Source organism: Pogona vitticeps, chromosome 4 (assembly GCF_051106095.1).
Source record: "Pogona vitticeps strain Pit_001003342236 chromosome 4, PviZW2.1, whole genome shotgun sequence".
NCBI lineage: Eukaryota > Metazoa > Chordata > Lepidosauria > Squamata > Agamidae > Pogona > Pogona vitticeps.
The window spans coordinates 40,719,793-40,843,566 of NC_135786.1; the positions used below are offsets into that span (position 1 = coordinate 40,719,793).

General features: G+C 40.5%; 6 protein-coding genes across 16 annotated transcripts; 2 read left to right on the forward strand and 4 right to left on the reverse strand.

The window, feature by feature from the left end:
• Nucleotides 1-732: 732 nt before the first annotated feature.
• OLFML3 (olfactomedin like 3) lies at nucleotides 733-10,278 on the reverse strand. Its single transcript, XM_020780562.3, has 3 exons — nucleotides 9,997-10,278; nucleotides 6,792-7,077; nucleotides 733-2,056 (listed from the first exon to the last, which is right to left on the reverse strand). Exons 1-3 carry the CDS (start codon nucleotides 10,105-10,107, stop codon nucleotides 1,272-1,274), a joined length of 1,182 nt encoding a protein of 393 aa, XP_020636221.3. The 5' UTR covers nucleotides 10,108-10,278; the 3' UTR covers nucleotides 733-1,271.
• An 8,833-nt stretch (nucleotides 10,279-19,111) lies between these two features.
• HIPK1 (homeodomain interacting protein kinase 1) lies at nucleotides 19,112-57,924 on the reverse strand. Of its 4 annotated transcripts, none has more exons than XM_072997157.2 (16): nucleotides 57,794-57,924; nucleotides 52,089-53,166; nucleotides 41,682-41,805; nucleotides 39,894-40,013; nucleotides 38,441-38,527; nucleotides 37,871-38,055; nucleotides 36,570-36,732; nucleotides 35,414-35,636; nucleotides 34,201-34,322; nucleotides 32,756-32,890; nucleotides 29,184-29,323; nucleotides 28,348-28,530; nucleotides 27,671-27,883; nucleotides 27,140-27,372; nucleotides 25,327-25,463; nucleotides 19,112-24,835 (listed from the first exon to the last, which is right to left on the reverse strand). In XM_072997157.2, exons 2-16 carry the CDS (start codon nucleotides 53,162-53,164, stop codon nucleotides 24,365-24,367), a joined length of 3,612 nt encoding a protein of 1,203 aa, XP_072853258.1. In that variant the 5' UTR covers nucleotides 53,165-53,166; nucleotides 57,794-57,924; the 3' UTR covers nucleotides 19,112-24,364. The 4 variants fall into 4 exon arrangements, with proteins under 4 accessions (XP_072853258.1, XP_072853257.1, XP_072853261.1 ...); XM_072997156.2 differs by having other exon boundaries at nucleotides 29,184-29,326; XM_072997160.2 differs by lacking the exon at nucleotides 32,756-32,890.
• A 19,719-nt stretch (nucleotides 57,925-77,643) lies between these two features.
• Nucleotides 77,644-84,557, reverse strand: DCLRE1B (DNA cross-link repair 1B). Of its 4 annotated transcripts, XM_072997165.2 has the most exons (6): nucleotides 83,662-83,791; nucleotides 81,941-81,995; nucleotides 81,188-81,387; nucleotides 80,931-81,096; nucleotides 80,093-80,275; nucleotides 77,644-79,408 (listed from the first exon to the last, which is right to left on the reverse strand). In XM_072997165.2, the coding sequence occupies exons 3-6, from the start codon at nucleotides 81,374-81,376 to the stop codon at nucleotides 78,231-78,233; spliced, it is 1,716 nt and encodes a 571-aa protein (XP_072853266.2). In that variant the 5' UTR covers nucleotides 81,377-81,387; nucleotides 81,941-81,995; nucleotides 83,662-83,791; the 3' UTR covers nucleotides 77,644-78,230. The 4 variants fall into 4 exon arrangements, with proteins under 4 accessions (XP_072853266.2, XP_020636228.3, XP_020636227.3 ...); XM_020780569.3 differs by lacking the exons at nucleotides 81,941-81,995; nucleotides 83,662-83,791 and adding an exon at nucleotides 84,422-84,557; XM_020780568.3 differs by lacking the exon at nucleotides 81,941-81,995 and having other exon boundaries at nucleotides 83,662-83,908.
• Nucleotides 84,558-84,767: 210 nt separating this feature from the next.
• On the forward strand, nucleotides 84,768-108,015 carry AP4B1 (adaptor related protein complex 4 subunit beta 1). Of its 3 annotated transcripts, XM_020780566.3 has the most exons (11): nucleotides 84,768-85,049; nucleotides 87,138-87,297; nucleotides 89,944-90,168; nucleotides 91,543-91,673; nucleotides 92,153-92,300; nucleotides 93,817-94,313; nucleotides 95,962-96,045; nucleotides 97,445-97,548; nucleotides 99,518-99,725; nucleotides 100,595-100,876; nucleotides 105,571-108,015. In XM_020780566.3, the coding sequence occupies exons 2-11, from the start codon at nucleotides 87,185-87,187 to the stop codon at nucleotides 105,996-105,998; spliced, it is 2,220 nt and encodes a 739-aa protein (XP_020636225.3). In that variant the 5' UTR covers nucleotides 84,768-85,049; nucleotides 87,138-87,184; the 3' UTR covers nucleotides 105,999-108,015. The 3 variants fall into 3 exon arrangements, with proteins under 3 accessions (XP_020636225.3, XP_078249482.1, XP_072853265.2); XM_078393356.1 differs by lacking the exon at nucleotides 84,768-85,049 and having other exon boundaries at nucleotides 86,001-87,297; XM_072997164.2 differs by lacking the exon at nucleotides 84,768-85,049 and having other exon boundaries at nucleotides 86,001-87,297; nucleotides 100,598-100,876.
• Nucleotides 108,016-108,205: 190 nt separating this feature from the next.
• Nucleotides 108,206-116,119, forward strand: BCL2L15 (BCL2 like 15). Its single transcript, XM_020780591.3, has 5 exons — nucleotides 108,206-108,750; nucleotides 110,838-110,956; nucleotides 113,799-113,999; nucleotides 114,666-114,937; nucleotides 115,743-116,119. Exons 1-4 carry the CDS (start codon nucleotides 108,612-108,614, stop codon nucleotides 114,702-114,704), a joined length of 498 nt encoding a protein of 165 aa, XP_020636250.3. The 5' UTR covers nucleotides 108,206-108,611; the 3' UTR covers nucleotides 114,705-114,937; nucleotides 115,743-116,119.
• Nucleotides 114,659-121,131, reverse strand: LOC110072336 (CMRF35-like molecule 5). 3 transcript variants are annotated; one of them, XM_020780588.3, is made up of 4 exons: nucleotides 120,929-121,089; nucleotides 118,451-118,783; nucleotides 117,214-117,364; nucleotides 114,659-114,787 (listed from the first exon to the last, which is right to left on the reverse strand). In XM_020780588.3, exons 1-4 carry the CDS (start codon nucleotides 120,966-120,968, stop codon nucleotides 114,766-114,768), a joined length of 546 nt encoding a protein of 181 aa, XP_020636247.3. In that variant the 5' UTR covers nucleotides 120,969-121,089; the 3' UTR covers nucleotides 114,659-114,765. The 3 variants fall into 3 exon arrangements, with proteins under 3 accessions (XP_020636247.3, XP_020636245.3, XP_020636249.3); XM_020780586.3 differs by lacking the exon at nucleotides 114,659-114,787 and adding an exon at nucleotides 115,508-115,826 and having other exon boundaries at nucleotides 120,929-121,131; XM_020780590.3 differs by lacking the exon at nucleotides 114,659-114,787 and adding an exon at nucleotides 115,508-115,826 and having other exon boundaries at nucleotides 118,451-118,633.
• Nucleotides 121,132-123,774: the final 2,643 nt, after the last annotated feature.

Below are 123,774 nucleotides of genomic sequence, written 5' to 3' on the forward strand. Positions count from 1 at the left end.
TTCTGATTCTGATTTATGCAAAACAATGTACCACAACTGTAGAGGAACTATTCAACCTTAAGGAGTCTGTGCTGAAATATAAACTCCTCCCAGCATAAAGATTTTGGAAACATTTTGCCCACTTCGACTTAACATCATGCTGGCGTAGTAGCTGTCCCTTAGCTGAGGGGGTTTAGAAATGGCAAAACTTAGCTCTGTCCATGCCTGGCCATTAACGCTCCTCGTTTTTGGTTCTTTTGCCAGCAGAATGTAGCCAGTAGTGCAGGCTGGCTGGCTGAGCGCTTTGCCAGCAGATCTCTAAAATCGGTCATTAGAAGATAGTTCTACTGGCATAAGGGCATTTTCCCCAGCATAAAGTGGTTTATGCCTTCTAGGGCACATTTTGTCGGTACATTTTGAATTAGACCTCCAATATTCGGTTGTTTCACCTCCTTGTTGCAATCCCAAGCAGCAAGATGATCTATTGGGCAAGTAAGAGTAGTCAAATTGGCAGAGAATTCTTTTCCATTTGCATCTGCATTTGCATTTTATTTTGCAGACAATGGAGAGATTCGAGCCAGGGCTTGGCAGATGCGAGGCAGCATTTCTCAAAAACCCTGCCTGATTAGACAACCACAGGGAATTTGTGGCTTTCTTCCCAAACCAATATCAGGGGAATTATGAGACTTAAGGGAAAAAAACCCTTTTGAATAGAATAAAATATTTGATGCAAACAGAATGTATACTTTCAAATTTATGAAGAATTGGGATTTTCAGGCTTTATTCAGTTACAAACTAAAACAGGCAGAGTGACAAGAAACATTGTATTAACTATCACCGACTTTCCAGAAAATATACCTCTTTAAGGTTAGTTAGCTTAGGGCCTGATCCCACTGCCAGAATAAACAAGCAGAGGGATTGTTTCTTTTGGATTCGGGTTAAAGTTACATCGGCTTAAGCCTAAATCCAAAACTTTTATGTTTTTTCCCCAAACATAAAAATCATTTGGTCTGTCGGTCTGTCTTCGTGTTAAAGGCCATGCTGTTTTGATTTTAACTGTACTTGGAAAAACAGTTGGCAGTTCCCCCACCCAAGCCCAAATACGGGAAACGTGTGGCTTCAAAACACTTAATGTTATCAAGAAATCATTCTTTTCTAAAAGGTCCAGCTGAATGAGTGGTTTTTGTGGCTACTGTACATGCTATGTGCCACTTGCCACCATGCGACAGCTGAAAGGTGTTGAGGTACTGAAAGACATTTATGATTCACTTCCCACCACAGTCCTAAACCTGTCAGACTTCAGTCTTCTTCTTCATCTCCATGCGGTAGATCAGCTGATAACCATCATCCCAGGCATAGATCTGCCTCTCCTTGGGATTGTACTTCATACTAGAGTGAGAGCCATACCGCTTGGGGAAGTAGATCAGGGCAGCATCTTCAGGTGCCATGGAGCCACTGACATCAAAGACACACTGGATACGGGACCTGCTCGGAAGCCGGGTATTGTATACAACATAGAGAGCTCCACAGATGACAAAAGCACTCTCTGCATTCTCTCGAGGGCATGGTGTGTCCCACATTTGCTCAATGTCTAAAGATGCAGGATCTAATTTGGCCAACGCTATGTTTCTTTCATTTTCTTGGGTGGCATAAATAGCCCAGATCCCCTCCTCATCTGCCACCAGATCAATGTAGTTGTATGAAGAAAGACCAAAAACAGGGATCTGCTCCTCAGCTGGGAAAACAGAACTGTCAACAATAGTTTTGTTGACCAGGCTAAATTTAATGACCTGGAATGTGCCGTGTCGTCGGATATAATAAAGATGGCCTCCGTACACCAAGTGTCCAGTCCCAACCCAAGGGTAGGGTAACCTGATGCGCGCAGCCTTCCGGGTAGCGGAGAAGAGTGTGAACTCCCTCATTCTGGGAAAGACATAAACAGTGTCATTGCTGGTGCCGTCAAACACATAGATCTTCTCTGAGTTACCCACAGGATCTTTGGTCCAGAGTCCAGCTGTGCTGCCAAACCGCCTCAGAATCTTCATGGCTTTCACCTGGGACACCGTGTCACTGCAATCTGGGAAGAACAATTGCAGAGTTGTCATTGCATCCTTCTCATTCTCCCTATAGTACACCTTTGGCAGAGATACATTGGCCAGAATCCTGTTGGTTTTCATGTAAAGTTTGCATATTTTACTACAGCAAATTATGGTTAACTGACAAGATTCTGCGGCGCATCTTAGTTCTACAATTGGGCACATAACCAGGCACATGACTGAGATACACCCTGGAACCTTGTCAGTTAGCCACAATCAGACATGGCAAGTTACACAAACATTACTCGAACACTCAACTACTATTGGTGTTGGTGATTCATATGCTTTATGGGTTGTGTGATTGGGATTTTCAGGAGTGGTAGAATGCCCCCCCCAAACGCTGCTAAGAAGGACACCTCTATGTTCTGATGCTGCCATGGATTTATCCCATGAACTTTAAGATTAGGCCACAGTACTGTGTAAATGGGGAACTTGCACATAATGCAAAGTGCTTATATACCACCACATAGCACTTTAATCACTCTCCAGGTGGTTTACAATTTTAATTATGTAGGCTACACATTCCCCCACCCCACCCCGTGAGCTGTGTACTCAGTTTCCCAACCTCAGAAGAATGGAAGGCTCAGTCAACCCTGAGCTACTTGAATCCATTTGGATTGAACTCAGGTGATGAGCAGAGTCTTGGCTGCAGTCCTGCATTTTGACCACTGTGCCAATAGCCAAAATTCTATCGCTTAATATAGTAAATTGCACTAGAGTAAACCCACTAAATCAATGGGGATTTGTTGAGTCAACTATTCTATAAGTTCCATTCATTTCAATGGGCCTGCTACTTTAGAACAGTAAGTCACCGTTAGAGTAGGCCCATTTAAATGAAAGAGGCATTAACACCAAATCCCCATTGATTCAATGGATGCACTCTAGTGTGACTTATTATGTTAAGCAACAGAATTTTGGCCATTGCTAATTGCACAAGCAGCAGTCAGTGCATCCAGTACAGTGTTAATCCCATCACCAATTTTTCAAGCAGTGTGTGGTTGTACAAACGACACACCACCAGAGGGCACAGACCATTTGTACAATTACCTTTGTCTCATATCTTTTTCCTAGCAAGATTCTAGTTATATTCTGTATCCTTTTGTCCTGGAAATCTTGAGTGCAGCCTCCAACATTACAGCTCACATGTGAGTAGGTGGGCCCAAATATCCTTGCTTAAAAACCATCTAGCAAGCTGTCTTTGATTTTGTTTTTTGTTTTTGTTTTTCCTGCCCAACTGTATTGTTTTCTCTACTGACTTTGGTTTGGTTTCTCTGCTACAACGTGCAGCTAAGCTCTAACAACCAGACTTCTAACAAAGCATTTACGTATTAAAATCGATTTTCATCTTGTATAACCTTTGTTTCCCCAACAGGCTGAAGATGTTTTTTAGCCTGTGGTGAAGGAGAAGATGGCACCTCCTATGCCACATTCAATCTTCTGCCTCTAACCAGACCATGTCCTCTGCTACACTTGAGGCAACTTGAGGCTAGCTTAGGAGGCACCGGAAAAAACTGCATCTTTGCATTTGCTACATAAAGTGAATCTTTTATTGTAGAGTAAAGAGTAGGACTAGCCCTGTTTCTTTCAACAGTGATATTAACAGCACAGTACACTATTTTTATGGCCTGCTGTTTAGGACAGCCTGCCCAGACCTCCAGAAGTGGTGGACTATAATCCCAGTCATCCACAGACCTCTTAACTACTGGTGCAACCCATATGTCTTGGACTGCAGCTTTTGTCTTCCCTAGACAGTGTGGCCATAGTACCGAAATTACTGCGAATGGTGGGTGTTGTGTTAAAACCCACGCAGAGGATGCCAAGTTAGGGAAGGCTAGCATAAGACACTGATGACTACTCAGCAACCTTCTTGGCCTTCCTCTCTAGGGGCTAGATTGCAGTGGAAGATTGATCTTGGAGTTGTGGGAGATTTCAAGCAGGACAAGAAAGAAGAGAAGAAAACCAGACCATCTCTTACTCTGCTGATTATAGATCACAACTACACAGATGAATGATTGCACACCTATTAGTAGCTATCAACTATGACAGCTGTATAGAGCCTCTGTATACTCAGAAGCACTATGCTTCTCTTTGCCAGATATTGGTACAAAGGGATGGCTGTCTCTATGCTGCTTGTGAAGTTGCAAGTGCATCTATTTGGCCATTATTAGAGACAGAGGAGTAGATTGCTGAATCTTGGTCTGATCCATCACAATTAGCTTTTCACTCTTTTTTCAAGCTGATCATCTATGTGCTGATTGCCTGTGGACAATGCTCATACTTGTCCCTGAGATGATTCCGCTAGTCACTTTGATATCTCCAGAAAAAGCGGAGATGGTATATTACATTTATTAGGTGCCAATGGAATGAACAGCCACCATGCCCCCCGCCCATTAGTCACAAAAAGAGACAGCTTAGCACTGAAACAATCAAGTGTCATGAAGCAGTTATGTTATTACTAGATCTGAGAAAGAGGAAGAGACAGAGCCTCTGAAGTCTGAAAACAAGGAATGCTGCACAGCAATTATGCATATTACGTGCAAGCAGGGGGTAGTAAAAATGATATTTTAAAAATCAAATTGGTTTAAATAATGATTTAAATGACAATTTAAACAAAAATTCATTTTTTATTCAAATTGTTCAAAACCACTGATTTTTTAAAAAATTAAAATCAATTTGATTTAAATCAAATCCACCCTGCATGCAAGCACATAGAAGAACGCTAAAATCTTCTTTTACAAAGCAAAACCAAGTGAAGCAAAAGCCAAATGTCAGAGATATTCTTGTACAGCTTTGTGGCCAACTCTAGTGTCTGAGTCCACATATGTCCCACAAATATATATGCAAACTCTACCTCTTCTAAAACAATCACTGGCTTTTAGGTTTCACTTCTCCATATTCACCACACTCACTAAAGGCACAGATTAATTTTTATGTAGCATTATTAATCTATCTGGATAGCTCAGTGGTTTCTGTATCTCACTGCAGAACCAGAGGTTGGGAATTTGATTCTTCATTGCATCTCTGGCAAGTAGAGCCAGCCTGTGTGCCCTTGGGCAAGCTGCACGGTCCCAAAGCACCCTCAGAAGACAGGAATGGTAGACCATTTCTGAGTATTGTCTACCTGGAAAAAACTCAAAAAGGGGCACCATAGATCAGAATAGTCTGCATCATTCTTACTGCAGCAATGGATTGCAGTTCTGTGGAAATGATTTCAATTACAGGAAACATATCTTTCAGAAGTGTTGAGGTCCTTCAATCCCTCCCACAGATTTCATGTTACTGTTTTTAAAGCTTGTCAATTTACTACCACCAGCACTAGTCTTTCATGCCAAGGAATAATGTAGTCAGCTAGGGAGAACTGTCTTTAAAAAACAAAAACTACATGATTATACTCACCAAAGCTTAACTATTTCTTCCAAAGTTAAGCATAAATAGATCCACACATACACAGAACTCTAAAATTCTGTATTGGAAGGTACCCCAAGAAATCTACAGCTAAAGCTACCCAGACATCTTCTGATTGAAAACCTCCAGTGAAGTATGGTTAATTTTCTGAGGTGATCCATTCTACTGCCAAACAGCTGTCACTGTCAGGATTAGTCTTCCTCATGTTTAGTCAAAATTTCCTTTCTTGTAATATGAATCCATTAATTTGGATCTTACCATCTGGAACTGCAGAAAATAAGGCTACTCCATTATCTACGTGACAGCCCTTTAGCTATCCTATTTTATCTCAGTTTCTCTGCTCCAAGCTAAATATATTCACCTCCCCCAAGTGTTCCTCAAAGGGTTTGATTTCCAAGCCTTTTACACTCTTGGTCACCCTCTTACATCCAAGTTCCAGCTTGCTGACATCCATTTTAAAATGTGGTACCAAAATTAGACATTGTATTTCAGGTGAGGTCTCAGAATAGGATGGCAGTATTACTCCCCTTCATCTAGACATTATATGTCTGTTGGTGCAGCCTTCATGTATATGTATATGTACATACATACATATGTTTTATGGTATGGGGACCAACCCCTTCATGGATTGCTGCCTTGTCATGGTGAAGGATCTTGAGTAATTCAGAGAAGCTATGGGCTATGCTGTGCAGGGACACCCAAGACGGACAGGTCGTAGTGGAGAGTTCCGATTAAATGTGATCCACCTGGAGCAGGAATTGGCAAGTCACTCCAGTATCTTTGCCAAGAAAACTCCATGGACAGAAACAAAAGGCTAAAAAATATGATGTTGGAAGATGAGCCCCTCAGGTCGGAAGGCATCCAACATGCTACTGATGAAGAGCGGAGGACAAATACGAGTAGCTCCAGAGCTAATGAAGTGAATGGGCCAAAGCCAAAAGGACGCTCAGCTGCGGACATGTGTAGAAGTGAAAGGAAAGTCCAATATAGGGAACTGAAATGCCAAAGAAGGGTGCTGGGTGGTGGTGGGGGAATGTTTGGCAGACTGTTTCTGTCAGCTGAGGCTATTCGCTCACTAAGTTTACCTAACAATAGGGCTGTGCTGGATTATCTATCAATTGATTGATCAGTCTATCGATCCATCTGTCTTACTAGCAGGGAGGAGGCAGAAGCATTTGTAAGATTTTTTTTGCCTGAGCTACTACAATTAGATGGTTGGCCTTGAGTACTATGTACCTTGAACCAGGGGTAGGGATGGAGCTATTTACCACTTTGCTTTGTGCAAGCCATGCTGTGAAGATTTCTGCTCACCTGTCATTTTGTCATACTTCTCATTTTTGCGCTTCTTGGCAGTAGACACCTGGTTTTCTGTGAGCTTGTCATCTACTTCCACACAGGGTGGGGCAGGATTCTGGGTTTCAAGATAATCCACTTCTCGCTCCAGCCGGTCCACTCTTACCGCAGTGTTTTCTACCTCTGCACGAAGTGTTTCTCGTTCTTTCTCCACTGCCTCCAGCATGGAAATTACTTTGTTCTTGAAATCTCTCAACTCAGTGGAGTAACGGCTACTCTGATCATGCCACTGGGAGATCCGTTCCTGGTGGAAGGAAGGGACATAAAAAACTTATGGTCAAGCTAGACAATGTTTTGTCGTGTTTTTCAGAAATACGCTTTCAAGAGATGCCAGATATCTGCTTATTGTAGAACGTGATTACTAAACATGTGCATTAAGCTGGCATAATTTCTGGTCAAAATTTTCAAATAAAACTCAAAGAGAACTTTTATTCCAATTGCAAGTTTGTTAGTCTCTGAAAGTGCAACAGGACTCTATTTTGCTGCAGTGGGGTTAATGAAATAAAGGAGGCATCTCTGGAAATTTCTCCAGAAATAACTGAGTATAGAGAAGGGCAATGCAAATCATCCCAGCTTAGTCTTCTACAATGTCAGGCGCTGATTTTGTTCAAGATCTGAACTTCCAAAACACTTCACGAAATCATTCATAAGAGGCTAGAATGGTAGGAAGTTCATAGCTATGATCAATATAGATATGCAGGAGAGTAAGGCTCTACATCTTAAGAGGTTTTACTTCAGAAGAATATACTTTCAGAGATAGTTCTGATAAAGAAATGCATTCGACTGGGGTTACATATTATGGAGTCTGAACAGAACTACAGTAGTCTTTTGCTGGAGCTGTATGGGTACCTCTTTGTTTGGAAATGAGGAGTGTACAGACACATGCTCTTAGCAGAAAACACAACCATAACTATTAAACATTGCAATAAGCAAAAAGGACATTAATTTTACTTTTGAAACTTTGAGATGTTTGATGTGTTCATGCCATTATGCCTATTTTTTCTGCAAAGGAATTAATTTAATAGTAACATATTTAATGCTATTTATGCTAAGCTTCTTTTGTTTTGGCTTGATTTGTGAGTCTGGTTGCTGATGGTTAGAACAGACCTCATAAGGAATGTGTATTCCCAGTGATTTTCAAAGTGATTTTCTCTCAGCGGTACATAGCTCAGAAATCAGATTAGCAAATTAAGCCTGTGCTTACTTTCCAATGACCAATCATAAAACAAAGCACAAACTGAATGCAAAATATGTAGGTGGAGGAAATAACATGCCGTCAAAAACAAACATCCTCCATCATTTGAATAACTACTTTTTAAAACACAGTGGCAAATATAATGGCTGGAATCCAATAGCAGACCTTCTGCCGCATAAGGCTGATTATATCATCTGCCAGCATGGTTTATCACAACTTAATAATTTCTGATTTCTATCACACACACACCCATTCAAAAGTCACAAAGATTTCCTGGGATCCCTTTCATCAAGGAGAAGCCATCTTTAATTTCCGAAAATCCACACTACCAGTATAATAGCCCAGGTAATTGCAATTTTCAGAAATTAAAGACCACCGCATCCCATGGCTCACAGTGGCTTCCCCTTGATGACAGAAACCCCAAGGGGGCCTTGAGATGTTCAGGTGGATGGAAAAATTTTAATTTATGAAAAATTACCACAGTTGATGATAAAATCGGTGGGATAAGATTTGCTGCTGAATTTCAGCCATTGTTTAGCTTGAATCCTACTGATCTAAATACTGTACCACTGAAGAGTTTCTGAAAATGATCTTTCTGTCTAAAGTATTTTGACCCCACTTTTCTCCTTAAAAAGGGCCAAGGCAACTTACATCATTAAAAGATAGTGTTTAACTCTAACAGTGGCAAGTATACAAATACAAAAGGATCAAACAATTACCATATGAGAAAACAGTAAAGTGCAACAATCCATTTGAAATCCCACTCAGGCAGCCAATCACTCAGGGAAAGCTTGCCTGAAGAGAAAGGTCTTTGCCTGCTGGAGGAAGGACAGCAAAGATGGGGTGAGTCTGGCCTTCTGTGGGAGGGAGTTCCAAAGTCTGGGAGCAGCGAGAAGGCCCTCACCGTACCAAACACACCTGTGAAGGTGTCACGACCAATAGAAAGGCCTCTTCTGATGATTTTAACATTTAATCATAATACTTGTTCATCTTGGCATTTGTTGGACCCTGAGGGATAATGCAGAGAAAATGAAGTTCCTTGACCAGGAATGCTCCATCCATTTTAGGGCGCAGGGGAACATGAAAGAGAACAATCGACTCCTGGCATGCTAATTAATTTCTCAGTGTGGGATGCTGATCACTATGTAAAAAGAGGCCAGGTCATATCTGATTTGACAGATTACATTGCATTGTAGATTTCAAGCAAAATGAAGCAGGTAATCAGATTCTCCGAATCATGAGCTTGAGTTTAGAATCCTGAAAATACCAGTTCATTTTGAAATATTTTAATCTGACTTCAGATTCTGAGCCATCACTATGCACACCGTCAAGGTTTCTTACAAAGACATTTTGTTTTTAAAGCAAACAGAATATATTCTAAACATTAAGGAGACTTTGTCCTGACATTTTTTTTACCTAACCTTACACTCAGTGTTGCGCATCCAGATAGGAACTCTCCCTGTACCCACTGGAGGGTTATCAGATAATGAGATTACAGTAATAAATGTATATAAAGTTGCTATAAAATCACTTTCTTTTGAAATGAGAGGCTCTATTGTGTTAGTTGCTCTAAAATAAGGAACAAGATTTTCTTTCATTTCCCCACATGAAAAAAAGAGTGAAGACCACACCAGCACTTGGGAGCCCCTATATCTGCCCTATTTTCTCTGCTCTCAGGTTTTTATAGTCAGGAGCAATTATCTACCATCTCTCAATATGTAGGACCATCTGTTATGGCTTCTCAGCTCAAACTTAAATTCAAAACTACTTTTCAAAATTCTGTAGCTTAGGCTGAGACTTGCATTAGATTATGGTGTCTTCTATTCAGGCTAGATGCTCCAGAAATGCTAGAGGCAGCCCAGCACCCATAACACCACAAGTCTGTGTGTGTGGGGGGGAACCATGCTACAACCCAATCAAATCCCAAAGAAGGGTATATTTTTTAGCATTCTGGTCTCGTGTCCTCACCTCTAAGACAGCCAGTCTCCTCTCCATGTAGTCCATTAACTGTTGCTGTTGTTGCCCATTGACAGTGCCAGCCAGGATAATCAGCAGAAGTAAGGCATGTTGGTGAGCCATGACCGTACCTGATGTTTTGCGTTTTCTCAGGGATCTCTGCACCGGATTCTAGCTCACAGCATTGGAATGTTTTGACAGTTTGTCTGCAAAAGGGGGAGGGAGCACAGCCTCGTTCGGTAGATTTTATGAAATCCAGATGTCTCCTTTTGGAAGAGAGAGGCTGCTCCATCTAAGGAAGAGACCAGTCTCGAGTTTTAACGCTTTTATTGCCAGAAAAAAATTAAAACACTAAAGGGTTGGGATGGAATGTACCACTGTTAAATAGATCACTTTTTACTCCAGGTTTAAATACAACATCTCTAAAGCAATGGAGAAGGAGTCTTCCATATTGTGATGCTTTGTTATGGGAGATCCATAAGAACTATTCCTTTATTCCATGGTATTTCAATCACCATCTGAAAATTCTTGCTGTTTTAGAAGCCCACCGCTTGACTGTTGTTTGGTTGTGCTTCACTGACTTATGGTTTTTGTCTGTGTATTTGCATTTAAACACTTAATCCATCTCTTGTTTTATTAACTTCTTAGGTTTCTTTTGTGGCTATGTGTTTTAATCTGCAGTGTTTGCCACCTGGAGTAACTCCATTTTTGAACCAGAAAATTAGAGTATTAAATGTTCTTAATAAGTAATTGTTTCAGGGGCGGGGCTTAGCAATGGGCAAAAAGCGATGGGCAAATTGTGGCCCTCCAGACGATATTGGACTGTAATTCTCAGCATTCGTCATCATCAGCTATGGCACTAAGGGTTGATGGCAAGAGAAGAAAAATCTGGATGGTGCCAATTTGCAGTTTTGGGAGCAACAAGAGATACAAGAAGTTTTGCCAGCCCTATAGACCTGACCCTTTATCTTTCATTATACTTTCCTGCACTCATGTCAGCTGTGCTCCTGAATAAAAAAATTAACTCAGTTTTCTGGAGGAGGAATTCCAGGATGTTTCAACCCTACAAAATGACAAATTCTAGCGGCCATATATATATATATGACAGCTGGAATCTGTTATTTGTAGAGTTCAAACATCCTGGATTTTATTATATATAGGCAGGCTTTCCCTCCTGTCATCACCTGATTGTTTTTATTTTTTCCCCATCTTGAACGATATTACTATTGTTTTTTTATTTTATTATACTGTTTTTATTCCATTTTTTAATTGTTAGCTGCCCAGAGTAGACATGTGCCTAGATGAGTTACCAGTTGCTGCCCGGGCCCAATTCAAAGTGCTTGTTTTGACATATAAAGCCCTAAACGACTTGGGCCCTGGATACTTGAAGGACTGCCTCCTTCCATATGAGCCTACCAGGCTGTTAAGATCTAGCCAGGAGGCCCTTTTGAAAGAGCCATCCCTCAAGGAGGTAAGAGGGATGGCTTGTAGACAAAGGGCCTTTTCGGCAGCTGCCCCCAGACTATGGAACGCCCTCCCGACTGAAATTTGTCTGGCGCCGACGTTGATGACATTTCGGCACCAGGTCAAAACCTTCCTGTTCCAGAAGGCTTTTAATCGAAATAACATGAACTGTGGGTCCTGATGATGGCAATTTTAATTGTATTTTAATTGTATTTTAATGATTTTATTTTTATTGTATTGAATTTTAATTATTGTAAGCCGCCCAAAGACCTCTGGGTAGAGTGGGTGGCATATAAATAAATAAATAAATAAATAAATAAATAAATAAATAAATAAATACATACATACATACATACATACATACATACATACATACATACATACATACATACATACATACATACATAAATGAGTGGGGTATAAATTTAATAAATAAATAATGTCTGGAGAGAGATATATAACATCTGGATGTATATAAATATAATATCTGGATAAGGCCCAAAATACCTTGCTAGTAACTCAGGAAGTGGAGTTTGATAAGATGTTCCCCAGAATTCTTTGTGAAGAGCAGCTGTTCCTTAGATGGCTGATTATTACACAATGTATGTCCTTCGGCGAGGAAATGTGAAGAACTGTAGTTTAGGAGAATGCAGCTTCATTAGAAAAAGGACGTATTGTAAATGAAAACCAGATTTCCCCCCTCTTATTTCCAAGCAACTTGTTGAATTTCTCAGCTATATTCAGTTGGTGAACTGCAAAATGCAGATTTGGACATTTGCAATTGGCATTCCAGTCTGATAGTATTAATTAACTGAATTTGAAATAGTAACAAATCAAAGAGGTCAGGAAACATTTAAGTTTGAATGCATTCCATTTTATTAAATTGATTGTTGGGGTGGGGAATATACCTTTAAATGAAAACAAACCCAGAAATGAATTGCTGTTTGCTTGCATTTGCAAAGCAATCCAGTTTTCAACAAATCTGCTACTAGATCAATATCTGTGTGACAGCCAATATTACTGCAGAATGCAAATAGTTTCTGATTAATATTGGGCAATAACCCTAGGGAAAGAAACATTTGCTTTAAAGTCACATATGCTGCCACTGGACAAAAAAGTGTTTTCCTGGTGCTGTCTACAGAGACAGCTGATCTGTCTCCTGACCTTAAACAACAGAAAATATGGGCAGATCTTACATGTTGAATCAGACCATTAGTCAGACCAGCTCTCCATTGTCTACACACTATATAGCTGGCCCTCTAGTGAAACATTGTTTTCCGTCAGTCTTAGCCTGGATAGCCAAAACAGGGTTTATGGGAGGCTGCACTCAAAAAACATCCAGAAAGTCTGATTTGCCTCTCCCTCTGGCCTACATGGACTGCCAGTGGTTTTCACACCCCAATTTGGAGATGCTTGGGATTAAGGCTGGCATCATTTGTATGCCAAGAAACGATGCTCTTTGTTACTGTGCATTCTCTGCTGGGAGAGAAATGAAAGACTGTAATGACAGAGTGCTTATACAGCTAAACTTTCGCATACCAGAACCCCAAAATCAACCAACTTGTATGCATGCCACCCCATTTCAGTTGCAGCTGGCCATTTCTGTTGATCAAAAACAAAGATGGGATGGGTATTTGTGCTAGAAAAAGAGTAAGAAAAAAGAAAACATGCAATGTGCTATAAGAACATCTCTCTCAGTCTCACACGCTGGTCTTTGGATTCATTTGATCCAAATAGCTTCTAATGGGTCATCAGCATCTAAAACGAGACAAAGGTCTGCTGGATAAACAAGCCTATTTGGCTTTTCATGCGACAATGTTTTAATAATTCAAAGCCTCATGCTGCCATCTAGTGGCTGTATAAAAAGAAATCCCAGTATCTGCAGTAATGCAAACTTTGTAAAAGAGATGCTGTGGCTAATCTTTGGAAAGCAATTTCAGATTTCAAGTAAGATGGCCTTCCCTCTTTGCATGTGTACTCTAGAATTTGATTTTGTTGTGACTGGTTGTTGCTGCTGTTGATGTACTGAACTCTCACTGGTTGGATCATATGGATCAGATTACACCAGGGGTCTCAAACATGCGGCCCGGGGGCCATTTGCGGCCCGCCGGATTATAGTTTGTGGCCCTCACCTTGCCTGCCCCCCCCAAGCACCCACATGTCCTCTGCTGTCAAAGAGTCAAAAAGTCTAGCCTAACCGGCTCTCTCCCAAGACAGCACATCTTGCACCCTACATCCGGAACTGCAGCCTGCCAGCCGGCAGACAGGCGGGTTGGCTGGAAGGCTGCAGTTCCAGACGGAGGGTGCAAGAGGCACTGTCTTGGGGGAGAGCTGGCGAGCGAGGTCCGCTGCTGGCCCTTTTCCATGAGCGCACGAGCTGCCACCGAGCGATGCCTGAGAGGGGAGCTCGCTCCCGTCCCATCCTCGAAGAGGGCCTCCAACTGTGCCAACAGCATCTGCCATCGCCTCTTCCAGTGAAGTGGCTCTCTGGTTCTTTTTCTCTCTCGGCACCCCCAGCACCAGCTCGGCCAGTGGCCGCCTCAGCACCTGGTGGTGCTTCCTCTTCCTCCTCCTTGTGTTCATCCTGCTTCAGCCACCTCGGCTCTGGAGGCTGCCTGGGCTCGGCTCGCAAAGTTTGCTTCCCTGTCATGGTGGGGGTAGCTGCTGCTGCTGAGTGCGCCTTTTTTGAGGGGGGGTCTCAGAGGAAGGTTGCCGGACCTCTGTGTGTGTGTGTGTGTGTTTGTGTATGTGCATGTGCGTGTGCGCACCTGTGGGGGGGTGCCCCGTTCTGTTTAATTTCGCAGGTACTTATGGGGGCTTTTCTCCTTTGGCACAGCGATTCTGTGAGGGTTTTTTTTAATCTGATGCGGCCCAGCCTCACCCAGACACTGCCTCCAGCGGCCCCCAGGTAAATTGAGTTTGAGACCCCTGGATTACACCATTCAGTTTGTTTAGCTAAATATATATTAAGGGGGTCCTAAGATGGAGTGCTTAAAAATGGGACTGCTTTTGTGTGTTCTTAAAAAGTTTTATTATTGTTTAATGTTGTAAACTGGCATGGATCCTCTTGAGGAGAAAGGCAGAGAAGAACTATTTTAAATAAATAAATAAATAAATAAATAAATAAATAAATAAATAAATAAATAAATAAATAAAAATGTTTTAAAAGAAGAAGGGGTTGTATTTCTCTTCCCCTTTGCCTGCTGGTTTGTTATTCCTTGATCCGTTTCATAGATAAGGTCACTGTCTGCCCAGGGAGGGACGTATCATTTAAACAAGGGACTGAGTGAAGGGAAACAGGGAGCAGCCACTGAAAAAAAGACGACAGAGGGAAGTGCGGCAAATAAAGACAACTATGTCCTCAAAGGAGAGAGGGATGAAACAGAATGTTGGTTATTCACCAATTGTCTTCCTGCTCAGATAGCCTAAATAGTTTTGGTGGTTATCCCCCTGGGTTAAAAGTGCTCCTTCTGAATGACACACCGCTCAGTGAAAGGGAAAACATCAGCCATCCAGGACTTGATCCTGGATGAGCATGCTGACCTGGCCTGTACTACAGAGACCTGGTTGGATGATCTGGAGGAGTCAGTCTCTCTCAGGTTTGCCCGTCTTTATGCAGCAGCAGGCCAGTGCTGGGGTCTGAGGCGGTGGAGCTGCGGTAGTCTATTGTGATTTTATTCTTCTCATCCAGTGCTCTGTGGCTTGAATCTACTTTTGGGTTGGATGCTCTAGTTGATGTTGGTCCTGTGGATGTAACTTTGGCCCCTTCTTGTCCGACGATAATAGATACATTTCTATATGTGAAGCCAGAGGATGTGGACAAGATCCCTGGAGAGGTGGAAGTTACCATATCCTGGATCCTTGCCCTTACTGGCTTATAAAAGCAGCCAGAGAGGGACTGGCCAAGTGGATAAAGGGAGCAGTGAATGATTCCTAACGTATCTAAAAGTAGTAGTAATAAGACCACTAAAGAAGCCCTCCTTAAATCACACTGGCCTGGACAACTATTGACAATTCTCAAATATTCTTCTTCTTCTTCTTCTTCTTTTTACTGGAGTGTTGTGGCTTCACAGCTCCAAGGATCCCTGGATGAAATGGATTATCTAGCTCCATTTCAGTCTGGCTTCTGCCCTGGTTATGGGACAGGGACTGCTTTGGTCGCCTTGTTAGATGACCTATGCTGGTAACTGGACCAAGGGAGTGATTCCTGTGCTTCTGCTGGATGTCTCAGTGGCTTTGAATACCATGGACCTTGGTGTTCTCCTAGGCTCTCTCTCTGGAATGACCCTTGGAGGCACTGTTCTACAGTGGCTCTGGTTCTTCCTGGAGGGGAGAGTTCCAAAGGCGATCCAGGGTCCTCCTGTTTCAGACCCAGAATGTTGGCCTGTGACATCCCTTGGTGTTCTGTTTTGTCCCCCATGCTATTTAACTTATGCATGAAACCAGTAGGTCACCTAGAGTTTTGGGGTTCCATGCTGCCAGTATGTGGATGACAACCTATTATTTCTCTCCTTTTCATCTAAATCCGCAGCAGCTGTTTTAGTTCTTAATTGGAGTCCGATGTCAGTAATGGACCTCCAATACTGAAAGCAGTATTTATTTATTTATTTATTTATTCCATTTATACCCCACCTATCTGGTCGTATTGACCACTCTAGGCGGCTTACAACACACACTGTAAGCTGAAAAAGTGTTCCACTGCTTATCGGCTTCCCATCAGCGACAAGGTGAACAGAACACTGGTTCAGATAGTCCTTTGGTCTGATACAGAATGGGTCTTGTGTTCTTATTTTTTTCTCAAAGGGAATGAGGAGGACTTGAAGTGACAAGGGCCTTCAATCTATGTCCTTTCAGAAACCCATGTAATAGGTCTTCATGAGAAAGAGGCAGGGAGCTTTGGAGCACTTAAAAGCAAAGCCAATGCAGATAATTCCCGTGTCAGTTTCTCACTTTTCCATGTCTGTCTTGGTTCACACCTCAGTGAACATTTCCTAACCAAGTCTTTGTCTTCTCATTGTACAGTATGTCCCTGAACAAACTAATCAGTAAGTGCTAGAAACAAAATGAATATTCAACAGGACATTTGGAATTTACCTGAGTATTTTCAAGCTACCAGAATGTTTAAAAACTATGCAAAGATCTTATTTCCAACTAGCCCCTACGCTGATAATTCATGTATCTTTTCATTCAGGGGACAGACATGGGAATTTTATTCTCATAATCTTGTGCAGAAAGCCTGGTGGAGAAATAATGAGTTATTCCTGGCTTTTCAGTGAGGTGTTGAAGTCCCATTTGTTTACATTTTCATTGGGGAATTTGCTAAGAGCAAGACCTCAAGATTCTGTAAGGCACACAGTATTGAGAATGGAGCAAGTATATCCCAAAAATTTATTTGGTTTTCTTTTCTATCCGTCACCCCATGCTAAAACGTTGGTTCATGATATGGCTTTCCTACTTTGACCACTGGAAACAAGTATATCTTGCATCAGCAGTCCTACAAGGGCCCTGCATACAGAGAGAAACTTATTAAGCTATAGAACAAGAGAAGCAGCTAGATCTTAATGCATGACACCAAGAAACCAAGTTTTGGTTTTATGAAATCATGACGAAGTTACAAAGAAGGCAAGCTTTCATGTTTTACAGAATTCTTCATCAGGCAAAGATGGTATAAAATTCAGGGTTCAAGGTGGAAATCCAAATACTGGGCCAGATTATGGCTCATACAGACAAGATTTCTGTAAGACAAAAGTTAACAAAGGTATCAGTTTAGAGGCTTTCCAGCGCCATGAAGACAAAGTCCTGGTGTGGTGCACCGCTGATCTGCCACTTTCCCTGTTGAAGATCTCTGGTCTCGGTCAAGGACATAGAGTAGAAAAGTTAAGTAGTGATACTAGTTTCTACATGAGCAAAGAGGGAGAGTATATTTGTCATACCAGGCCAAGAAATCAATTATAGTCACATTGGAAAACATGCCTAGAAATCAGAAGAGCTGAAATCCTCAGTGGGGTGCAGTGCTATTTGAAAATCTCTTGTTACAGCAGCAGAATTTTCCATAGCAACTCATCATGGCATTTCCAACAGCAGATATACACAACAGCCATATCTCACCCTCCCCCCAGCTTTTAAAAGTGATGCATGTGTCACAAGAAACCAGGTTCCAATGAGTGGACTGATGACTTTGTGGTCTGATTTGAGGTGTTAATGCAAAATATTTCTAAACTGCTCCAAGGTGTATAAGCATTTAAACAGTTAGACTTTCACCTTCCTACTTTTTCTCTCTCAGATGACACTGAACTCCCATTTGTAATGTTCCCACCAGCTTTTATTCCTTTCTGTATCCAGCAGAAACATATTGCATCAACTCACCAGCATTCACAGCCTTGCCTCATGTTTTTCCCATGTCTTTTAAATATATCTCCAACTGTGATTTCCATTTCTTGAGAACAAACGCATTCTGCTGACCAATCTCATGCTCACCAGTTCTAATGAAATCTCCAACGCCATTCTTCTTTGCTGCTCCCCATGCAATGGATTCCTTTCCTACATGGCACTGTTTCCCTTTCTTCAAGTCCCTTCTAGAAACCTACCCCTTCCATAGAATACCTTTGGGCTTTCCTTCCAATCTTCACTCCAAAATCTTTCCCTAATTACTTGTAACTGTATTTATAGGTAATTATTATTCTTTTCTTGTTATGTGATCAGAAGATTCTTTTTTTAAATTACTAATATATTTTTTTAAAAAATACTTGTAATGGCTTTTACCCAGATTCTTCATTGCCCTCCTCAATGGTTTCAGCTTATTTTCCTATGTTAGATTTTAAATGCTGGGAGCAGGGAGATGTCTAATGCAACTGGGTAAGTTGATATACTGAAGATGTAGTTTATCAATACAGTAATAAAAATGTGCTATAAGACATGCCAAAATGTTCTTGCCTTTCTTGTTAATATGTTTGTATGATGCTAGGTCTGTATATTCCACAACTCCCTTCCTACAAAGAAAAGGGTTTTTACAAAGCAAATATATACTACACAAATTTGAACATCCCTAAATTTTGATTTCATCTGTTTTGATGTGACTAGCTAGCTCTCAGATATGAACATATACTAGAGCATTATGACACAGTGGTTAAATTCCTATACTGCAATCAAAACCTTTCTCACAACTTGGGGTTCAATCCCAGGTAGACAGCTCAAGATTTACTCAGTCTTCCATCCTTATGAGGTCAGTAAAATGAGTACCCAAATCCCTGTGTAGTCTGCATATTTAATTTGTAAACCACCCAGTGTGTGCTTTAAGCACTATGGGCAGTAATATAAGCAACACCTTTGCTTTTACCTATGCTTTTGCCTGGTAAAAATCCACAAAACAGGATGCTCACTAGATTTCTTGGGCTCAGAGAGGAGGCATGCTTCCAGGTCAGATACCACTGCTTGGCTCTTCCTGTGACTAGAAGTGAGTTATGATATGTCTGGTCAAAAGTAAATCCCAGAGAGTGCAATAGATAAGTAGGTATATTATAGCATTCATTGTGTAAAATGTATGTATGTATGTATGTATTTTTCTTAAGCTGCACACTCAAGTTGATCTTGGTGCTGAATTTTGGATTTAAAAGAGAAGTTAACCATAGCAGCCTTTAACTCTATGAGTCAGAGACCAACAAAGTTTAATAGAGTACAGAAAATTAACCCTTTTTTATTGATGCATTGCAATTGTTCTACATTTTTACCATATTATGTAGAAAATACTTAAAATACAAGCTACTTTGTAAAACCAAAGACAAACATTGAATCCAAAGATAAACTATGTTTTCACAATGGACCCTTTTCCCATATAGTTAGTATTAAATTTTTTAAATATCTGTGTTTCCTTTTGTTAAAATGATTTTTACATTACCCCCTAAGTACATTGGCAATACAAACATAGATCAGTAATTGTCAGAAACTACCTTTGTCTAGCGGTTTGTAAAAAGGAAGAGCACAACCAGAAAAAAGTTAAATTCTACACAGTAAACTAGCATATCAAATACATTTAATAAAGTAGGAATTCCATTGCAATATCAAGGATTCAAGCAGAAATACTAACATTACATATAATGCACTGCTACATGTAGTGAGTTAGATAATAGGTCAAGCTGAATTGAAATCACACATTATATAAAGTTAAGCAACAAACAACTAAGTCAACATGCGGCACCATTCATAAGTTAGAAATTAAAATGAGAAAGCAGGGCTGTGCCAATCCCAGTTATCTAGAAGCAATTTAATTTTATGTATTTATGTTTTTTAATTGGGTCAGAGGTATAGTGCTGCACTAGTCAGCTATGTGCAAGCAGTAAAGCTCTGAAGTTGCTTTTGCTTTTACAGTGGAATATCAACAGCTTGTGAGGTGAGAGTTCAGCCATGAGGAACGGCATTAAAAATGGATTTAACTAATCACAAACGTGACTAGGCAAACAACGCTCCTATCATCATTGGAAAAAGGCATATTTATGAGAAACAAACTCAGGCTGCAGAACTGAACACGGATGCGCATATACAAGTCCTCCAGATTTCCTTGGGGCTTGCAGGCGCATTCAGTTGCAGATAAAAATGTAGTCTCAGATATTGTGGTGGGTATTCCAAACTTCTTTGGAAACAAGATTTTTGAAACATTATATTGGTTGTGCACAAACAGCATGTTCATTAATACCTAGGTTGCACAGCTGTGGAATTATCTGTAACATTGGACTTCTCCATCCACAGTAAGGCAAGCTGGATATGCACTGGGAAGCAGAATGCACCCAAAGCCTTGTTTTCACAAAACACGTACAAGGTGGCAAATGTATATAATGATTCTTCAAGAGACTCACACGACAACATCCTGCTATTTTTTTAAAAAAAAAACATACACACAGGAAACTATATTCCAAGTTCTTAAACCAGCTTGACATGTTAGACAATGGCTTACTTTTTTTGATGACACAACGCTTCATCATCTCTTGTCCAGGTAACAGTTGCCACATCATCTGCTTTTTGTAAAAATGAGGCTTTAGTAGAGCTGAACTATTGTAGATGCTTGGCTGATTCCAGAGCCACAAAGCAATCTGATCTTTGCAGCAAAATATTACAAAGGCCAAAATCAAGACCTTAAAGGAATTTCTTTGGGAAATGATTTGTATCACTTAATACTGATAAGCTCTAATTACATTCTAAATAAAGAAAGCTGTGTCCGTTTCGGAATAAATACTTCCTGTGTTACTGAGGAACTCTTAGCTCAGTAGACATGTTTTGGGAAGCTCAAAATAGCAATAGGGACTTGCTGCTTTGAACATTTTTTAAAACCAGTATTATACATTTCTTTTATCCCAATAGGTTTATTGGAAGTTTGTCTATACTGGAAATGCCCACTAGTTTTGAAACTGGCTGAAAACATTCCCAGGCTTGTGTGGGGTGGACTGGCATGCAGGCCACAGAATATGGAAAAGAAAAATTAACAATGGGCTTGGCACTAAGCAGAAAACCAATGTGATAATCTTGCAGCAACAGAAAGCACTGTTGACAACGATATAAAGAACCAAGATTTCTTGGTTCTCTTCACATCAATTAATATAGAGGGGGAAAGATTAAAACAGAGAAACTTTACGGTAAACCAAGGCTCACGGCTTGTCATGATGTTAACCAACTACTCTCCTCTATTGCCAAAGATAACAGATCCCTCATTTTGAAAGGAACACATACAGTTTATGGTCCACATACTACTTAGTCCTATTTGGGATAAATTTCTTTACCAACACTAAAATCTTGCCCTCACCCAAAATATTTAGTGAAAACCTTGTCCTGACTAGTGTGGTCCGGGTTATTGCCCTATATTACAATCTGTTCACATGTGGGTAATCTATAACATACCAGTTTCAGAAGTAAGTTTGACATTTCTGAGTACTTTGCAATGTACAAAAACTAACCTTATGGTCCAGACTGGACGGAATACAAACTGGGATTTCAAGGCTGTTAAAGCCTTTTATTGCTGTAGCAATACCACTCTCCAAGCCAGTTTATTTTCTATTGGCCAAGATCATTTGCTGCATAATGGCACTGGTGAAACAAACAGTAGTTTGACAGAACCCAGCAAATCAAGTTGTGATTTAAAAGCACACCTCCAGCAGGCCAGTTCAAGTGTGCATTTCCTCATGACACGAAGTGCTATAGCTCTCCAACCTTTGGAAAAGCACTGCTTTACTAGTGGTGTTAAACAAAATTTCAGAATATTATGTGCTTTCCAGCAGGCTCTCTTTGGTAAAAAAAAAAGTTCTTAACACCAGGCTAGTAATATTTTACAAACAACATCTGCTACACACAAAGGGGGAAGATAATGTTACAATTTATCTAAGGAAAAGTAATTGCACGTGCTTAATCACCTCTGCAACATCAGATAAATTTCCCAATGCATTCCCAGCACAACAGCCTATTAAAGATACATCAACAGTCAACAGTGTAGATAACATTTCAAGAAAAACTTACTCTAAATAAAACATCTAGGATATAATCCAGCTAAGATGAAGTACTTTCCGGTCTCAGAGGCCCAATTCAGACATCATACCAAACCATAGTTAAAGGAAGATTACCTAACGTAAGTGTGATGTCTGAATTTTCAAACCATGGGCTATAAATAATCAGCAAAGCAGAGAATCAGAAGCCATGATTTGAAGAGTTTTGGCAATGGCAGCCACAGATTCTGACCACTGTGGTTTGCCATGTCATCTCAACTGACAAAACTACAGCCTCCTAAGATGGTTGCACCACACAGGAAGGAACTCACAGACACACCAGCATGAGTGCTTAGGGGATAGAGAAAAAGTAGCTTTAGATCATGGTTTAGCTATGGCATACTTGAAAACAGAACCCACAGTCTGGGTTTAAGCTATGGTTAGATCAACCCAGGGGGTTGGCTTGATGTCTGAAGTGAGCCACCAGTTTCAGTGGGAGCAAGTTACGCACATCCTGAACTTTTTTAGCTGAAAGCAATAGGACTTAAAAAGTACCCAGCTTTGGGTGGATCATGTACCTAGCTCCTTTTGCATTTGCACTGAAACAAAGCAACATAATTTTTGCCACTTATTTCTATCCTCAATTGGATATGTTCAACAAATCACTTCAGTCTGACGGAGAACGGAAGGGCTTGCTGGTCCATCATAAGGCAAGCTCACTGTAAACTCTAGTCACACTACATAATCATTTAAGGCACTACAATATGGGTTGGGGGGTGGGGGAACACATCAGTCACACATACCTGTGCAAAACAAATCAGAAGGTATCCTTGTCTCTCATGCTGCTCCATTTCTTTTCTTTCTCAGTGCTACAGTGATGAGCTCTAAACGATTGCATTATTTCACATACATTCCGACATGTATCAACTCATTTTGGTTTAAATACAAAAGGAACAGATCAATTTCATCCCCAGAAACATTTAAGAGTTAGACAAACACGAAGTACAGAGTTCAAGTATAATCACTACACATTTTGATTACAAAGACAGAACATTCAGGATTTGCAGGAAATTTTGCTTGTTATATTTTGTTCTAATCAATATGTACATATTTCATTTTCTGTAAAATATTAAAACATCACCATTACAAAACTTCTAAAATAGTTTTAAATTCAGTAATAAACCTTTAAAATCGGCAATTGTGTGTCATGTTTTTGCAATTCCTACATGCACTTACTGTATACAAGTCTTAATAAGAGCGCTTTGAAGTTTTCTGCCAGCCAGCCCCGAGAGGGATCTGCTTGCAGGAGTATAAAAAGTTATACATATCAGTAGGTTGATGTTTTGGCAGATTTTGGATTCCATTCTTACCTAAATAGACCACAAAAGGAAAACACGATGGGAAAGAGGTCCCTGCATTTTTGGAGAGGAATCCAGCTCCAAATATTGTAAAAATTAAAATGGGAAAATATATAAGCTAAAGGCCTGAACAAATCTATGGAAACAAGCAACTGCTGCATTACCTCCTGTTCATATCAGTGAGGCCTCATCAGAAGAAATTCCCTATTGTTTCTCTTTTCAAAGAATGATGTGGGCCTGTGCATTTCCAGCAACAACAAAAGCTTTCTGGGCAAAAAAACCATATCACAAACTGTGATCACAGCAGAAAGCAAATTCATATGCTTTTGCAATTTTTTAAAAAAGCATTTAAGAGTCATACTTTACAAGAAAAATGATTTAAATGGGAACACAAACATTGCTATGCTAACCTTAAAACAGAAAGTATTAAAACCAAGAAACTGGTGAGCGATATATATATATCTATATGTACACATACAAACACACTTGGGAGCGGGGGAGACTGCTTTTGCAGAATTCAGCTACTACCTATCAAAAAATGTGAATTTAAAATTTTAATTAAAATACTAACTCAAGTTCATAAATTTGACCTAGCAACCTAGAGTTAAATGTGCATTTTAGTGGCAATATGGATTTGTGCAAGCTGCTAAAATAATTTAAACAAGTACTAGGTAAGTATAAGAATTTTTCTTTTTAAAAAAACACAAAGCCATTTCAAAAAATCCTTGATTTTCTCCTCCCCCACCACTTTGATTAACGTAACAATAGCTTTAAATAAATGGGGTTCAGGCCTTAGTTGTTGTTTTTAAAGCATCCATAAAAATTAATGGTAAAATCTTAATGTGTGATCCAAAAGATTCTGCCCAGTTATTACCTGAAGTTCCCCCAAACAGCAGGGCTCCACCAATACTACAACCAGACTCTAGAGAACATGAACAAAAGTGTCATCAAGATGCTGGTCCCGCACCATCTTCATCCTTTGATTTTAGAGGAGGTTCTTGTGGTGGAGCTGTTAGAATATTGCCAAACCTACTGCAGATAGCTTCATTTTTATGAACAGGTTGGGATGATTACTGTCAGGCCCCTCCCCAAGAGCTATAAGTAAGAGTACTGATTAATCTTTGTAGGACTCAGGGGGTATCCAGTGTAAATAGCAGATCCTCTGGAAGCACCAATGTATGACTGGGTGGCAAACTGATGCTGATACTGAGCAGGTGCTACGTTGGCAGAGGTTAGCAAGCTGGGTCCCACACTCACCGGGACCTGGTGCACAAGAGTGCTTGGATGGGTGGTGTATGTGGTGTGCCTGGAAGAGCCCTGAGGGGAAAAGAGATGAGCAATGGAGTTGGTGGAGCCCAATGTAGCAGCTGTAGTGGGTGCGTAGGTATACATGTGAGGCTGGCTTGCCGGTGCTGCTGCCAAATGCGGATGTACTGGGCTGCTATGCTGGAACGTATAGGGAGCCTGAGCGATTGTTGTTGGCAGGGGAGCGACGTAGGCCTGCTGTCTGCGTGGGGCTGGGTTGCCACTTCTCTCCTGCGTGGCCAATACTGTTGCCTGCTGGTTCTGCAAAGGAAGGGAAATCTGTATTGAAAAAGCATTCTTAAAAAGCATTATACTGAGACTCATCTAGTTCAGCACTGCAAAGGAAAATGTAAAGGAACTCAGAAAAAAAGCCCTAAATGACACCAAAAGGGTAATTTATTTCATTTCAAAGTAAAGTTGTAACCTGCCCCAGCAGATAGCACACAACAGATTTCTAAAAAAATCCAGTGGAAAAAATTTGGCTGGCTAAAGAAGGTGAATGGAGAAGCCATACAGCAGCATATTTTTATTTCTGTTTTCTATTACATGTATTGCAACCTGCCCAGAGTAGTGCCATGATACTAATGAGAGCAGATACAAACTGAATAAATAACTAACAAATAAATAAATAATTTCCTGTCTTTCCCTTATCATTTCAAGAGCTCTTCATTGTTTTTTAAATTGCTTCAGTCACTAGCCTCTGCAAAAGACACCACACAATGAGATACAGATGACAGAAGACAAGTGGTTACCTGGCTAAGATTAAGAGGCTGTACACCATTCGTCACCACCCGGTGCTGTCGGTATCCTGTTGGCGTAATACAGCACCCTGATGTTTGCCCACTTACGGATGCGACTGGCTTAGTTTTGCTCAAGCTACTTAAAACACCTGCAATAATAACCACAAATTTTCATTCAAAGGATACCCTACTTTTCAAAAGAAAAAAAAATACATTTTGTGGGCTTGGATTCAAGAATGTACTACAAGTCTGGACATGATGGTTAGCTCATCAAACATCAGATCCGTACTATACAAGAAATTATGTCCAAAAGTACTATCAGATTCAACATTCATTGGCCATAAAGCAGGTGGTGCATTGTTGAAAGGCAAATGCAGACCCCCTGCAAACTGCTTAGGTGCACAGAAATTACTTCTGAAGTTCTGTGTATTCAAGTTATTAATATCTATTTCAGATTATGTGACAGCAACAACCTTAGAACTGCAGAGCTGGAAGGGACCCTATGGATCATCAAGTCCACCCCTGTCAAGAAAGCACAGTGGGGAATCAAACTCCCAACTTCTGGCTGCACAGTCAGATACCTAAACCACTGAGCTATCCAGCAGTATCTTGTATTTGACCAAGTAACTAAAGCAGTTAAGATATACATTAAATATATACTAAATAAATAAATATGGCAGCACTAAAACCAGCATGAAATACTCAAGTTAAAATGCCAGCAATCAAACTGAAGATGTTTGTCAGTATAAACAAACAGAATTCAATAATCAAACTATTTTATTTTCATTCCTTCATTTAAAATATTTTACCGTGTCTTTCTCCTTAAAAAGGTCCCAAGGCAGCTTACATCATTAAAAAGACAGTACTGTACTGTATTTAAAAGTTAAAAACAGTAAGTATACACAACTGGACAATATTATGACGTAAATTACAAGAATAATGAAGTTGCGGAAGGGGTACTCGTCTTAGTCTTTGCAAGCATTATAGGTGAAAACAAAATAAAAAGGAAAAGGGGGGGGAAGACAAGAACATGGTGGAATGTTAAAGAATAAATTTTATATTTTTTGATGTGAGCTTTTGTGGACGAGCTCACTTCATCAGACACTTTATCTTATGTCTGATGAAGTGGACCTGTCCATGAAAGCTCACATCAAAAAATATAAGGTTAGTCTTTAAGGTGCCACCACATATTTGTTTTTTTAATGTTTTTTTTTAAATTTCAAGAATAATGAAATATATACAGGAGTTGGAGAAACTTTTGTCTCTTCTAGTAACAACTCTATATTTAAAAATATACTGAAAATACATAGTCATGGCATAGTTATGTCACGTAAGCCTGATGTCATTAGTCACTGTGATTTTTTTAAATAAAATACTTCTAATTACTTCCCCCTCCCATAAGTCCCTGAGGTTCCTATTGAAAAGGTCTTCATTGTTAGGAAACCACTAGGAGCTGTGGGACAGTGTAAGGTCATTAGCTGCTTAACTAGCTATTAGTGGCAATTTTAGGTAAGATTTACTACCATCTCTAATTTTTTTCTGTCTTTTGCATGGCAATATTTAACATATAACATTAGGCTATTAGGATATACAGTAGCCTTTTAATTTATGTCCCTCCACATCAAGAACCTAACAATTTGCAAACCAGTTACTTTATTGGGTTAATACCAATTGTTCAGCAAAACCAAAACACTAACATCTGTTTATATTTTTCTACGTTTCGAATAATGTAATGGAAAGTTGTGAACAAGAAGGTGCTAGGATCAGGTTAAAAGGTAGAATCTATTTTATGACAGGCCATGGTTTTGCATGCAGCCAATCTTACCTGAGGCCTGCGTGGCTACAATACAGTCATTGAGCTGTGTTTTCAGAGGCACAATAATGGTACGGGAGTTGGAATTTTCAGCTGCCCCTCTGCTTGGCTCCAGTGCACCTCCAGAACTTCTGAGTGTGGACAGTGTATCTGCTGCATAAGGGCTGTTCAATGAGGAATCTGAATCAGGGGAGTCATTAACTGTAACATAGCTGATAACATTGGATCTTTGTTTCATGCCCAAGCTGAAAAGAAAAAAGTCACCTACTTTACTACAATATTTTATGAAGTACACAACTACAACATTCAGGGAATTCTTCTTAAATTCTTAATTCATCAAGCTCATTGACTGCTTGTGATTTTCTAGGGTTAAAAATGGGGTCCTTGCTCAACATGATCAGGAGATGCCAGGGAGTCAATCTACAACTTTTTGCTTACGAAACATGGGTTCTACCACTAAGCTATGGACCAGGACTCTTTTTTGATTCCCACATCCTTCTTTGGTGATGAGATGTTCCCATATGAGAAAGCTTAAACCTCTACCTTCCAGGCTTATATTTGTTGTCTTCCTCTTCATCAGTGTCACTGCGGATGGTAATTACACTGACTGGTGGGCTGGGAGTGTCTGGAATAACAATAGGCTGGTGCTGATCTTGTCCTGAAACCACAGCATTGGAAGAAGATGTGGCACGCAGGGGGCTGCTCCCAATTAGAGAGTAAACTTGAGATGGAATGGCCTCTAATGTAGACGCAGGCCTATGAGAAGATACAACAGTCACCATAAACAAGACCATCTACAAGTAGCAGAACACAGTTTATAATTTGAAAGGAGATGAACTCACTTCACTATATATTTGAACTATAATGTACAATTCAGGTTCTTAAAAAATCAGTAAGATATCAGTAAAAAAGTTACAAGACAGCATAAATTGAATATCCCATTTCCACTACTCATTTTTTAAATTCTGCATTCTTCAATAATCAGATGACTTCTGTTACTTCTTACTACAGCAGCACAAAGTGAGAGATACAGCCCTCAGATCAGCAAAACTGAATAGACACAGAACTTCCTAGATATTTAGCGTGTTTCTAAGTGGAGTTTTACTGCTATATTTACTGCCTAGACATCTTTAGATGGATCCAAGAAATATGGACCTCTGATAAGTGGCATCTCTCTACTCTAGGAATGTTCCGCACTGTCAGGCTGAGAGAGTCCTTACTTTGTGGCACTATGGGATGGCTGTTTGTTTTTCTTTGCCGGCACAACATTACTTTGCTGCTGCCTCACAACATGAGCCACTCCAACATTCAAAGGCTGGGTTGTAGCCAGAGTCACATGATTGGTCAGCAAAGATGGTTGCTGCATGATCGTGCTGTATTGATTTCCATGTGAATGGGCATTTCTAAAGGAAGTAAGAAGAGAATACAGACACCAGTCATTCTTTTGCACTATAAAAGAGAAAAACACAAATACACAGAGGAAGCCGTATCCAATTTGTGTCTGTCACTGACAGGAGTAATCCATCAGAAGAACAGGTCAAAGGAGTGCATCTAATAAAACCTCAGAAGGAGCTCAATGGTTCCACCACCCTTTCTATATACACTCACAATATACACTTGCCACTCCAATCAGACATCAAGAAGATTTTGTTTTAGATTATCCTCTCTTCAATCTGGAAAGACTTGCCAACTGACAGACTATGGAATCTCACTAAATCCTTTGTTCAGTCAACAGTAAGTTGTATCAATGAAATCTTTATGTAAAGCTATCTTCAAGCAGATATTGATTCACTAACTTTTGACTGTAGTGCATTCATCTATATGGGGCGAGACACCTGATGTTGTAGTCTTACAGAAGCTCTAATATTTATTTATATTTCTAAAATATAAAGCACACAAGTGTGCTTTTATTTTTAATCTATCTGCATTAACAATAATTAATTAATTAATTAACAATCCACCATTCTGCATTAACAATTACAATAACTTGAAAAAACTGTAATCTTCCCACCCTATACTGTTCTACATACTAACTGGTTTTGTGCTCAGTACTCACCTCCAGTCAGCCAACTGCTGGTTGCTTCCAATTGTCTCTGGAATCACAGCTGTAGGCTGGACAGAATTGTGCAGTGCAACCCCTGGAAGCTGTTGCCATGTGGAAGGCAACAGAATTTGCTGCGTACCTCCAGGCCAGGCCTGCTGCAAAACAGCAAACAGAGAAACAAAAACATTCACTAAGATTAGCTTTTTAGAAGCTGGGGAAGAAAAATTAATTTGTTCAAAGTAAAAGAAATGAGTTGACTGTTAACTTGCAAAAATAAAGGAACATGACAGCACTTTTGCAATTAATCTTACTATTGGAAGTAAACAAGAAACACTCTGTACAATATTTATATCACAGGGGTCACCTGGGAAGAAGCTTAATAGTTTTATTGTACTGCAGAACATGTATTTTCCCCACCACATTTTTTAAAATAATAATCTCCTTAAAGCACCTAAGGAATTCATTGGATGCTGGACACCAGAAGTGACACATTTGACCTTTGAAGTCAGTGTTTTTTAACTGGCAAGGAGCCGTGCTTGGAGATGTCAAGACATCAGGAGGGAAAGTGTGTGTTTGATTGGTGTAACCAGTAGGGGTTCAAATCTCCCTCTTCATGTTCAGCAAATCACAGACCTTTACACCGATCAACAAGCTAAATGCACAAACAAGGCAGAGGATCTCTGCATGCTTACTTGTAGACACATAGTGGTACAGTGCTAGAGGAAAAGAGAAGGCAACAATTTTAGTAAACCTTCTGAGCAAATAGGCAGCCTGATATTAGGGCTAAGCACGGTAACCATGTGGACCTATCTATGCACACTGAATTGAGCAGCTAACTGAATGAACTGCAAGAGAGCATTACAGTTATGTGGCTATTTGCAATCTTAAATATTTTCAAAATACATTCAAGTCACTTTCAAAATAATGGATGAAATCTGACCACTTGCACACTATTTTTATTGAAGAAGATCCACATGTTTTAATAGAACTGAGGGGGCCAAACATTGTCTCTAGAAGCCAATGAAAATCAGCTACCACATTTCATAATATGTAGATTCAAATTACGTGCATCCTTTTTGCATTTACTTCAGATGTGATCTTGTGATGTTGTCTTTAAAACTAAGTTATGGGAATGGACAGTTTGTGCTTCCAGCAAACAATCCCATTCATCTTACTACACAAAGTGTTAAACACAATTCACTGCTATTTAAGAGGCACACTCTGCCTCATTAAGTTGGCAGCTTCTTCAAAACTCTGCACTCCCAACAGTGGAGTAAAATTCCTGATGATCAGCGAAATTTTATTTAATTAATGTATTTGTGGTTCCTGCCACTGAAACAATAAATCTGAAGAGCAGAGGTTCCCCACACAGATTTTTTTTCACAAAATACACGTTCTGCAGTAAAATATTTTCAGAATACAATACATTGGTCTTATTTCATGCAGTTCAAACTGCTTCAGATGTCTTTTTATACGACATATTTCTGCAAGTAACAAGTCCACTTATTACAAACACTGGTTCCCAACAAGAAGCCTTCAAGCAGAGAACTGCTAACCCCTCTGCCAACACAAGCGGAGTAATTTTTTAAAAAAGAGAATCATGTTAAAAGTCACACCATGCCTCTTTCCAAAAGCCAACACCTGCACAAGACAAAGCAGAGAGTTTAATACAGTGCGAGATCTAATGTCCCACCAGGAGGCAGAAATCGGGCCTTCCAAGCGACGAACTGTTTTGACAGAGGAGGGACAAAAATATGCAAAGCTTAGCATGGGTGATGCAAACTTAGATGAAGTGGCAAAAGGGAGAAGTGTTGAAAGCACTAAAGGTGAGCACTTCAGGCAAAAGGCTCTTAGAAGCCAAATTCACAGTGAGAAAAGGAGGGTACAAAGAGCCAGGCAATTTAGTCAGAGGGATGAATATTCTGTCACTGCACCACATGAATAGAGAAATTAGCAGAGGTGCAAAATTCTGTATCCCAAGAACCTTAGCGTTATCTGTTGCTGCTCTAAAGCAAATTTCTAATCCTTAAGGCTATGAAGATATTTGAAAGAGCACAGGCAGCACCTGGGGAAATCTGAGAAGAGAGAAGGGGCTCAAGCAGAAAAGTAGATCAAGTGGTAAGCACCTTGCTGAGCTCTTCTCCTAAGCAGAAAGGAGAATTACGCAAATGTAGCATGTATATGCACTGTGATTAATTTGCATAATTTATAGAGGTCTCAAAATTCAGCTTTTCTCAGCAGCATGATTTGATTAAGTTTAGAGCTGTAAATTCAGTTTCCTCAAGTAAATTTAGAGGACTTGATCAGATTGGCCTACTGGCTGAGAAACTCAAAACAGTTCTCAGAAAGGAACTAATCAGGTAACTTTTAGATTCTACTTTCTAAGTTCCACATGTTACAGCAACTGCAATTACATCTTAATTGAACGCAGGAAGGCAGACAAGAGACCCATGAAACATTTAGTGATATTTTCTGCCCTTATAATTCTCATGTTTAAGAACCTGGCTTGCCTGCTAAGTTGCACACTCTGGTATATGTGCAACAATGCTGTAAGGAGCAGCCATTTGTCTTGGTGAGACTTTCATTCCAGCTAGGGTCAACAATGCCTTACGTCTCTCCACTGGAAAAGATACTCTGGAATTGTCACTTTAAAGCCACATAAGACAACAATGTATGTAACACATGGAAGTGTGCTTTGCAAGACATGTGAGGATACTAAGTGCACTGCAATGTTTTCATCAGCTTCACTGATCTGATTCTGTGGTTTTCAAACTGACCCGTTTTGTGGCACTTTCAACGCGAATTCCACTAAGGTACCAGATGACCCCAGAATGAGAAAATACGTTACGGAAATGTATACTGCTTCCTTTAGTATCTGTAGTGAATTTAAGAACAAACTAACCTCAGTTTAGAGATCTAAGAGCTCACCTTTAATCTCAACCAAGAAATGTAAATGGAATTGAAAGCAGGTTGGAAGCAACATCTCTCTGCAGATGATGCACACTGCCAGTGATTGATAAGAAATAATGAAAGGCCAGGGAGAATTAGGGTTGTCACTGGTCAAAGAAGGTTAAGAAATCTGAATTGTTAAAGCCATAAATTAATAAAGCATTTGCTGATATCAGAGGCTTTGAGTGCCTGAAACATTTTTACATGCAAAGAAGCTTTTTTAAAAAAAAAAGAGAGAGAGAGAGAGCTAAACTTGTCAAATCATGACTACCCAGATATCTCTGGCAAAGTCAATCTAAGGGCCATCCTCTTTGTTCTCAATCAATGAAATATTAAAAAAGATAGGAGAGTAAAGAAAAGAAGAAATACAATTACCACTCTTCTCAGGCTAGGAGAAGAGCTTGATCAGCATTCTAGGCTAGTAAAGAACAACAGTCAGTGGATCTGGATTCTTTACAGAGCAACACTACACATCAGAGTCAGACAGTGCTTCAGCAATGTTGGGGAGGAAAAACAACGAGACATTAAGATGTAGCAAGAACACAGCCACAAGATGGCACATGCTTCCATGCCCTCTGCAACTCTAAGTTAAAACAAAAACTCCGTTAGTGAACACAATCAAGGGAGGCAATTACCAGTACTGCAGCCGTCTGTTCTACTAGCGCTGGCCGGCCGGCTGCGCAGTTCAGAGTAAAGGGTACCGCATACTGCGGCGTGATGGTGGCTACTTGAGGATGAAGAGTTGCTACCATTAGTGGTGTACAGCTTCCCTGAAATGTAGATTAGGCAGTGAGTGAAACAAATGTACTGAGGCAACAGGGCCAGAAAGGCTTTCTCCCCAAGGATAGCAGTGGTGTTTTTGAGTGGCTTCCAGAATTCATAGGTATGCAGTGAAAAATCAATATGCTCTTCTACCAACAATTCAAAACCTCATGTATAAATTGATATTAAGCACACTTGTGTATCAATGAATAAGCCTCCTGTGTTTGGTGCACTCAAGACAAACCTTAATCATAAAAGAGATTTCTAAACTAGTGCAGGGAAGGCTTGGAAACAGAAATGGATCTAAAAATGATTTACTGAAAGTGTCTGATTGGTAAACCAGTATTCTGTTCTTTTGACCTGAATGCAGAAACAACTGCCTTCTATTTAAAAATGTAAATAAAGGGTAATTCAATCATTGGCATTATTTAGTTAAATGTTCTACAACCAAACAGATTAAAAATTTAGGCCGAAAGATAAAAAACCAACTATTTGTGGCATTTATGTAGAACAGAATGAGGTCTGTATTTTATTAGTTTTGAGTGCTTCCAAATGCCTTGCACTAGAAACATTAAAAAGCAACAAATAATTGGACACATTTAATTTAATCATGCCTGCCTGAAACAGTGTTTGCAATGACGCAACCCAAGTCCCACTGCAAAAACCATGAGATTAAGTTCACAAATAATTTATGTAACTATAACTATTTCTTATGTTTTAGATTTTGGAACAAACATCCATTTAAATATACATCAAATACAAAAGTATTTCTGGAAACAGAAACTGTTTTGTTTTCATGACAGAATACAAAATGAGCCAAGAGTATTAAAAATATTGAACTACATATTTTATATAGTATTCATTTTCTCAACTCATCTTCACAAGAGGAAGCAATGGCAATGTAAAAAGTACTACTTGTGAACAGAAAAAGGAAATACGATGAGGTATTCACTTAAACTAAATATAAGACCTTTATCTGTTTATAGTATCTCCTATATTAATTATAATTAAAATATTATTTGTGAACATATTCTGCAATAGGCAAAATGGCATATCTGCACTTGTAAATGAAAATTGCTTGATTTTGCTTAATCTTGGTATTGGGAAACATTTAATCCATATTTATAAAGTCCATAAGCAGGAAGGTAAGTAGGTTTAAATAACACCCTAGCAGCCATGTTCTGTTGTCTTGTCTTGTCTTTAGTAGGCAGGACTTTGCCAATGACTTCAAAAGAACCAAGAATTTCCAGTTCCCAACTTCTTCACACAATATTATCCAAAGGTATCTGTAACATTACTCTGCTGCTCCCACTTTTACCTGCGTAAGAACTCCTGACTGTATCTGTAATGGCTGAGCTGCTGGTGCCTGTGGCACAAGTGGAACAGCATTGTCCATTCTTACAGGAAAACCAGAGTGCTTTGTGGTTGCCTGAAGACCAGCTGTAAGGAAGAAAAACAAGGTCATGGTTAATCTGCTTTCCTAACTATCCAAATGTCTTCAGGAGCCCAATTACTAACAAATGAAGCATAACAAAGCTTCAATAACAGTTGTAATTATTAAGACTCAGAAAGGTGAAATCAATCTGCTACAGTCAGCACAAGGAGCTGGCTTGTGCTGATGGTAAAAGTAGGCCCTGCTGTGACTCTAAGAAGATTAATAGCAGCAGCTATTGTTTAAAAGAAAAATTGGGGAGGAATACAAAAAGATGCAAAAAGAAAAAAAGAAGAGAGATTGAAAATACATACTAACATAAATTTTCAGCAAAGCTAAAGTTTATGTATGCTCATAATGCAGCAGCATTACCATTCAGACAAGGAACACCAAAGGGCAGTTTTCCCTGGTATATCACCAACTGAAAAGCCTTTTCCCTTACACGAGAACAAAATCATGATAAATTGCCACAAACTGAAGTACCATTGCTGCTATCAGTATTTCACTACAACAACATGGCATATGAAACCCAAAATTCCCAACATGGGTCTTTCCCATGCTACATAATTAATTAATTACAATTAAAATTTCACAACTATGGAGGAAACTAACTTTAGAAACCAGCTATGGAGGAAACCAACTTTAATACTTTTTATACCTTCAGGACAGTGTGATTCAGTTGAACATGAACTGTATAAAGGTGACAAATGAAACCCACCAGATGCATAAGTCCCATTATTTGCATACTTCAATGAAAGCAGCAATGTATTAAAAGAAAACATTCCCAATGACCATGAAGGGAGCCATGGGCCATACTGCACTTGGCTACTGTGGCTGGAAATTCATGTGTGATCCCACCTTATTTCTGATTTTAGAATTTTTATTTATTTCAAAATCTTCTCACAGTTTAATTTGAACACAGGTACTATGCTAGATTAACTATCATTGTTAAGCAAAAATGCCATGTAATAATCTAGCTATGCAGATTCATAAAATCTTTAAATCATTATTCTTCATATAAATATGTAAAAAAATATCAAAATGTTTGTTTGATTCACTGATTTACATACTGCCCCATTAGTGCAAACAGTACACTTACTTTGAAAAGCAGGAGGACATACAATGAAGGTTTGCTGAAATGGGTCTGCCTGGGTGCAGATCTGTGTGGTTCCAGGTTGAAGGGAAACACTTTGCTGAGCCACACCAGCAACTGGTGCTGCAGATGATGGGTACAAAGCAGACTGATAATTCAACAATGAAACATCTGAATTTGCCAGAGACAAAGTTGCAGCAGCTGAAGAATTAGAAGCCAAAACACTAGCCTGAAAAAACAAGAATATCTCTATTAGAACAATCACTAGTCTTTAAAAAGCAACAACATCATAATAGCAACAGCAGGACATATTTGGCCATCAAAAATGTTTTGGTGTAGAGTTACCATCACCCTCCCCCAGTATAACTGATAGAAGACTGGAGGATTTATAGTCCAAAACATCTAGACAGTGAAAAGCTTCCCCATCTGTTATATATGATATGTGGCTGGCATAATACAGTGGTTAAAAGAGATGTAGTCCAAAAACATAAAAATGTACAACTCCAAACAATTCCCCAGTCAGTGCCCAAGATGCCTAAGAAATTTTAGTTCTCATTCCAGAACAAAAATATGCACACTTCCAGTAGTTAAGAGTGTTGGACTACGATTTAGGAGACCCAATATCAAGTTCTCTTTGGAGTATGAAACTCACTACACAATCCTGGATTAGTCACTTTCTCCCAGCCTGGCCTACCTCATAGGGCTTTTGCAAAGTTAAAGTGGGAAAGAGAAGAGTCATGTACAACATATTGCACTCACCGGAGGAATGTTTAGATATAAATAAGTAAAGCAATTATGTCTAATTTGCTAGTTGCTACAACTGGGTTCTCATAACGCATTTTTATTCTACCTTAACCTTTTCCTTGAAGCTGATTAACTGTTCAGAGCTAAACAACTAGTGAGATGCAGCTGGAAATGAGGGTTCATCATACAGGAACAGCAGCTCTAATAAGTATCCAGGCTATGGAGGATTTAACTGTATTTCAGCATCTCAAATGAAGTCTGGATTTCATAGGCAAAAACAATACAGGGGTAGCTGTACATGATTTGCTGCATGTATTTCAAAGTTTAGATCTCTAAAAGAATAGCTCTAAGGTCTGATTACAAAACAGCTTTCTTTGGCACATTATTCTTCACAAAAAAGGATAATGGAAGCAATTACCTGATGGTGCACAGTATTGAGCTGGTTGTTGAAACTCATGGTGAGGTTTGTGCTTGTGTTTGGTGCGACATGTGTTGTGAATGGGCTCTTTATTTGATTAACTGTGTCATACATATTAACTCTTCGCTTGCAAATCTCCATGTTCTGGAAGCAGGATTTCACACTGAAATATAGTAAGCATTTGAAAAAATCTTAGCTGCTCAGTCTACTTGGAGTCTTGTTGAAAAAGAGATTTTTTTTCTGTGGTTATGAATAAGCAGCTATCAAAGATTTTAGCATTTATATTTCTATGGTAGTATACAGTAATCTATTCCAATTCTAAGACTCAAGCAACAGTCAGTACCAGCTAATTCTAAATAATTCAGGTAAAGCACACACTAGTTAAAAAGCAGCTAAAAAGTGTCCAATACAACCCCCTGGTCTTCCCCTCCTCTATACACACCACTTGTATGTGACATAAATATTTTCTGCCTATGAGAAATCAAAGGCCACAGTGGAAGGCTGAAAAAGAAAGATAGCAGCCACCAAGTAGCTTAATCATGTGCTAGCACTAAAACAAGAGGTAAGAATTTCTTCAATTAAACACATCAGCCGAAATCTTGTTCGTCTGACAGCAATTTTTGGAAATTAAAAACCTGCCTTTTTTTACTCGTGGTCCTCAATGGCTTCTCCACAATGAAAGGGATCCCAAGGGGGCTCAGGATCTTCTGGGAGAGCAGAACTAGAAATTTTAATTTCTGAAAAAAAATGCCACTGCTGATATCCAGGCTTACACAGTGTAACTTCTGGCAATGACATTTCAGCCATGTTGTTCTAATTTAGTCTCTCTGATTATGACTTTTTAGCAAGATTTATAAGTGAGCTTGTGTTTTTGTTGTTGTTCTTTTTGTCTTCTGCTTGACTTATTAGCTGCTCACAAACAGATGAGCAACATGGGAAGATATGTGAGTAAATACTGCACCCTCTAATCCACAGTAAACTGCTACTCCGCTGTTATAAAATTCTGGTGGCAAATCATAAAGTGTCATACAAAAAAGGAGATGCATATTTGAAAGTTCTCCCAGTTTGCCACCAAACATCAGCAGCAGATTGAGAAATCTCCATTAAAATAAGGGACAATACTAGTTTCAAGAGCTTTTTAATATTGGGGAGACTGAGGTCAACGAAAATGGCTTTGGAGCCTGTATACAGCCAGTGTGTTATGTGCTGCTCTCCTGCAACCTAAAGTTTCTAGCAGAGGCAGGCTATAGATGTGAATCAATGAACTGACATTGTTTCATGCATCCACACCACAAACTCACTGGTTGCTGTGTGGGAAATCCAGTAGATGGTTCATTGTCACAAACGGATGGTTCAGCGTCTTCAGTGGAGTAATCCTCTTATCTGCATCAATTGTCAACATTTTCTTCAACAAATCAATGTATTCTCTTCGGTCAGCCTTCTCTGCCAACATGTCTGTTCCCTCCAAGTCTGTCGACATATTCACCTTGTTGGGAAAAAATTAAAACTTATCTTTTACTGTTGCAAAACCTTTCATTCTATGACAAACAAAACTGCTTAGCACACAAAGCAGTTTAAAGTTCCCCAAAAAGTATGTGGATGGTAAAATGAAAATCTCACTGCTTATATTTTTTAAAACACGGGTTCAAAACAAATCTACTGAACCAAGAATGCAATTCTAAGTATGTGTACTTAGAAATAAGTCCCAGTGAGTTCACAGCAGCTTAGGGTGCAAAGATTTACAGTCTCCTTCCTGCAAAAGGCAATGAGTACAGAACTCAATTAACTGGCCTGCAGAGCAAAGATACATTTTTCTGATTCTGAACTCTATGTTTCAACTTCAAAATGCTTCATTATCATTTATAGCTCACCTGAGCCATATCATCCAAACAGTTAAAAATATATTTCCGAGCCTCCTTTGATTTTATTCCTGTTTCCAACTCATGTTCTTCTGGTGTCTATGGAATAAAATACAGATTACAAACCATAGGTATAAGGTGTTAACATCTTTTGCAATAAAAAAGCTAAGCAAACAAGCAATCAGTCATTACAAATAAAATGCAGTAGAAACGACTGGACATCAAATTTTGGTACATAAGTTTGTGAAAGTGCATCAGTGCCACAATTAATGTTTTTCTTTGTCAAATATAAACTAGACTAAGGAAAGTGTCAAATATTTCACAAAACAGTCATAACGCAAGCTATGGAAGGCTTCTGAAGAGGAATTTAGATTCTGAAATGATAGTTCGTGTCTTTAGAATTGCATTACTAAAGCATAAATAAATGGTTTTGACAGTACAGTGGTGCCTTGCATAACAAGTGCACCGTTTAACGATGAATCCGCATAGCGATGCGGATTTAGCAATCGCTAATGCGATCGCATACCGATGGTCTAAATGGCCAAAATTCGCTTTGCGACAATCAGTAAGCGTTTCGCTTACCGATTTTCGCATAGCGATTTTTTTTTAATTAGCTGTTCGGCAGTTCCAAAATGGCCGCCGGACGCCCAAAATGGCCACGCACAGCGTTTTCGCGCCCTGCCCTCGCTTACTGAGGGCGCGAAAATGGCGGCCGGATGGGGAAACATCGCATAACGGTGAATTTGGGCCCCACTGGAACGCATTAAACGAAGTTTAATGCATTCCAATGGGTTTTTTCGTTCCATATAGCGATGTTTCCCCATAGTGAAGGTTAATCCGGAACGGATTAACTTCGCTATGCGGGGCACCACTGTATATAATTTTGCAGGACTGCTTACAGTGAACTACATGCACTCAAAAAAGGTGATGCCTTAAGTCTTAACATTGTTAAACTTTCTACAGGCATAGCTGCTGTAAATTTTCCCAAAGGTTATTTCCAAAGACTTCCCATTTAAAAAAAAAATCTAAATGCAATTCAATGGCTGAAATCCTGTTGTTTAGCATAGTAAGTTGCACTGGAGCAGGCCCACTGAATCAATCGAGATTTGGTGAGCCAACCATTGATTCAAATAGGCCTACTCCAGTTGTTACTTACTATGCTAAGTAACAGAAGTTCAGCCATTTTGGAAAGTCCAATTGACAGCACCTTGTGGTCATATTACAACATAACAGCTCCATTTATTGGATCTGGCTCAAAGGGCGTCTCTACTGTCTCGTATTTGTCAGATGCAGGAGTAGAACTGCATGATGAGAGCAGGCCGGAGGGAGAATGAGCCTGGCCTGATTTTCCAAATACTTCCTCTCTATGACTCCACTCCTCCCTCAATGACTTCCTATTCCACATGCTCACACTTAAGTATTTTCCTTAAGTAAAAAAAGTGAAAAGGGCAAGAAAAAGAGAAACCTTCAGCCTCCATAGTGGATATCCCAAGTTTGGATCTCTGTTAAAAAACCTGCTCGTTTTCGTTCCTGCACTTAGAAGATACTCAGCTGGAAGTCCTTGAGTTTGTGAAATGTAACGTATCTGCAACAGAGAAAAAAAGATACCTATGATGTATCAGGCTGGCCTGATAGCTAAATGTAACTGAAGAAAATATAGTTTACTTTAAGTAAATACATCAGGCCAATGAGTCTTAAAATAGTTTCAGGCAAGCCTGACAAAATATGAGTTCTGTGATAAAGAAAAAAATAAAAGTTTTCTTTACAACCTTAGGCTTTTTTAAAGTATTTTTTATTCTTATGCTTATTGCTCCAAATATTTTGTCAGTTGGAAGCATAAAAATCCCACATTTATCTGTCCAATTCTTAATACATTAAAAATGTTGTATCAATTAGATTTCTGCATTTAAAGTCCTATCTAAAGACTTGATCATCATTGGAGGTGAGACCGGATATCATTGGGAGTTCGACTGGAACATTTTAATGCCCCTTGAAAAATAGCCTTCCCCCCCCCCATGAAACAAAAATTTTATACAATATTCTCACCACAACAAAATTAGCAGTGTTTCATAGTTTTTCATGCAGTGGTTAAAATTATTACAGTATAGCACTCTTCATGCATCCTCATACTGTTGCCTAGGATAAGGACACTACTGAATGATTCAGCCCCAATTTGGGGTTAAATTACCAGTTTCTGACTATGCTGGACTGAGATCAAGCATAGAATCATTACTAGTGCTGTCAACAATGTAATAAACACTACTGTTCTCCAGGGGCATTTGAGCACATCTCATATCTAAAGAAGTTATATCTAAAGAAGTTATCATATCTGAAGAAGTTTCAGGTATAACGAATAAAGTATTGTAAGTGTTAAAAGTTTTTTCCACTTATCAGAGACAGCCTTAAAGGATACTTGCACATTTGACTTTAAAAAGGCTTGGCTGCAAACGAGACTACCCAAACCAGCCACAATCTCAAAGAAATCTTACAAGTCAGCTGTTATAACTCTGCCAGCTATGTATTTTCCCCCACTTGTTACAAACTGCCACTGCTACCATCTACCACAATTTGCTATGTTGATTAGGGCTCAACACATCTCAAATGTTGCTAGTCTCTGCATCATAAGGATCATCTATCTCCCATTAAGCAAATACATTAAAACAAAGGTCTTGTAATTGCCAATGTTTATTTTTGCATACAGAAACCATATAATTTTCAGAGTAAGGGGACTCATATTTACTAGCACTATACTTTTCCTATTGAAGGTTAATAGTACTGAGGATACATGCATTGAGTAGCAGTGGTACAAAACATTAACCTGAAGAACACTTCACATACGGCATTTCAACAAGAGTGCTTATAAATGTAACGAGAAAATGTATACATTAATATTTTGCTAACTATAAACTCATTAGGAAGCATAATTGGCAACAGTTTGCTAATACAAACCCATCTTGGGAAAAAATGGGTTTATGCTGTCTTCACTTCCTTTTCCCATGAATTTGATGTTTCTACCAAGCGTATTTGTAATCCAACACTAACAGTGTACATCCAGAAATAAATCTTGCTAAATTCAGGGACACTTATTCCCTAACAGGTTTAGGTCTGCACGTGTTAACTACCTCAGGATCAGCTCTGGGCACCTTTGTGTTATCTGGTGTACAGGTAAACTGGGAAAGTTACTATATATTCCAATCAAACATAGCTTAGAATCTAGATTGTAACTGAAGTTGCCCAAACAGTACATACTTACCTGATCATATTCTGAAGCTCCTGGATACAAAGGCCATCCAAGAAACAGTTCAGCTATCACACAGCCCAGTGACCACATATCAATAGCTTCACAAAATGGCAAACCCAGAATGATTTCAGGGGCTCTGCAAAACATGCAACATTTCATTTATTCATTATTGAACAAATCTGTAGGATGAACTTATGAACACTTCACACATTCCATTGATGCAAATATACATTAAAATGCTAAAGGTCATCTAATTGATTTTTCATAATAAATGAAGATTTGTACCAAAGGAAGGAAGGAAACATAGTAAAAGTGGTTATAAAAGCAACAATCTGAAAACCTACTAACTTATTGTGGCACCCCAGATAATTTATAATAATAATTATGTACCATCAAGGTCATTATGACTTAGGATTTTCTAGGTATAAGGTACTCAGAAGTGGATTACCAATTCCTCCTTCAGGTGGCACTCTAGGACCATGCACCTTGCCCAAGGTCACATCAGTGTCAAGGGAGGCAACCCCATCAGCCACACATGCTCTCATGTGCTGGGTAATACTGGCCAGCCCTACCCCAAGAAGCCATAGTGAGGATTCAAATTCCACAGTGCTGGTTCTACAGCCAGGTATTCCAGCCCATTGACCTGCAAGAGCTCTTAATTTGTTGTGCTTGATAAGGTGGGCTCTGGTGAATGAAAGCTTAGGCTTTAACAAGCTTGTTTAGCAATTAAGATGCCTCATAACTAAACACACTAGCATCGATATCCTTCTGGAACTTGTCAGAACCGATATTGTTATCTCAAAGTGTCTGTTCAAACAGAAATTATAGCATACACAGTTTCTACAACACTAGCACGGTACAGCAAAGGGGGTCAGAGAGCAGATCTTACCACATAGCAGAAGAGACATACCTAACCTAATTCACTTTTGCATAAAAGGTAATACACCAACTTGGAGGAAAATCCCTCTAAACTCAGCAAACACTACTTCCTAATAAATAGGTATAGCATTGATATACTACGTACTTTAAAAGCATTCTAGCAAGAAAATGCCCTGACCAGTTTAATACTACAGAATTCTATATTCTACAACTTAAGTCTGGTGTTTAATGTAATGACATGGCCTGGCTTGGAAAAAGGAACTCAAAAGCCACTCCAGAGGCAGAGCAGCCAAGTTTTCTACTAAATGGAAGAAATCTATTTTAAAATGTTGACATAAAGAGGATTTACAGTTGAGTATCAGACCTAACTTCTCTACTAAACTCCATGCTTCTCCCTTTATCCCAAGGGCTCCTAATCTCTGGCTGCTGCAGTTTCCCTTCACATTTACAAAAATGTGCTCTAGCAAATCCTCAAATTTCTAGGTAACATCTGAAATCTGTCACGCACAGTCTGTCTGAGCAACAAGAATGGCATCAGCAGCAGCAGCAGATTGCTACTGATTAAAGGCTTTCTTTTGCCTTTTTGGGATGCATGTCACTGTGCAGTGCATGCAAGCTGTGTTCACCCCAAAATCACAACAATAGTATGATGTCAAGCTGATTCTGATTTATGGTGACCCTTCTAGGGTTTTCTACGTAGTGAGTACTCAGAAGTAGTTTACCATTTACTTCTTCTGGGAGCATCCTGGGACTGTTCAGCTTGCCAAAGGTCATACAAGCTGGCTCCTCTGAGATGCACAAGACAGAATTGACCCCCCAAACTCTTGCTCCACAGCCAGATACCTAACCCATGGACTATCCAGTCAGCTCAAAATCACAAAAGGAAGCCATTAATCAGTGGTAATCTGCTGCTGTGCTGGCTAGATAGCTCAGTCGTTTAGGCATCAGGCTGCGGGGCCTAAGGTTGGAAGTTCTATTCCCCACTGTGCTTCCTGTGAATACAGCCAGTTTGTGTGGCCTTGGGCAAGCTAGATCCACGCTGCCCTTCTCAGAACAGAATGGTAAACCACATCTGAGCAACTAAGCTACACAGCAAGACGAACATATTATTTGATGCTTGCCCATGTCATCAACTGCATTTTATTATTTTAAAGAAAGGATAAACTGTTTCATGTGAAAAGATATGCAAAGCTAAGAAACAAGTCAGCAGGAAAAATAGGAAACCTATTCCAATTACACTGGAAGTTTTGGTGCTTCAGTGCAGAGGGAATGTAAACATATCATTTGTCTAGTGTTGTGCAAAACTGTTTTAGAATATTTTGTACACGAAAAATTCCCATCCACACCGATACAAGGAAACCTGGTACCTCTTCATATAAAAAGTTTTTTAAACTTTAAACCAGAGAAATACTTTCCCGTTGTGTAAGGCTTTGAACGTGGTGGCGCTGCAGGCTAAACCGCATAAGCCTGTGCTGCAGGGTCAGAAGACCAGCAGTCGTAAGATCGAATCCACGCGACAGAGTGAGCTCCTGTTGCTTGTCCCAGCTCCCGCCAACCTAGCGGTTCGAAAGCATGCAAATGCGAGTAGATCAATAGGGACCACCTCGGTAGGAAGGTAACAGCGTTCCGTGTCTAAGTCGCACTTGCCATGTGACCACGGAAGATTGTCTTCGGACAAACACTGGCTCTATGGCTTGGAAACGGGGATGAGCACCGCCCCCTAGAGTCGAACACGACTGGACAAAAATTGTCAAGGGGAACCTTTACCTTTTTAAGGCTTTGGGCAGGACTCTTGGGCAGGAATTATGCATACTGGTAGAACTCTGTGGTTTTTCAGAGCAAAGCTGTTCCCACTGGCTACACAGAAACAGCAGGCAAAGCCTTAGCTCCTCTACTTTGCTCTCCCTTCTTTATGTGTCTCCACACAAGTATCTGGAAATATTATTTCCACTTTTGATGAAAACTGGCTTATTCACAGCAAAGTGTGTATAATTCTAAGTGCAATCAAAAGCTTCTGAATATCTCCTAGCCACAAAAGAAGGGTGAAGAGTGTTTACAAGTCACTAAAGCACAGTTCTATTTAATATCCTAACATAGTTAACTAAAGAGACATGCTGTCATTCTATTTTCAAACAGTTTATTAGTTTAACTCTGTGGGACACACTTGCACCCAAACTGTTTTTAGCAGGATTCTGCTTGTGCCAGAGGAAGTGGAAGAGAGAACTCCCCATTAATTCTTCTGGCCTTCTTCAGGTCTCTGTGCCAATGAATAGGGTCCAGCAATCCTCTAGGAACAATGTGAAAAGTGGCTGCAGTCATTTCCCCTCTCCTCACTCCAGCAAAAGGCTTCTACTACATCCTGGTGCCTTTGGTGAACAGAAGGAGTCCTTTTATTCTGTGAGCGGAGTCAGACAAGTGTGCCGTCCTCGCAGACTTCCAAGAATGAAGAAAACGAAGGATGTATAGTGGGAGAACTGATTAGGCTGGACGATGATGAGGGTGGAACAAATAAGGCAGTAGAAGTGTTCTTGGCGGAGAGGATGAAGGATTGGGGGGAGGAGTTAGAGGATTGGAGGTGGGACGGTCCTAAAAAAGAGGAGGAGAGAAAGAAAAGGGGGGAGGAAGAAGAGAAGAGAGAGGAAAGCACGCAAACAGTGGAGACGGGAGTAGAAAGGGAAAAGGTGGCTACTTTGGTAAAAACTTTCCCTAACTTGATGAAAGAAGACGGATTGCTGCCGCTACCTAAAGGACTCGCCAAGGTGGGCACGGGTGACCAACAGGAGGGATGGAAATCGGGAGCAATTCTAGCCACCTCTTCAGGGGCGAACAGGGAGACCCTTGGTGGAACCAGTCCTTTCCTCCCCAGGCTAGAGGGATCGGTGGTGATTCACCCTTGCTGTCGAACAACTTGTTCAGTGCTGACCGCGCCGGTCGGGAACAAGAATTGGGTCACCCGCTTTGGGGGAAAGAGACAGTAAAAGTTAAAAGTGTTGGACCTGGGGGCAACCCTAAGAAATACTGTTTGATAAATGAAGACGATTTGCCGAACCCGTTTGGTTCTGAATTGTTTAATGAAGGAGTTAATAAAACGAATCCCTTTTTGACTGTTACATCGTCTCCGGCTGTCATTCCCGCTGAATCCCTAGGCCCGCCTACCCTAGAGAAGGAACCCAATCACATATTCACACATTAGCCAACCTGGATCCATATCACCAGAAGCACAGTGCTTTAAAACATATGAATCTGAGTGCCAATAGAGGTACTGTTCATTTGCTCTGCATGGAACTTTTTCCCCCCAGCATTCAGTGTGAAGAAGCAAATTTCTTCTATCAAAAAACACAGGAGTAGTGATGGAATGGATGTAACACTTTTTAGGTTCGACACCTGAAAGGCACATGCAACATCAAATCACAACAAAATGTTAGGATTTTTGCTTTATATCTATCCTTCTTAACTGTAAGCCTTGTGTGAAAAACAAAGCTATTAACTTTTTCAGACACATGAATGTATCCTAATACATCTTTCCTTCAATATTTACAGCTCAGTGGTATATATCAGGCATTCATTACAATTGAAAAGGAAGTTTGACAAAATGGCAACAGGCAGTGCAATCCAAATTCAAGGTACTGTACAGTAGTGCCCTGCTTGACGGTTACCTCGTTAGATGAGGAAATTGCTTAACGATGAGTATTTTGTTAAAATTATGTTTTAATAGGAAAAAAATCGCTTGACAATGATTGGTTCCCTACTTCGGGAGCCGATTTTTCGCTTTATGACGATCAAAGCAGCTGATTGTCGGGTTTCAAAATGGCCGCCTGCTGTTTCAAAATGGCTCCCCGCTGTGTTTAGGAAGGCTTTTTCACTGTACAGGCACCGGAAAATGGTCGCTGTATGGAGGATCTTCGCTGGACGCTGAGGTATTTCACGCATTGGAATGCATTGAATCGGTTTTCAATGCATTTCAATGGGTTTTTTACTTTTGCTTGATGACGATTTCGTTCTACAGAGATTTTGCTGGAACAGATTATCCTCATCAAGCAAGACACCACTGTATAGTGATTCCAGAATGGGCAGATGTCTCATGTGGTCACACATCTGCCCTGGTACCAGCAAAATCTCCTTCTGTGGGCTGAACTGTCAGCAAAAGAGGATCTGTTGGCACAAGCACTGTGCTGGCTGAGACCAGGTGGCAGAATCAAAATGGGACAGGGAAGGGATGGTCCTCAATTGACATGAGATTCAATCCCCTCTCAGCTCTAATCGATCATGCCATTACAAAGTTAGGATATGGTCATGGTAACCCTAAGTGCCATCCAACATGCTGAGACTACAAGATATGTCAATTCAGCACAGTCTTAGCTGGCTTAGCTGGCTCAGCCAGCCCCCAGTCATAGTAGCTAGTCAGGACTGTGCCCTTAAGTTTCTTTTACATAACAAGCATACATATGCTCTCTTCAGGTTCTTCCAAAACTCCTGTAGCTCTTTCTGTAAGACAAGGATGGAAGCAGATGACAAACCAAATATAGTGGTGCCCCGCAAGACTATGTTAATTCGTTCCGTGAAAATCGCTGTTTTGCGAAAACATCATCTTGCAAAATGCAGTTCCCCATTGGAATGCATTGAAATCCGTTCCAATGGGGACAAATGGTTGTCGTTTTGCGAAAACTGCCCATAGAGAAACCGTTTTGCAAAGCGCCAATCAGCTGTTAAAATCACTGTCTTGTGAAAAATGGTCCGGAAAACACCCGTTTTGAGAGTCGCAGACCTAGTTGTCAAAATTGTCATCTTGCAAAAATCGGTCCCGAAAAAGTCTTGTGAAACACAGTCCGAAACATCGTATAGCGAAAATCGCCCATAGGAAATACTGTTTTGCGAAGCACTATAGTGATCACAAAAACTCATTGTCATGTGGATTCGTCGTTTTGCGAGGGAATCATCTAGTGGGGCACCACTGAAGTGCAAATGCTACTCAGAAACAAATTTCTCAAGAAATGCTACTTTCTAATAAGGGATGGTGGCAATCACATCTAGAATTCAGTACCAAACTCATTCACAAGCTAGCTTTCATCTAAGTTAAAAAATGCTTGGTAAAATATCTATCTTTTGCAAGTATGTAGCACTTAAATTTACAAAGTTCAATTCCCAACAAATATACACTACGGGGATGCAATGGCGATAAAGAAACATCAACTCAGTTAAGTCCACCATTTCTTAAAAATAGCCACATGGCCAGAGCAGTTTCTTCTGAATTCTTCTGTACCGTCTGTTTTGGGATGAGGCAAACAGAATTACAGGGACTAAGACTGGATTTGAAAACAGCACTAGCATACTTATACAGTTGTTCTTCCTAGCTCTACTCTTTCTGAAATGTTTCTCAACACGTTTTCTTCTGGGTATCTTTTACAGCCAGACTCCAAAGAGGTGTATATAATTTACTAACTCTACTGAAGGCTTCTTCATATGAAGAACGCTTGTAACACAAACTCAGATTCAAAATAATTGCTTTAGGCCACAATCAGGATTGAACTTGGAGTGCCAAAAGCAAATACACTATGAGCATACTAGAGTCAAGTAGCCAGCCTATATACACTCTGAAGATGACTTAGCAAGAGCTGTCATATTCTTCATGTATTCTTGCCCTGCTCCCAAAGTATGACCAGTGTGAACAACTACCAGTCATATTCATACGTGAGGACACCATTCTTCCTTGAAAAGTTGAAACCCGAGTCCTTTTTACACATAGTACTACTTACCAGTTTTGAAACATAATTGGGTCATAAATGTAGTAGCTTTATGGTAGAAGGTTGCCAATAGTCCCTGTCAATGCCCCAATTTATTACTATTTTTAAAATATTTTTATTATCCCTTTTTCCTTAAAAGGAACCATGATGAACACAAGTACCAAGTACCTGTATTAGCTGTTACTCAAATCTACACATCCACATTCATTCTGTTATTTATTTCCAAACTCTTTGAACAAGACAGCCTTTGACTCTTTCAGTGTTGTAACACTTGTTAGTTGTTAATCAAGGTGGAGAAGAGTGCAGACATAGCTGCTGAATTAGAAGCACAGACTCTTGTTACTTAATTATATTCCCCATGCAATTTCAGAAGGAAAAAGAGCAATGGGAATCTTCTGTCCAGGCAAAATACTGCTGGAGCACCAAGATACTAACATTTTGCTGTGATGAATTCTGAATATTCCTACTTCAAGAATATTTTCAGTCTTTGCACTCTCCCAAATAATAAAAACATTCCAGAAAACAAAACTGCACTAAACCATAGACTCAGGACAAAATATTCCCCATTTGGATTAGAAAATGTTTTATCTTAAACATACTATACTCGTGCATGTGCATTTAAAAATAAATTCTTCTCAAATCCAAGCATCTGAACATCTTAAAGGCTTAATATATCTTATATTTTGCACTAGGGGTCTCAACATCAGCCTAAACACTAGACCTTGTTGAAACTGGGTAACCAATAATTAGAAGTGACAATGTCAAAATGTATAAATCTGCATTACCAGGACTGAAATCAAGTTTCACAGTGTAGCTGGCTGTATTGGTCCAATTGCTCTTCCACAAAACAAAAACAACAAACAATCAAAAAGTACAGTGGTGCCTTGCTTAGCGATTGCTTCATTTAACGATGAAATCGCTTAGCGATGACTTTTTCGGAGCGATCTTGTACTCCGTTTAACTACGGTTCCTATGGGTGATTTTCGCATAGCGATGTTTGGGACCATGCTTCGCATAGCTTCACTTAACGATGGTTTTGACAGCCTCATGTTGGCTGTTTTTTAAATGTTTAAAAATGTTTAAAAATATTTAGAATGCTTGAAATCATAAGTGTACTTAATAAACCCTTTGTTAAACTAATTTGACTTTGTTCCGACTCTTTTTAAATTTGTTGTAATTTTTCCCCCATTGAGATGCATTGAATAGGTTTCAATGCATTTCAATTGGGGAACCGTGTTTCGCTTAGCGATGTTTCCTATGGCAATTTTCGCTTAAGGACGGCAATCCGTTCCCATTGGAATGGATTATCCGGTTTTCAATGCATTTCTATGGGAAACCGTGTTTTGCTTAGCGATGAAATCGCTTAACAGCGATTTTTTGGGAACCAATTATCATCGTTAAGTGAGGCACCACTGTATTTCAAATTAACCTAGGAATCTGAAAGCACCAGCAGAGAGGGCAGAATGAACAAGGGTTATCTTTTGAGAATGACTCTGCTTCACTTCTGTGATTCTATGCTGGATCTCTCTCAAGAAGAGTACAGAATTTTCATTTCCTCCCTGAAAACAACAGCTGGGCTTCTCACTTTAAAGCAGTGTTATAAACAGGTAAGCAATAATAGCATTAGATTCAAATCCTTATTCTGAAACTATGCAGATTTGCATTTCACAGGACCACAGAAGAGTAAATTCAGATGCAGTGGATGCTTCCCACCTTTAGGCAGCTGTTGTTCACACTCCTACTTCATTCATACAAGGATACAGCCAGACTTCAGAAAAGACTCTAGCTACACGAACAGGAAATGTTGCTGCTTGTAGTTTGTTAGTACCCTATCAGCTAAGGATCTCAAATGTAGCTAGGTGGCAAAAAGGCATTCTTTTCCATTTTAAGGTACCGCATGCCTGTTATAAATGACACCCCTACTTGATCAGAGCAAAGAGCACTACAAAATCTTAAACTTAACATGCATAGCTAGACAGACAGTAATGGACCTCTCAGTTAAAGCAAGCCATATGATTCTGATTCAACAGCAGGCCCTTGATCATGACTGATTACACAGGTCTGTCACTTTTTCAGCTTTATTAGCAAGAACAGTCACACAGGTAGCTCACACATTTGAACACACTTTCAATCCAGAAAATGTTTACTTCCTTATGCTGCTAACTGAATGACATGTTGATAATGACGAGGACAGCAATGTAATTAGGGACATGTCAATCTATTACTACAAACTGGATGTGAAGAACTCTTCAGAAACTCATATCAAGTGAGAGAATGAAGTGCTAGACAGAGGTTGAGATGACAAGCCTTACCTTTGTAGAATTCAGGATAATTAATGCTTTCCAATTAAAACTGGTAAAGCTTCCGCTAACTTGGAATCAACTTGGATATATTCATGATAATTAACAGAATTAAGCTCTTTTCAAATCCACGATTCAGTTTTTAATATCACTAATTATTCTGTATGTTGTTTACTCTGGGCCATATTTAATACTAATGATCCACTGGTATAACTGCAAAATTCAAAGTAAATTGGGGGGGGGGGGTGTCTTCTGCCACAGCAACCCCTTCCCATCTATTACAGACGGCTGAAAAATGCTTCAGGGCAGGTTTGTGGATCCCAGAGCTCTGAAGTATGAGCAGGAATTTTCACAGCATATGCCACCATAACTCTGGATCTGCACCATACATATAGTAGAGGCAGCTGCCCTCTAGAAGTAGGAGCACAATTTAATTTGCATTTTTCTCCCAACTGAAGCCTGACTAAAACCTTCGGCAGCCTTGAAAGAAATCTGGGTGATCAGATCCCAATCCCTGTTTTACTGCTGTCCCCCCCCCCACTTTTTTTTGGTTTCACTATCATGATGAAAAGTATGGCTTAACTTTCATCCCTCAAGAGCAGGGCCTCCAGTGGTTTCTTGTTGTTTGTCTATGACAAGGCCTGCATGACCCTGAACTTCCAAACATACAGCTCAACTGGATGCATGAACAGACCTTTCCTGAAAATGGAAGGGAAGCATTCCATTTGAAACTCCAATGCTTGCTGTTCTGCATTACATTACAGTTCCCTGATAATTCCATGGTGATTGACACAAACATTATATCTTCCTAACACTGCATTGCAGGCATCACCTAGTGGGCAATCATGGCCCTCCAAAGGGCTGTTGCACTTCAATTCCTGTTTTCCATCTCCTTTGGCTATGCTGTATAGAGCTGATGGAAGCTCTGGTCCAATATATGGACAGCTATGCATTCCTGATCTAGTGTGTATCAATACTATATGCTAGAATCCAAGGAATACTCATAAATAGCATGATGATCATAAAGATGCTTTTTACATTCCAAGTAGATTGTTATGCAATGCAGGTGACTACTGTTTGAGACAAAAACTCATAACCTTCTTGAAATGGATAACTGTATGGGGTTTAAAATATCTATGTAATTGTAGAACAATATGTTTAACATACTGAATTTCACATGCAAATTCTAGCACTATAGAGAAGTTCATCTTTTAAATATTAACTGGTGACATTTTCACTTCAGTTCACTTGATATGAAGTCAGGTCTATGAGCCTGAACTCAAATGTTCATGAATGAGTTATTACATAGAAACATTTTCCCACTTGCTTGGAAAACTTGTCATTATTCTTAAATAAGCAAGCAGAAACACAAACATGAAAAAAGTAAAAGTAAGAAAGGTAACAGCCACTACAATCTTAAAAAAATACCATTTATGTGCCAAACAGGACAAGAGAATACCATTAAAAAGTGTGTTTGAAGACATGAAATGGGAACTTACCTATAATAGCGTGACTGCAAATAAGTAGAGCACACAGCTTTTGACACATGACTAGCAGAGCCAAAATCTATGACCTTCACCCTGTATGGCTGTCGCACAGGATCAACCAGCATGATGTTTTCAGGCTTCAGGTCAGCATGTATTAGACCCAAACTTTTCAGTTTCATCAAGGCAGTGGCCACCTGCTGCAAAATTGGCCGAATGTATTTCAGAGGCAGGGGGCTAAATTTATTTTGTTTTAAAAAGTCATACAAGTTCTGCTCCAGCATCTCAAACACCAGACATGTGTGATTTTTGTGTTGAAAGCACTCATAAGAGCGGACAAAGTTGTATTCATCAGCATTTTCACTGCTAAGCCGGGAGAGGATGCTCACTTCAATCTGTCCCTGCCTGGCATAAGAAGGGTGGTTTTTCAAGATTTTGATAGCTACAATTTCCTTTGTGCTGCGCTTCCAACATTTTGCCACCTGCCCAAAGGTCCCTCGGCCCAAAAACTCCAGGACTTCATAGCTGTTTGTCATGGAACAAAGGATTTCATGTTGAACCAGCTGGTAATCTCCTTCGCCACTAGAACTACTGGTTTTAGTTGTTACAGCGGTGGTTGTGGCCGCAGCACCCACCGCAGGTCTGTTTTGCAGCATGAGAGGTGGATGTTCCTCAATTATTTGCACGCTACCGTTGCTGTCAACCTCCTCACTTTTCCTTTTTAATCCACATTTTTGATAAGGTTCCAGCAATGCAATGTTAGCCCTGTGTGTTAGGGCCTGGCTATTTTGGAAGGAGGTTGTTCCACCACTGCCCGTGCTGTCTGCTGCTGTAACCACAATATGCTCAACTGAAGGAGCTGGGAGAAGGAGGCTCTGGTCATATGCAGGGATGCTGAAGTTTGCTACCTGGTGAGAGGAGCTTGCTGGCCCTTGAGCAGCTGAGAGATTTTTGCTGTGACTATAATACTCGTCACTGTTACTTGGTCCTGAAACATCCCAGCTAGAGGGCTCTATTTTCAGTTTCTTGGCACTGCAGAAGGCACTCGAAGATACTGATGGAGGAGAGAACACCTGCAGCTGTGAGGCCATGCCTGAAATGGAAAGAAAGAACTAATCAGCAACCAAGAAATGTATGCAAATCATCAAGCAAGATATTATATTTTGGAAGGGAAACAGGTATCACAGGTCCCCTTTAAACAGAGAACAGGAAAAGCCAGCCATGCAGCTTCACCAGGAGTTTCCCCAAAACATATAATGTAAGAGTATTTTGACAGCTACAATTGTGGGGGCTGTCAGATAATAATCACAGCCTACCTACAACTATACAAAAATGTTACATTTCAAATCAGAGCAATACTAAATTTGGTCACTCTTACTGGCTGATATGCATTGATGAGGTGGAAGAGATATAAAGAATGAAAAGTAAACATTTTTACTTTGGATAATGAAAGCACAACTTTCCCTCTGAAATAAAACTCAAATAGTTGAATCATGAAATGCAAAAAAGAAAAATCATCATTCAGCAACCAGAAACAGAACTGTGATGTAACTTGTTGTTTTAAGTGAACCAACAGAATGAGTAGATAAATCAGTAAATATACATTAGGGGTTTACCTTTATATAGGTACTCAATGGGGTTCCATCATCACAAACATCAACTATTACACATAACTATAATAATTTACCTGGTGGAAGTAACACAAGCAGTCCATCCTTCTTCTATCAAAAAGAAAAACAGCCTACCACTAATGAAATGTAATCATATGGCCTTTCCAACTATTATTCCTATTAATTACTTTTCCTACTCAAGAATACTCCCAAACTTTATGTATAGCATAAACATTTACATTCAGCTGGTCTACCAATAAAAACCCCTGCTATTTTAAGTATGGCAACAAGATTTATTTCTTATTACAATTACTGTATCTTGCCAGTAAAGCAAAGCAAAGCAAGCTAGGCAATGCTTGTATCAAATACCAATGGTTCTTTATACTGACTGAATTTCCCCCTAGAATATTGAGGGGGAAAAACCCTACCAATTTCACTATGTCAGAATACCGCTGAAAATCATTTTTCCCAACCTATCAGAAGAAAAAGCTAGTACCAGTGCACAGCCTTCTCCATTGGTTCTTCTGAGTCCAAGTACTGCACTTGTTGTCAGCTCTTTTTAAAGGAAAGACAAGTTTCAATCTATAATTGAAACTTTAATTATACCATCAATAAAGTCTCATGGGCTTAGCTGTGAAGTGCCTCTTGACAGTTCATTTTTTCAGAATTGAGTGCACTCTGATGAAAGGAAGAGAAGACTCCTCTAATTTGAGCCAACTTTATTATTAATGTTTGCATGTCACTATATGCAGTTATGAAGATTGCCAAAGTAACCTGCTTTAGCCAACAATGGTAAATACAAACTAGAGGAAGTTAAACACTTAGTGACACCTAATTTCAATGCTCATTCTTCTCTAGCTTATGAATTTATGACTCATCAGGCATGTGGATTACCCTAAAATAAAAACAGGGTGTTCCTTAGATCCATCTATGATATGATCAAAGCCCAAGACAACCAAGTAACAAGAAAGCATATCACAGGACAAATGCATGCCTGCTCCAAAGGAACCATTTCAAAATCCTGCATCAGATTCCAACTACAGTGACAAACACATTGCACAATAGAAAGCTACCAATTCTTGCCAAAAAAACAGAGATGAACTTCCTATACACAGACACTCCACTGTTCAACTGGCTACTGTAATGTCAACATTCCAGCAGAAATGCTGACCCCTTCCCCACACCCCATCACTGTCACATCTAACAGTTGATTAGACATCAACAAACAAGCTCTCTTTAGCTATGGTGTATTCCCCTCCCAGCTCTGCTAACAGTATCAGGTTCAGTCATTCTGAGCTCCACCATTAATGTATTTGTTCAAGCTGCCTCAACTGTCTGAGCCTAAATAAAAACATTCAGGAAATCATGAGTTCTTCTTCCTGAAATACATACTACCATAAACACTCTTTGTAACAATGAGGGCTAGTCTTTTTAGTAGCTCATGATTAATAAAGTCAGGTTGTACTAAGGGTGAATCCTCTTACCTAGGAGACAACCAACAACCAGATAGCAATGCCTTACACTCACTACTTATTCAAGGCCAGATTTAAAAAAGAAGCAGTGTCTACATGTTTTTTTTTTGTAATCCTGGCATAGAGACAAGTATTTTCAAGAGCCAATACTCTTTCCAACAGTTTGCTCCATCTCTATAGCTTTTTGGCTGGGCTAGTAAAAACCAGTAGCAAGCAGCAGTCTGGCTGCAAGAAATGTCCCTTCAAGTTGATTCCTAAGCAATATCTGTCCAAGGATAAATGCTACAGCAAATGAATTATACTGAGCTTCAAAGAAACCAGTACTTCAGTTTAAAAAAATGTATAAGTATCCAGGAAACTACTTTAACTCCTAGCCCAAATTGTATGTATGCAAAGACATGCCACATCAGCACTATTTATGCTTTATACAACTGCTCTGAGTGCTAAACTGGCAAACACCATTTGTTACCTCTGCATTACTACTACTTTCTCAGCTATATCAATAACAACACCAGTTTACATTAGCATTGGTCTGGATCGGATAAATACTGTATGAACAGATTGTATATTTCAGGGTGTTGTGACCTAGATACAGCAGCGCAGTTCTAGCCGTGAAGCTATCATATCTGATTTTTGGACTGTTATCTGCTTAGTTACTGCCAGAACACATGGACAAAAGATAATCAAGTTATTTTTGACTGGCCACTTTTAGCAACATGGGTTAGATAAAACCTCTAGTCTTGTACATTACAACTATATGCCATTGAATCAATTCTGACTTATGACAACCCTTGCCAGAGTTTTATAGTTATAAAGTATTCTTAAGTGGTTTATCAGTTCCTTCCTCTACTGATGATGTGGGACAGTGCAGTCTTCACAAGGCTACAGAGGCTGTCCTTCTCCAAAAAAACATAGCAGGGAATTGAACTCTCAACTCAAATTCTCCAACTCATTGAGCTATTCAGCTAGCAAGATAATTCCTTTGATCATGAGCACATTAATAGTCAATAAGAAAAAAAGGCTTTCCGTCTTTTACTATACTAGAACCTAGCACTATCCAATAACATTAGATGTTAGAAAATCCAGAATGAAAAAAAAAATTCTTTGCTCACTGTTAAAACTATTAAGCAGGTTGAAGCGATGCCCACCAACTAGGTTTAACAGAAATTCAGTTAAGTTCATGGACACCAGGACAGTTCTGGAGCTAGTAACTATAGATAATGTATCAGCAGCAGCACACTTCTAAGTATGTACAAATTGCTGGGGGACATAAACAGGAGAATATTACTCTACTTTTGCCCTTTTGTTCCTGGCTTCCCACAAAGATCTCTGGCTGGCTACTGTGGCTACAAGACATTGGACTAGACAGGCCTTCAATCTACTCAACAACATTTTTGTGTTCTTATTGCTATTTTTTTAAAATCAGAATAAACCTTCAGGCTTTATTCCTACAGAATACCTATTAAGTGTGTGTAAGAAAGCAACCTCGAACCTTCCTTCAAACTTGATAGTATCTAATTCCCAGCAACACAAGCTGAGAATCTAAATACCAAAGTTATTTTGACCACAGATCTTCTAACAGTACACCAAGTCTATGAGCAAACTGATGTCAGTCATTTCTTCAAGTACAGACTTTGGATTTAGTCAAGCAACAGGCTCGCTCTTTATCTCCATGTTCTTCTGTTCGTGCTAAAAGAGATCTTAGGTCATAGTCTGGATCTACGCAGTACAGCAAATATCTATTTTGGCTCCCTGAACCAACTGACTATGGTAAGATGCAACAATGCAATATTACATCCTATGTAAGACTTTTTTAAAACTACTAAGGTGGAAACCAACTGTTCCCTTATTGGCCTGTTGGAAACCCCCACACTTGTTCCAACTAGGAGATGAGCTAGACTTTGGTTATGTGAAAAAGACCATTATTATCACTTGTGTTCTACCTGAGCACCCATGGAGAGCTTGCCCTCAGTGTTTATGCCTCATGGGGTGTGTGTTAACTATTTAATAACAAACTAGTTTTTCTGTAAAAGGTTTGGTCGAACTACAGCCCTGGAGTTCATACAAACTTGTTGTGTCCCAAAACATTATGGTCAGGTTGTTTCAAGGGACTTTTCCCCGCATTTTTATCGAAATTTACACACAGTTGTGCGGGGGTGTGCGTGTTCCTCCTTTGTCCTATTCTCTCAGAACCTGGTGCCAGTCTCTGGGGTGACCTAAATATACGATAGTGGAAATCCCACACGCTTAGTTTTAAAAAAATAAAATGCTGGCGGGGGAGGGGGGCGGCACATTATTTTTTTAAACCGTCTCTCTCCAAGGTTCAGTGACGGGGGAAGAAGGGAGTCCTGCCAAGACCCGAAGAAACAGAAGCAACAACAACAAAAAACCTCGGTCTCAGGACCACCGAGCAGCGCAGGCCTTCCAACCCACCGAGAATCAATCGCTCGGTTTCGGCGGCGATGTTCGCCCACGGCCTTCCCCGAAAGGCTTCCGTCGCCTCCGAGCACCCCGGCGGCCCCTGAGCCCAATAACCGGCCGGCCGGCCGAACCCACAGGACACGACCAGCCCTTCCAGGGCCTGTCCCCCTCGCTCCTATCCCGAAGGTCGCCCCGAGGGAGGGTGGGTCCCACTTACTCGCCGCCGTTCGGGGTGTCTCAGCCGCGGGCCGGGCCGGGAGCTGCCTGCCGGTGCCGGGGGACGAACGGGCGCATCCTTGGCCCCGGAAGACCGGGCAAGGGGGTGCGCGGCCGTCGCGGCCCTCTCGAGCCGGCCAGCCTACGGGTAGCCCCCAGCCCGTTTAGCTGCCGTTTCCGCCCGATTGTGGCCCCGTCGCTCGCCCGCCCGCCCGAGGGCCCGGCCCGGCCTGGCCCCCGCCTTCTCTTCGAGCTGCTTCTGCTACCGCCGCCGCCGCCGCCGCGCCCTCAGGAGGGGGCCTCGGTTCAGCCCAGCTGCTCCCGCTCTGTTCCGCGCCCCTCGACTGAGCCAGGCTGAACCTGTCGAACACGGAACGCAGGCGACTTCTGATGCTCCAGACCCCAAGGCCGAAGCAGCAGAGCGCCGAGGAGGAGGCGGCGAGGCGTCGGGACCCACGTGATCAGCGGCAGTTGCGAGCGGCCGAATGCGTGGTGCGCTTGGGGCTGGGCGCCATAATAACCGGTTATTAACCGAGGCACCAGAGTCTCTCTTTTTGCAGTAATAAATGTTCTTACAAAATGTGAATACGTATCTCGCCTCAGCAGAGAAAAATCACCATGCAATACGTGATTTCCGTCTCTTGTACACGTTTAAAGGGAAGGTGCAAATCCGCCTGAACTCATTAAGGCTTGCCGCCACATTAAGGGGGCTTGGGAAAGCCCTCACAGGCATTTCTCAGGAAAAGAGGACACCTCCCTCTTTGTAACAGTTGGGTCGCCTCGTGTCCAAGTTGGGGCCAGGTAACGGGCCCAGACGCCTATACTTGGCTTTGAGAGGATGGCTTTGGGTGGTATTTAGGTGACAAACGAAATCCCAGAAACTAGGGTTCGGACCACTGTAAGCTCTCCTGCCGGAGATGAAACTGTTAAGCCTCTCAAACTTGGAAATCAAATAAACTCAGCACTTGAGATTTCCTCCGAATTAGGCATGCACAAGTCAAGCAATTATTTAGAATGGTTGTCCTCACTAAAAACTCGAATGTCGTTCGCATAATACATCCTAAATAAAAGCATTTCCACTGAGATTTCGTATGCCACCTTGATAGAACCCCCTATCTATGAACCTAACTCTCTTGCACATTTTTGGACCGAAACAGGAAGCTGAGCGCGCCACTTACGTTTTCTACAAACGATCATCCTTTTCGTTTCGACCTGCACGACGGTTAGATCCTGTAGGCGACTCAAGTCACCGAAGCTGCAACTAAAGTGCAACATTTCTACTTTTGGGAATGACCAGAAAAGACACAGAGGTCCTCTGGTCACAGCCGAAAGGTATACTCCGACAGTTAACCGCTGACTGAGCCAAGATTCCAATCCGAACGAATCCTTAACGATTTTTCCATAATTCTTTTCACTTTAAAGTGTCTTAGGAAGTATTTTTATTGGCTTGCTTTCCAAGTACTGTAGCTCAAACCAACGATTTTGCAAATTTACTAGGCCTTTTCTCGTGAAGGGAGTAACTGATAAGCCCAGCCCTGTCCATTGTGTATTGTAATGTAAATACTATCTTGTTTAGCACCTTTGTTAGGGGCAAATTGGGCAATTCATGCGTCACATTCCCTTCAATCATTCAAAATACTTTTTGATAGGATTTGAGGAGCAAACCTTCAGTTTAAGTACCATCACATGCATCCCCTGACGTCTTTTGTTATCATTTTTACTCTGGTATTGACATTCAGATTGGTGAGCTAAGTGTTGGTGCCTTTACTTTTATATTTGCCTGCCTAACTGCTCTTTACAAAACCAACATTTAAATATTGACTAAAACATTACTAAATCTAAATTAATAAATCTTCAATGTTTTGTACAAGTATAAAAAAACATGGCCGTTAAAAGCATCCATGTTTCTCATTAAAATCAGGGAACAAAATACAGTATATAGATCTACAGTGACTCAAAGCCTTTTATTTTGTGTACTCCACTTATAATTATACTAAAATCATGTTACTGTTGTTCTAATCAATGGTGTAGTGATAACTTTGGAAATGCATGTGATCATAACAACCTCCACCATAGAGTTAAAGCTGCAGGGAGTTATTTCAGACCATGACAATAAATTTTGTAAAATTTGTTATTGTTAGATGCCTTCAGGTTGTTTTGAACATATGAGATACCTATGAATAAGTAACTTCCAAAAAGTCCTATCATAAGTAGGCCTCCTCAGCTGTACTTTCTTTACTGAGTCAGTCCTTTTATTTAGCTTGCTTTTTATATATCCTACAGTTTCCCCCAACTTTATTTTTTCCCCAATGACTGTTATCTTCTTACAGTATGTTCAAAATACAGTAGCCACTGTTTAAATATTTTTGTGTCTCTAGATTTCATTTCAGGCTTCATTTGCTCTAGAACCCACTTCCTTGTTGTTTTTAGGGGTTTTTTTTGTGCTCCCTGAGGTCTGCAAAGCTGTCTTCAACACCACACTTAAAATGAATCATTTTCCCCCGGCAGCTTTCTTCACATCTGTACAGAGTACAGTAGTCAGGAATGCCATTGCCCTTCCAAATATCAATCTTCAGACAGATTTCTTGGCTGCAGTCTTTGACTGATGTTTGAACCAAGATATAAAAGATACAATTGCTATTTCTTCATTGTCAACATTAAAATTACGTACATAATTCTTCTGTAGACACAATGCATGTTTTTTTTATATTCAACTGTAGCCCTACTTCTGCACTTTCTTTCATCTTCATTAGCCGTTATTTCAAGCCAGTTTTTCTTTCTGGCAGTATCTGTAAAATTAGTGGCTCCTAATTGTTCACTCAAGACCAAACCACCTCGAAACAAAGGAATTGCCACAATCTCCTGTTCCAGGGGAAATCTATTCCTTTCTTAGGTGCTGTTAGAATATTGTAGTTAAATTCAGATGCACCAAGCAAGGCTTTTATGAGTGTGTTGTGTTAAAGTTTTATAATTCTGTACTCAAGAAGTCCTGGCTTGGCTCTACTATGCCACTGGTTTTAACTATAGCCTAAAACCAATGCTAACCAGTCTTAATAGCCATCATATTTGAAAGCATGAAATTCAACACCTACAAAGACCCCAAATTGCAATCTTAGCATTTTTCACGGTTGTTTTCTTTCTTAGAGATAAAATATCATTTATAAAACATCTATTATATATGAACTATTTCTAATTTAACTTTTTTTTTAAAAAGGCAAATCACAAATACTTTAAACAAAGTCTTGTAAGATTGTTGAATACCAGATAGCAGGTGAGCCTAATAATGTAAGTAATTAAAAAAACTTATCCCATCATCTGGAGAAGATCTTCTTGACTCTTAGATTTTTCTACTCTCTCAGACACTTTGGCCTGAAACATTTTATTGCTATACCCTGACTTACAAAGGCAGGATGAACTGAGGTAGCCAAATCAGTTTGAGAAGAAAATAAAGGCACCTAACAATAAGGTAGTGCCTTCCACATACTTCAGAACATATCTAGTCCCTACAAATATACAGAAGTACAGTAATACATTTGTAAATTAAAAGAAAAATAACTCTGAAATTGTAGGAAAACAGCCTGACTATAACCAACAATGTCACAGAACACTGAAAATAGAGCCATTGGCAAAAGAAAATACAGTAAAATGGAAGGAGGCTGAAAGATAGAAATGGAATTGACCTGCTCAAATCTATTATTATAATAGCTATGGTTATCACCATGAAAAGATCAAGGAATGTACAGTTTTAATTTAAAACAATCTCTTTATCAGAATACTGCAGTTCAGAAGGAGGAAGAAATCTCCACAGCCATAAAATATTCAGCTTCTGAATCTAAAAGCCTTTAGAAAGCACAGCACAACTGAGTGGGTGAAGCAAATCTCCCTTTCTGTGCATTCTTTGGTTGTTTGAGGCTAGAGTTCTGAATAGAAATGTAACGAGGGCTACAGATACAGTACATTGTTCATCTTTGTACTATTTTGTATGGATGCCTGCTGATCCTTGCATCAAGACATCCATCTCCCTATAACTGCAGGTTAGGCATCCTTCAGTCTCGAGAGACTATGGTAACGTGCTCTGAATAGAGGTCTTGGAACAGCATCTAGTGTGGCTGAGAAGGCCAATTCGAGAGTGACAATCCCTTCCACACTGGAGACAAATACAATCTGTCGCCTGTCCAGCTCTCCGGTTTTTGCTGCTTTCGGGACTGCCTCTTTGCCTCAGCCTGCTGGGCAGGGGTCTCTTCAAATTGGGAGAGGCCATGCTGCACTTCCTGCCCCCTGGCTGAATGCTCAGATGTCAAGGTTTCCCATCTGTTGGGGTCTATTCCTAAGGCCTTCAGATTCTGCTTGCAGATATCCTTGTGTCGCAGCTGTGGTCTTCCTCTGGGGCGGTTTCCCTGCACTAATTCTCCATACAGGAGATCTTTTGGAATCTGACCATCAACCATTGTCACGACATGCCCGAGCCAACACGGACGTTGCTGTTTCAGTAGTGTATACATGCTAAAAATTTCCCCTTGTTCTAAGACTACTCTATTTAGAACTTTGTCCTGCCAGGTGATACCAAAAATCTGCGTGCAGGTACGCGCACATTCTTGGGAGAATGCGCAAAGTGGTGGGGCAGCACCCGTCAGCGCTGGCGTGAGCGCTCCCCCACCCCTTCGCACATGCACAGGGGCTCTTGCGCGCGCGCCCAGCTTTAAGATTATTTTTTCATTTGATACGGGGGTAGGGGTGCAGTTGTCTTTTTTCTATTTTTATACTTCTTTTCTACAGTATTGGAAAGAAAGCTTTTACATATTCCGTGAGATGGGCAAACCAGCACCACATTGCCTCAATGCTTTGAATGGGTGGTTCTCCTTTTAGTAGCTAAAAAGTAACTATGTATTACATTTAAGAAACAGGAAAATAAGTAGTTACTTTTAAAAATTATGGCCACAATCCTATAGGGGCTTGCACAATTTGTCACAACAAAATTATGAGGTGCTTGGTCAAATCTTGTTTGTGCATTTGGGTGTGTGACCAGTCATGTGCTCAAGGTGCATCAGCACTTCATAATTTAGCTTTAATTAGCTATGACAAGTTATGCAAATCTTATGTAAGCACCAACAGGATTCTGGCCTATAATACCAACTAACTACTTTTGGGAGTATTGGAACAGTTACCAATCACTTTCCATATTCAAATAAACTGTTTACCAACTTCTGGTGTAGCTGTTATAGTTGTTAAAAGGCATCAGAAAAAGACAGCAAGTTCTGTTAATAGATCTCTTGACTAGGAGGAACATGAAGAAGATAAGAACATCTTGTCTTAACATGGGTGACTGACATCTGGATACTGCCTTTTTATTATGTACTCTAAGCAGTGTTGAGAAGATTGGAATTTTTTTAACAAAGCTTTTCTTGTGGAAAACCTGATGTGGCCCAGCCTCACTCAGACTCTGTCTCCAGTGGCCCCCAGGTAAATTGAATTTGAGACCCCTGCTCTAGACGTAGAATAACAGGTAGCTATGACACAGTGCTCTAATCTGTTGATCACATGTTTTTTTTCCAAAATAAAAAAGGAAGAAGAAACAGATTCATTTTGAGTCATAACACACTTTTCCTTGCTTGAGGTACATTGCTAGACTAGACAGGGCCAGTCTTGTTTGATCATTACTGTATTTCTCTCTTAGCCAATAGGATTTTTACAAGTCAAAGTCCTTGGGTATTGACCTACCAGCATCATCCTACAGTCATGGCCATAAAAGCTAACAAGAGAAGTATTCCAATTCTACATTTTGTTGAAGACATTGGCTCCTTTATGATACTTGCAAGGAGATATGAAATGGTTCAGGAGTTTCTCAGCAACTCCCACCCACCCAAAGCCCGTTCCAACTGGAGGTGTGGTTCTTGTGAAGGGTTTATCTTTCAGACACACTCCTCTGCATAGTGTTGATTAACCTTTGCCACTGGTTCTGCTGTCTAGGACTGATGAGAGTTTCAATCTGACAATGACTGCAAGCCCCCTTCCTCATTTACATTTTGCCTCCCTTCTGTATCCACCAACACTGTCTAATATCTACTACAATATCAATGCTAGAGCTAGTCCTGCAGAGTAATACAGCCATTGGTTGTTACCAAAGCCACAGGTGCTGTTTCTGTGTTGTTTTTGAATAATTACTGAATGTTACTTTTAAATTGATTAGTCACTGACATGACCTAATCATGTGCTATTAGGCAAATCTAGGGATGCCTGGTGAGAATGCTGGCCCCAAAGATAATGAAAGTTATACCATTATAGCATCCAGCCTGGTAAGTACTTGAGTGGGAGACCACCAGGTAGAACCAAAGCATGCTGCCCCATGGGGCCTAAAGCACTCTCTAGGTGGCTAACAATTTAATTCTACAGGCTACCCTTCCCAGCAATCTGGGTACTCATTTTACCAACCTTGGAAGGATGAAGGCTAATTGAACCTCGAGCCGGCTGCCAAAATCTGCTGGGATTGAACACTGACCATGAACAGAGTTTTGACTGTTTAACCACTGTGCTACAAAGCTCGCAAAAAAACACAACCCAGCATCTCTGAGAAGTGGTAGTGAAGAATCCTGACTGAAACCTTGGAGAACTGCTGCCATTTGCACTTGATAGAGCTGAACTCGATTGATCAGTTATTTGGTCCAGCATAAAGCAGATTCCTATGTTCCTAACTTAACTAATCTGCCACTATAAAAGGCACCTAATAACTTGGAGTCTTCATACAGTGTGAGGGAATAGATTTTTATCTTTATTTGCCATAGCAGAATATCACTTGGCCCACCTTCATAACTTATTGTGCCTGGAGAATTGCTTTTTAATAATTTAACTGATATGGGCCTAAAGGAAATTGTTTAACAACTGTCTGTCCAGGGAAGTAGCCATTTTTATCTTCTTCAGCATGTGTAGCACAAATACAGACAAAAAAGTTGAGGTACCTTAAAGAGTAAATGATTTGTTCTGATGTGAGCTTTTGTAAACTGCAATCCACTTCCTCAGACACATTTAAGACCTGATATCTCCATAGCCTATACTGTATATGGCTTGGGTCCAGGCTATCTGAAAAACTGTACCTCCCTGTATAAGCCTTCTCAGTTCCTAAGATTTTCAAGGAAGACCCTTCTCTCAGTCCTACTGTATTCACAGGCATGTCAAATGAGAATGCAAGGCCTTCTCTGTGGCTGATACCAAGCTGTGGAATGCCATCTCTTAGAAGGCTAGGTGAACCCCCCTCTCTCTTTTCCTTCCAGCCACAGATGAAAACTATCTTAACAATGTATTTGGCAGTCGAGAGTTTTGATTTTGGGTGCTGCACATCATCATCATCATCATCATCATCATCATCATCATCATTATTATTATTATTATTATTATTATTATTATTATTATTATTATTATTATTGTGTGTGTGTGTGTTTTGATGCGTTTTTCAGGTGTTTTAAACTATTTTGTTACAATACTATTATATGTTTAATTATTTTTGATGGAATAATTTCTCGTGTTTTCAGTCAATTTGTTTTTTAATAAATTGTGAGCTATCTTAGGTCACTTTACTGGGAGAAAGGTGGCTTAAAAATTAAATAGACTTGTCTGAGTTGAAGTCTTACATGTCTTTTAGCCATGATTCTATGCTGACATTCCATTCAATCATATTTCCAAATAAGTGTGCATAGGATAAAAAGTTTTATACTGAGCCCTATGTATGTCTACTCAGAGATAAATCTGAGTTCAGTGAGATTTCCTCCTAGGCAAAGGCTATAGCTTTAGTGAGCATTCTGTGTAAAGGTCTGATTTCCCACATTCCTGTGATCAATAGTAGTTCTGCTATTGTTTTCACCTGGATTGGTTTTGCTATTGCCTTTATCCTGATTATATGCATATTTTGTGGCTCTACTGTTGTCTTCATTAAAATTGTATGCATCCATAGTCAGACATACTCTCTCTTGGACAACAGAATTGTGAGTTCCAAGCAACCTGACCTAAATAGCCTTAGCAATGTAGGCTACATGGCCTCATTATTTCAGATGAGGTCTAGGATGCTGTATCGGTGATGAAGTAAGTTTTAATTTCAAATGCAGTTGGCTGTTGTAGGTGGAACTGAAGGGTTTCCAATGTTGCCTCTATCTAGGCTTTGCTAACCTGGAATTAACAATAGTTAGACGTCTGTTTGTCTGTCTGTCTTAGACGTGGGCTATTTGTATTTGCATCTCCAGGGGTACAGATGTTGTGGGGGCCCACTTCTCTCCCCCAGAACTGGCCAGCCCACTCACAAAGCTCTGCACAGTGCTGGGGTCCTTCATCGTTGTTGCTCTAATCGTGGCAGGAACTTGGAGGGCTTTTCCCACCTCCCAGTACAGCCGGCCACTTTGGCAAGGAGGCAGGAGGTGGAGTCTCCCCACCCAGCTGATCAGTGGTTGACTGTATGGGGAAGCGGGGGTGGGGTGGGGGGAAGCCAGCGGAGCTCCTGCTGCAATTGGAGTGATGACAACAGCAAAACAACCGAGCGTCGCATGGAGCCTGGTGCATAGGCTGGCTGGTTCTGGGGAAGGGAATTGGGGCCCCACAACACCTGTGGTACCATGGGTACTGTTCATATCCCCAGAGATATGAATATGAATAGACCAAGTCTAGTATGTATGCATGTATTTAGCATGCTACCTTTGTTTCAGAAGTGGGATGCAAAGAGGCTTCCAATAGAGTTTTTAAGAAGAAAAAATTTAAAATATAATCAAGTCAAAAGCATTAAAATAGAATTAAATTCATTAGGTTATTAAAATACAGTAAAATCTGAAATACTTTAACATCTAATATTAGTATGCCTTTAAAATGAGAAAACTAGCCCATCAGCCAAGATCTTGTGATTTTGAGGCTGTTAATTGTGAAAAGCCTACCTGTATAAAAAGGTTGTTGTCTATTAACAGAAGGACAACAGTGAGGGGGCAATCCTGACTTCTCTTGGCAAAGAGTCCAGGGCCTGGAGGGAACCACAGAGAAGGTTCTTTCTCGAGTCCCCACCAAACAGACCTCTGAAGGTGGTGGGACCATGACAAGGAGCTAGGTTCTCTAACATCAGTGAGCTTGTTACCTTTGTCTTTTATAAAGATGTTGGATAGTAGATGAGAGCTAATGAAGGATTTATTTCTCTTTAGCCTTGCAAAGTATTTTAGGTTTGTTTTGTTTTTGGGAAACACATGTCATATGCCTGTGTTGTGATATTAAGCACCGTGAACTGCAGTTTTTGCATGCTGCTTTTTAACTGAAACAGCATGGTTAACTACTTCAGTGTATTTGGGACGATTTGGTTTTCTGTTACACTCTGTCTCAGTCATCTGGTAGATGCATTCTGTGTGGGATAGTGATAATATGCTTCACACATGTCTCTAGTGGGTGTCACCATTGGTGCAAGGGTAACATATCCTCTTCCTGATTAGGTCCTCATTTGTTGTCCTCACCGAGTGTTGCTTTCATCAACCACAGCTAAATCCTTTGATTTCCTGGTTAGTATGAAGACATTTTTATATTTCCAGTACAAGTCCTGTCTTATTCTCCATCTTTGGTCTTGTCCATAGTGTGTTTATGACATGTTGATAAAACGGTGAAAACCACAATAGATCCTGGGCATGTGACTTCAAACTCTAATACCAAGTTTTGGACTTATTATATAATTGGTATATTTGTCTTAATATGTGCCCTTCCTCATGCTATTACGGCATGATGGAAAGGGAACTAAGTGTTATCAAATATTATTACAATCCCCTCACTTCCCCCTCAGCCAGTATCAGCATAAATGTGTCATGTGACATGCAACATACATACAAGGGCAGAGAAACTCTAGGGACTGTGGCTTCACCTGCTGAATCCCTCAATATACTTACACGGGAGTAGCAGACATCACAAAAATGTGCAGCACATCGTAAAAGCACAGTATAGGGTGTGAGAAAAGTTAGACTTGTGTGAAAGAAACATGGGATTAGGTGTAACAGGAACTGTGAGGGAAATAAATTAGTATACAATGATAACCACCAGCATGTTTTCACTGTATATCACCTCTCTGAGCCACTAAAAATTGTGTCTAGAGGGAAAGCACATTTCCAGAAAGCAAAACAAACTTGTCTGACCTATAATGCAGTGTAATGTTGCTTTTGTCAATATTGTGTGATCACTGGGAGATCTGTGTGATTACTAGCAGAGGGAAGTGGACATTCCAGTGTCAGCAAAGGGCAACAGCAAATTCCTGTGTCTATAGAATTTCCCTAGCTTTGCTGTATTTTCTCTTTCAGGGGAAAAACCCATAGTGGGGATGTGCTGCAGAGAGACACTAAATGTTATTTGTGCCTCAGACATGGCTTTCTGCTGTTGGACAACAACAGCAGTAACCCTATGGCTATAAGAGCCCACAGATTATTTTGATAGGCTATTTCTGGGCACCTAGCTAAATACTGAGCAGTGGAGATTTCTGCTTCTCTTCTTACTAAAGTTTACAGACAGTAAATACAAGTCAACAACCTGTATCCATTTGGTTTCTCAACTACTTGCAGTAGATCAGTTGGCATTTGATGCAATATGGCCCAATATAATATGTCTGCCTCAAACTGGTGTCAATGCAAGGTGATCTTTAGTGTATTGCTTCACATGATGTAGGCCTTACTTTGTTTTAATATATGCACACTGGGTACCATTTTGAGACACAGTAAGATCTTCTTCTTCCACAGGACTTGCTTGTCTAGCAGACAGCAGGACTGTGTCAGTGGCCAGAAAGCATGGCAGCTAGGGTGCCCTTGAGGGCCAGGGAGACCCCCTGCTGCCAGTGCTGCCAACATGCACTCCCAGGCTGCTGTCATCCAGCCACCCACCTGACAAAGGAGGTCTGCTCCATATGCAGTGAAAACAGAGCTGCCATGTGGTCAGTGCTAGCCAGCCTGCATTGTTGCTTGGATGGTATTCAGTGGTTCCATTTTTGCTTCATTTAAACATGCATGTGAGAGCTATAATTGCTTAGAAGCAGGTTTCCCCCAATAGATAGATAGATAGATAGATAGATAGATAGATAGATAGATAGATAGATAGATAGATATAGATATAGATAGATAGATATAGATATATAGAGAGAGAGAGAGAGAGAGAGAGAGAGAGAGAGAGAGAGATACACATACATACACACACACACACACACACACATGTGTATATTTTAGGGGCTATTTCTTTTTGCATTGAGTTTCTGGATTTCTTTTCCTAGCTGTCTTTGAACTTTTGGTTTAGGGAAGTCAGATAAAAGGGAAGCTGCTTTTGCTGCAGCTCCTATTAGCTCAACAGCCCTAATTCTGAGGTGACAGAGAAAGTAGGCAGGTTCAAAACATTTTGCTGCTTGGAACAACTTTCAAAAATGAGATCATTAATTGGGGGATGTTGGACCAGCGGTGTAGCAAACTTAAGCGACTTATACAAGAGAAGAGATTGGCCAGTGGGCTTAGGAACAACAGTTTGGGGAACTGCTGCTATTACTACTCAACAGCATCTGCCACCTGAGGTGATCTTGCTTTGCCTCGTTAGCAAGAGTGATCCTACCAGAAGGGTAGTGAACCAACCTCATGCTGACAACATATTGCTATGATATTTAAAAGTTGCTTTCCTCCGCAGTGCATCTCTATCCCCACTGTTTGCCCAAAAGAGCAGCTGTAAGACTACACTGTCAAACATGTGATCTTGTTTTTAACAGTCTCCACACTGGAAGAAAGACACCCTCCTTATCTCCTTTGTCAAATGCTCACAGAGTCACAGACTTTCTGGGCAAAGCCAATATGCTGCCATCCTGTATAGCATATGTTCGCGAACTTTGCATAAATAAGACAGATAAAATTAACATACCTCATTCCGATGTGGCAGACAAAGTAGGCACGTTCAGAACATTTTGCTTCTTGAGTCAACTTTCAAAAATGTGATCACTAATTTGGGCCAGCAGTGTAGCAAACTCAAGTCTGTCATGCAAGAAAATAGATTTTCATGCAAGAAGAGATTGCCTGTTTTCAGTGCAAAACAGTGAAATGTATGTTTTATCATCATCATCACCATAATCAAAAACAGACTGAAAATATTATGAACATGAGGGGATTGCCATAAAAATGCTAATCTCACATAATACATTACTGTATATGTTGTTCCTTTTGTTTTGTTTTCAATGATAAGGAATTCAGAGGTGTAGTAAAATAATTACTTTATTATGCCTCTTGAGTGTGGGGTAGCTTAAAGTCAGATTACAAATTATAGTGTTGCTTCAGAGCTAACACAATTTATTGAGAAGTTTATACCAATAGATACTCCAGATAAATATATTTTAAAATGAAGAACTTTGTAATTAAAATATAGTAATAAATTAAGGCTAAATATTAATGTATACCTCTTTTTATATTATGTTTTAAAATGCAAACAATTTTAACTATTGTGGGGAACATTACTGCTTGAGTTTACAGTTTACATGCTTGAGATTAGAAATTTAAAAAAACTAAAGACATTTATTGGCTATTTGTTGACTGAAAACATTGCTAAAGAGCAGGAGATGTTCTCAGATCAGTAGCAGAGACTTAAACCAGTGAGAACTATCCTATTCTTGTTTATACATGTTAAAAACATCGCCTTTGGTCTTTGAAAAAAGTTTGAAGTGCTTTGCAGCCAAATTGCAGATAAAATATGTAGGAAGGTTTGTAAACAGATATTCAGCTTCCTTTGCTGTAGGGCAGGGGAAGTGTAGGTCTTCCTGTTACACAATGCTTATGTCAGAAACAGGAAAATATGAAGCTACCTGACATCAGATAACAAAGCACACAAAAAAAATTAAGTCCTGTATTAACAACAATAAGATACCGTTTTCAGTCCCATTACAATTTGGAATTATTTTTAAAGTCAGTTGATCTGACATCTGTAACCAAACATGTTAAGAATCGCAAATGCATTTACTGTAATGAGACATTGACTAGTTTTCATTTCAGGAAATGGCCATCTCATGAGAAGAGAAGACTCCCTAGAAAAGACCCTGATGTTGGGAAAGTGTAAGGGCAAGAAGAGAAGGGAACAACACAGGACGAGATGGATGGACATTGTCATCAAAGCTACCAACATGAATTTGACCAAACTCCAGGAGGCAGTGGAAGCCAGGAGGGCTGGCATTCTCTGGTCCATGGGGTCATGAAGAATCCTACAGGACTTAAGGACTAAACAACAACAATTCACAAAGTGTAGTAAGTCAGAGGTAACTTGATGACACATAACAACAAATAGTCTTTACAGTAGCAGGAGTGAAGAACTAATTGTTTCCAGCTATAACATCTTGTTGCAAGCTATTTCTGTTGTAATGTAAAGTATTTTGGGCTGTTTCAGCCCTGAATGGGTAATGAAGACCTATTTGTTCCACAGCATACCTATATCTTATGGTAATGTAAAGCAGAAGACTTGGCTTATTCAGCTGAATCAAGGCCATTTTCTGTATATTTGGGCCCTCTTTAAAGATGTAGATGAACACCAGCATTTCAAAATTGACTACTACAGCTTTTTACCCTGTTCAACAGAATAAACAGGAGGGCTTCTATGTGTCCTGAAGTAATATTTTACCAAATTTTGAAGTAATGCTCTTGTGAGGAGCATTCAGAAAGACAGCAGCTTCCCTCTCTTCTGAGTATATATATATTTTTTCTTGTTGAAAATGGTAACAGAGGACGCCTTCTTTTGTATACTTTCAAGCACTTTTAAAATGCCTGACTAGGGTTTACATTACTGCAGTATTAAACAAGAACAATGTCAAAACTCCACATTCCATATAGTAGTGATACTTTTGTTAACCAACTTTTCTTTTAAGGCACAAATTTATGTGTCAGCTTTTGGGTCATTTGTCGGGAGTCATGTTCCAGAAGATGGGGGAGGAGGGAGGAATAGGAAGGCAGAAGAGATAAAAAGGAAAAGCAGACCAGAAGGCTTTATGTCTCTGTCCTGTCCCAGCTGTGGCAGTATGGAAGGAAAAACAGATACAGTATTCAAACATGGTTTTCTCAGCTGACCTACTGCTGGTTTTGAACTGCAGCAGGAGGTAATCACTCTTGTGACTGAGAACAAAGAGCTGAAGAGAATTTAAATCTTTCATTGCAGGAAAAATAAAATCCATATGTGAATCCTTTCTTATTTGAAGCTCATAGCTACTTGTTAGGTGGAGATCAATTATCCAGTAACCAAACTCCATATTACCAAGTCTGGAGAGAATTTGAGATGTTTCAGATGGTGGAAAAAAATATTCCTTGGAGATCATCCATTTCAATACTTGGCCCATGTTTATATCTGAAACAGAAATGTAATATTAATTTAAAATAGTATTGGTGGACAATAGAAAGTTGACTGCCTCATAATAAAATGGCCATTGGCCTAACTCCTTTCTTGCAGATACTATGTGTTAAGTCGTTCTGGCCACGTGACCATGGAAGATTGTCTAAGGACAAACGCTGGCTCTATGGTTTGGAAATGGGGATGAGCACCACCCCCTAGAGCCGGACACGGCTGGACAATTTGTCAAGGGGAACCTTTACCTATTCACCCTCACAATTCCTCTTGCCCTCTGTATTTGACAACAACTGAACCACATGCCATCACTCTAGGGACCTGGTTTGGTACAAGGGCTGCTAGTTTCTGATCCTGCTGCAAATGATGAGTTATTTAAAGAGATATCTGAGGCAGAGTAGACAGCTAGCAGCCCTCAGCCATTCCCAGTTTGCTGCTCAAACAGCAGAACACTGCCTAGTTTTCCTCGAAGTCCACCTGATCATCTCTGTCCCAGAAGAAAATACAATCCTATTTGGTAGTTTCCAAGACAGTTGATTTCCAGATCTTGAAATATTATTTCGGTGGAAGTCACTGGTTATGGGAAAAGAAAAGCCTTTTTCACTCCCTCCCTGTCTAAGAGGTCCTGCTTCCCAGATTGCTAATAGTAACGGCAATCTCAAGGGGTGATGGGAGACACTGTATGTATTTGTGTGGGTTTGCATATACACAGTAATCGACACCTTGAGATCCAAAAAGATAATTTACCCTACTGCCAGAGAATTACACTATTTTTAGATTTTTGTCAAGTTCCTCTAACCCCAATACTCCTTTTTCACTGGTGCAGCAGACATTTCCTGTTAGCATACCTGTGTTGCCATAGCTAACTATAAAGAACAATTATCCCGATGTGCATACTTTAGCATTATTTTAATATATAATTTATTTCCAGTATCCTTGTTTAAATAATTACAAAAACTGTCTGTGAAGATTCTCAGTCATCCAGGTGAGGTTATCTGGAAGCTGAGCCATGGCAACAGGACTTCTTTCTTACTAGATTGAAACATTTCGCTACTCATCCAGGTTGCTTCTTCAGTCTGAGGAGAGTTAGTAGGAGACCCCAATATATCCTCCAGGTTGGCTTTGCTTCCCCCCCCCCCCCGTCTAAATAGGCTCATTAGATGGACAAAAGACTCGGGTTGAGTGAGTTGTCAATCTAACAAGCCCATTTCATCCTATAAAAACTATGTTATACTGGTTGTCTTCCAGTCCTCTGATATGAAGTCTGGATTTTTTAATAAATGTAAGAGTTCAGCATAGCATTATATAAGAGCTCTTACTTGGGTGAGTGCCATCAAAGCCTGATGACTTTACTACCTTATTTGTCAGGTAGTCTAGTGTAACATTTACTTGACAGTTCTTCACTGGCTGCCAGACAACATCAGTTGAGATGTGATGATCTCATTAGCATCTTCAGAGGCAAATATTTAATGTTGCATCTGTGTAATTTTCTTAGTATTGTTTCGCATTCGTCCTATGCTCCTGCATAGGCAATCATTTGATTCTTCTGGGAGCAAAAGAAAGAAATGGATTGCACTTAGATTCCTAAAATAAAAAATGCTGTCACATTCCCTAAATCAAATATTTCAGCTGTCCAATACTTCTACTCCATCTGCCATTCAAGGAAACATTTACTGTATTGTTGTTGTTATGTACTGCCAAGTTACCTTTGGCTTATGGTGACTTTGTGAATAAGTCACCTTCAAAATGTCCTATTAACAACCTTTCTCAGCAACAGCAAAAAGCCATGGCTTCCATTATAGTCAATCCATCTGATATTCGGTCATCCTCTTTCCCTGCTGCCATTTATGGGATGCATTAAAAATAATACACTCCACCCTGTACAGCATTTCACTTGTTCTACTTTCATTTTTGTGTTTGTATATTCATCTCAGGTTTCCTGATTTGCTTTATTACAAAACTAGCTGAAAACAAGAGTAAAGTCTCCTAACAGCTGTCCTGCTATACCAAATGCTCATTGAGCTGAAGGAATAGGCAATGAGTGACTGAAATCATGTGGGAAACTCCACTGCTGAATATGCTAGCAATGGGTAGGAAAGCTCCTACGTAACTCCCCCAGGCTTTTCAAAATGCCACACAGTGTAATTAGAGAGGGCCCACCTGGGTTGGGAATAGCGGCGTTCATTTAAGAAGAGGTGGCATCAGCCTGAAAGCTGTGATTACTTTAATACCATTGCTGATTACATAAGGGATATCATGCAGCAGGGTGTGGCGTACTGGGAAAGAACCACATGTACAGTACTAGAAAAGCAAGCAGCCACAAGCACTGCCAGACAGGCTGCTATCTCCCAGCCACTTTTTGCTGATCTTACTCACATTCTAAATCACATAGCCGGTTTTGTGAGGAAGGGAGAGGATGGTTTAAATATATTGTTTTGTCCTGCTCTTCTAGGACACAGGCTGGAAACTTGTTAGCTTGCCAGATGGCTTCTGACCAAAAGCTATTTTGCAGCTTTTGTGGTGACACGTTCTGAGAAATTATTCCTTTTGGTTTGATGGTACAGAGTAAGTATGCCATCAGAGGACAGGCCAATCCTGAAAGAATATAGTTAAAGCAGTTACCTTCTGGGAAACACTTCCAGTTGCTAAATGACTACCATAACTGCATTCCATTTGGCTAAACCCTATAGCTGCATTGTTAGGGCTGAGCACTGCAATAGAGTATCTGTAATAAAATATATAGCTTGGAGGTTGCTGCTTCGGAGCTCAGTTCCATGTCCTGATGATATCTCCAGCTAAGACCACAGCACAACACATACGGTATCACAGAAGTGAGTACACCCCCTCACATTTCATAAATATTTTAGTACTGTAGATCTTTTCATGTGACAACACTAAAGAAATGACACTTGGCTACAATGTAAAGCAGTGAGTATACAGCTTGTATAACAGTGAAATGTGCTATCCCCTCAAAATTACGCAACACACAGCCATTAATGTCTAAACTACTAGCAACAAAAGTGATTACACTCCTAAGTGACAATGTCCAAATTGGGCACAAGGGATCAATATTTTGTGTGGCCACCATTATTTTCCAGCCCTGCCCTAACCCTCTTGGACATAAGAGTTCACCAGAGCTTCACAGGTTGCCACTAGAGTCCTCTTCCACTCCTCCATGATGACATCACAGAGCTGGTGGATGTTAGAGACCTTGCGCACCTCCACCTTCCTTTTCAGGATGCCCCACAGATGCTCAATAGGGTTCAGGTCTACCCTCAGCTTTTTTAGCAAGGCAGCAGTTGTTTTGGAGGTGTGTTTGGGGTTGTTATTATATTGGAATACTGCCCTGCAGCCCAGTCTCCGAAGGGAGGGGCTCATGCTCTGCTTCAGTATGCCACAGTACATGTTGGAATTCATGGTTCCCTCAATGAACTGTACCTCCCCAGTACCAGCAGCACTCATGCAGCCCCAGACCATGACACTCCCATCACCATGCTTGACTGTAGGCATGACAAACTTGTCTTTGTACTCCTCACCTGGTTGCCACCACACACGCTTGACACCATCTGAACCAAATAAGTTTATCTTGGTCTCACCGGACCACAGGACATGGGTCCAGAAATCCATATCCTCAGTCTGCTTGTCTGCAGCAAACCGTATGCGGGCTTTCTTGTGCCGCATCTTTAGAAGAGGCTTCTTTCTGGGACAACAGCCCTGGATAACCATTTGATGCAGTGTGCAACACATGGTCTGAGCACTGACAGGCTGACCCCACCACACCCCTTCAACCTCTGCAGCAATGCTGGCAGCACTCATACATCTATTTCCCAAAGCCAACCTCTGGATATGACACTAAGCATGGGCACTCAACTTCTTTGGTCGACCATGGTAAGGCCTGTTCTAAGTGGAACCTGTCCTGTTAAAACCACTGTATGGTCTTGGCCACTGTGCTGCAGCTCAGTTTCAGGGTTTTGGCAATCTTCTTATAGCCTAGGCCATCTTTATGTAGAGCAACAATGTTTTTTTTTCAGATCCTCAGATAGTTCATTACCATGAGATGCTATGTGGAACTCCCAGTGACCAGTCTGAGAGAGTGAGAGCAATAACACCAGCACCCCTTCACACCTGAGACTTGTGACACTAACAGGTCTCATGACACCAGGGAGGGAAAATGGCTACTTCGGCCCAATTTGGACATTGTCACTTAGGAGTGTACTCACTTTGTTGCCAACAGTTGAGACATTAATGGCTGTGTGTTGCATAATTTTGAGGGGACAACACAATTACAGTTGTACAAGCTATATACTCACCGTTTTACATTGTAGCCTAGTGTCATTTATTCAGTGTCGTCACATGAAAAGATATACGGTACTAAAATATTTATGAAATGTGAGGGGGTGTACTCACTTCTGTGATATACTGTACACTGTGTAGACTGACACCAGTGGCTGTGCTGAGTGGGGATTATGGAAGCTGTAGTCTAACACATGCGATGAAATCCAAATTGGGGAAGGCTAGCCTAAACAATGGACATACTGTAATAACTAAATGTTACTTATTTGTGCAGGATTCAACAATAACACTCAAGGGGCACTTCTGTCTTGACACAACTTTTGTTGGGCTAATACAATTTATCCACCACTTCCTGTATTGTTGTGATTGCAAACACTCCCTGGAACACAGTAGCATGAAATGTCCTGAATACTGCCCAATTCACTGTAAGTGATGCCATAATTTTTTCACTTTACATTTTTTTCCTTTTTTAGATGTTGAGTGCTCCCTTTTAGCATAACTGAAGTATAAGGATACTTGTGTAGCACTTTTAAAAACATGACCAAAATCTTCACTAAAAAAGCGGGATATTATAAAATGAAGTGTAGAATGTACCAGTTCAGTGTTCTAACCAATGAGGCATAACCTATTTCAGGTTCTTCCATTCCATTTTCTCTCTTCCATCTGGTTTTCCTCCAAAAGTATGTTTGACATTTTGTGAATACTCAGCTTTCCACTAGCCTGTTTCCAGCAGTATTTTGTCCAACTGTGTTTCTCCCTTGATTTTTTTGTACTTCTGAAAATCCCTGACAAGGGATTATAAGGTATACGGAATTGTATTATAAGGAATTGTTAAGGACATTATCAACCAGATAGGTGGGATATAAATAGAATAAATAAATAAATAGACATGCTCTCATCTCTTTAGCATTGAGGTAAATATCCGTCCATGCCCAATTTTCAGAATTTGTTGATAAAAAACAGGTATCCTATAAATCAGCTACAAGTAGGCCCATTAGAATCAATTGAACTTATGGAGGAGTTAACTCACTACAGTACATCCACTATTGAAAGAGCCTACTCTAGTTCAAATTGGTACGATAAACAACAGGCTTTCTGCCATTGTTGGAGTGAACTCTAGAATTGATGTATTTCATTTGGAGGGAAACATGATCTCAACCATACACTTGAGAGTTTGGCAATGCACATCTCCTGTTTGGGTTCTAAAAGAACTGCAAGAGAAACAGATTTTTTTTTTTCATTTTCAAATTTTATTAGAAAAACAAAAACCCCATTATTATCTGGAACCATCTGCTTCTCAAGTCGGTATTATTGCTACAGATGACAACCAGATCTGTCTTTAATTCACAGACAGCCCTTCCACATTTATTTATTTAATTTAAAATATTTTACTCTAAGGCAGTTCACATCATTAAAAAGATTATTCAAAAGCTTTAAAAAGTAAGCATACCCATATTAAAAAGAATTAAACAAATATTTATAGTGTTTAATAAACTGAGATACTATAGGAAACCCACTTAATACATTTACATCAGTGGGAAAGTGCAGCTAAATGTTTTAGATTGCTGGTACAATGGCCAGATCAATATGAGTGAGCAGCCATGCTAGACTATAAAGTTTCCAAATAACTGAAACATGCTGCCTGTTCTGCAGATTCATCTTATCCTGACAACAGATGGGATCTCTTTTCACAGATGATTCTGGAGGAACTGGCATTGAACAAGGTCCTAAACCCTGCTTGAGAATCATTACATACACAATCATGCCACATCTATCTGTTCTTGGCACTTAATTAATGGTTCTGTCTTTTAAGATCATTTTTTTATCTTGTTGTGCATTTGCCCTTTAGGCCCCTTCCCTCTCTTTAGGTAGTTTTCAACATTCCAGTCAAAGTTTTGTAGGGAACACTGCTTTGGTGTGTTAAGTGGAGATAAGTCGTATTCCTTAAAGAGGTCTGGTGAAGCCTGCTCGCTGACAGGTTGGGAGTGTGGTTGCTTTGAAGAAGCTAATGTATTGTCTCTGCCAGTCTGATCAGTAAGCAGTGATGCTGAAGAGACATGTTCTTCCGAGGCCAGCTGGAATAGCCTGTCACTGTCCGCTAAAACATAAGGGGACCTTTTTGGTGTGGAACATCCATCTCTCCCAGGCTGCAACAGAGTATGTACATACACTGTCACTGCAGCTGTCTGACAACTTTCAAACTGATCAACATTGTCCTTCAACTGATGTTTGGTAGATGTCACAAGTTTAGACTTCAATGGAGAAAGAGTTCTCTGGTTCTCAATGTCATTTTGCTTCTCCATTGTTTCTTCTTGTTCCTTCTTGCACTGAGAATGGCCAGCACACCTTTCTATAGAGTAAGGTACAGATTTCTTTATAGACTCTAGGCAGCTCTGCTGGGAAACTTCTGTATCAGAGTCATTTTCAGTCTCTCTAGTACATTCCTCTAGAGAGTCAAAGAAAACTCCCTTGGGCACATGATGATAGTTTGGTGCCTTTTGCAACTTTAAGGTGCTTTCCCATTTCTTATTGTTTTGCATGAATCTTTGCACTGATTCAGGAACTTGGGACTCCAGAACTGAGTAATTCCCAGATTTCAAGTATTGTTGGAAATAAGTCTGACATGCCTCACGTTTTACCACTGGGATTATGCAACAGGGCTTTAGCCAAGATACAAACTCCAGCAACTCTGGGAAAGAAGAGTGGTCTGAGTAAGGAACAACAAAGACATCAGGGTGGTTGATCTTCACTGGCCGGCTGGTAGGGAGAATGGCTATCGTTGGATGATGTTGGTTCCATCTGAGCATAGTTGCTTGGCAGATTTCTGAGAAATCCACAGCATGAATCCAACCAGCTTCTTCCTCATAACTGAACACCTCATCCATTTCAAGCAGCTGCATTAGCTCTAGCTTCTGGGGACTCACTACTATCCATGTTTGGAATTCTTGGGCCAGTTCCACTAAGAGTGACTCCTTCCCCAAGCTGTAGGTACCTAAAAGAAAGCAAAGAAGTGCATTTATTTATTTATTTATTTATTTATTTATTTATTTATTTATTTATTTATTTATTTATTTATTTATTTATTTATTTATTTATTTATTTATTTATTTTTATACCCTGCCTATGTAGTCATTTCGACCACTCTAGGCAGCTAGAGTGTAAGCATTTCAAAGGCTAGGTGGTTCCTTCAACTTGTGTAACAAAATGGATTCAACTGTTATTGCTACATCAAGCTCAAGGCTTTTGGCAGAACTGCTGCAATTTAGGTGACAGCTTCTTATTTCAAAGTTAAAGACTCCAAGGAACTAGAATACTACCCCTTTCCTTGGTGGGCTCTTTCTCCACTGGTTCACACTGCTCAACACAGCAGTAAAATTACTACTGATAATTAGATACATTATCCAGGTTGTGTAGATTCACTGAATCTTTCAAAACAATTTATTCAGATGCATTCTATTTTCCCAGCTTATTCTGGCAGAAAATATACTTCAAACTCCACTGGGAAAAAACTCAAAATGTCTTGAAATCATTAGAACTATTCCACATCTGATTTGCTCTCTCTGGTTAATTACTGAAAACTCTGGCCCATCAGCAACTAATTCCAAGGATTCTCAGGTCAATGAATCCGAATCCTTGCTTTGTGAAAACTTCTGCATGACCCATTAAGGTGGCTTACCAATCTTAACCAGGTGAAAGGGGTGTTCCCTGATGATCTTTTTGATCTGCTCTGTGGCTTGTTGCCGGGACGGTAAAACAAGCTGAGGATTACAGTTGGTATTATCCAAATAGAGGATGTTGATAAGCTTTTCATTCTTCAGAGCTGGTTCTTGCTGCATATTTGGAGTGTAACGGAAATCACCTGATGAAACACAGATATTGCACTGCTTACAAGAGAAACAGCTGCTTGAAAGCAAAGCTGAGAAGATAGCAGAAGCCTGAGCTTATGGTTAACGTTCCAAACATAGAAGCTAAGAATAAAGTCAGCTTCTTTGATCACTAAGGCAGAATGTCATGCTGTTAAGGTTCTTAGTTACTTTTATAGAACTCTGAAGTGTAAAATGCTTAATCTGATTTACCCTTGCAACATCCTCGCTTGGCTCACTCATCAATGACAACCCATTAGTTCCCTACAGCTACTCCTAATATTGTAGGTTAGAAGGGCTTTCAGTGATGCTGTCCCACACTGAATCTAGAACTTTAGCCTAAACTCCCTCCTCCCCACACCTCCTGTTCTCCAGATATTACACTCCAATACCTTTAAATGATATTGGATTAGAGAAGTCATTTCTGGTTACTATGTTGTAATAACTTTCTACATCAACAGAAGTGGGAGGCTTCTATAAAGTTCTTGTAGAGCCCAGGGTGCCTACCATCAAGCACCTAAAGAGGTACCGTCAAGGAGATGTGATGAGAAACAAAAACCTAGGGGGCAATATAACTGGAATAGGGAGAAAAATGTCAAGTGAAATCTAAAATGTGAAATCCTTGTCTCATGTAAAACAAGAACTTTTTACCTGTGTAGAGAATGACCCCAAAGTAGCCTTCAAAGAGAAACATAACAGATCCAGGACAGTGGTTAGCATCTATTAAAGTCACTGTCATGGTCTCTCTGCCAATTTCATCCAAGGCCAGGACATGGCTTTCTCCCACTTCTAAAGGATGGATCCATTCCTTGGCCACCTACAATCAAGATGAAAGCACAGAACGGTCAGTGGTTGACTCTCTAATTTTTTTTCTCTGAAGAAGAACATACACTTGAATCTAAATGTACCTTCAGCCGGAGATGTAGAATCTGGCCAGTAACAGGAGAACAATAAATGGGTCGATTCCAGGTGCTAGATAATCCTACTGTATGGTCAGTGTGCATGTGGGAAAGAAAGAACAAGCGAGCATGGGTAGCTTTTCTGATACTCCAAAAATCCACCGCAATTGGTGTGCCTGCAATCAGTGTCCCATTCATCACCCCAGCTCCTGCAAGAACAAAGCAAAGAACTGAATACTCTTTCTGTAATAAAGCTGAAACATTAAGAAGGGCCTAGAATACAATTCCATAGAACCCTTGACTCAGAACAAAATTCCACTAAACTGCTAATTAAATTTATGTAGGTCTTATAACATGGCAGCAGCTGTCTAAATAATAATATAGTGGTTAAACTAAATTTATAACTAACGTGGTGGGTTCAAAACCCTGTATTAGTGATGAAACCCATTGTTTAGTGTTTCTGTTTATGTATTGCAAATTAATATCTGGTTTTCCACCAATGAACTGAAAAGCACAATACAGGCCTGACTTTATCCTCCCACCACAGGTCAGGCTGAGAGTGACTGGGCAAAGGTCACTGACTTTCATGGCCCAGTGGGAACCAGAACCTCAATCTCGTGGTTTCAACTTTCTAACCAATTCATCATACAGCCCTGGTGAGTCAGCTGCTATCTGTCTACCTTACACCTCACATCACTGCTGTGGATACAATGACCAGAAGAACAGAAGAGGACTGGTGGCTCATAAAGTATGTTCACCCACCTTTCCTCAGAGTAATGCCCCTTCCTGGTCTTGAACGCTATATTCCTTTAAGTTCCTTGGAGACGGAAAGGATAAAATGTCAGTTTTTGCTAGACCACACAGCTGTTAATGGTGCATATGACAGAACAAGCATCCAGCTAAATAATTTTTGTGTGTGATGTGCCATCCAGTCTGAACTGACTTATAGCCACCCTAATAAGGCTTTCAAGGTAAGATATTTAAGGAGTGGCTTTACCAATTCCATTCTCCCTTCCTCCAAGTGACTATCTATGGCTGAGGAGGGATTCAGATCTCAGGTCTCCTGAGTCCTAGTCTTGCCACTGTGTCTACTACACCACATTGGATATACCAGCTAAATCAGTGGCTCCCAACCTTGGGTAACCCACATGTCCTCAGACTGCAATTTCCAGAAGCCTTCAGCACCAGTTGTACTGGCCAGGTTTTCTGGGAGCTGCAGTCCAAGAATATCTGGGTTATCCAAGGCTGGGAACCACTGAGCTAAACTGATATGATTGGCTGCAGTCTTCTATTTGATCCTACAACAGAAAAAGAAGTTACATTCCCACTTGCCTTCCTATCACACAGAACAAAATGACTATTATGTATAAGGTTCCATATGAGGTATCAGCAGTTAAATAGTCCTTAACTGAGATCGCCTTGAATGTTTCTAAATACAAGTGAAATAGTATATGAGGATTGGTCAGCTCCAGATGTTTTACTGCCGCTCCCATCATCTCTCACCAACAGCTATGCTCAACAGCAGTGGTCCCCAACCTTAGGCCTCCAGATGTTCTTGGACTTCAACTCCCAGAAATCCTGGCCAGCAGAGGTGGTGCTGAGGGCTTCTGGGAGTTGTAGTCCAAGAACATCTGGAGGCCCAAGGTTGGGGACCACTGCTCTACAGGACTGATGGGGGTTGTGGTCTAATATCTGGAGAGCCAAATGTTCCTCACATACAGATCACATAAGCATGTCAGCCAAAAGTATGCTTTGTGAGCAATCCTACATGTACTTAACAGATCTGAGACTGAGACTATTTAAAGACTGAACAACACATTCCCCTGAAGAATTCAAGTTCAAATAGAACAGTAGTGGTGAATATGATAGAAATCATCTTCTAGTTGATTTGTGTAACATTGTTTACTGAGCAAATATGTTTGGTCCACATGTAGACAAAATTAGGATACCTGCAGTCAAAGAAAAGGCTTGTTCCAGATAATAAATTAAGAAAGCAATGGTATTGATGTCAGAACCACAAGAACTAGGATTACTGTGTCAGATGATTCTAATGTGACAGCTCCATACTATAAGGTTTGCTCTAAAATTAATGATTAACACTATGGATTGAGAATGATGAAGAAAGGTCGGAAGATAATCAAGAGGAAGGGCACGCTGGGGCAGGAAGTAGAGTAAGGAAATGTAATAACAAAAGGTGTAGAAAGTGTGAAAGTCACAGGTTTGGAATAAAGGGAATGGGTCTTTCAAAGAGCAATACTAATGCACAGGATTTTTCCAGATGTCCCATATGCCAAAAACTGCAGCCGGGCAGCACGATCCTAATAACATGCCTTCCCAGGAGAAACCATTAGGGTTTGCGATGTCAACCCTCTACACGTCACTGAACTCCCGCTCTTTTGAGTCACTCCGGGGCCAGCTCTGAACTTGCCCGAGACTCCCTCTCCCTTCCGCAACCCGGGATGCAGTGAAGTACGGAAGCTTACTTTTGCAGGCCCGTGGCGTGGGAGCAGAATGGGCGGATCTCTTCCCCTCGAGCTCAAAATGGCTTTGTTAAGGGGGTCTCTTGGTGACTTTGGACCACCCTTGTGCTGGATCCCACAGGGCTGCTTCCAGCCCCGCTTGTTCTGTTTCTATGCTATACCAGACCTTCCCGCCTAAACGGGACGAAATAGCCGCTGAAAGCAGTTCGCCCATTTCCACCACACCCAGGCGCATGCGCAGCCGCCAAACGAAAGTCTTCCGCCTCTTGCTGGTGGAACTCTGCGTAGCAGGAAAAAGTGTACCGCGTCCCCCTTTTCTGCGACGCGCATGCTCTGTTTTGCCCGGCGGGGATTGTGCAAGGGCACATGCGCAGTACAGTTGTTTGAAAACTAGTCCTCCAAAACCATTCGGATAATAGCAGAGAACTAAAGTGTTGAGTTAGACGTCCAAAACTAGGCTGAGAATTACATTCTCTGTGATAAAATTTCCTTTGTTCTTTGAGGAGGATATGAGAGCTGCTGCCAGAAAAAAGTGGAAGCCCTGAGATTTTAGCATTGCTGTCGTAGGGCAGCGGGATGTGGTCCTTCCCATCCAAAACTGTTAAAAGCAGTACACAAAAGGTTGCCCCCCCCCCCGGCGGGGAAGGCTTGCAGAAGGGGTAGCCGTGTTAAGGCTGGGCAAGCATTATAGGCAAAAGCAAAATAGAAATCAACACGTTTTAAAAAGGCAAAAACGTGGCGGCAAGCTTAAATACTGACTCACATATAAAGAGAGTTCTGTGGGGAAGGGGTTTACTTTTGGACGGCCGCCTGCACGGCAGTCGGCGTCGCATCCCACACAAACCCGGGACGGACTGCATTGCCGCTCTTCAAGCAAGAAACTGAGCAATGGCTTCTGTGGTGAACCCTCCCGTCCTGTTTTGTGTTATGAAATGCCATGTCGGGGCGTTATCCCGGACTTTCCAGGACACTCTCTGCGCCTGGTGGCTTGTCTGGATTCCCAGGCCCGCGTTCCCGAGACTGCCCAGCCTTTCCTCCTCCTAATTCATCTTGTCGTATTAACCGTCGTCTTGCACGGGGAGGTCTCTCGGCAGTTGGAAACCGGAAGTGTGGGCAAGAACCAGGAAGAGGAAGGTCCTTTCCGGTTGAGGTGAGGCCGGAGAGAAGGGGCGTGAGCGAGGGTGTTTTTTCCCCTTTAAACAGCGGCGGGTTGTGGAGGCGATCGGAGTGGCGGACGAGATCCCACAAGCTGAGCTAGGTGTTCCCATGACAACGGCTGCTTCGCTTTCTGAGGATCTCGACGCTCCTGGAGACAGGGCTTTTAAGTCCCCGGCTGTTGCCATATATATATATATGCCTTGCATGCGTAAAATCACGGATTGACTCTCCAGGTAGGGCCAAGGACTTCTGCCTAAAACCTTGGGAAACCGCTGCGAGTCATCCAAAGATCGCCATCAAGGGCGGCTGGTGCTGGTGGCGACACCTCCCCCCCCCCCCCCGGCATCAGAAGCACTGTTGGGTCCTGATAGCACTGGATGGGAGAACAACCGGGTGGAGGGCTGTTGCCCTCTTGTCCTGCTTAGGGGCTTCGTAGAACTGCATGGGTTCCCATTGTGGGAAAGAGGGTGCCTAGACAGGGTGGGATTTTGGTCTGATGTGTTACAGTTCTCCTTATGTTCTTAACAATCTACATAGGCCGGTATGTGACCTCGTGTAAAACAATTTTGTGTATTCCTATGATCTCTCCATAGCTTTACAGATGATGTGAGTGGATTCCAGAAACCAGATTCCTACAGTTTTCTGTACTTGAGTCCCATATAGGTCTGGCTTGTTTTGGCTTCAGGAATCTTCCGTTCCTGGAGTAAGACGATAGCGGGTGCTGCTCAAGTTGCAGAAATGTCATGTGTTTATTGTACAACAGAATAGCTAGGTCTTGCTGTTACAGGAGAGCCAGTATAGTGTACTGTAATGGGTATCGTTTTGGAACAGGACTCAGGAAACCTGGACGCTTGACCGTGGAATCTCATATTTGGCTAAGGAATCTCATTGATGGCTGGCGCTAGTAAAACCATCACTTAATAACTCACATACTAGGGCTGTCATAATTCAGAACTGACTTGATGGCTCATTAATATGTTTGAATTATTGGCAACCTTTGTGTACTGCTTTTAACACGTTTTGGATGGGAAGGACCTTTCTGGATGGGGTTGACTGTCAAGCAAACCAGCAGCAACTAGTTGTTCCCTCTCTGCCTCAGATTTTGAAAAGAGCCACAATTCTCTACTTAAGAGTCTTTTTCCTGCTTTTTATCAGCCAGGGGTTAGTTAGCAATACGATCTGTCAGTAGTTAGTGTTCTGTCAGACATGTAGTGAGTCAGTCATGAAACCAATTACAGTCGTCAGTTAAGCTCTCTTCATGTAACCAGTCAATTACTTTTCTACAGTATGTTTTTGTTCTGCTCAGAAATGTGAATAAACTTTATTTTCTTTCTCTTACCAGTGTCTCTGAGTGAGTTATTGAGATAGTAAGTGCTAGCTGATGAAAATAAACAAGGGATTGTCTCTTGGAGGCAGCTAATTCTGCTGTGTAGGTCCCTGAACCTTTTTCCACTGTGTAATTAGAGATTTTTAAGCATAAAGTTTCACATTCTGACAAGATAGAAGGTTGTTGCAGAATGTTGTTTATTCTGGCTGGTACTCCTAAGTATTCTAAGAGTGGTATAAATTATGTGTTGATGTTGTTTTGGCACAGTTTCTTAGTTCTCATGCCCTACTGAAACAAAGCCTATTTGTTTTGTTTTTTGTTTGTTTCACCTACCTCCTACTTTTCTTTCAAAGCAAAATAGGTAAAGGTTCCCCGCGACATTTAGTCCAGTCGTGTCCAACTCTAGGGCACGGTGCTCATCCCGGTTTCCAAGCCATAGAGACAGCGTTTTGTCTGTAGACAGTTTCCGTGGTCACGTGGCCAGCGCGACTAGACACCCAATGCCATTAGCTTACCACTGAGGTAGTACCTATTTATCTACTTGCATTTTTACATGCTTTTGAACCGCTAGGTTGTCAGCAGCTGGGACAAGCGATGGGAGCTCACTCCGTTGTGTGGATTCGATCTTACAACTGCTGGTCTTCTGACCTTGCAGTACAGAGGCTTCTGCGGTTTAACCCGCAGCACCACCATGTCCCTACTTCTAAGCAAATTAGAAGTGCCTAAATATGTGATTGTTCCCTGACCATCCTTGCATTCCTCTCTTTCTCCCATTGTGTCCTTTATATAGAAGTTTTCAAAATTGAAAACGTCTTGAGACAGGGACCTGTCAATGTGCTAGTTGCAAAGCTCCACTGTAATCAAAATAATCTCTACATCGGGAGGGGGGGGGGAGAGATTGAACAGAAAACTGAAGGAAAGAGTGGTATATTCTGTGAATGGAAGTAAGTTGCTCTTGGAGTAACTTCTTGTGGACTTTCTGTGATTACTCCAGAAATTCTTCAGCGGTCACTACTTCCTGGGAATTAAAGTATCTACAAGATGCCCTACCTTGGCTCAGAAGATACACTGAAGGAGCTGAAGAGAGCACTGTGTAATCCTCATGTACAAGCTGATCATCTCCGCTACAGGAATGTTATTCAGCGAGTGATCAGGTCTGTTGCCTGCACTGCTTGCAGTTTAATATAATCTGTTAATTAATATAGTATTGAAGTGAGGCTCATGAAATGCCAGGCAATTTCACCAATCATAATTGCATTAATTATCTTTGAACCGTGCTTTGACATGTTAACTTTATCTTAATATAGTTTGTTTATTTCTAGTCAAGACAAAGTCATTTTTTGTGAGATTTAGTGCTCAACTTATCGCTTACTTCTGTTATGTGCATCCTCCACAGTATTAAACCTGTTTTTAATAGAAAGAAGGTTTTTAGTTATCACTTAGCTAACATTTTTAAAAGGGGAAGTATATTCAGATTTCTTGAAATCTAAACGGAAATCTGTTTGTTCTGAGGGTGAAAATCTGGTTCTCTGAAGCAGTTTTCGACTCCACTTAATTCTTCTCAGTGCTTCCAGTTCCCCTTCATTATCACCATTTTCTCACAGATTAGTTTATATTGTTCCTATATTATGTTTAAAAAAGAATACAGTGGTGCCTCGCTTAACGAGCACCCCGTACAGCGATGAATTCGCATAGCAATCCCTCTTCCGGGATCGCTAATGCGAAGGCATCGCTCGGCCCCAATGGGCGAAATTCGCATAGCGAAGGTTTTCACGCCCTTGGTAAGCGAGGGGAGGGCGCGAAAACGCTGTGCGCGGCCATTTCGGGTGTTCCGGCGGCCATTTTTGACCCGCCGAACAGCTGATCCGCGGTCTCGCTGCGGCCGAAATGGCCGCGCACAGCATTTTCGCGCCCTCCCCTTGCTTACTGAGGGCGCGAAAATGGCTGCCAGACCCAGAAAACATCACTGTACGGTGAGTTTTCTGCCAATTTCCAGTGGCTTTCTTTGATCCGTACAGCGATGTTTTCGCACTGTATATGAAAACTACGCATAAAAGTCTCAAATTCTGTTCCAAGAATGGCTAAATACTGTGATTTGTAATTAGTTATATTTACATGGTATTTGCATTTTGGACAAATTAATATGTTTATTTTACCGTGTTTCCCTAAAATAAGACAGGGTCTTATATTAATTTTTGCTTAAAAAACCCACATTAGGGCTTATTTTCGGAGGATGTTCTATTTTTTTTCAAAAACAACAATCTACATTGATTCAATTACCATTATTTGTTTTATTTTTTATTTATTCCTGTTCTCCTTCCCCTTCTTTAAATGTACCTGGTGCCACTTAATCTAGGGGTGCCTCCACCGCTGCCAGGAAGTGCCACGGTGGTGGCTCGGGTTCCTCCAGTGGCAATGCCTGGGCCGAGGCTCCCGTTGGGGCTGGCGGGGGCTGGGGTTGTTTTGCGGGAGGCAACGGCAGCAGTGAAGGGGGAGGCGTTGGTGTGGAAGGGGGCGGGGTCCCAAAGCCCGCAAGCCCAGTTGAGGAAAGGGTGGCAGCTGCTTCAACACAAGGCCCTGCCAGCAGCACCGAAGAGGCAGCCAAACAAGAGGAAGGTTAAAAGAGTTACAGTAGGAGAAAGAGGGGAGGGGGAAAATAAAGGCAGGGTGGGGGGCTGGCTGGCTGGCGGGGACTGGAGCTCCAAAATCCCCTCCAACCTTGTGCTTTGTTAGCCTCGCCTGGGTGCACACTGGAGGGGAGGGGAAGTCCGTACACTGCAGAGGTGCGAGGTGCAAGAGCCGTTGGGAACTTAGGAGCCAAGGAATGAGTTTCTGGTGGTGCACAGCTCTTTCCTCCCTGGCTGCCCAGCCCCTCCGCGAGCAAGGGAAGTGGGAGAGGAGGGGAAGAAGTTTTAAGTGTCTCTTGAGGGTTTGGGACGATCCCAGTGAGTCCCTGGTGGAGGGCAGGGTTTCATTTAACTAGGGCTTATTTTCAAGATAGGGCTTATTTTCGGGGAAACACAGTAGTCATAAAAAGGGAGAGGTTGATATGCAGAGCACTGGAAGAGGTCTCAGCAACTGGAAATCCTATTTTGAGCCAGATCTGGTACATCCCTTTCTCTTGCAGTGCATAATACAATTCTTGTCCTTGTTCAGATATACTGCATTCCGCATAAGGTAAAGGTAAAGGTTCCCCTTGACATTTAGACCAGCCGTGTCTGACTCTAGGGGGTGGTGCTCATCCCCATCTCCAAGCCGTAGAGATAGCATTTGTCCGTAGTTTCCTTGGTCACATGGCCAGCGTGACTAGACACGGAATGCCGTTACCTTCCCAACAAGGTGGTACCTATTTATCTAATTGCATTTTTACATGCTTTCAAACTGCTAGGTTGGCAGGAGCTGGGACAAAGCGACGGGAGTTCACTCCGTCACGTGGATTCGATCTTACGACGGCTGGTCTTCTGACCCTGCAGCACAGAGACTTCTGTGGTTTAACCCCACAGTGCCACCATGCCCCTGGACCCCAAGAATATGAAGCAACGAATATCTGATGAATCAGGGATATTTGACGAATAACCTGATTCATTTTTTATATTCATCCCCATGTCTATTTATGAGTAATCTGGCCTTTCTAACCAGATTACTCATAAACATGTTCAAAGTTACCTATAAACTCAAACATAGGTTTCAGAAAACAATATGGCATGTCATAGAAATCCTCCTACTACGTACGACTTTTAGGTAAAATAATATTTAACTTTCAGTACTATTATAAAAATGTGTTTATCTTTTGCTTTTAGGCATATGACACAAGGCATAGATGTTTCTGGTGTCTTTATGGAAATGGTTAAAGCTAGCGCCACTGTCGACATTGTTCAGAAGAAGCTGGTTTATCTATATATGTGCAATTATGCACCACTGAAACCAGACCTGGCTCTTCTAGCTATCAACACTCTGTGCAAAGACTGTTCAGACCCGAACCCTATGGTTAGGGGCATGGCTCTCCGTAGCATGTGCAGTCTCAGGTAAGAGCACTCTTGGTTTTGGAAACAGAGCAGTGCTGCTTGGCTTGGCCTTCACTAGCAGGCTGGATTTGATTTAAATCAAGTCAATGTAAATCATAATTTAAATCGCTAGTCAGTAAGATTCAATTTAGATCATGGTTTTTAAAATATAAAGACTTATTCTTGCTGATATATAATCTTTAATATTTGCAACCAGATTAAGATTTCATATTTAGAATAATAGCCTGTCAGATTAGTAAAACAGCTGTATCAAAACTGATTTTAGTTTAATAGGTTAATCACTCTATCTGCAGAATCAGAACCTGTTGATTCACTTATCCGCTGTCTGAAAATGCTAAATATTTCTCCTCCAAAATATATATTTACATGTATTTCCAGGGTATATATAATTGTTAAAATTTGATGTTTAAATGTTTTATGATGTTGTTACTGTGATGTTTTTATTATGTATGTAAGCCCCCCCCCAGTAGACTTTGTTGGGGGGGGGTTTAAAAATCTAATAAAAGGAAAGTACATTTACCAGAACTGGCCACTAGAGGGATCTAGAGACCATGCAGTGTCTAGCGTTCACTACATCTACGTTTTTCAGCATCTGTGGAGAGGCTTGGAATCAATCCCCCGCGCATACCGCGGTCCTACTATAATGTGTCCATTATTTGTACATAGCTTTACAGAACAACAATGGGATTAAGGTCTTTTCTAAGTTTGCTATATGATTTTTACTGTGAAAAAGTGCATGTTATTTCAGCTTGCATAACTTCAATTAATTGAATTAGTTTACAAAAAAATGTAAATATTGCATGAATATACAGCCTCATGCTACATAACTAAGGTCTATTTCACGCTGAATAACCTTTGAACTATAAAGTATCTTAAATAGAAAACTATGTTTACATAGATTTTTCCTCCAAAATAAATCCTATATAAATAAAAAATCATTGATTTTAATCCACTCTGCTAGAAACACGAGGAAAGACTTTGTGCTGTTTGAACAAATTAAAAATTTATTGGTTAATGCTTTGTGAGGTTTAATAAAAACATTACCCAACTGTGTATTCTATTTCTACACTCCCCCTGCCCGCGTGGACCAGCAGAACACTTGTTTATTCATTTTTCCATAAAGGCAATGTGAAAAAGGAGGTGAGAAGAGCATTTTGTGATGACCATTTCTATTAGTAGTAGTACCAGTTTAAAGTGGTCTGTGTACAGAATGGGAGTTGGTTTGTCATCTGCCTGCCTTTTTGGATATTTATCTGAAAATAGCAGCCATAAAAGATGCTTCAGTTTATTCGTGAACAGAACAGCAGATGACAGAGTGACCAGATATATTAAGAAAGGTGCAGGAAGGGTCTGACCATCCTATGATATTCTCAGGATGCCTGGAATACAGGAGTATATCCAACAGCCGATCCTGAGTGGCCTGCGAGACAAAGCCTCCTATGTGAGGAGAGTAGCTGTTCTTGGATGTGCAAAGATGCAGAAGCTCCAAGGAGACTGTGAAGTGGGTAAATAAGCATGTTTTGTATCCAACTCCTAACCCTAACACTAGAATAAATGTAGGGGCACATCATTTTGAATCAATGCGAAAACCAGAGCATAAGTGCCTAATAAAATTTTATTGAGTACATGTTCTTCTGAAGCCTGTAGATGTCTCCTTCCAGATTCTTTCTGCTGGGTTAAAACATATCTTCAATTCCGTGTATCACTACTGTTATTTTTCTTATTACCGTTATTTTTTCTATTACTTACCCTTTTGCCCCTTCATTGCTGCCTATTATTTGTCAGCAGAATTTTTTGTCAAAAGCTCATGCTATTCTGAGGCCTAGTTTTTTTTAAACCTGGCATATAATTAGAATGACTTAACGATGCTAATTGTTCTATAGTGTAGGACCACAGTATGACCACTGTCTGCAAAACTAGCACTATTAGACATATGTTTGCTGAATGAAAGTCTAGATATACTGACTTGTATGCTCTTTTGTAGACGGTGCGCTAGTGAACGAGCTGTACAGTTTGCTTCGTGACCAGGATCCTATTGTAGTCGTGAATTGTCTGAGGGCTCTAGAGGAGATCCTGGCACACGAGGGAGGAGTTGTCATCAACAAACCCATTGCCCACCATCTTCTTAACAGGTATGTTTTGTCCAAAACAGTTCTGTAAACTTGGTATCTCATCCTGCCATGTGCTCTTTTTTTCTTTTTCTTTTTTTAAACATTTACAGAAATCAGATGCCCAGCAGATTAACTGTTCATGCTGTTGAAGTGCCATTGTAGCAAATGGTTCCTTTTTTACATGTGGGTTGCAGAAATGTGTTGTGTGTTCTCTGTGCCAGGATGCTTGGACAAGCTTTAATGTATGTTTTTGAAAAATTTAAGCCATTTTGTGGATAATTTTGTTGGAAAAGAAACGTGTTCATATTTTATTAAGACAGATGGTGCGCTTCCACATTCTTTGTGGCCCTAGGTAACATACTTACACTTTTAGCATGGTTTATTGAGATAGGTCAGGTATCTGATATTGGGAACTTCCTTATTGTTAGCAGCTTGAAGCATTTGTGTTTATAAGTTACAAAAGATGAGCTTTTGGATATGTGAAATCTTTTAGCAGTGATTTTTCTGATGCATTAATCACATAATGTTAAATGTGTAGCTGTGTGACAGTTCTCAGAAAGTTCTTTTTGCTTCTTCCAAAACTGTTTCTAATAATGGGGGTTGTCAAATATTTGATTTTTTGGGTCATTTCCACTCTCACTCTCCAGTCCTTTAAATATGTAATTTACATTTTATTGTACGCAACAGAAAGTTGGAGAGAAGTACTTATATTTTTGATTCCTGGCTGTTCCATTTCCTTATACAAAAACTGAAATAAGATGCACTTTACCCTCTCTTATCCTTGACACGCACACCCCAAAGCTATCAGCCAACCTGTCCCAACTTGCATGTACACCAGGTACCATTAAGTGTGTATGCCACTGTCACGATTCCACATGGCCCCTGCTTGTTTCACCAAACAGAGAGCTCACGCTATGTGTCTTTCAGCTGCCACCAGTTGATTGTTATCAGCATTATTTATTGATTGATTGATTTGATTTGTATCCCATCCATGTGGTCTATACCACCACTCTGAGCGGCTGTTATCTGTTATTAATGATGGATGGTCCAGGGCATATGTCATTTTAAAAGAACCAAATACAAATTGTTTATTATTACAGATGGTGATAGATCAAGCAGTGCTGTTAACTCTTAAAGAAACATCCTCCTTCATCCACTCTCCACCACCATTCTCCCGCCCAAACTCCTAAAACTCTCCAGATTCTCAATCTCTTCAACTCTTCTACTAACTCCCTATCTAAACTTCCCCTCCTCCTGCTGAGTCTCTTATAATCTCATAACTCCGCCCCTCCAGCACTCCCAATGGTTTATGCAGATAGCATATGAATATTCATGATCTGGGCAGATGCTACAGCCACTGTTTAAGTCTCATGACCTTAGAGCTGTGATTCTGACCCTCTTTCATTATTACATATATTTTAAATACAGGCACCAATATGTATTTCTGAGAAAAGTGGCCATTAGATTGGAGGACCTAAGGCTTTTCCAAAGCCTTTAATATAGCCACTGCATTGGTTTTGTTTTTGTCTTTTGCCAGGTTGCCCGATCTGGACCAGTGGGGTCAGAGTGAGGTATTAACCTTTCTGTTGCGCTACAAGCCTCGTTCTGAAGATGAGCTTTTTGACATCCTTAATTTACTGGATCGGTATCTCAAGAGTAGCAGCTCCAGTGTGGTGATGTCAGCCACAAAACTCTTCCTAGTGCTGGCCAGAGACTTTCCACATGTGCAGTCAGATGTACTGGTGAGAGTGAAGGGCCCGCTCCTGGCAGCTTGCACCTCCGAGAGTAGAGAGCTATGTTTCACTGCTTTGTGTCACGTGCGGCAGATCTTAGACAGCCTCCCTGGACACTTCAGCAGCCATTACAAGAAGTTCTTCTGCTCTTACTTTGAACCACATTACATCAAGTGCCAGAAAATGGAGGTGCTGTGCAAGTTGGTTAATGATGAGAATGTGCAACAAATACTGGAGGAGTTCAGAGACTATTGCACTGATGTTTCAACAGAGCTGGCACAGGGAGCGATCTTTGCCATAGGTAAGTGAGCAAGCAGAGCAGTTTATAACTATATATTTGAGTTGTATGTGCTTGTGTGTTTAAAGTTATGGAGAATGTCATAGATACTTTCCAACACTAGATACCAGTGCGAGAAGACAGAGGATTAGTTTTGTCTCTTATATCTCTTCAGAGATGGGAAAAAAGGTTAAAATCCATGGATCTAACAGTCTTGTCCAGGGTAAAGATTGTGCTTCAAGATTAAAGCGAAAGTTTGAACATGCCAGAAAACAGAGCATTCCTATTTTGACTAAAGGTTTGAATAGAATTGGTGTGAGCTATGCTCGTATTTCAGGTACATCTTGTGATTCATGAGTTCTCAAAAATATCTAAGATCTCGTGTTTATTCTGAAGTAGGTCCCACTGAGTTCAGTGAGACTAAGTGTTTTCAGGATTGCAGCTGAAATCATCCTTTAAAAAAAATTGAATCAAATAGTGAAGAATTCAGGGATCTTTAAAAAAGAATTAGTCACATAATTGAAATCAAATGACATTTAGATCAAATTCGGCTCCTTTTCTATTGTCTATGAGATATATATACTAGTTTTTTAAAAAAATGTGGAAACAACTGTATTGGCCCACAACAAATTTCAGAAATTTCACTGGGGTGAGACCCTTATTCAGCTAAACAAAGACAGCACAAAAATATGCAAGCATTCTAGACTGCTATCTCCTAAGGTGGATGTTTTCAAATCGTGGCATACCCTTGGTTGTAACTCATGAAGCTGGCTCCTGTATTTAAGTTTAAATTGTGGTAGGATATTCTTGAGAACCGAGTTTTTGTATTTCACTTTGAAGGTTGGTTAGCTTAGTCTAGGAAACCTGTTCCTTTTCCTAAATAAGTCAGTTATAATCTTCTTAGATTTTCATTTGATTAGTCTTTTTGATGTTTACATGTGCTTACCAATTTTAAAACTGATACATGTGGTTATATTTTCTGTACTGACACAAGCTTTGAAAAATAACAGAGTTTGTTGATGGCTCTGTATGCACTGTAACCAATTAAGGCAATGCTTAATCAGCCTAGAAATGTGCACGCCATTTATTTCTCTGTTTAGAAATCTAGGTCAAAGACCTTAAACATGAGCTTTACCATGTTGTGAGAGAGTGTTTTACTCTGGAACCAACAATCTCTCTCTCTCCTTGTTGTGGGGGGGGGAAACCCCTCTCATTATGGTACAGTAATCTTGTATTTGAGGAATGGGTATCAGTGGTGCTACAAAACAGCTAGAATGCATCCTCTTTGGAGGAATTGGATATAGTCAATCCAAGGCACATAGAAAGAATCCTCCAGTTATTTCTAGTCTGTACAGTTGTCAGGCTCAATACATGTAGTTATATTTGTTGTGGGGTGACCAGTTTGTACAGCCAGCTATCCTGTTTGGGCAAAGCAGTGCTTCAGGAAGTACCTTTTATACTTCTGCTTGAATGCTACAGTACCAACTAGAGCACACACAGCCCATGTTTGAGAAAATGGCAGGATTTTGACATGATTGAAGCAGATTCTTGTGCCAACTCCACTCTTACACATGTTTACAAGATTAGAGGGAATATGTGTTGTGTGGGCTTTTTGCATACACATCCTTCTGGCAGTCTAAACAAAGGTGGTGTCATGTTTTGATCTTTGCAGGCAACATTGCAAGGACCTACACTGAGCAGTGTGTGAGAATCTTAACCGAGCTGCTTGAGCTGAAACAAGAACATATAACTTCAGGTGATTGTCTCAGCCTTTCTAACTGAGATTTGGTTTGTGCCTTGAAGTATGAAGAGTTGTACAGAAATAACTATGTCAAATATTGCTTTGTGTTTAGGTCACTGCAAGATTTCTTATTCATGCCTCCTGTGTAGGATCACTCTTTGATTTTTATTCCTCCTATTTTTATGGAATTGCAGACATTAGACACATTAGATAAACTAGTTTTCAGACTAATTGTCATGCTTCTTAATTATAAAGCAGTTAATGCTGTAGTTGGATTGCTTCCGGTATTTATTTGATTCTTTGGAATAGTCAACCCAGAAGATGTTGATGAAACCTGTTTCTGCCTAGATAGTTGCTCAGCACCTAAGTTATTGTTTCAGACAGCGACTTTGTTGACACAGAGAAATGATTTTCTCCCGAGAACTCAGAGGAAACTCTGAACTGATAGTTTGGTACAGTAATGGATTAGCATGAGCCAATAAAGTTGAGGATTAATCTGGACAAAGAAAAAAATCAGTAGAAATGCTGGTTCAGGACTGGAAAAAGTATTTTCTACAGAGGATGCACTCTTCTGCAGTACCAAGGCTGCATTTGGGGGATGGTCCTTGGCCCAGTGTTGCTCCTACATAGCCACAGGGCTTCGATAGTTAGGGATGCACTTGCCCAACTTCAGTACCAGCCATGGTCATTCTTGCAACATGTGCTTCAGTTGCATCCAGATCTGATTCATACAGGTGCATTCTGTCCTTGCAAAGTGGTCATAGATCACAGATGATGGGAGAGTACTGGAGGCAAAATTTCTTCAATCCTTTTTTTTTTTTGTAACTATATCATAATGGATACTAGTTTTCAGACTCAATTTAAGATGCTGTTTTTCATCCATGAAGCACTGAATTACTAGAATCAGGTTATTTGAAAGATTTCCTTTTCCTGCATAAACCTACCTATCAGTTATGGACATCTTTAGAAACTATGTGTTTTATGCTGCCGCCAAGGGAGGTATAGTTGTTGGGGACACAGAAAGGGAGATCTTCTGTGGTAGCTTCCTAATTGTACATTTCCCCACAAACACATCCCAAGATTAGTATCTCTCAGAATGTAGATTTATTTCTGAGGATTACAGTCCCCAGAATACCCCACCCAACATAGCCAGATGGCATTGCCTGGGTTATCTGAGAGCTGGAGTAAAAAAATAAATTTTCCAAGCTTTGCTTCCTTTCATGGATGTTTGATCTGAGATAGCAAATTAAGACATGTTTATTTGGACAGGCTTTCAGCATATGGTAATTTTGCTAGCTATAATTATTGTTTTATTTTAGCATGTCTCTGAGAGTAAAGAATTTTGTGGTTGTGAGTCCTTCTTGTGGTCAAAAGGTAGTACAATTTTGTGTCTTTTTGCAAATGTCCATTGCAGCTGTGGTGCAAGTGTTTCGGGACCTGGTGTGGTTGTGTCCACAGTGTACAGAGAGTGTGTCCCTGGCTTTGTCTACCTGCGAAGAAACCATTCAAGACAGTGAGGTAAAGTGGAGTATTAGGACATCAACTTGTTTCCATTTCATAGTGGGATTCTAGGTTGGCTTTTAGGGATTTATTGTGAGCTAAAAAGAAACAAACAGCATCAATTTCCTTTGTAATATATGTTACCCATTGTGAAAATTTAATCTAATTTTAAAATGTCCATTTATTGTTTTTAAAAATTAGACAGTTCTTTCATATATTTAAATGATGGTTATATTGGTATATTTTCCCTCGAATCTGACAAATATTATTTGGTCAGACTTTCCATTAGAGCCCTTAACTGCATGTGCTGAGTCTCCATTCACTCTTAGTATCAAGCTATTTCTTTTGAGTTTGTTGATTCCAAAGTAAAACACTTCATAGTTATCTGAAATGTACACTTCCAGTGTAGTTTGGTTCATTCACCCCAACTATTGTAACATTTATTCCTTCTATTTTATTATTTCTCGCTTACGTTGATTCATACTTCTCACATTGCAGCTGTGTGTGACATGCAGCATTGGACTTCCTTGAGATTGCGCCAGTCAGCAACTAGACATTCTCACAGCTTACTCTAGTTGCTTCATTAGCAACAGTGCTGTTTGCCCTTCCCTGGTAGCAGAGTAAGTGCCTCTTGGCCTAGGAGTTGCATCTCTTGCACAGTCTCTTGTTTAGTTTTGGATTGGCTCATCACAGGTTTTTTGAGGTATAAAATATTCAGAAGTGGTTTACCATGACCATCTTCTGTGCAATATTAGCTTGGGAGTTAGCTTGTCACTGCTATTTCCTGTGCAAGATCCTTCGCCAGCTTCACTTTCCACCTTGATGCTGCCCAGAAGCTGCTCTTCAGGAGTTTATCTGCCCCATCATCATTAGAACTGTCCATTCTTTTCTGTTTATGTGGCCATTAATTCTTTCTTATTTATCTATTAATTAATTAATTAATTAAATTTATGCCCCACCCAATTAGACAACGTCTACTCTGGGCAGCTTACAATAGAAATAGCATAAAAACAATTAAAATTTTAAAACAACAACAGTGATATCATTCAAGTTGGAAAGGTAAAGATCAAAGTGGAAAAGTAAAACAAAAAAATAAAGATAGAAAAGTAAAGATCAAGTAGTGACAGGAGGGAAGGCTTGCCTGAAGAGCCAGGTCTTAATTTGGCTCTTAAAAACACCCAGTGAGGGAGCCAGGCAAATCTCTGACGGGAGACTGTTCCAAAGTCGAGGGGCCACTGCTGAGAAGGCCCGGTTTCTTGTTCTTTCTTTCTGGGCTTCCCTCGGCGTTAGGCCCCTCAACCGTCTTTCCTGGCTATAGTGAGTGATTCAAGTAGATCTAGGTGGGAAAAGGCATTCCACTAGGTATTGGGATCCTAAACCATTTAGGGGTTGAAGAGGATGGACTCCTTTTCATCTTTAGTTTCAGCTTGCTTGTTGTGATCCAGTCTAGAACTGAAGCCAGACAGCACTCAAGTGTCCAGATAGCATCCACTGACTAGTATTTTATAATGTCAAGATTCTCCAAATCAAATTGATGCTATACAAGGAATTAGAATACTGTAATTAATCTAGTGTGAATGTAGTAGTCTCTGAACCCACTTCACTGAGCACATATCTGCTTAGTCCACATTCTTGGCATGGCAATTTTGTCATGTGAGCTGTCTCTCAGTACTACTGAATGTTAGCTAAACTAATGTGGTCCTGAGCTGGCTGGATAGCTCAGTGGTTTTGGTATATGGCCTTGGAGCCAGAGGTTGGGAGTTCAATTCCCCACTGGGGCCTCTCTGGAGACGTACTATCTTGTGTGGTCTTGGGCAAGCTGTATGGTCCTGAAGCATCCCCAGAAGAAGGAAATGGTAAACCATTTTTGAGTATTCTGTATCTGGAAAACCTTGAAAAGGGTCACCATAAGTCAGAATTGACTTGATGACACATAGTCATTGTTATTAATGTCCTGAATGGGAAGTATTCTGGTTTAATTTTTCAGGGCAAGCAGGCATTAATCTGGCTGCTGGGAGTGCATGGAGAGAGAATTCCCAATGCTCCCTATATCTTGGAAGATTTTGTAGAGAATGTGAAGTCAGAGACATTCTCAGTTGTGAAGATGGAACTGCTGACATCAATGGTCCGGCTTTTCATAGCACGCCCAGCTGAGTGTCAGGACATGTTGGGTCGATTACTCTATTACTGCATAGGTAAGGACACCTTCTTCTCACATGGCTGCTGTATCATGAAGTAGGTGAGCATATTTCTCCTTTGGGGAAAGGAGTTGTAAAACTCACAAGTGAATTGAGAATTGCATGACAGAAACATTAGATACACGGATTTCAAAGCCAGACTGATTGATTTTGAATAATTCTCCTTTAATCAGTCAACAAACATTTTTGTGGCACCTTAAAGACAAACCAGGGACATGGTGGCACTGTGGGTTAAACCGCAGAAGCCTCTGTGCTGCAGGGTCAGAAGACCAGCCGTCGTAAGATCAAATTCATGGGACAGAATGAGCTCCTGTCGCTTGCCCCAGCTCCTGCCAACCTAGTAGTTCGAAAGCATGTAAAAATGCAAGTAGATAAATAGGTACCACCACAGTGGGAAGGTAACAGCGTTCCGTGTCTAGTCGTGCTGGCCACGTGACCATGGAAACTGTCTTTGGACAAACGCTGGCTCTATGGCTTGGAAACTGGGATGAGCACCGTGCCCTAGAGTCGGACATGACTGGACTAAATGCCAAGGGAAACCTTTACCTTTACCTAAAGACTAACCATTTTTGGGGGCAAGCTTTTTTGTATTGTAGCCCACTTCTTTAGATGCAGTGACGCTCTTCACTTAGTCTTCTAGGTTTGATGAGACTCCTTGATGTTGTCCCTACAGCAGACTATGCTGCGAAAAATACCTTACTACTAGTATTTCTTTACCTCCTGCTGCTAGTGTCAAATATCTAAAAGGTGGGAAAGGACCTATCCTTCAGAGGTGCACTTAGTCTTTTATTAAAGGATCTCTAAGATCTGAGTTAAAAAAATACTGTGCTGTTTGTCATGAGCAAGCGTATTTTTCTTTCCTTCAGAAGAAGAGAAAGACATGACAGTTCGGGACCGTGCTCTGTTCTACTATCGTCTTTTGCAAGCTGGTATAGAAGAGACAAAAAGGATTCTTTGCAGCCCCACTTCTGATCACTCTCTGCGGCTTTTGGAACAGCAAACAGAAAGTTCTGTGAATGCATGGGCCTCTGACTTTAACTCTTTGGTGCCCATATATGGCAAAGAACATTGGGCAACCATGACAGCCAACCAGATGGATTTTCACCATGCTGATCCTCCCTGTGAACGTTCTGCAGTAGTGGGCAAAGGTAACAAACTCAGTTGGCTATGGAGCCCTCTCTTTTTTCTTTCTGTAGTTTATCTTAATGCTAACTAGAAAGATGCTGTGCTAGGTATCTGATTTAGCAAGATGCTCTTCACTGTGTCAGAGTGTAACTACATGGTCAAATACTGCAGGATTTATTTTATTTATTTTATTTTATTTTATTTATTTATACCCCGACCATCTGGTCTGGTCGACCAGATGGGCGCGATATAAAGGAGAAAATACTCCTTTTATTAAACAGATTAATTTGAATTATTGTTTACTGACCACATATTTTCTATAGAAAAACAACACATAAAGGCACTTAACAGTCTTAAAGTACAAAAGAGCAAAAGTTTGAACAGGAATTTTGTAAAATACCTCATGATTCACAACTGAAAATGATTCCTCAAGGGATCACCACTTCCTACCACCTATCAGTTGTTGCTTTCTCTTACTTTGAAGTAATGCATGCGGGAACTACTGATCTCTGGTGACATCAACTAGTTTAAACAAATTTAAAGCTATATGTCACCAGAGATCAGTAATTCCTGCATGTACAGTGTATTACTTCAAAGTAAGGGAAGAGAGTAACTGACGAGTGGTGGGAAAGGGGTGATACTGAATGGAATAATTTTGAGTTGAAAAGCATGATGCGTTTCGCAAAATCACTGTTTAGGCTTTTGATGTTCTGTATTCTGAGACTGTGAAGTACCTTTACATATTAGTTTTCAACAGAAAGGTTTTTCAGATATGTAGTAGTCTGAAGTTTGAGTGGGGAGGATCCCCAGAGAAGAGAGATTTGTCTGCAAACAAGTCAGCTTGGTTTGTTTGTGCTGGCACATGCCTCCTCTCTGAATCCTCCTGAACCATATCAGGAAACACTTGCAACTTTTCTTCTTCTTCCCCATCTGCCCCTGCCAGTATCCTGACATCCAGCCAACACATCGTGGCTCTTTCCTGGCTGCACATATAAGAATCCTACCCTGTATGGGGATTTTAGAGATGGTTCAGTTAAGGTTTTACCCACGCCTCAGGCAGAGTCTCATTGTGCTGTGTGAGCATCCTCTTTAAAGCCAACATTTTCCATGGTTTTTGGATGTGCCTTCCCCCCCCCCCCTCCTTTTCTCATTCTGGGGCAGGGGACTCCTCTGGACTGGAAACCATGAAAGGATCAGCAGAAGCAGGGCCAGGACAAAGGGGGGTGCTATGGGCTGCAGGGCGATTAACATGAACGGTGAACTCTCAAATCAATCTGCAGCCCCTGTGTGAGCACTGATGGTGATTTCAGACATAATGTGGGCTGAGAATCGTATTCCAGTAGAGGTGAATCATTCCAGTTCAGCGCTCCAGTATAGTCACACCCTCAGTTCAGTCTGAATATGAATTCTGATTTATAATGTTTTAATGTGTTGATGTCATGTAATTTTAAATTGTTTTAAACAACATTTTTGGTTTTTTTAAATTTTCATAAGGATAGGGGTTATGGTAGGAATAGGGGGACCAGATAGATGGGGAAGCGAAGGGAAGGGCAGGAAAGGGTAAAATTCCAGGGAGTGAAAAGTATTCTTACATCTGCTTATGCAATTATATTTAAAAAGGAAATTATACAAAGAAAAAAGAATATACCAGTTTTCCAAAATATACTAATATTCTCTTTTCTTGAACCATCTCTTTCTTTTTATCTTTAAACTTACTAATTTTATAGGTTTGCTATTATTCTGCCAAGTTTATATCTATTGCTCTAAATCAATGCTATATAACCATTAGTTTGTGACTATTTTATCATATATTCTTTCATCACAAAATACCCTCTTAAATTTAACATTTAACTATTTAAGTTTAACAGTCCCATCCTTTAACCATCTATAGCACATCTTCTCTTTTCTTATTCTGTAAAATTTATACTCACTGCTCTACATTAGTATTCTAACCAATATTGTGTGCCCCTTTTATCATGCCATGTTTTCATCTTCCATTTTATTGAGCATTCATGTTTACTCAAATTTGCTCCCAAGAGCTTCATCCACTCCATATACTGTTCCCTTGTATTTTTTCCTATCCACCACAGCGTAGTATATCCCACCATTTCCACTCCCCTAACTTTTGTTGTAAAGTTCAACATTGGTTGCACTTCTACTGCTGGTATTTCTGTAAGAGGGGTTGAGAGTCTGAGTTTCCGTTGTGCTCTTTCTTCATATTTTTCTCCTGAAGGCTTCTGGGGTTTGAAGATAATATTGTTTGTCTCTGTTTGTGAGTCTAAAAAATTTAATTCCTGTCGCAGTTTTGTTTTTTCCTCCGTCTTTACTGTAAATTCCATTTGTGTCCCTACATCTTTAATTTGTTCAAATAGCTGGTCTATCTCTGCTTCTATCTGTTGTATTCCAATAAATGTTTTGAACATTCTTGACAATGTCTTGTTGCATTGTTGGAAATATTATCTGGGTTTCTTTCCAGCAGCTAGTAGAAACAATAGATGTTCACTGTAATAGCCACATTATTACTAAAGCGGTAAGGCTATCTATGCAAGCGATACTTTGCTTTTTTATGCATGGGGCAACACAAACATCCTTGCCATCCTAAGGGTATTCAAAGCTAAGGCTATCTCCCAACTCTTGTATGGGAGCCCAGTCTGGCTTGAGGCCTTCAGCTCTTCGGTGAAAAGACTCCAGGCCTATTTCCTCTACAAAATATTTGCTGTTCCCCACTGTGTGCCGTACGCAGCTTTGTGCTTGGAAGCTGGATTAACTAAGCTGAACACACAAGCATGGTTGAGACAATTTAAGTACTGCCTGAGAATTTGTTTCCTGCTAGACAAAGACCCCTTAATTAGGGGCATCCTGTCTGACTCCTTCCATTCTCCCTGCCTTAAAACTGTTCATTCAAAAGGTTCAAACTCTGGGCATTTCACTAGACCAATTGGGTGCTTTATTGTTTATGCAGTCGTATAAACTGCTAAAAGTTAGGCTTTTGGACACCGAAAGGCAAGGCCTTTTGGGGGCAGCCCGTAAAGTTTGTTCACCTTTAAACTTACAACTCCCTCTACACATTGACAAATTAGCCAGTTATCTGCATATTATAGATAGCCCACATGAACAGTGTGCCTTCACTCTTACAAGATACAATGTGCTTCGATCTAATGTTTTATTTGGTAGACTTAACTCACAACCAATGGAAACACAGCTCTGCCCTTGTAATTCTGGAGCCCTTGGCACATATGCTGCTTTATTATACAGTATACAATGATATCCGTGCATCTGATTTGGAGCAACTTCTTGCTAGTTTACCTGGTCGATCAGAGGAGGGAATTTTGTACACTCTCCTGCTAGGAGAGAACAAAATCTATGCCAGGCAGATGGCCAAATATATCAATCTATTAATACAGCGACGCAGGTCACAATTTCCAACACACTTCTTGTTCTACCCTCATGGGATGTAATCAGCAACTTCCCAGGTTTGCCAAAGCCTCGCTGAATGAAATGAATTATGTTGTTTTGCTATGTGTCATCAGTATTTATGCCACTCATCCTTTTTGTTTCCTCTCTAACTGGGCATACACTTCTCATCCGGGCAGGACTGTTGCCTGTTGTGTTATATGTTTCTTTTCAGATGCCAATAAAGGTTCTTGACTTGACTTGTAATAGCTTATGTCTTGGGGGTAGAAAAGATTTACAATTCAGTCTCTCTCTCTCTCCCCCCCCCCCCGGCCTCCGACAGGGGGGAGTGTCCTCTTTCTCGTCAAATCTTTTCCCAAGACTCTTTCTGGCTGCTTCACCAATTTAAATCCATCAGTGGTTTATGGTTATATTGTCTGGTGGATGCGAGTTTTATTGCCATAATTCAAGCAAAGTCGTTTTCTCCTCCCCACCCCCTTTTTTGTTTGTTTATGTTTCTTCTAGTCAAGCCTAAAATGAAGGAGGGGGGGGGAATGCTCGCCAGTCTGGCCAAAATAGATCTAGTCAATTTCTCTGACAGATTGCACCCACTTTCTTCATTGTTTAGGTCCTTAAAAGTTCCATATGTAAAACAAGCCACTTCAAGTTTTGATCAATATTATTTTCCAAACTAATATAGTATTAAAAATATATATAAAATAGTATTTTTCCACTCCCTGTCCTTGGGGCATTCACAGCTCTTTGCTAAAAATGGCGCCCAGACAGTTTCTCCTTCCAAATACAACTCCAGAGAGAGGCAAATCCAGGAATCCCTGGACTCTCTCCCTTCTCAGTCAGATTCTGTTGCTTCAGACTTTCACTTTTCCTAGTAAAAGTCCTTTCCCCCCACGTTTGGAGTGGTCGAAACTGAGTGGTCTCGTTCAGTTTCAGGATGACACCGGACCGGTCTTTGCTGCAACAAAGCTCCGCCTCCTCAAACGACTTCTGTTTTAAGTTATTTTATATGTGTTTGAAACTGCCCTGAGATCCTGTGATATACAGAGGGCTATACTGTAAAAGTTTTAAATAAATATATTAAAACTCTGACATTGTTTTAATAATTTTTTATACACTGGTGCATTTTTGTCCCTGCTTTCTGCTAAAATATAATCCTTTAAAATAACTAACAGCTTTAATTAAAACTGATTAATAATAGATTTAAAACAAATGATGCTACAAAAGCCACAATAATTGAAACTTTTAAAATGTTAAAATGAGTAATCTTACTGCCTAACAAACAAGGTTTCTGTTTCTTCTCTTTCAGACCAGCTGGTGGCAGAAGAGAATGTGAGTGTTCTTTCTGATAACACCATTTCACGTGGTCTTACCCTGTTGCCCAGCACAAGTCTCACTGCAGAGCAGTTTGAGAGGACATGGCTAAATCTAGGTGTGGGCTGCCAACAGGCTGTTCCTTGGCAAGCAACTGTGGAGCCAGACACCATACAAGCTGCACTGCAAGTGGTCCATGTCCAGACTATTGCAAAGAGCAAGGCTGGTTCCCAGATGTGGAAAGCCTACTTGGGAGCCCAGGATGACACTGGCTGCCTTTTCCTGACTGAGCTGCTGCTTGAGACTGGGGGCTCACAGATGCAAATGTTGGTGAAGCAGAGTGAAAACAAACCTGAGGCACTCCAGGCCTTCATCTCAGTCCTGAAAACAGTATTAAAAACAGTGGTGGGACTGCAAGCTTGAATGTTTTCTTCTAATTCTGACCTCTGCTATTAAGTGGGATGCACCAGTATTTTTTTGTACAACTTATTCTACTGCATTCTTCAAACTAGCGCACAGCGCCTGCGCATGATCAGTAAAGCTGTGGCAAAGCCCCAGAGCTGACTGAGAGCAACTGTTGGTGCCAGCAAGAACAGTATGTAGCCTAGAAAAGAATAAGCAGTGAATGAGGAGGCAAAAGTAACACTTGTTATTTGGAGACATTAAATAGGAATATCTTTGCTGTGAACTAGTGAGCTGCATACAGAATTGTAGCAGTAGGAAAGGGAGTTGAAACACTGTGGTGGGAAATTGAGCGTGAGGTATAGTGCCTGGAAAGAGTCACTAAGAGCATCACTATGTCAAAAGAATAAAAGTACAGTGCTGCTACATCATTGCAGGGGCAGGGAAACTTTTCTCTGCTGATGGCCGCCATCCTCCATGGGTAATCTGACAGAGACTCCAATTGGCAGTGGGAAGGGTGGAACCCAGAAGTCATTGGGGGTGGAATATTGAAAAATCAGTACTTCATTTTTTGAAGGATAACTGCCAGTATTCCAGGCAAGACAGCTAGAAGCAAGGCCATGTTGGCTGAGTAGTTGCAAAGTAATGTTTCCAGAGTACCAGAACTAAGAGTAGCTGGGCCACATCTCTTCCTCTTCTACCATTTTCTCTTCCGTTTCATTCTCTTTTTCTGTGCAGTGGCTTGCTAGGCAAAAGCCAAATTACCTTTGCAAAAAGTCTGAATTGATCCCTTTCAGAAGATATGAAACTATGGTGAGAGCTGCATGTTGCCCTAGGTGTGGGTTGCCCTTTGCTGCTTCAGTTGTTTGTTAAAAGTCTATAAGGAAGTGAGAGCTTTTGCCCTTTGACTGATTCTCCTCTGCTCTTCTGCAATGAGGAATTGTATATAAAGCAAGCCGCAGTTTTTAAATAAATATTGCACACAGAAGCCTGTTACCCTTTTATCAAATATACTTTTTCTTAATTAATTAACTAATCTTTCAGTACTGAATCCCACTTTGGAAACGAAATAGCTATGAGGCTCTGGCTTTTGTGAGATTAAGGAAGGAATAGCTACAACAGTACGGGAAGAGAAAATGAAAGTTAATATAGGAGGAAGTGCCTTTTACTAGAAGTCAGAAGGTTTATAGAGAAACAGACTACTTTTTCCTTTTAAAAGAGCTAACATAGATGAACCTCAGGATTTCAAAAGAATCAGAAAAATGAAATAGAGATGATTCATAGTGGTTTGTAGCTCATTCCATCTCCATGAGATACTGAATCTAGGAGAAGTTCCAATGTGGTCTGCCTGTCATATGCATCCAATGAAGGGTTATCCATTTCCTGAATTATTTTGAGAAGTGGATTTTTACTGTAGTTTCATTAACTGAAATAAGGATAATAAGTGAATATTCTGTATTGACATTTCTATGTTTTCTGTAGTACCAAATATCTAGTAGATGTTATAGTCTGTAGTAGTTGTATTAGAGGTAGATCTTTTCCCCAATTCCAGACCTCTTGTATTTACAAGCAGAGTGGATAAAAATAAATGATTTTTAAAAACATCAAATTGATTTAAACCACAATTTAAAATTTAAAATCTGATTTAAATCACATCCATCCTCTTCTCAAGGGTCCACTCTTAAGAACTAATCCCCAGTTTCCAGATTTTAAAATATCCAAAATAGACAAAGTTCAGAGGCACAGTTGAATGATTGTAATGAAGGAGGGATTGCTCTCCATTTTTCCAGTGCAGCCAATACCTGATGCAAAAAATGTCAGGATGTGTGTGAATAGGTTTTCCAATATGCTTTTCAAGTGGATGGAAGATAACAATGTGCTTCAAGGAATATGAATAACACTGGACAATAAATACTAAATTTGTACTGTCTTCATTTGTTACAGATGACAAATTGTAGCAAGAAACTAAGCAAATGTGTGGTGTACTGGACTAGCATAAGGTCCATTTTACTCTGAATAAACCTTTTAATCATCCTGGTCCACTATTCTTTAATATTTATGTGTTTCATTCCAAAATATATTATTAGGGTTGATAATGTATTGAGGCATGGCATTCTGCAGAAATGGTTGCAAAATACACCTTGTTATGAAACAGACTGGTAAGCAAGGCACAGTTGTGATAACAGAACTGTGAAAAGCAGATACAATAAGTTCTCTTTAATATGGGCATACATACTCTATGAAATTCCCGTTGAGATACAATGTGAGAGCAATATATTAGTTTGCAGCTGCTTTCATATGCAAGATTACAAAATGCACTGCTGAGTTTCCTGCAAGGAGAAAATGCAAAAACCAACGGATGCAACTCACACAAGCCTTCTGGAAAAAAATGTCCTTTATTGCGTTGTACTGATCCTTTGTTAATGCCAATATTGTGGGCGTGTAGCTACAGCATAATAAGAGCAAACTTCCTCTTGCAAGATAGCTAGCTTGTAAAAGTGTAAAGCTTTATTCATTTGTCCTGATCTGGAAGAAGGGAAGCTGCTAGAGAGATCGTGTCTCTCTTCTGCAGGGGCAGAATAACTGTTGGAAAAGTACATCAGCAACGTGTAGGTGTAACAGAGACCCACGAACATGATGAACTCTATGACCTTTGAAGAACAAACAAAGAAAATTGTGGAAGTATTATTTAATGACTTAATCCAGGAGAAATCTCGAACGTGTTTTCGTGGCCTACAAGCCAAGTGTGAAGTTAGGTATCAAGGTCTGAGAGGTAAGAATGTTTGTGGGGAAATGTGTTACTTTCCTAATGAATAACTTTGGAGTCAGGAAATTCTGTTTGAATTTACATGGAAGTGGAAAAGCCTCTTTTATTCTATTAAAGTGTGAAGAGATTCATTATTAGGGCCTAAATCTAACTGCTGCTCAATCAAAGTAGGCTTATTGAATCAACTGCTGAACAGTAAGTCATACCTATGCAAACCCCATTAAGTAAATGGGTTTACAGGATATTGTCATGATATTATGAAGGCTCTGCCTCAGCTAGTGGGATACTGCTCAAAAGGTCATTGCATCTTGGGTCGCTGTCAAAAACTCACCACCCTTTAAATCAGGCTAATGTTAAGTGAAAGGTAGGGAAAAAACCCTAATGTTCCTCAATAATAGATAATGCTTTAGAGAATGACTGTCTCATCATGTATACACAGTGGTCTTTTGGATGTGGGTCAATGATAGAAATATACTAGTATATACGGTACTAGTTATTGGAAGCTACACATTAGATTAACCTCCTTGGTGTCTTCTGCCAGCAGTAAAAGTATGTATGCATGCCCTTATGTCAGCTTTAGATATAAGGAGGAACCTATTATTTTGGGATTCATATTCTAGAATGGTGAAGGCTGGACCAGAAAAAGCCAGCATTGGAGATATTACACAGCAGAAGGCATACTTGCATCTAATTGTTCTTTCTTTCTCTAAGCTACAGGAAATCCTTTTCTGGGGTGAGGATTTTTTTTAAAGAGGACAGACAGTTGTAGTCTATTTGGGAGTAAAGTACCTCCCATTAGCCTCTTGCCATTATATCAAACTTAGCTGTAACAATGAAGACAGTTTTTCTGGATGATTGTGACTTGAGCTGCAGTTTTTCTATTAGCTTGACATTCCATTTCTAACACACTGATTTTAGAAGGCTGCAGGAATATGATCTCATAGCTACTTGCTTGAAAACCTATGTGCCTTTGTCTGCATTTAATACCATTTTATTTTAGCCACGTTTTCATAGAATCATGAAGTTGGAAGGGGTTTATAAGATCACTGAGTCCAACCCCCTGCTTAATGCAGGAATACAAATCAAAGGATATCTACCAGGTAGTTGTTTAAATTTCTCTTGAATGCCTCCAGTGTTGGAGCACTCACCACCTCTGAAGGTAATTGGTTCCAATGCTGTACTGCTCTAACACTTAGGAAGTTTTTCCTCCTATTCAACCGAAATCTGGCTTCCTGTAACTTGAGCCCATTGTTGTGTGTCCTGCACTCTGGGTCGATTGGGAACAGGTCCTGCCACTCCTCTGTATGGCAGCCTTCCAAGCATTTGAAAAGTGTGGTATCTCCCAGCAGTCTTCTTTTCTCCAGGCTAAATATGCCAAGTTCTTTCAATCTTTCCTCATAGGGCTTGGTTTCCAGCCCCTAATCATCTTCTTTTTCCTCCTCTAAACTTGTTCCAATTTGTCAGCATCCTCCTTGAACTGTGGTGTCCAGAACAGGACACAGTACTCAAGATAAGGCCTAACAAGTGCCGAATAGAGGGGAACTAACACCTTGTGGGACTTGGAGACTATACTTCTATTTATGCAGCCTAAAATAACATTTGCCTTTTTTTGTAGCCACATCACACTTTTGGCTCATATTCAGCTTGTGATCGATGACAATTCCAAGATCCTTCTCGCTCGTAGTATTGCTGAGACAGGTAGCCCCCATGTTTTAACGGTGTGTTTGGTTTCATTTTCTTAGGTGTGGTACTTTGCATTTATCCCTGTTGAATTTCATTCTGTTTTCAGCCCAGTGCTCAAGCCTATCTAGATCATTTTGAATTTTGTTTCTGTCTTCTAGTCTAGGATTCCACCCAATTTTGTGTCATCTGCAAATTTGATTAGCGTTTCTTGCACCAACTTCTATCTACCATAATTGACACTCTAGCTCAGTTTCGTAGTTGCATGTCTGATTCTATGATTTTGGGATAGAAGATCTATACTGAGACATACACAGAACACATACTTATGTCATATTAGGGCTAGGATTTGAGTGAAAATGTATTTGCACAGAAATAAAAACTGCAACTCTTTGCTTTCATTGAAACTTCAGCTACCTCTGCAGGCACCTTTGACCCAGCTGCTATTGCCAAGACACTGCAACGCCTAGGAGATGAGTATAATGCAGAAGTAGAGGCAAAAGTACAAGGAATTCTTCAAGAGGAAAACATGGTAATGCACCCTCCCAGTCTCTAGTTTAGAAAACGTTCCTGTGTGTTAGGAAAAAATGCCCAAGGTAACCTACATGTAATAGTGGTGAAACAAAGATAGGCAACAATAGTTCATGTGTGACCAGAGGTAGTCAAACTACAAGAAAAAAAAAAGACATTTGCAGGAGCTATGGAGTAGACTACCCTGTTTCCCCAAAAATAAGACAACCTGAAAATAAGCCCTAGTATGAATTTTCAGGATGCTCATAATATAAGCGCTTACCCCAAAATAAGCCCCAGTTAAGTGAAAGTTGACCTTCCACCATTGTGCAGCAACCAGAAGATGACATGACTGCATTTGAATAAACATCCCCTGAAAATTATTATTATTATTTTTATTTTTTTGTTTATTTTATTTATATCCCGCCTATCTAGTCGGTTAAGACCACTCTAGGCGGCTGACAACATACACAATAGGGAAATATATAAAAACGATTTTTACATAATGGAAGACATTTCAACAAGATGGGAAAGACAATGGGGGAGAGGAGAAAGGGGAGATCAGGAATTGGCTGGGCGGAAGGCCTGCCGAAACATCCATGTTTTAAGTTGATTTTTAAAGATACTCAGCGAGGGAGCCGCGCAAATCTCAGGGGGTAGATTATTCCAGAGGCGAGGAGCCACCGCCGAGAAGGCCCGATTTCTTGTCTTTTCCTTCCGGGCCTCCCTCGGCGTTAGGCTCCTCAGCCTCACCTCCTGGCTCGCACGAGTGACATGAGTAGATCTTGGTGGGAGTAGGCATTCCGCCAAGTATTGAGGCCCTAAACCGTTTAGGGCTTTATACGTGAGCATCAACACTTTGAAGTCGATACGGAACCGGATGGGCAGCCAATGCAATGCGGCCAGGGTGGGTGAGATGTTGGTATTTTTTCACTCCACTGAGAAGTCTGGCCGCTGCATTCTGCACCACCGCAACAGCCTCAAAAGCAGCCCCATGTAGAGCGCTTTACAGTGGTCTAATCTTGAGATTGCGAGTGCATGTACCAAGGTAGTGAGCGCCCCATAGATAGGACCGCAGCTGGGCTATCCGCCTAAGATGAAAAAAGGCGGAATGGACCACCAACGCCACCTGAGTTTCCATAGTGAGCGCCGGGTCCAGATGGATCCACAAGCTGCGGACCCCATCCTTAACGGGAAGAGTCACCCCCCAAAAAAGTGAGGGAGTTTCCCAGGCCCCCAACTGTGGGGGCGCCCACCCTCAGTACCTCTGTCTTGTCCAGGTTAAGCCTCAGCCCGTTCTCCTGCATCCATTGCAGTACAGTCCCCAGGCAGCGCTGAAGGGACAGAACGGCATCTCCTGCGGTAGGTGGAAAAGAGATGTAGAGCTGAGTGTCATCAGCGTACTGATGACACAGGGCTCCACACCCCCTGATGACCCCACCCAGTGGCCTCATGTAGATGTTGAACAGCATTGGGGAGATAATTGACCCCTGTGGAACACCACAATGGAAACTCCACGGGACTGAAACACTCTCCCCAAGCTGTACTCTCTGGGGGCCGTCCTCTAAAAAGGAACCAAGCCAGGCCAGTGCCTGGCCACCAATTCCCAGCTCAGAGAGCCTCCCCAGGAGGATACTATGGTCAATGGTATCAAAGGCTGCTGAGATGTCGAGGAGGACCAGCAGAGACACTTTGCCCCTGTCAGCCTCCCTCAATAGGTCATCACACAGGGCGACCAATGCCATTTCTGTACCATGGCGCGGCCTGAAGCCTGACTGAAATGGATCCAGGGCATCTGTTTCATCCAGGTGCGTCTGGAGCTGGTCGGCCACCACTCTCTCAACCACCTTGCTTAGGAAAGAAACATTGGCGACAGGCCTATACAGTAATTGCCAATTTCGTCCACCACCAAACTGGGTTTCTTCCTAATGGGCCTAATGAGTGTCTCCTTGAGGGCAGATGGAAATCTGCCCTCAAGGAAAGACCCATTAATTATTACAGTGGCCCATTCCGTTGTTGTAGGCCTGGCTGCTTTGATTAGCCAGGCCGGGCAAGGGGCAAGGGAGGAGGTGGTGGCACGACAGCGATCAAGCGCCCTGGCCACAGAATCAGGCGTGACAGGCTGAAAGGAATCAAAAATTACCGGGCAAGATGGAGCGCTGAACATCTCTGCTCGACTCACTGTGTTCAAAAAGGAGAGAGGTCCTTTTTTGGATAAAATAAGCCCTAATGCGTTTTTTGGAGCAAAAATTAATATAAGACCCTGTCATATTTTTGGGGAAACATGGTATGTGTCTAGTCACACTGGCCATGTGACCACAGAAACTGTGTACAAACAAAACGCTAGCTCTATGGCTTGGAAACAAGGATGAGCACCACCCCCTAGAGTTGGACATGACTGGACAAATTGTCAAGGGGAACCTTTACCTTTACCTTATGGACCTTAAACATATGGCTTAGATTGCTGAATATGAAAAGGAGAGAGTACAGCAAGTAGGAAGTGACAGTATGGACACTCTTTCTGCAAGGGGTCTGTATGAGTCTTCAGTAGATTCTTCCCCTGGTACAGGAGGGATCTAGCATTCTAGAACAATATTTCCAGGCTACAAACTACTGTGTAAAACATATTTTACCTGAGGTGACCTACTCTATCCTGAACGTTGTGGTAATATTTCAGGAGCTGTGACTATGAAAAGTAATGTTGGTTCACAAAATTAAAAAAAATATTGACTTATGGACCAATTGATAAGGACATTTATATTGAAAATGTTCAGTGCACTGCAGCTGTTTCCCCACTGTGCTGGCTGGCTCTTTTCTCTTGCATCAGACTGTCTGTTTTAGAAACCTCCACTCTGCATTCACAGCTGAAGAAATTCAGAGAAACAATAGAGCAGCTGAGTCGTAATTCTGGGCTGGAGTATGAACGAAGCTTCCTGGCTGTTGCTGTGAAATTGTTCAAGTGCCTCGCACGGAGTGCTCCTGCTGTAGTGGAACCAGACTTACTCATACAGACAATCAATGGAAATCCTGAAGTGAGAGGCTATATTGAAAGGCAAGGTGGTTGGGTAAGTTAAGTTAATGTTCACCTAATGGCTTGGGACCTGGGCAGATTGTTCAAAGGCCACCTTCCAATAGCATGTGCAATGAAACTGCAAAGAAATTGTTTTTTCCCCATTACTTAGACTGACGTTAGACAACACGTGGCCCTCCAGACATTGTAACACTAAAATTCCCATTAGGTCTAGCTAGCCTAGCCAATGATAAAGAATGACAAGAGTTGTAGTCCAACAGGAGCAGGAAACCCAAAAGTTGCCCACTCGTAACTTAGACTTTGCAATATGCTTTATTTTAAATATCTGTGATTGTGGTTGAAATATTTTTAAGACAAACCATGATCCTGATGGGTGAACAGATGGAACCAAGTTCTAGAGTAATTGGTGGGTGGAACTGACTAGTCTTTTTGGCAAGGAGATAAAGCGAGCTGTGTGCAGAGGCTGCATCTTTGATCAATGGAAAAGTTCAGATTGTCCATTTTTGGCCCGATGTCCACCTTGGGATGCAGTTGAGTGCAACCCCCTGGTGGCTTTTCCTTCTCAGATTGATAGATGGGGACTCCCAGTAGATTTCATTATCAGTGCCATAAGAGTTTTGATAGATGACTTTGGGATTGGTTTATTTACGTTTGTCCTTTTCTTCTAATGTTTCTAATAGCTTCCTTTCTTTAATCTTAGGAGAACTTGGGAAACAGAGAAGGCCAGCACAATTCCTGATATGTCACCTGCAATACATGGAGAATTTATGTACTTTGCTGCTTCAGCGAAAATGGGGTTTCTACAGCAGGGTTGAGCAGAGGCTGAAAGGCAATAAAAACAAAAATTAAACAAACAAAAGACAACTGCATGGGAGAATTATGTTGCCAGTACTCTGGGATGGTGCAGATTGGGATGAGGAGAAGATCGATGGTGATCTACTGTTAGATCTATCAGACATGAGCAGTAGCTTGGTAAAGATTTCTAATTTCTGATTATCAGGGTTCCAGGGTGGCATAGTTTAAATTTAAATTGTTTAAACTCTGTTGTATTTAAACTGATTTGCCCTTCTCTTCCCCCCTAAAAAAAAAAATCCAACTCATTTGGCTAATTCAGCTTGTTCTTGTTGATCTCTGTTGGCTGGAGAACTCAGTAAGCTGGGGAACTAGGTGGCAGAGCCAGCTTCTGGGAGCTCACCATATCCAGTAGGCCAAAAGTTCCCTGGCCCTGATATGCATGAATGAGTCAACTGAGTGTATTTTTTTTACTAAATGTATTATTTTAAGAATGATTGGTCCCATCTAGATGCCTTCAATACAGCTTCATTTACTCAGGTTTGCTCACTATATTCATACCTGATAGTCTGACAAATGAATTGTTCACAAGTGCTTTTCCTCTTCCTTCTTCTGTCTTTTAATACATAAAACCTTTTCAGGAAGGGATGATAGATTAACTAATTACTTGATAAACAGTAGTAGAAACTGTCAATCTGGAAGTTCTTGAAGTCAAAAGGAACTGGCACATCCAATACATCTAATTTTGAAGGGGAAACTACAATCTCAGGGTGTAAGGAAAAAAAATTCCCTTTATTTCAATTTAAATTTGCCCAACAATTTATAGCGTTCTTCAGCAGCGTGGATGTTGGATCTTTTATTTGATCTATACACAGCTCCATTAGATTAGTTGTATCAAATAGATATTTATTTTCTTACATCCTGAGATCTAAAGACAAGGAAGCTATCAACTAACGGTAAACTTGCCTTTTTGTTTACTCAACAGGTCACGATAAAAGTAGTTATGAGAATAACTAGGATCAACCAGCGCAGAAAGGCCCATGGAATGAGATGCCAATTTCTAATGTGTCTAATGAGAAGTGAAAAAGAGAGTCTCATATATCAAATTGTTCTTAGACATTTTATGAGGGGAAAAGGTTAGAAACTCAAGCTAAACAAATTCTTAGTAATAATAGATATACTGTAGTATCTTATGATCAGAACTGAGTATACTGTATAAGTGAGCTTCTTGCTCTCCTTTGTAGTATTTACAGACATATACCTGTACACCCAATCTATTTCAATGTGATTTAAATACTGCCATTTGTTTATATATAGGAGTTAATTAAACCATTAAGTACTACAGAGTGTGGGGTCCTTGTGATGCTCTGTACCAACATTAAATTCCTTGTAACTTTAAATCAGAAATATATAGAATGCACATCTTAAAAACTGTAAAGGTCATTTTGTTATGATTCAAAATGACTGGACTATTAAGGCAAACATTCAAATATGTACACAGCAGCTTACAACACATGCCTTGCTCTAGGTAGGAACTGGTACAATTCACTGCAAATAGGACTAGGAGTCTGATCTGCACTGTGCCTTCTGGGTGAAGGACCAAACCAACATCACCTAGAGTTGTGTGGCTGAGGGAGTTACATATTCTGCCATCTGTGCAGCCTTGAGCAATCCGTGTGGTCTCAGTGTGTTATTCAGAAGGAGGCAGGTCACCATAAGTCCAAGTGGACTTGTCTGAACACCATAATTTTAATCTAGGTGGGCATAGTTTTAGCAAAGAGCTCCCAAAAAGGACCACACAAATACATTGCTGTTTTTCTCCCCCTACCCAGTAGAAAAAGATAGGGAGGAGAGATCCAGAGCAAACCAGTCTTTTCCATATACTGCAGGTCATGAGTTACCATTCAAACACCAAAGAAAACTGTCATTTGTATGTTAAGTGTGATCCTTTTGATAAAGAAAAAAGTGGTTTTCTCCTTCCCTACCCTAATCAGCTGATAGAGTATTTTTTTAAATTGTCTTCTCTCTCTTTTCACTTCATGGTATTCATTTTCATTTTTTTATATTTATACCCTGTCTTTCTTCCCAAAAGGATGCAAAGTGGCTTACAATAATTAAAACAGTCAATATTAAAAGCTAAAAAATAATAAATTGTTTTAATATTAAATAGCAATTACTCCACTTTCATACTAAAAACTGATACATAAAAACAGTTTAAAACTATTTAATCAGCTCCGGTTAACAATCCGGCCCTAGCATTTTGGACCCACTGAAGTTTCTGAACATTTTCCAAAGGCAGCTCCATATAGAAAACATTAAGTAACCCAAACTGAGGATGTGAATATGGCTGGTATAACGGTCAAAGCACAAATAAAATATTAATTTCAAAACAAGATAACTTGGATTCTATGTGAAGTTAGCTACTGAATATTCTAATGATAGACAACACTTCTTACATTTCCTTAACGTTATGATGGCAGGTGGAATTGGATGGGAGAGACACACTTGCATTAGATGTGGAATAGACTGGGAAAGCTGTAGTAGCTTCAGCTGAAGAGAAGTTAGTAGAAGAGGTAGTGGTTTTCAAGTTCTTGTGTTTTTCAGGAGCTGTATGTAACAATGAAAAATGTTAGTTTTACTGCCCCTTGCACATCAGCAGGCAAAAGAATGGGGGAGGCAGTACATTTTTACATATGTCTGGCAATTTTGAATGGGAGGCTCAAGCTGCAAAATAATTACTGGCAGCTTAAGTAGTAAAGAATATTTGTGGGTATTTATAGGAACTTACTTACCTTTACGGACATGGTGGCTCTGCGGGTTAAACCGCAGAAGCCTCTGTGCTGCAAGGTCAGAAGACCAGCAGTCGTAAGATCAAATTCATGCAACGGAATGAGCTCCCGTCGCTTGTCCCAGCTCCTGCCAACCTAGCAGTTCGAAAGCATGTAAAAATGCAAGTAGACAAATAGGTACCACCTAGGTGGGAAGGTAACGGTGTTCCATGTCTAGTCCCGCTGGCCACGTGACCACGGAAACTGTCTATGGACAAACGCTGGCTCTACAGCTTGGAGACAGGGTTGAGCACCGTGCCCTAGAGTCGGACATGACTGGACTAAATGTCAAGGGGAACCTTTACCTTTACCTAACTTACCGTTACTTTACTCTGTAAAATGTGAAGGACAGTGAGAATGCAGACTGCACATGGCTCTCAGGGTCCAAATATGGCTTTCTAGCATCCCAGCCTCTGCACACCATAAATACTTTTGTTTTTAAACATTTTGTTCAAAATGTTCCCTTGCACCTCTAAGGGATGTGACAGCAAAAATTACAATATTTTAGCCCCCCCCCCCATCATCCTGGGATCCCTTCTCCGGATATGTAAAGCTTATTGTCAGTAGAGGATGCTGGGGGACTAATTCAGCAGAAAAGAAATGTAAATACTGTATACCGGGTATATATTATTGTGCTCTGAGGTCATAAGGCACAGGTGAATTATCCTACCCAAGCTCCTAACTATTCTCAAGATAATTACTAGCCACCTAAGTGTTAAAATGGTGTGGATCAGTTCTCAGGGTTTTTTGGTCTCCCTGATGTAGCATGACTGGTGCTTGTTCAGCAAGAAATAATTGGTTACAACCAAACCTGGCAACAGGATTGTTTTTCATTTGCATCATGACAATGAAGTCAGTAGTTTACCTTTATTAACCTCCAGTTGCATTGCAGTCATTACATCTCTGTAGGGTCGGTCGATTCCACACCAATACATTCCTGAATCATTAGTCATCAGTTGCTTCATGATGACCAAAAAAGTTCCTCTCCTGCCGTCATTGAGTATCAATCTGCTTTTGTAGTTCCACTTTACAAACTTCTTTGTGTCTCCTAAAATATCACAAGTCATTTCGGAACTTCCCTTACACCAGTACTTTTTGCTAAACTTGTAGTTTCTTATATCATAGAGGCAGGTTACAGTTATGGTTGCACCTTCTGTGGCAATCTTTTTATTACTGCAAAGAACTGCTGTGAAACCATCTGTTGGGGGAAAATGTTGTCAGAAGCTCATATAATGTTAACATCATACTATACAAGTCAATCTTTATTATCTTCTGAATGCTGAAACTCATGTTAGCCCTCCTATATCACAGAATCATAGACTAATGGAGTTGGAAAAGGCCTATAAGGCCATCGGGTCCAACCCCCTGTTCAATGCAGGAATCCATACCAAAGGGTATTTGGCAGATAGCTGTCTAATTTTCTCTTGAATACCTCCAGAGCTGAAGCACTCACTACTCCCCGAGGTAACTGGTTCCGTTGTTGTACTCTAACATTTAAGATGTTTTTCCTGATATTCGAATGAAATCCGGCTTCTTGAAACTTGAGCCCATTATTACACGTCCTGTAATCTGAAATGATTGAGAACGGATCCTGCCCCTCCTCTGTATGACAGCCTGTCATGTATTTGAAAAGTGCTATCAAATCTCCCCTCAGCCTTCTTTTCTCAAGGCTAAACATGCCCACTTCTTTCAGTCTTTCCTCATAGGGCTTGGTTTCCAGTCCCCTGATCATCCTTGTTGCCCTCCTCTGAACTTTTTCCGGCTTGCTAATATTTTTTTAATACAGTGGTGCCCCGTATAGCGACGATTAATCCATTCCAGATTAATCGTCGCTATGAGGAAACATCGCTAAACATCGCTAAACATCGCTAAACTTTGTTTAATGCGTTCCTATGGGGCCCAAACTCACCGTTCAGTGAAGTTCCTCCATAGCGCCACCATTTTTGGGCCCTCGGTAAGTGAGGGCAGGGTGCGAAAATGGTTGCGGCGGCCATTTTGGAACTGCCGATCAGCTGTTTTAGAAACATCGTAATGTGAAGATCGGTAAGCGAAACGCTTACCGATCATCGTAATGCGATGTTTTACCCATTAAAACATCGCAATGCGATCGCATTAGCGATCTAAAAAATAGATCGCTATGCGGATTCGTCATTAAATGGTGCGCTTGTTATGCGAGGCACCACTGTATTAAATCTTATTTCAAGTGTCAACTGCTCTTTGTGTTCTGAAAGAAAAAGAAAAAGAAACAGTTGTGTAGTCCCTGTGTATAATTAAAAATGCATGGGTGATATCTTCATGATATTATCATTCAGAAATGCAATATTTTCAGAGGGTTTTCTTTTTCTTTTTTCTTTTCTTTTCTTTTTTGGAAAGCAGCCAGCAAGTTAGAAGTGCCATGTTCCATACTTTAAAAAGAATAGCCCTTTAATTGAAATATATATTGGTACAAGACAAATATACTGGTAAAAGTAAAACAAATAAATAAATGTAAGCAGGGAAGGAGAGCAGGACTTTGAAGGTGCCGTCCACATATAATATTTGGGCAAGGACTAAGCAGGGATGCATCTCACATGGCCATGGTCTCTCTAGCATGGCAACATGGATTACAACTTTGTCTAAATGTCCTTCGATGCCTATGAAATTGCATATACAAATGTTATGCAGGCTTGTACCCTATTTTCTGACAATGCATGAATGTCCCCTATTCTGGCATTTATTTTCTTGACTTGATGATAAAATCCTCCCTCCTGCTACTTTAACCTATTTAAGCTTTCTAACTCAAGATACTCTAAAGAGCAGAAGTGTGAAAATAGATAGCAGTTTTGAGCCTTCACATTTCATCATGATTCCTAATGCATTCACATTATTTTAAGGTAACCTGTAGTGCATTCCTAAGGGTGAATTCAGGGAAATCCAGGCTACAGTTCTGAGTAAGCTTTCTTAGAACTGCATCATTAATCCCTATGGCCTAGGAAATGTGCTTATGCTGATGCCTATGGTATCATAGGGATTCATTTGAAAGAATATTGTCCCAGACCAAGAGGTAATAGTGATGCACAGCAGATCCATGACTACAATTGCAGACTGTCCTATTAAGGATTCTTGTAATCTTAGACCAGGGACTAGGAGCAAGCAGCCATCAATGTATTGTTGGTTGCAACTCCAAGAACTCCTGGTTAGGGCTGATAGGAGGTATACTACAACATCTTCAAGAGGCTGCACTTTGCCATCACTGTCTTAGTTTATGGAACATTCTTCCATAATTTTGTTCAGTGTATCAAATATGCAAAATTACAGATAAGAAGACATACTTCAGAAAGTTGTTCGATAGCATTTTTCTCACCTGTGCTAAAAAAGATCCAAAGAGTAAAGTAGATTTTCATCTTGTATGTTGGCACTAATTCTTATGTCTTCTGAATTGTTGGGTTAGAGATGTTATATCTTCTGCTGGTCACCTAAGGTCTTCCTCTAGCCAGATATTACTATTTCTGAAAATTCACAGTAATATTACCCACAGAAACAACAGTATGTCACAGAATGGCTGCCTAATTATTTGAAACACCAATGATCATAAGAGCAGGCTCTTGCAGATGACCACAACATCCTGGCAAGAGCAGCAGAACTTCCTTTGAGACCATGTCACCAGACGCTTGTGCAGTGTTAAGATCAACCATAGGCTGCAATTCTGTACCTGCTTATCAAAATGCAAATGAATAGGATTGCTTGCACATGAAATGAAAGATTAGTATTGTAATACATACATAGAGTTATTTTACAAAATGGCATTCAAAAATAGAGATTTAAGATAGGGAAGAAAATTGGACTTTCCTGCTGTGGTGTTACATGAATTGTACAGGCTTCGATTTTATTTCTGGGTGCAATCCAAGGTACTGCTTTCTGCCTAAGTAACAGACTGTGATGGGGTGAACGTGCCAGGTAGCCGGCACACTCATGGCAAGTTGTTGAGCCCCTTTAAGATGGCTAAGAGGTGGCTCAGCTGGGGAAAGAGAGAGCGCAGCCAGGGGAAAAAGGAGGAAAGACAGCTGGAGAAGATCAACAAAGGACACCTGCCTGAGGCAGACAGAAATGGACTACGAGATTCATATGCCCAACCATTGCCACCCACTCCAACTTTTTTCATGTCAACCCTGCTGGAGGAGTGGAAGGACTGGAAAAACATTTTTGGGGGATGGAGAGGATGCTGCACTGGGTGAAAACATGGCTATGCTTCCACATTCGATGCAGCCTGGGATTAAGCTGCTTATAGTTTCATCTTCTTTGCTCACCTACCATGTTTGTTAGAAGCCTTGCTCTGTGGTTTCATTGACTGGGACTTGTGATAGTGGCACTAAGATTATGGAACTTCTTTCTTTGGAACATCTAGTTGGCTCCATTTCATTCAATCTTCAATTTTACCCTTTCAGTTCTCTTGACATTGTGGTTTCTGGTGTATTGCTCCAGTTTCTTTTAGTTTTTTGTGTTTAAACTATTTAAATTATACATTATTGCCATGATTTTACTGTATATTTTCCTTTAAAACTTTAAGACCTTTGAGGGCCTTGTTATCATGTTACCATTACATCATTTAAAAATTAGTTATAATTCAAATATAGACTATTAAGATTTTTTTAAAATGTTAATCACAGTTTTAAAAATCATTGAAATTTATTGAAAATGGCAACATTAAATAACAATGTATAAAATGTTATTGTTTTGGTAGGAAATCACTCTAGAATAGGCCTATTGATTTGACGAGTCAATTTCTCCATAAGTTCCATTTATTCAAATAGGACTAATCTAGTTATTATTTACTTTCCTAAAGTACCGTAAGTTGCAACTAGAGTAAGCTGATATGAATAAATGGAATTTATGGAGTAGTTGACTCACCAAATTTCCACTGATTCAGTGGGCCTTCTCTGGTGTGACTTACTTTACTAAGTAATAGGGTTTCAGCCATTACTTGTTACTTTTTAAAAAGTTAATGTTGTTGATCATTAAGGGTCAAAATAACACATTTTGAATTGTTGTTGAAATATGCCCTAAGATTAAAGATGTACCAATGAGAAGTGTACCAACTCAATCAAGTCACATTTAGATCATATTCCCAAAACAAATCAGGGACAAAACATGGGATAGGATGAAACATTTCATTTAATTGGCAAATGGTTGCTGTTCCTATCACCTCTGTAGTCCATGTTTCTGACCTGAACAAAGACATAGAAGTCCAGATAACAAAGCTGACACGTTTGGTCTTCTTCTCAGCTTCATCACTGCACCCATACTTCTTGCTAAACTGCTAGATATAAGAAGGGAAGATGTAAGAATGTAGGTCCTTGGACTTCTTTAGCATTTAGATCTTAGATTGGCTTTGATGCTATTAATAGTTTTGAAACTTGAGACTTATCTTAATGCTTAATTTAATTTAAAATTTGATTTTCTGAACTTGGAATTACCTTGGAATCATCCTATGATCCCGGTTTTCGGGAAGAAGTCTTGGGAAGGGAGGGAGAGCCAAGAAGGCAACGGCTGACACACACACACACACACAACCCTGGACATCAGGTATGGAAACACCCAGCTCCTGCCATCTGCACCTTTAAGGACTGCAGCTCGAGGCAGAGCAGGGAGTGTTGGGCTGGCGGTTTTGCGGCCGGAGGAGTGGGACTCTTCGGGACGATCATGGTTGGGTTTGTGTTGCAGTTTGGGCTCTGGGGCTCAAAAAGGTTTGGCATCACTGGGCTAATGGATGTGTATGGTGGCTGAAAGTATGATACCAGATTTGGAGGGGGTGGTGGTTTCCTCTATACAGTATTGTATTTTCACAGTTAGGCTAGGACAGTGGTCCCCAACCTTTTTCAAACCGCGGACCGGTTCAGTGGGTGGTGGTGTGACATCCATCTGTGTTAGGTGGGGCATCTTTGCGTGTGTGTGTGGGGCATGCATGCATCCGTGAGTGTATGTGGGGGGCGTAGGTGCGTATCTGCGTGTGGGGGAGTGTGTGTGCAGGGGGGCAGGAGATTTGTCTCCATGGTCTGGTCCTGCCAAGACCACAGCCTGTTAAAAAGGCTGCAGCCCAGGGGTTGGGGACCACTGGGCTAGGACAGGCCAATTGACTCAAGATTACACTGCCTATATGAATTTCAGTCTTTCTGGTCATAGCCCATTATGTTAACATTAAGCAATCCAATA

Bases quoted from the DNA above. Each gene is read 5' to 3' on its own strand.
- HIPK1 (XM_072997156.2), bottom strand. From the start codon at position 53,164: ATGGCCTCACAGCTGCAGGTGTTCTCTCCTCCATCAGTATCTTCGAGT. The intron at 41,806-52,088 runs GTAAGTTCCCAT...CATGTTTTGCAG, and splicing joins TTGCAGTCACGCTATTATAG to AGCCCCTGAAATCATTCTGG. The intron at 25,464-27,139 runs GTAAGATTGGCT...TTATTATTGCAG, and splicing joins TGTAGCCACGCAGGCCTCAG to GTGTTTTAAGTAGCTTGAGC.
- OLFML3 (XM_020780562.3), bottom strand. From the start codon at position 10,107: ATGGCTCACCAACATGCCTTACTTCTGCTGATTATCCTGGCTGGCACT. The intron at 7,078-9,996 runs GTGAGGACACGA...TCCTTCCACCAG, and splicing joins GGAGACTGGCTGTCTTAGAG to GAACGGATCTCCCAGTGGCA. The intron at 2,057-6,791 runs GTGAGCAGAAAT...TGTTCTTCCCAG, and splicing joins GAAGTATGACAAAATGACAG to ATTGCAGTGACACGGTGTCC.
- LOC110072336 (XM_020780586.3), bottom strand. From the start codon at position 120,968: ATGAAAATCTACTTTACTCTTTGGATCTTTTTTAGCACAG. The intron at 118,784-120,928 runs GTGAGAAAAATG...TTCCCCCAACAG, and splicing joins TTGGATCTTTTTTAGCACAG to ATGGTTTCACAGCAGTTCTT. The intron at 115,827-117,213 runs GTAAGAAGTGTT...ACTTCTCATTAG, and splicing joins CATCATAACGTTAAGGAAAT to ACACATTAGAAATTGGCATC.
- BCL2L15 (XM_020780591.3), top strand. From the start codon at position 108,612: ATGATGAACTCTATGACCTTTGAAGAACAAACAAAGAAAATTGTGGAA. The intron at 110,957-113,798 runs GTAATGCACCCT...CTGCATTCACAG, and splicing joins TTCTTCAAGAGGAAAACATG to CTGAAGAAATTCAGAGAAAC. The intron at 114,000-114,665 runs GTAAGTTAAGTT...CTTTAATCTTAG, and splicing joins TTGAAAGGCAAGGTGGTTGG to GAGAACTTGGGAAACAGAGA.
- AP4B1 (XM_020780566.3), top strand. From the start codon at position 87,185: ATGCCCTACCTTGGCTCAGAAGATACACTGAAGGAGCTGAAGAGAGCA. The intron at 90,169-91,542 runs GTAAGAGCACTC...TGATATTCTCAG, and splicing joins CGTAGCATGTGCAGTCTCAG to GATGCCTGGAATACAGGAGT. The intron at 100,877-105,570 runs GTAACAAACTCA...CTTCTCTTTCAG, and splicing joins TTCTGCAGTAGTGGGCAAAG to ACCAGCTGGTGGCAGAAGAG.
- DCLRE1B (XM_020780569.3), bottom strand. From the start codon at position 81,376: ATGAATGGGACACTGATTGCAGGCACACCAATTGCGGTGGATTTTTGG. The intron at 81,097-81,187 runs GTACATTTAGAT...TCTTGATTGTAG, and splicing joins TTCTACATCTCCGGCTGAAG to GTGGCCAAGGAATGGATCCA. The intron at 79,409-80,092 runs GTAAGCCACCTT...GCTTTCTTTTAG, and splicing joins CTTTCACCTGGTTAAGATTG to GTACCTACAGCTTGGGGAAG.